Here is a 144,179-nt window from a genome sequence, read left to right as displayed (position 1 = left end):
AGGGGAACTTGGGTGCCCTAAGTTCATGAATCAGAATGCAAAAGATGTTTAAAGGTAGGTGTTAAATTCAAATGGTCATCCTGAGAGGTTCTCTCATGTGTGGAATAAGAAGAACTTGAAGGGCTGTTGAAAAGGAATTCTGGAGCAGTGAATGGTTCTGAGATGTGGTTTGATGGGGAACAGTGCACTCTGCCTATGAGTCTTTCTCGCTGGACGGGTGTGTCTCTTTTGGAGGCTCTCTGGGACATAGGCACCCATGTGAGGGGAACATCTTATACCTCCTTAAGGTCTTGCTCAAGGCCATCCTTGAACGAGTATGTGGGGGGATAATATGAACTTTAAAACATAGAGTATCTCAGACTCTCCACTGAGTCATTTCCTTATTTTTATTAATTGGCTTAGACCCAGCTACAGAATGGAAAGCTATTTTTATGCATTTGCTCACAACTGAGAGATCTAACACAAGATTTAAGCAACGCAATCTGCCAGTTTGAAGCGGGGGCTGGGGGGGAAATGCCTTACTAGAGTCTATTAAATTAGGCTGGCAATATGTTTCACATTTTGAGATCATCTTTGCCTTTTAAAACATTCATAGATGAGGTAAGAATAACTTTTGGGGGATGTAACAGTGCTTGGAGATAAAGGGAATATTCCCTCTATCATTTTCCCTGTATCGTGGCTTCCCTGGGGTAGATTTTCTTTTGTTCAACTTCTTCATGGGCTGATGGATTGAAGGTCTATCAGACACAAGGGCTCTGTAATAAAATGTGAGTCACCTCTTCATCCCATTGTCAAAGTCCTACAGGCAGTAACTCAAGTGTGCGGCTGACTCAGTAACCACCCCGCATTATCTTTATTGAAATGATCCTGCAATCTAGAAATTAGAAGCGAAATACCCATGAAGTCATCCTGACCTAGCTATTCTGGGCCAGGGGAAGAGTCCTCTCTGGGCTATTTTTTTCTTTTACTCTTTCAACTTAGTTTTATAACCTTTGGTCATGCAACAGCTCTTATCATTAATATGTCAAATGTCTATCCTAACTAGCTGCAAAACGAGGGAACATAGCACTAAGAAGCAAAGCATGAAAAAAAAAAAAAAAAAAAAAGAAGCAAAGCATGGCTCCTGAGATGAAGTAGCATTTATTTTCCAAAGAAATAAGAAATTGGAGACCAGCCCACAAAAACTCCCAGGAAAACCTATGGGTTGATTAAGGAAGTTATTCATGACGTCCAGTCCTGTCTGTGTCTGGGTGTGGAGTAGCAAGGTTTATCATGGGATGGAATTTGTCCAGGCATTGTGCCTAGGGCAGCGGAGAGAGGTCTATATGTCTAAAGGCAAAGACTGTCCACTGAACCCTCTTTTCCCTTCCAGCTGTCAGTGCCGAGCATGGGAAGACTAGAAGCAGCCAGGAAAGGGGACCTGGGGAGGTGGATCGGGCAGAGTAGACAGAGTAGACAGATGCAACTGATCATCAGTTCTTGAAATGCAGGTCAGCCTATGGCTCCCCCCCCCCCCAAGATGATATCCAAATCTCGTAGTCTGGCAAAAGTATGGCCATCAAGGTTCTACTCAACTTCAGTGTTTGCTTCATTCCTGATTCCTTGACCATTCTGCTTTCTCTTTCTGGAATACCCTCTTCCCTTGTCTACTTGGAATATCTGAATACCAAAACAAATCCCAAAAAACCATCAAAAAATGAACAGAAGATCTAAACAGACAGTTCTCCAAAGAAGACATACAGATGGATGGCCAAAAAAACCATGAAAAGATGTTCAACACCACTACTTATTAGAGAAATGCAAATCAAAACTATTTTGAGGTACCACCTTACACCAGCCAGAATGGCCATCATCAAAAAAGTCTACCAACAATAAATGCTGGAGAAGGTGTGGAAAAAAGGGAACCCTCTTATACTGCTGGTGGGAATATTTGAATATGTTTTTATCAAACTTGCTTCGTGCTTACTTTTTTTGGGAAGCTTTCAATGACCCCAGAAACAGAGTCCATAACTCCCTGCCAAGTGCACGCTACTATTGTTTTACTTATCCAAAGCTGTGTAATTTATTTATCTACTTGATTTTTTTTTTTTTTTTTGGTCTGCTTCTTCTAATGGACTAGGAACTTCCTAAGCACAAACCTTTATCTTTATTCGTATTTGTGTCTGCTGTGCCTAACATAGAACCTAGCACAGCACAGAGGAGGAGCTCATGACGCTTACGTAGAGTGAATGAATGAGTGAATGGATGAGACAAGAGGACAGTTTGGTTTAGGAATGGAGGAGGCAGAGCATTCAGTGATGCCATGGGGGTGGAGTGGGTGTGTTTCTGTGTCGTGGAAGAGCGTGGACTAAATGTTTTCTAAGAAAATGCCATTCATCAAATAGTTTTTTCTGGCTTTTAAGGGATCATAGATTCAGCGTGAAGGAAAATTAGAAATCATCTGGTCCAACATTCCACTTCGAGAGAGAAATCCCTTCTAGGGCATTATTGACAGAGGAGCAGGTGGCTTGCATTAGAAAACCCCAGGGGCAACTATTTACTGGGAGTCCTTGCTAGTCTCAGATGGCTCTGTTTGTCTTTCCTGATTGTCTTTCCTGAATATGCTTCTTTGAAATCTTCATCTGAATAAGATCTCAGTAAAAGTTGGCTGTTATTATTTTTATTATCATTTTCTTTTGTTTCTTCATGAAAAAGACCTAAAGGTAGTTATCAAGTTTTCTATCCCTCTTCAAGGCTAATTCCCCTGGTGGCTTAAACCTCAAGACTTGGGTCCCAGATCCCTGACCCTCCTGGCCCCTCTCTTCCTTGCCTCGAGGCTCACTAGTGCCTGAGCAGTGCTTCTTTGACATTTTCTGGCTCAATTCCTGCCAGAAAACGGCCCCTTTCATCCCTCTGCTTTATGCTTATCAGACAAATGCCCAAGGCAAAAGGCTGAAGTTGTAATTGGTTGATGTGGGTGAAAAATATATATGAGCACATAAGTATCCAATCCAGTATGGCATTCATTTGCCAAAGGAGAGCTGGGGAAGGGAAAGTTTTAAGATAAGTGATCAGGGACACAGCAAGCTCATGTTTAGAAAGAATTTGATAATATTAAGCAGAAATATAGAAGAGAGCAAAATTTCTGTATTATTTACTCACACATTGCTGTTTGCTCATCAAAGGGCAAAACAAAATAATCTTTTTTTTTCTTGGAAGCAAAGCCATTTGGAGCTCAAATAAATAAATTGAGTTGTCAGAGAATGAGAGACTTGTGGAAAATTAAAAATAGATTACGGGGGAGCTTCCTTGTGGCACAGCCGGTTAAAGATCCAGCATTGCCATTGTAGTGGCTCGGGTTGCTGCTGTGGCATGGGTTTAATCCCTAGTCTGAAAATTTCCACATTGCCATGGCCACAGCCAAAAAAAAAAAAAAAAAAAAAAAACTTGGATGGTCCTGGGTGGGGCGGAACAGAGCAGAAGAATCTCCTTTTTAAAAAATTATATAGGAGTTCCTGTTGTGGCACAGTGGTTAACGAATCCGACTAGGAACCATGAGGTTGCGGGTTCCATCCCTGGCCTCGCTCAGTGGGTTATGGATCTGGTGTTGCCGTGAGCTGTGGTGTAGGTTGCAGACGCGGCTCGGATCCCACGTTGCTGTGGCTCTGGTGTAGGCTGGAGGATACAGCTCCGATTAGACCCCTAGCCTGTGAACCTCCATATGCTGCGGGAGCGGCCCAAGAAATGGCAAAAAGACCAAAAAAAAAAAGTAAAATAAAAAAATAAAAAATTATATAAATGTATATATTTTCATATTAGCTACCGTATTAAATGCATTTCAATATCACAAGTATTTATAAATATAGTCATAACCTATTTTAATATGTGGTAAGATACAACTCTATTTCTTTTTCATTTTGTATGGTTTTGAATTTTTGTTGAAATATACCTGACATATAACATTATGTAATTATAAGGTGTACATGTTAACTTGATGCATATTATATACTATAATATGATTGAAACATTGAACACCTCTATCACATTGCATAATTTTTTTTCAGTGGTTGGAAAAATTAAGTTCTAGGCTCTTAACAAGCTTGATGATTATAATACAATATTGTTGTCTGTATTCCCTATACTGTGCATTAGCTCTCTAGGGTTTATTTACTATTTAAGTTCGTACCTTTATTTATTTTTATTTTTATTTTTTTTGTCTTTTTGCCATTTCTTGGGCCGCTCCCGAGGCATATGGAGGTTCCCAGGCTAGAGGTCTAATCGGAGCTGTAGCCGCCGGCCTGCACCAGAGCCACAGCAACGTGGGATCCGAGCCTCGTCTGCAACCTACACCACAGCTCATGGCAACGCTAAGTCCTTAACCCGCTGAGCAAGGGCAGTGATCGAACCCGCAACCGCATGGTTCTTAGTCGGATTCGTTAACCACTGCGCCATGACGGAAACTCCAAGTTTGTACCTTTAAACAACATCTTTCCTATCCCCCGCCTCATTTGCTTCTTTTTATGCAAGTAATACAAGAACAAAATCAATAAAAAAGAGTCTTTCTCAACTGAATTAATTATCAACAATAAATAGTTTTAAATGCTATTGGTAATGAGCCCTGTGTTAACCAACACATGTAAATGATGTTCCTGCCATTTGTATGACCCAGTTTTCAAGTTATTTTCTTAATATTGGTGATGAGTTTGCACTGAGTGATCCTTATTCTCTCATCCAGCTCCTCTTGTTCTCAGTGATACGTATTTGCACGGTGACTAGCTAGGGAGAGGGCTCTTTGATCTTCCACACGGAAACTGAGATCGGGGTTGCTAGTTGAATAGAAGATGCTGGTTGTGTCAAAGGGATGCAGCGAAACATGGGGTGGGGTCATGGGTTTGGGGATGAGGAGTCACAAGCTGGAGGACTCTGCCCATTGCAGCTGAGTCAGCCTGGGAAATGGCTATTTCTTAATAGGGCTCTTTATTGCAGGTGCAAAGATTGACTCTATAAGCAGCATCTAGACTGAAAGTCACCAGGGCCTATAGCCATGGCGAAATTCAGGCACATGGTCCATGAGAAGCAAAAGGGTGAACTGTTGGAGCAGACGATATTGGTTTCCATTCCTCCACTTTCTTTGTTCCTCATAGGACTTTGATTTTGTGCAGGTACCTTCTTTTTCCCCCTTTTAAAAAAAAAGCAAGGGAGGCTGGGGATGAATTGTGACTCGCCCAAGCTAATCGCAGCAGTCTCTCTCCCTCTCCCTCTCTCCCTTGCTGGTAATTATTTTACGCAAGGGCACATGAAAAGATTCTGGCCAGTAAGAAAAGAGAAGTTTACACTGAGTCCTTTTGAATAGGACTGCATGGAGAGACACCCAGGAAGAGAGTTGATTATTCTCCTAGGCTTAGTGTATCTGGATGTGAGGCCCAGAACTGTAGCAGCTGCTGTCCAAGATGAGGGAGTGGCTTGAGAATCAAACCCACAGGCAGAAGATGACTGAGCAGAGAGATGGCAACCTCTGGGGGCCTGAGGCTATACCTGAAACACTGAGTTAACCAACCACAGAGCTGCCTGTTATGGACGGAACTGCATCTCTCCCAAAGGCATATGTTAAAGTCTTACCTCTCAGGGTTTTAAAATATGGCTGTATTTGGAGATAGGGCCTTTAAAGGGGAATTAAAGTCAAATGAAGTCATGTGGTTGGGCCCTAATCCAATTGGACTATGTCTTTTTTTTTTTTTTTTTTTGTATTTTTAGGGCCATACCCAGGGCAAACGGAGGTTTCCAGGCTAGGGGTTGAATCAGAGCTGTAGCTGACAGCCTATGCCACAGCCATGCCAGATCTGAGCTGTGTCTGTGACCTACACCACAACTCACAGCAATGATGGATCCACTGAGCAAGGCCAGGGATCGAACCTGCATTCTCATGGACACTATGTCGGCTTCTTAACCCAGTGAGCCAGAATGGGCACTCCTGCATTTTAATTTTTTCCCAAACACCAGGGCATTGCTCTCTGCTCTCCCAGCTGTCCCATAAATGGACTGAAGATGGAACCTCATGAGGATATGATTTGTGGCCAAGGGACAGAACGAAGCTGACAGTCCCATGCGTGGGCTTAGACTGATGACTATGACTTCAGCTCACCAATCAAATTAACTGGCAACGGCTGAAAAACAAATTGTGACCAGCTTCAGAGAAAGAATTCACAAAGTCCTATGCAGTAGTTAGCATAGGACAGCATGGAACCAAATTCATTTTATGGGTTTCCCCCTACTAATTTAGGTTATCCCAACTTCTAACTTCAAAGCAGGAAGTTGGGCAACCACTGGATAAAGAGAGATCAACTGCCAACATATAATAGTGTTTATACATATGGTCAAATAGCTCAAGTTCAGCTCTGAGCTGTGAATAAGAAATGTTCCTCTCATCACTAAATACAAAGTTACAATTGCTGCACCCAGTGTACTTTTCTAGAGAATAGAAAACCATAACCACATTATTTCAAGTTTTCAATGCTTAGATTCAAATAGCTCCTCTTTGGTCTTCCTGTCTCAGGAATATTCACTTGGAAGCCATTCTCTGAAGAACCTTCTTAAGATCACTTCCATTTCTTCTTCGTGCACATCCAAAATATTCATTCTGCTCTGAAACCACTGAAGACATCCTTTGGGGCATCTGTCTACACTGCTGTCCATATTCCTTCTCTGAGTGCTGCTTCATCCTGGAGGTGGGCCCCAGAGGCAATACTTATTCAATATGACATGCCTTCTATTGTTGCACTAGGTATCGATAATCCGATTCTCTTTTTGGAAATGCGAAATGGAAGTTGAAGATGCTGGTCATTTGAATTAAGAAATATAAGCACATCAGGAGTTCCTGTCGTGGCACCGTGGAAACGAATCTGACTAGGAACCATGAGATTGGGTGTTCGATCCCTGGCCTCGCTCAGTGGGTTAAGAATTCAGCGTTGCCACGAACTGCGGTGTAGGTTGCAGATGTGGCTCGGATCTGGCATTGCTGTGTCTGTGGTGAAGGCCGGCAGCTGTAGCTCTGATTCGACCCCTAGCTTGGGAATCTCCATGTGCCACGGGTGTGTCCCTAAAAAGACAAAAGACAGTATATATATATATATGCACATGAGTTGTCTGTACCACAATTGTAGGGAACAGACAAATCCATTGTGCAGAGAGAAAAGGATGAGGCAGATATGCAGAGAGAAGCCCAGGTAAGGAAGTGCCTGCCTGGAGGTAGATTGAGGGCTCGACACTAGGAAACTTGCAGCACTAACCCTTGAGAGCTTTTCATTCCTGTTCCAGGCCCTGGGGAGACCCAGCTGCCCAGTCTGCCTTTGAGGTCCTCCAGCTCCAGACCCCCCCACTCCCTTTTTTTAAGTTACCTCATGTTCTCTGGTTTACACTAATTTGAGTGCTTTTCTGTTATTTGTACCCCAAAGCCCTTTGGCCAAGGCAAAGCAAAAGTTCAAACCCTTGTCTTGATACTAAATACACACCCCCAGGTTGGCTGTCATGTACTGTGTTTGTCTTCATAACCCCTGCTCTCCTACCCGGAGCCTCATTTACCCCAGTCTACCTGCTTTCCTCCTCTCACACCTTATATTTCTGGCTCATTCCTGCTTTCACATCATTTCCTCTACCTAAAATGCTCTCCTCCTCTTTCTTCTTGGCCTACTTGAACCCTCTACCTTTTCAAAAAGTCAGCTCAAATTTGCCCTTTATTTTTTTTTAGGTCTGAACCCACAGCACATGGAGGATCCCAGGCCAAGGGTCAAATCGGAGCTGTAGCTGCTGGCTGGCCTACGCCACAGCCACAGCAACACCAGATCCAAGCTGCGTCTGCAACCTGCACTACAGCTGCAGCCTACACCACAGCTCACGGCAATGCTGGATCCTTAACCCACTGAGTGAGGCCAGGGATCGAACCTGCATCCTTATGGATAACTAGTCAGATTCGCTTCCACGGAGCCGCAATGGGGACTCCTATTCTACATACAGTCTTCTACAAGCCTCCCTGCCCACAGAAATTCCTCCTTCTTTTTAAACTTATTCTTTAAACTTCCATTTGTTTTTTTTCTGCTAACAACAGTTTTAATGTAACAATAGCTGATAATAATGGAGAACAAGAAGTTGATTTCAGAGAAACACCTTGATGACAGAAACTCTAACATTGGAATTTGCAAATAATGTGAGAGACCAAGGAATATATCCCAGGATGTTGGAACAGATGGGTGGTGGTAAAAGTGTATTTAAATATTACGTGAATATCCAATGTGTCAGAAAACATGGACTGTGCATGTTCCTATGACTTTTCTCATTCAGCTGACTCCACAACACCTATGAGGAGCATGATAAAATGATTCCGTGAGAGGAGATAGAAGTGGAAAACTAAGAGGATGGAAAGAGAAGATGGGCACGGTGGTGCTGGAGAAGGGAGAGGGTGCGGAGAGGAAGGGACAGGATGGAGGGAGAAAAAAGAGGTGAGGAGAAGAGTTCCCGTCGTGGCTCAGTGGTTAACGAATCCGACAAGGAACCATGAGGTTGCGGGTTTGATCCCTGGCCTCGCTCAGTGGGTTAAGGATCCGGCGTTGCCGTGAGCTGTGGTGTAGGTCGCAGACGTGGCTCGGATCCCGAGTTTCTGTGGCTGTGGTGTAGGTCGGCAGCTATAGCTCGGATTGGACCCCTAACCCGGGAACCTCCATATGCCGAGGGAGTGGCCCTAGAAATGGCAAAAAGACCAAAAAAAAAAAAAAAAAAAAAAAGGCGAGGAGATGGTGCTGGGTCCTCCCTCCTCCTTTTAGGTAAGATCACCGTTAACTCTGCTTCTTTGACAGTTTGTCCTCTCTCAGGGAGGAGAAGGGATAGACCTCACAAAGGCGAAGTAAATAAGCAACAGGAGGGTGACATCCAGGACCAGGACGACTGCTTCTCCCAGACAAGGTAAACTTAGAATCCCTCTCCTCTGACCCAGGGCAGGATATTCCAGTCTTCATGACAAGAATTAACCTGTAATTACACACTTATATTTTTAATAATGAATATGTGAATCCTCAGAGCCCTGCCCACTCAACAACATTCACGCAACAAATATTTATTGTACCCTCTATTATCAGATGGTTCATTAACATATGCCTTAGTCACACCCATCTCCCGCTGCAAGTTATGGAAAGCCACAAAGTCTGATGACACTGGCAGTAAAACCTCACGCAGACATAGGCGTCTTGAAGCTATGAGGCTGCCTTTTTGACTCACCATCGACCTTCGGTCCAGGAGAGCTTCCCACCCCTGGCCGCCTCTGGGGTTTTCCCAAGCTGATGCTCCCTGACTTGCAGCTGGGCTTGGGTCCTTTTCTTCTCCCTATATGTGCTTTCAAAAGTTGTTTAAGGAGGAGTTCCCATCGTGGCTCAGCGGAAACGAATCCGACTAGGAACCATGAGGTTGCTGGTTCAGTCCCTGGCCTTGCTCAGTGGGTCAAGGATCTGGCATTGCCGTGAGCTGTGGTGTAGTTCGCAGATAAGGCTTGGATCTGATGTTGCTGTGGCTGTGGTGTAGGCTGGTGGCTACAGCTCTGATTTGACCCCTAGCCTGGGAACCTCCATGTGCCATGGGCATGGCCCTAAAAAGCAAAAAAAAAAAAAAAAAAAAAAAAATCATATTTCAAAAAAAAGTTGTTTAAAGGAGTTCTCGGGTAGCCTAGGGGTTAAGGATTCAGCGTTGTCACTGCTGTGACATGGGTTCGATTCCTGGCCCAGGAAATTCTGCATATTGTGGGTGGGGCCAAAAAGACAGAAAAAGGTATTTAAGACAGCCAACGGTATGAGCTTGCTTAGGCTTATCCCATGGTTGCATCTACAGACAACACACTAGGGAGTTCGAAGCCTAGAACCTATCATACTTTTGTTTCTCTTTGCCCTCTCCCAACATCTTTCTTAGTCGTATCAGAATATCAAAGGCTCTGAAGGGGAAGAGATGTCCTACACTGGTTTCAGCCCCATCCATGAGAGGTTGTCAAGATCACTGTATTTCATTTATTCTTTCTTCCATTCTAAACCCAGGTGGAGATCAACTCTGTACCAAGTGTTGACATAGCCTGATGGAAAAACAACCCAGAGAACTTATTCATGATCTAGATGAGTCTCTTTGTTTTTAGAACTACTTGAGCAAGTAGAGAGCAGCCTTCTCTATCAGCTTCCTATTTCCACCCCCACCCTCCATATCTGTTCTAAATCTTTTAACTTCATTGTATCTTAGAGATGGCATTAACTAGTGTTATAAAGGTGGGCATACTGCCTCTGTGTGTGAGTGTGTGTGTGTGTGTGTGTGTGTGTGTTTGTCTGTTTCTCTTATAATGTGTAAACAAGAGAGAAGAGCTCTAATTCAATGTTCATTTTTTTAAGGAAGCCTATCCCTTAGCCCAGAGTCATGCTCTGAGATTCTGCTCCACTCCATCTTTTAGATTTTTCTCCATTCCACCCTTTAGATTCCAGCCAAACCTATAAGGCCCATTTCTTAGCCTTCCTTCACCTGAGAAGTTAGCACATGCTGCCTGTTGTTTGGGAAGCATCTTTCATTCAGAATGACTGTCTCCTTGAGGAATGAGCAAGACGTATCTGCAAGGGCCACGCGTAGATTAGGCCACCATCAGGGTGTGCTGGGAACAGTCCTGCTTTCCTGATGCCTGGCAAAGTCACTTTTTCTTCAGTGGACAAATCCATATTCTGTTTTTACGTTTTCATCCTCTGTCAAGGTCACAGAGCCCCTACTGGGTATAAATTGTTACCTTGAGGAGGTAATCATTCTGGGTGCTTCTTGGCATTTTTAATTTTGTAGACGTGGTATCCTAGCAAAGTCACGCCTCCATCCCTCAAGCCAGACCAAATTTGGTATTTGTCCCTGGACTTTAAAATCCTTTAATTAGAGGATTTTAGCTGCCAGTTCATCTAATTGAGTTTATATGATTCACTGTCCAAATCCAAGTCACAGATCTGTGATGAAATAAGAAAAGGATTTTTTTCCCCAAGACTCAGATACCACAGATATGACTGAGAGGTTCACAGAAAGGCCAGTTCCAATCCCGTCACATGTTGATCAACTCAGCCTGAAATGGCAAAGCAGGAAATTTTAGGTTCAGGGAGGTACTGGCACAACGCCTAATGCATACCAGCTCTTTGCCAGATATTTGTTAATTGGTTAATAAGTCTTAACACCAGATGTCATTTTTTGAGAGTTTCATTTTCCTTTAGCTAGATGTTGATGAGTTCATATTTGATACAAAGGCAGAAACTGTCAATTACAGAGTTCCATCAATGATTCGAAAAATAAAGTTAACCCTCCCTCTCACGCTGGCTGCATAAATTGTGAAGCCCTAAACGAAACGAAGATGCAAGACTCCTCTGCTCAAAAATTACTAAGAATTTCAAAACGGCAACTTCAGAGCATTAAACCAAGTGCGGTGTCCCTACTAAGTACAGATCACACACTGTGAAGCGTCCCACCCCCCCAACGCCTCTTGATTGACATGTATAAATTCCTACAATTATCAGGCATTGTGTTTACCTTTGACATATATATCATCGTCTATCATTCTGAGGGCAGCCGCATGAGTCTGGGAAATTCTTTTTTTTTTTTTTTGTCTTTTTTTTATTTCTCTAGGGCCACTCCCATGGCATATGAAGGTTCCCAGGCTAGGGGTCTAATCAGAGCTGTAGCCACCGGCCTACACCACAGCCACAGCAACGAGGGGTCTGAGCCGCGTCCTACAACCTACACCACAGCTCACGGCAACGGCGGATCCTCAACCCACTGAGCAAAGCCAGGGATCGAACCCGAAACCTCATGGTTCCTAGTTGGATTCAGTTAACCACTGCACCACGACGGGAAATCTGAGTCTGGGAAACTCGTAACTTAGTCATGGCGCTACATAAAAGACCATATACAATGGCAGTTTTTTTTGCCACCAGACAGAATGTACATCAATTCTGAACAATGCATTTTCACACATGGTGTCTGGTACAATTTCTCATCTTGTTATGTAGATAGTAATTATTAACACGAACTGAGAACTTACAGGTGTCAGGCAATGTTCTTGTTGCTTTCCATGCCCTCACTCTTTTGATGCCTAGTTGGGCATTCACGCTGTTTCGCTCAGAATTTGGCAGAAAGCAGAAGGCACAACTCAAAAGATGAACTGAGGAGATTTTAACAAAGGGGCTACTTACAAAGGTGCAAATAGGGTGAAGGGGATCTTTGAGGAATATAGGTGTATCTGGAACTAGCAAACACAGGCAACGCTTAGCAGTTCGGGCTGGAAGGAAAAGGGGCGAGAACAGAGTCAGCAGATGGAGTTACAGCCTTCGTCATGGCAGACCGGCTACTCGCTAGATGCTGTGGTCAAGGGAGACAGCCATTGCCAAGGAGTGGGGTGTGGAATATAGATGTTTCGATCCCCTTTCCCGTCGCCCTCAAATCGCCTGCCCAAGAGCCTCCCCGAAGCCCCGCCCAAGAGAGCCCAGGGCTGCAGTCTGTAGAGTTTACCTTCTGGAACATGAATCAGGATAGAGAATGGAGATGGAGACTGGAGAAAAACAGAATTAATCATCATCTCCTTTTTACAGATGAAATGGAAGCACAGACAAAAGGCCAAGGCACTTGCTCCAATCACTCAGATAACAACTAGCAAGGCCAGGATAGAACTTGGGAGTCTCAACACAGACCTGGAGCCCTCGATATTACGTTTTAAAACAGGTCCTCAAATGGTGCAGAAGCCCAGCCTGTAGCAGTCAGCTCTCTTCTACCAAACACTGTTGGTTTGAAACATTGTAATCAGGGAAATCCAGCCTGAACAAATACGACTGAATTTTGATGATTCAAAATGTGTGCCGTTGGGTTACCCTCCAGATGAAGAATAATTAGGACTAGGATTGCAAAACATTGCCTGGGAGGTGGTTTTGGGGGTCTTGGTTTGAGAACAGAGAGGGGTGGTTTGCCGAAAATGGCATTAATTTCAAAGCAAATGAATAATTCTAAAATGGTGTCAAGAGCACTCCCAACATTTGATTTCTTAATAGGGTACATTTTCTTCCCAATTTATATTCTTTGTAGCTTGTTGAGATCATGCATTAATTCAAGGGCTCTGTATTCAGAGCCTCCTACGTGTCTGACGTTGTTCTAGGTGCTGAGACATAGCTACAGACACAACAAATGAAATCTCTGCTCTGAAGACACTTAAACTCTAGTGGCCGGAGGCAGATGATAAACAAATAGTGAAAAAAATATCTGATAGTGCTGTGAAGAAGAATCAAACAGGGTAAGAGAACAGAGGTGACAGGGAAAGGAGAGAGATGCTGTTTAACAAAGAATTATCAAGAAAGCTCTCTCTGACAGAGACGGTGTCCTGAAGGAAACAGCTGTTTCATTGATGCAGCAAAAGTAAATTTAGCCCCGTTATGTAGAAGAGGATTTTATTTTATTATTTTAATTTTAATTGTGTTAATTAAATAATTAATTAATTTGGTTGTACCCACAGCCTACTGGAGGTTCCCGGGCCAGGAATGGAACCCGTGCCACAGTAATGAGCTGATTCTCAGCAGTGACAATGCTGGCTTCTGAACCCACTGAGCCATCAGGTAACTCCAGAAGAGGATTTTAGATCTGGAAGGGACCACAGAGATGTTTGTGCTCTATTCATGAAGAAAATGTGTGTGTGTGTGGTGGTGGTGGTGGGGTGTTAAGTCCTTTATCAAGAGCGATATTGTGAATAATTACCAATGAAACTTGGGTCAAAAAATTCACACATTGTGACTCTCATTTTGTCATTCAACAAATATTATTGGGTCCTCATATGTGCCAGGCACCCAGTCTCACGCTTTCTGCCCTGGATTCTATGATTTACTGATTCAGAATCAATTTCCAGTTAGTGAGTTTTTACTGTGATTTCAGTTTAACTACGCTGAGGTGTGGGCTCCCTTTGTGCAGTGTGTGCAGAGGCCCTGAAAGATAAAGGAGGTCCTACCAGTTGTGGCTGGTGGAATGAGGCTTACAAACTATACCCCAAGCCTTCTTTCAATTGAATTACTACTTCTGTGTAGCCTGAGAATTAGACTCTGGTGGTTCAGGTAGGCTGGTTACAAATCATACCCTCCCCCTCATCTAGGATCTATACTGATAAAAAATGGATGACTGCAGAGTTATTGTCCTTGTGTGGGAGGCTGGGCAAAGGGAGGAAAATTCAGGCAGGAAGAGAGGATATTCAAACTCAAATCAGAGGGCAAAGTCAGAGCCTTAGAGGAGAAGCAGTGTCAGAACGAGATACAAGATGCTCTCAGGTGTTACACCAAATGCAGGGTACAAATGTGGGAATGCGAAGAGGGGCCAGAGTGAGGGGATGAAGACCTTGACAGAGCCCAGAGAGGCAGCTGAAAGGGAGAGAAAGACATGAGGTTAACCAGACCAGGTTTCGTGGACCACAGTGAAAGCGAGAGGCTAGTGCAGGAGATGATTCTTACACATGCATGTCTCCAAAAGCTGCATTCAAAGGTTCCGGTTCCACCTCCTGCAGAGTTGACAATTGTTATTATTATTTTGCTTTTTAGGGCTGCACTTGTGGTGTATGGAGGTTCCCAGATCAGAGGTCGAATCAGAGCTACAGCCAGCCTACACCACAGCCACAGCAACATCAGATCCTTAACCCACTGAGCGAGGCCAGGGATCAAACCCGCAACCTCATGGGCCCTAATCAGATTTGTTTCCACTACACAGTGATGGGGACTCCGACAATTTTTTTTTTTTTTTTTTTTTTTTTTGCCTTTTTGGCATTTCTTGGGCCGCTCCCACGGCGTATGGAGGTTCCCAGGCTAGGGGTTGAATCGGAGCTGTAGCCGCCAGCCTATGCCAGAGCCACAGCAACGCGGGATCCGAGCCGCGTCTGCGACCTACACCACAGCTCACGGTAACGCCGGATCGTTAACCCACTGAGCAAGGGCAGGGATTGAACCCGCAACCTCATGGTTCCTAGTCGGATTCGTTAACTGCTGCGCCACAACGGGAACTCCCTGACAATTATTTTTAATACAAACTCATTATAAGGAGCATTTTTAACTCCATCAACCCTTCACACACATACACCATCTTATGTAATCAATAAAGTAATGGATGGAAGTATTTTATCCAGAATTCGGTTTCTCCTAAAGATCCTGGTTCTTGAGGTCAGTGGGGGTGGGGAATGTCTATGCAAATTTAATCAGGGCTTCACTAAATTTAAAGTTATGTCTGTCACATGATGTTTTAAGACTCCAGAGAAGTTGAGGACAGAACTCAATGTTGGATGATGGGTTGATGCCACAGCAGGCACCAGAACTCAGGTCTGCATCCTCCATCTCGCGTACGGGCCATGTGATGGGAAGACAGAAAGGAACATTCAGTGTCAAAACTAGGAAATTTACACCAAAGTGGTGGGACTTGTCCCACAGTGGAACTTTAGGCCTCTTAGGAAACAGTCATTTGCTTATGTAATTCCTCCCTCTTTTTTTCCTGGGAGGCCAGTCACCTCATTGGAAAAGGAAGACAACCTCATGGCTTTGGTTTTTAACTTGAAGTATTCAACCCGGTTGAACTTGAAGACTGCCAAGGGTTACTTTACCTTGAGCTCCAACATGAGAAATCTCACATTAGTCCTTATGGCCTGAATGAGGATCCCCAAGGAGAGTATTTACCAACATCAATAACAATGTAATGATCATTGGCTGACTGCACAATAAGGCAAGTACTAGTCTCGACACATTAGAACCTCCCACTTAGTCTTCAGTTTGACCCTATGGGGCAGATACTGTCATCATCCCTAGTAAAGAGACCTGAGGCATGAGGATGGTATGTGACTTGACCAAAGTCAGATGGGTCATTGCTGCCTCATCCTTGGACTCAGCACTCTCAGTCTTCATATGACGGAAACTTCCTACTGGGAGCCCCTGGGACTTTCTCTGGCCACAGGAGCATCTTCTGCCCAAGCACAGTGTGGGTTGGAAATTCCAGGGAACTAATGCCCCTGGGGCAGATCTGACCCAGGGAAGCTGGAGGATAAACTCCCCAGCATCCTTTCCCCATGAGAAGGACACGTCTGCAGATAACTCTCTATGGTCTTCCAGAAGTTCCCACTGGGATTGTATCCATCATGCTCACAACGTGAAAATCCTCCTTAACACACCTTGTATTTGCTCTCTTCCATTACACCTATCACCAAGTGGAATCTGCCTTGTTCAGTTCCCACATAAAATATTCCCACTGAAATCTTTGTCTCAAGGTCTCTTCCTAGAAACTCAAACCAAGACAGATGGGTGAACTGGAGGCGGTCATAGAAAACAGACCCACAGATGGGATTTGGGAACCTGATAGTTCACTGTCCAGAAGGTAACAAGGATCCTTAGGGCTGGTGGTAAGTGAGATGGTGAAGACTCCTTGTGAGTGGGAGCATGAGAGGTACCAAGAAGTACCCATAGGCGATTAGAAGGCGTACTGATGAAAAGTGATACCCTGGCTTATGCCACAGCTCTGGCACTTCTACGTGAGATTCACATCTTCTGCAGCTGGAAGGCAGACCATTGAAAACCAAACCTATAATTTGATTATAAGAGTGACAGGGATGGGGGCACCAAGGTAGGATCCCCTTATCGAGGCTGACCCAGATACCACTACATCTAAATGCCTGACCTGTTAACGATGCAGACCGAGGCTGAGCTCTCAGTTTTGTACCAACCCTGAGGGAGCAAACTTACTCCTGGTTGAAAGTTGATTATATTAGGCCCATCCCACTTGGAAGGAGACAGACTCATGCTTAGTGGGAAAGGATTTACTATCCCTGTCCACAGTGCCTCTACCAGCCCTTTTATCCAAGGATTCACAGAAGGTCTGGTTTATGGGCATGGGACTCCACATCACCTCAGACCGAAGGAGCCACTTCACAGTGAGGTTGAGACAGTGGTCACACAACCCCAGGATCTCCTGATCCTATCACACACCACAGCTTCTGGAGGCTGCTGGCTGAATAGAGTCTGGGGATGGCCTCGTACAGACTTAGCTACGGCACCAGCTGGGGACGTTATGCTGTGGGCTTGGGACACTGGTCTTCAAGGTGCAGTGTCCTCATTAATCATTGCCCAGTGCTTGTGTCCCTGAGGGAGAAGCCACAGACCCAGGAAACAGAAATAGGAAGTGCCCCTCTCACATCATGCCTGGTGCCCTACTTGGAGAGATTGTGCTTCCTGTTTCTGCAGCTTCAGTTTCTCCTAAAGATCCTGGTTCTTGAGGTCAACGGGGGTGGGAGGAATGTCTATGCAAATTTAATCAGGGCTTCACTAAATTTAAAGTTATGTCTGTCACATGATGTTTTAAGACTCCGTGGCTGGGTCACTTTGCTGTACAGCAGAAATTGACAGAACATTGTAAATCAACTATAATAAAAAATTAAGGAAAAAACAAAACTCCAGGGTCAGTAGTTTAGTAAGAAAATAAAAAAAGAAAAAAAAAGAAAGAAAGGAAAAAAAAAAGAAAGAAAAGGAAAAAAAAAGAATTTTGTACTGGCAGGAATAATTGACCCTGATTATCCCAAGGAAGCAGGCTTATTTCTACCCAAGGAACAGGAAGAAATGTGTCTGGATCTCAGAGGACATCCCGGGTCCCCTCTGATGCTTCTAGAGTGAAGATGGGCAATGCAGCCACCACACCCTGATGGAGACATGGAAACCTGGCGCTCAAACCCCTCAGGGATGGGGGTGGAGCCTATCCCATCAGGCACACAACCTAGACCTGCAGAAGGTTGGGCTGAGGGTTAGGGAATTCTGAGTGTGGTGCAGAAGAACCGGATAATGAATAACAGAATTAAAGCCTTAGCACTAACTTCAGCAGAAGGAACTATAGCTTATCTGGCTAATGTGCCTCTTATAAATTGTTTTTTTCCCCCTTAGAAATTGTGACCAGCCACCTTCAAAGCTCAGTGACAAGTCAGGTGCATGAGTAGATCTGTGTGAATGACAGGAGTGACTTAGCAGATGCTCTTGGTCCTTCGCCCACATCCTTTGGTTCACACTGGTCCCATGTGGGCAAGCAGGTCCCCACTGTTGCCAGAGGGCTTCTGTGGCCACAGGAGTAAGCTTGGCTTGCAAGGCAGAAGGCCAGAAATCCCAGGGGATTCACCTGCCAGGGGGTAGCCCTCAGCCAGTGAAGGATGGAAGATGAAGGCTTGGCTTCCTTGTCCCTTGGCTGGGATGCCTCTGAAGTGCATTCTCCACATTTTTCCAGGGAATGCTCTTGGACTAGAATCTTGGACACCCCTAAGTAGCCTGCCCCTTGCTGCACTGTGTTGTCTGTCTTTTGTTCCCTGAGCCACTTCCCCACTCCTTTACTGGTGTTCCCTGGCCTTACCTCTCCAATAAGCCACTTGTTCCCAAATCCTTATCTCAGGTCCAGCTTCTGGGTGAATCCAAGTTCTGAGAGTGGCCGATGCAAAATATGAGTCCAGATAGTTTGGTTTCAGAGTCCGTGATTTGAACTATTAACAGTGAATTCAAGAATTATCCCACCAGTGTAATGGATGCCAAAAAGGAGAAACAGGATCCAGATATCTTCAAAGGCAGTCTCAAAATCAAATGAGTCTAGTTTGTAAGCTCTCATCACCAAGTTTTGATTTTTTTTTTTTTTTTTGCTTTTTAGGGTCACACCTGCAGCATATGGAGGTTCCCAGGCTAGCGGTCCAATCAGAGCTGTAGTTGCCGGCCTACGCCAGAGCCACAGCAACACAGGATGCAAGCTGCATCTGTGACCTACACCATCACTCACGACAACCCCGGATCCTTAACCCACTGAGCAAGGCCAGGGATGGAACCTGCGTCCTCATGGATGCTAGTCAGATTTGTTAACCACTGAGCCACGATGGGAATTCCTTGATTTTTAGCAGAATAGTATTTGGCTTGGTATCACTGTCTGAGGGGAAGTTAGTGGCCATTCATCTGGATGTCTCTTTTCTTTTCCAGTGAGATGTGAGTCTATCCATTTAACACTTTATTTCGTTTTTTGCATTTGAGGAAAATGCGATTGCAGGATACTCAGAGAGGAGCCCTCTACTGTGCAAAAAAAAAAAAAAAAAAAAATGACACGCATGTGAAGCAAAATGGTGTATATACTTTTTAGTGGCTCCTACCAACTGAGTCAACATTGCCCTAGATACAGGGCAAAAGTCTTGGCTTCCTCCATATCCAAATTTTCATTAGGATCCTTGTGAATTACCCTCATCCTCAAGGGGAGGGAAAGAGAGTTGAAAGAAACAGAGAAGGATCGCAAACCCTATCTCTGCCAGAGGCCTGGGGAGCCTGCAGGATCCTTCCTCTCCACGTCTTTCCACAGCCTTCAGTCCAATGTGGAGTCAGAAGTGGTGTAAGCAAAACCACCCTGAACAGACAATGGACTGGGCAGGGGTTTGTACATTTCTTAGAGAAGAAAGCAATGGCCAGTGAGGTACTACATCCAGAGGGTGACCCTAGTAGCTTGGGGTCCTGAGAACTGGCCAGACTGATCTGGGGAGGTGGCCCTGGGAGGCCATGAGTATTCCAAGCTGCCATCGTGGGTCTTTCCCTGGTCACCTCTTGGTTATTATCTCCAGAAGCTACATTGGCAGCTAAATGTAGAGTCTGACTCTGGGACCAGGTTGCCTGGGTGCCTGGAGTTGTGTCCCAGCCCCACCATTTACTTGGTATTCCTCAACTTGCCTGGATTCAGCATCATCACCTGTACAAGAGGGATAATGATTACATTAGTCAAGGTCCCAGCAAGAAACAGATGGATTCTAACTGAGAAGAGATTGATCAAGAGACCTCTAACCCAAAGTGGGCAGGATTGCAGAAAACCACAAGGGGCAATGAAGCACCCCAGGGCTGCCAAAGTCAGGGAGCCAGTACTGCTCCCCGACCCCTGCCCCCCAGCCATGGGATGTTACCAGAGTGGATTTGCCCATCGGAGAGGATTGTGTGACAGTAGCTGTGGCTTTTTGTCAAGAACGCTGCCACTGCCATCCAACAGCCCTGAGATTATTATTCTCATCCTTGGATGTTGGTGCCTCCTGCTGGAGCCCCCAGTGGCTGAACTGAACTAGAATGCAGAGGGCAAAAGAGCCAGGCGGAGGCCATCCATTACAAACTAGCCTCTGGGCTGCAGAGCAGAAGGGCAGAGACTGGCAGGTGGGTAGACAGAGACAACTCTGCTTAATACCAGCAGCTACTTCATAGGGTGGTTGTGAAGATTAAATAAGGTGCTGTGCAGAGATTCTCAGAGCTATGCAGGCACATGGGAAGCACTGTGTTAGAGTCCGTTACTGTTTATTTCTCACATGTGCCGTTAGCATCCAGGTTATCGCATAATTGACGGAGCCCTTCCTTATGTGTCTAGGGCCAGCCTAGTCCCTGTTGCCTGGAGAATCTCTCTCTGCCAAGGCCAAATGTCTGCTTCTTGTCTCTGGGGCATTGCTCTAGGATGACAGCATTGACCTCTGCAATGGGCCCTGCATTATCTCCGAGCCAAGGAGCTTTGGAGTTGGGCTCAGAGAATGAGCCGCTGGTATGCTGGTGTCATCTGGCAAGACTTGCATTCTCACCTTATAAAGTAAATCTTCACACAGCCAGATGCGAGTCAACCACATCTGGCGCTGAGCAGATAGGAAACCTGCATTGCTTCCTTTCTCCCCAGTAGCCAGGGATCAAAGCTCAAGGGTCTTGTGCCGTGAGTTGCACTCACTTCCAGAATTGAATCTTACCACCTCCTTCCTCCAGAGTTCCGTAATAACAGACATTGTTGCTATCTACTGGGCATCTAATTATGGGCCACATGGTCTGTAGGAAGCCTTACATATTTCACATCATTTAATACTCATAGCCATTCTGCCAAGTATTAGTGTCTCCGTTTTAGGTGACAAAACGGAGACTCAAAGATCTCATCTACACGACGAGGAGGTGGCAGCTTTGAGATTAATCTGTCTGATCACAAAGGCCTTTCCGCCACGGGATGCTGTCGAAGGATCCATCCTGAATTACGCGTTCTCTTCTGAACTTTTTCTACAGTCCAACACAGGAAAGCAGAGGAAATGGATTTCTGTCCTTGAAAACCTTCTCATAACGGTGGAAGGCCAGACGCACACAAACGGAGCCGTTTGAAGATGATCCATCCATGTGTCAAATCAGGTGCTGAACCAGGCACCACAACCTCTAGCTGCTGAAGGAAGCTGTGAGAAAGGGGAAGAGGGTGAGGGAGAGGTCGGGCTTGGATGGGGAGGGATGCTGTGCAGAGAGAGAGAGAAGGAACGCCCGTGGAGGGCGAAGACAGTGGAGAAAGAGGAGGAAGAAAGAAGCGAGCCAGAGGGAGAGGAAACCTATCCGACTAGAGGAGGGGCGGGGGAGAGGGGGTAAGAGGGGAGCAGGTTGAGGAAGACGAGGACGTCCCTGAGCCTCTGAAGAGGAGTTTTGCCTCAGTGTGGAAGCAAAAGGAGGCCCTGGTCATTGCGGGGGGGGGCCGTGGCAAAAGAGAGAAGAGCATCAGGAAGACTTTGACTTCAGGAGCAAAGAGGGAGAAGAGGGGCTATTACGACCTGCTTGCGCAAAGGAACAAGGGCCGAGATAAGAGAAAGCTGGAGCCACCCTTCCAAAGGACTGGCCAGAGTGGACGAGAGTAAGATGACTTCATTTGTTTACATCGCGCTCCACAATGGGGATGGGGCGTGGACAGGAGGCGCGTCATCCATACACCCCGTTGATGAGAGGCTTCCTCAAGAGGCGGTGGTAACCGCCCCTCTGATCAGAGAAGCAAAATTTATCTGATCTTTTCTTTCTTTCTTTCTTTCTTTTCTGGGGAGGAGGCTATCCCGTTTTACAATAAGCTCCTAGATTCTCCATCTGTGGTTTAGAGAAGGCTTTGAATAAAATATTTAATATCTCTCGACTTAAAAGTCCCTTCTGGTTTTTCATTTTTTGTTTTCTTGCTTTGCTATTTTAGGGCCACACTTGAGGCACATGGAGATTCCCAGGCTGGGGTCCAATCGGAGCTGTAGCCACCGGCCTACACCAGAGCCACAGCAACGTGGGATCCGAGCCATGTCTGCGACCTACACCACAGCTCATGGCAATGCCAGATCCTTAACCCAATGAGCAAGGCCAGGGATCGAACCCACAACCTCATGGATCCTAGTCGGGTTCCTTAACCACTGAGCCACAGAGGGAACTCCTAAAGGTCCCTTCTGTATATCCTGAGCTGTGGGTGACCTCAGGGTTGAGGGGCTCAGGAGTCTGGGAATGGGTGCGGGGGTCACCATCCTTCTCCCAGTGGGGGAGGTGTGTCCAAGTGTTCTTGCTGGTCCAAAGGAGAAATGTACACAAGTCCAATTTGTTGTCTTGTGAAATCTCAAGGAATTAAAAATATATGCTTTTTAATCCACCAAACACTATTTATTTATGGAACAAAAGTTCTGACCATGAAAAGGTTTTATACTCATAGAATCCCTTGGCTGAAGTTCATTAAAGTGCATATGTCCATTTTTGTTAAGCTGTTGAAGAAATTGTTTCCAATAAACTGTTGCCACCAGTAAATTGTGGATTCCATCATCGTTCCAAGAAGATCTTATATTTCCTTGACATCTAGCCCTTTTGGTTAATTCAGGTGCCTCCCTGCAAAACACATTCATTAATGAATTAACTCTGCTTCTCTGATCAGAGGAGTGGTTTTCACTTCCTTTTGGGGAAACCACAATTCAAGTTGTAAAATGCCCTTGATTCATGGATGACTCTTCTCCCTACCTGTTTCCCTTTCCCCTTTTACTGAGCACCAGATGAGAACTGGATTTATTTGTTCTTACAAGCCTTTTAAATCACTCTCTCTCTACTTCATATAAATTAAGGGAAATTGTTATTCTGCCTTGAAAACAAACAACATCCATCCATCTAAAGTATACTTCATGTTGTGTGAGGTTTCTTCCAAAGAATGTGTGGTGTGGTGTGGGGTGTGCGTGTGTGGGTGTGTGTTGGAGGTGAGATGGGGGTGGGAGTGGGGCAGAGGAGGAGAAGGGGGTCGGGGGGGGGGAGTTTCCTCAGGGGGTGGTGGGCGTGTAGCATCAGTTCTTGTTGAAATAACAAGTCCTCACTTTAAAATGATGGCTTCCACCTAAGCCTCCACCAAACTTGGAAGAGACTTTACGAGATCAGACATAAGGCATTTCCTGATTAGCTGTCAGGAGCACTCTGTGTCTACAGACATGAATCACATCCCCTGTTTGTACATTCCTTTTCACAACAGGAGCGTGAGGCGAACCCGCCCAGTCCTTACCAGCTTTGGGGAGAAGGGGGAGCCCACCAGCTTCCCTCCTGTGGGAGGGAAGGCGAGGGAAGATTAGGTACCTGGTTGGCTTGATGGTGTCAATAGCCCAGTCAAGAAATTCCGCTCCAGGGTGAAAGGGGCAACACAAGAGGGCTGTGCCTTTTCCCTGTGCACTCGGACATATGAAAGCCACCCAAAGCACTTAACTCAGGGAACACACCCAGTGCCCTATAACCTTTCTGTTAGCATTAGTTAACCTGTGCTCCCCTTCTCGCCTTTTCCAACCAGATACCATTTGCCTTTCCTACTGTGCAGAATGGCTTCCTGTTCCTGCAGTCAATGAATCAAGTCCTTCTAGCAGGACTGGGAACGAATCTCAGTTTCCTACTCGCTGTGTGTTGCTTTGTTGTAGTTTTGCACGGTTTTCCATCCAGATTGCTGCCCTTTGCTTCTTCTCGGCAAGTGGATATTCTGTGTGCCCTTCCTGTGACTTACTGGCTTGGGTTCCCGACCCACTGTGTTGGCTGCATCTCTGGGACAGTGTGCTTCTTCTTGCCCCCTGCCCTCCTGTCCCTCTCACCTTTTCTCCCCCCTGCTCCTCCCTCCTCTTTTTCTTCCCTTCCTTCTTCACATGTTTGTTTATTGAGCATTTAGTATGTGCCAGTGGTAAGCAAGTACTGGGGACTCCACGGCATTAGCAGAGAAAATGGATAGAAAAAAATAGTTATAATCAAGTAAGATAAATGTTCTGTCAGGATTTGTATGGAAAGCAATGCAAGACTTTGAGAAACTGAAAGTTCTTTAGGGCAAGGATGTCTATGTGAGACAGAGAGAGGTAGAGAGGAGGCTGGAAGGGAGACAGAGATCAGATTTTATAAGTTGTATTACAGAGGATGCACTTTATCCCAAAGACCACCAGAAACTTTGAGAAAACAAATACTGGTTAATATCTATTCGGTAGTTACTATATACACTACGTGTAGGGTTTTTTTTTGTTTGTTTGTTTTTTTTTTTTTTTTTTGTCTTTTAGGGCCACATTCTAGGCATATGGAGGTTCCCAGGCTAGGGGTCAAATCAGAACTGTTGCTGCCGGCCTACACCACAACCACAGCAACACTGGATCTGAGCCATGTCTGCAACGTACACCACAGCTCATGGCAACGCTGGATCCTTGACCCACTGAGTGAGGCCAGGGATGGAACCTGCATCCTCATGGATGCTAATCAGGTTCATTAACCTCTGAGCCACGATGGGAACTCCACTACGTGTAGTTTTCACACATTAATAGTCTCACAATATCCTTCAGACCTGGCTATTCTTTATTACCTCTGTTTTACGGATGAGGAAACTAAAACTTAGAGAATACATCAATCAGGGCCCAAACAGGAAACAAAAACCCTCTGAGGATTTAAGACAAGAATATTTAAAATAGGGAATTGGTTCTGCAGGTGAAGGAAGAACCGTGGTGAGACAACTGAGATTGGCAAAAGCAGGAAGCAAAAGGAAAAGAGTCAAGCTGCAAAAGCTCAGAGGCGAGTCACAGGTTGAAGCTGGAACCACAGGGGCACTGCTGAAGGCAGAGAGGGACACCCACCAGCCAGTCCCTGCCTCCCGCCATCCAATATGCATCACTGTCCTTATTGGCTGAACTCAGGTGGAAGCCAGAGGGCCTGGGGATTGTAGTTCCCAGTGGTACAGAGAAGAGCAGGGGAAGGGCTTTGTATTTCTGTGGGTCGCAACAGGAATCAGATAGGCACAGGGAGGAAAGGAGGATAATTTGAAGAGGGTTTTTTTGTTTGTTTGTTTGTTGATTGTTTGTTTTGTCTTTTGTCTTTTTAGGGCCACCCTCTTGGCATATGGAAGTTCCCAGGCTAGGGGTCGAATCAGAGCTGTAACAGCTGGTCTATGTCACAGCCACAGCAACATGGGATCCAAACCACGTCTGTGACCTACACCACAGCTCACGGCAACACCGGATCCTTGACCCACTGAGCGAGGCCAGGGATCGAACCCTCACCCTCACGGATGCTAGTTGAGTTCATTAACCACTGAACCATGATGGGAACTCCCATCTACATCTTGTGACTATTTCCTATTGTTTGGATCCTGGCCCCCAATATTACCTTGGTTCTCCCTGCCTTAGTAACTGAGTTTCTGGTCACCCTTTAACACGACTTGTGTAACTGACACTTTTTGTGGAAAGGGGAAAGTTCTCTTTGGATTCCAGGGTGTGGCCCACACATCACAGGCTTTCCAAGTGGCCAACCAAATGTCATAATATAAAAGTGTTGTCCTGCTGGATGCTGGCAGTCTGCTGACTAAAATCAACAGGTAGAATGATTAACCTCAAGAAAAATATTTCAAAGATAAAAATATACTTGAAGATATGCCTTGTCGTATTTATAATGGTGAGTTATCAGAAGCAGCGCAAGTGTCCAATGAAGGACAATTGCTAGTATTGAGCGTCCTTCATCAGATACTGTGTGGGGAGAGTGTTAAGCTTCCTCCTGCCTATTTCTGCATGCTGATAAAAGCTGGGGGCATATTTCTGGATAAAATTCTTAGGGGATTCATTTTTGGCAAGAAGGGACAAAGAGTTAGTGTCTTCAAAAAATTCTTTTTATTATAGTTGATTTACAATGTTCTGTCAATTTCTGCTGTACAGCAAAGTGACTCAGTTTTATACATATATGTATATGTATATATATAATCTCCTTTTTTTCGCATTGTCCTCCATCACAAGTGATCAGATATAGTTCCTTGGGCTATACAGCCGAATCTCCTTGCTTATCCATTCCAGAGTTGACAACTCTTGTTCATATTTATGGTGTTGGGTAGGTGGGGATTAGGCAAGCTGGGAGCTGTTCTCTCTTGTGGGGATTTCCTGCCCTGGGAAAGTTTAAACATACCAAAGTGCAGCTCAGAGGAAGGGGTAAGTGGTTTGGGCAACTCTGCTGAGGGTGAGGGAAAAGGTCTTTGCTTGGGAATATATGTATTTTTTTTTTTTTTTAGCATTTTTCCCCAGCTTTATTGATAAATATGGACATACACCCCTGTGTAAGTTTAGGGTATACAGTGTGGTGGTTTGACTTACATGTACTGTGAAATGATTACCCTAGTAGGTTCCGCTAACATCCATCTTTTTATGTTTTTATGATGTTAATTCATGTTCTTTAACGTCCACTCAAAGAACTCCCTTTAGCATGTCTTATAAAGGCAGGTCTGCTGGTAATAAACTCTCTCAGCTTTTGTTTGTTTGGGGAAAGCTTTATCCCTCCTTCATTTCTGAAGGACACCTTTGCAGGGTATGCAATACTTGGGATGTGGTTATTTTCCCTCAGTATTTTGAATATATCTTCCCATTCTCTCTTGGCCTGAAAGATTTCTGTTGGAAGATCTGCTTAGAGTCTTATGCGGGTTCCCTTGTATGTAACTTCTCTCTTTTCTCTTGATACTCTTGAAATTCTTTCTTTGTCTTTGACTATTGACAATTTAATTGTGATGTGTCTCAGTGTAGCCTTATTCAGATTCAACCTATTTGGGGTCCTTTGGGCCTCGTGGATCTGGATTTCCATTTCTCTCTCCAGATTTGAGAAGTTTTCAGCCATTATTACTGAATATACTTTCTTTTATTTTCTCTTTCTTTTCACCTTGAAATCCCATAATACAAATACTGTTTCTTTTCATTGTGTCCCATAGCAATTCTTCACTCTTTTTTATTCGTTTTTTTTTTTTTTTTTTTTTTTTTTTTTTTAAATCTCCTCTGGCTGGGTAATGTGCTATTCTCTAGGTCACTAATTCTTTCTTCTGCATGGTCAAGTCTACCTCTTTTTCAGCTCAGTTATTATATTTTTCAAATCTAGGATTTCTTTGGTTTTTTTTTTTTCTTTTTTAGTGGTTGCTATTTCCTTGCTGAACTTGTTTTGTTCATGTGTTGTTTCCCTGATTTTGTTTAGTTGTCTGTCTGTGCCTACTTGCAGTTCACTAAACTTCCTTAAGAGGATCATGCTGAATTCTTTGTCTGACCTATCACAGATCTCTATTCTTTAGGGTCAGTTATTGGAACTTTATTAATTTCCTTTGCTGGTGTCCTATGTACCTGATTTTTCATGATCTCTGATTCCCTACATTGGATATCCACACACTTGAGTAGCTGGCCTCGTCTTCCTGACTTTACAGGTTTGCTTTGGCAGAGGTAGTTCTCTTCCACTGGCTCAGTTTGGGCTTCTGAGTGTGCTTGCTGGTAAAGTCCTTGGGCAGGTGTGTCCTGCTATAATTGTATGTTTGGGAGCAAGGCAACTGTTTGAGCTCTGAGGGATGAGGATAGGGGTGTCTGCCACTGGCTGAAAACAGCTGGATGAGACTGCTGCCTTGTTTCACTACCAAGTGAGTCTCTGCAGTAGCTTGAGTCTCTGGTTGGGCTTAACTAGATGGTCAGGACTGCGCACTATATTCTCAGTTAGGCTGGGCTATGAATTAGTTGACCTGCTCTGGCAGGATAATGGGATGAGACCTAGGGCCTGGACAGCTCATTGTTTGGGATCCTGAATCAGACCAGAGTGTCCACTGAATTCCCTGGTCAGATGAGCTCACCAGTTTTGCTCTGCAGGTCGGGGAGCCATGGGCTGCATTCTCTGTTCAAATGCCACTGTACACAGGGCTGTTGATTGAGCTATGCAGCTTCCTGTGTGCTCTGGCTAGGTTCCCTAGTCAGAGGCTGAAAGACGTATTCAGCAAGGAGGAGCAATATAAATTAGATTCCATACCTGGGTGTAGTGGGAGAAGCAGTTCTAAAACTGGTCAAGCTCTTTGCTGTCTTAACTTAGGTTGACTCACATCCCAAGGTCCCCATGCTGGTTGTTGCAAGTCCCTCCCCCCTGCTCCATCACAGTTAGATTCGTGGTGGTTGAGCCCCACAGATTCTCCTGAAGTCCCCATGGGGCAAAATCAGAGTAGAGGTATCTGTAAAGCCACCCACAATGCTGAGGGAGGGGCAAGGCACTCAGTGTGTAGCCCTTTCTCTTTCTTTCCAATGCAATCTGTCTTGGTCTCTCTGGTGCTGGGTGTGTGTGTGTGTGTGTGTGTGTGTGTGTGTGTGTGTGTTGTGTGTGGGGTGGGTTGCTTCAGGCTCAGCACCCCCCCCCCACCCTGGTTTAGTATTCTCTCAATGGTGTCTTGTTCTTGAATAGTTGTTAGTTCTTGGGAGAGGGAGCAAAGTCAAGACAACTCATGTCGCCGTCTTGGTGATGTCACTCTGGGATATCTTTAGGTGCTTCTTTTTACCGTCAGATTGATAAGACCCAGAAGGCTGAGGAAAAGGGTGTGACTTAGGAAAAAGTTGCCAAGGATCCTCAGTTCTCTTTTAGAATAGTTGTAGCGGGATCGAAAGGGTCCTTATAACTCACATATGCCCCACTCGTCTCTCTCCAGATAAGAGTCTGAGGCTAATGCTATAGTAGTTAAGGATTCTTTTGTTCAGAGTGGTTATCTCAAAGCCTTCCTAGAGCAGCAGTTCTCAAGTTCTGATTTATAGACCCTTGCTGGCAGGGGGTGGGAGTCCTCTGGGACACTTTCAGTTTGTAAACTCAAATTATCTTCATAATAACACCATGGTGCTATTTGCATTTCTTACTGAATGGTGCAAAAGCAATGGTGGATTAAACTGTTGACACCACAACATCAATTAAAGCACTGGCTTTATGCCCTAATACAGTGTGGTATTAAAATTATATTTTTTTGTCATGACATACTCATGTATATTTTTTTAAGAGTCAAGATCACACAAGAACATCTTTTTAATATCCTGTGTGTTGAAATGGCAAGTCTAAAGCAGTTCTGCTGAAAACCTAAAGACACTGGTGGTCCTAAGGAAAAGCCCTTGTGCAATTGATTGAGTTACAAGCTGAACTAATTGCATTTTTCACGGAGCACCATTTTTACTTGACAGAATGACTGACAAACTATGGCTATTGAGATTAGAGTATCTGGCAGATATCTTTTGGAAAATGAATACTGAGTCTCAGTTCAAGGAAAACAACTGATAGCATGTGTTACTAATGAGAAAATTCAAGTTTTAAGCAAAAAAAAATTTTTTTGGGGGGAAACTTGTGTTCTTACTATGAGCTTGAAAGCATCCCAGTATTTAAAGATTTTTCTGATGAGCTCAGTGGTGATATGAACAAATGTGATTTTTAAAATTCTTTATAATGAAATGTGTCAGCAGTAGAAAACTCTAACTCAGTGAGCCGCTTTCTTCCAAACGACCAATGTACCCAATGTCTGATGTTTCCACATCATGCATGAGGAAGAGAGCCATCCCAAGTGCAAGACAGACAAATGCATTTCCATGTAACAGATATAAAAAGTTTATTGATATCACTTCACGTTCCACATTACAACGAATCTTTAATAAACTCCCACTTGTCAAGATTTGGGGAGGAACAAAGAAGAACATCCACAATTATTTGAACAGGCTATTAAAATACTCCTCCCTTTTCCAACTACACATCTGGATGAGGCTGGATTTTCTTCATATACTTCAACCAAAACAATGTATTACAAAGACTGAATGCAGAAGCAGTTATGAAGGATCCAGATGTCCTGTATTAAGGCTGACTTTAAAGAAATTTGTAAAAGTGCAAAACAATGCCAGTCTTGTCACCAAAATTTCCTTTGTTTTGAAAAGTATGGTTACTTTTTCATGGAAATGTCTTTATGATGACATATCACAGGATTATTACTTTTTAATGAATACATACATATTTTTTTTTTAATTTCACAGTCTTAACTTCTACTTCAGCAAATATTGGTACATATAACACCCCCTCCCCCCACAAAAGCTCTTTGAAGTACTCAATAATTTTTAAGAGAGTGATGAGGTCACACAACCAAAGGTCTGAGAACTGCTGTGCTGTGGCATTTGGTTGAGCACAGAAGGGGTGGCGGTGGCAGCAATGCATGGCCGGTTGAGACTTTAGAGATTCTCTTCCATGTTCTCTCACACCATAGGGCAATGCCGATCCCTGACCCACTGAGAGGCCAGGGATCGAACCTTCGTCCTCCTGGATACTGGTCGGATTTGTTTTCACTGTTTCACAACAGGAACTCCTAAAAACATCTTTTAGTAAAAAAAATTTTTTTTAGATCCAGAGTGCAAACCAGTGTATGCAGCATGATGATAATGATGTGATAATTTATGCATGTACCAGCACGGACAGGAAGTAGACCTCAGAAAAAGAGAACTGTAATGTTGGGGTGGTGAGATGACGCTTGATGGATTTTCTTTGGTGGTTTCATAATAGTATTTTAACAATTTACCAAAAAAATTGAATTAAAAACACTCATAAACACAACAACATTTTCCCTAGAGATTCAAAAGCAAAAAATCTTTAGGTTTTCCCCCAGTTGGTTGTAACACCAAGTTGTGGTTGGGGCCAGGAAAGTCCCCACACTGTTTTGCAAGAGGGAAAGTTTCAGCTCTTGGATTATCCGGAATGCGGTGGCTCTGGGGATTGTCTTTCTCTCTCACGTCTCTGGAAGGAGGGCTACAGATTGCACAGCAGACTCTTGAGGCTGAAGGTTGAGCTAAGCTTCTGAACGTCGCTACTGGGCAGGAAGTAGTTAGCACCTGGCTTTGTTTACGGCTCCCTGACCAGCTGTTCCCCTGTAGCTGGGAGGAGATCTGGCCCACTTCCACCAATGCGGTGAGCAGTTATGGGAAGCTGGTTGTGAGGCAAATCTCCAGGGGCTGCAGGCTCTGTACACACAGCCTAAAGCATTAGGATGGGCAGGTAACACCGCAAACCCACCGCCCAAGCAAAGGGCTGGCTGCCCTCTGGCAGCAATACCCCCTTGGGGCACTGAGATAGCAAACACCTTGTCCCAAGCTGATAGGGACACCTGAGCCACAGGAGTGTCACTGTCAGCATCCTCTGGGTCTGCCTTAGGAGAACAGGATGCCTCTGATGTTTGCTTGTAAAAATGACATGCTTTTTCCTTTCTTTCAACGCTTTCATTCATTCAGTCAGCAAACGGAGTGCTTGTGATGCGTTATCTGTTCTAGGCTCTAGGAATATAGGACTGAAGAAAACAGGCGACCGTCTTGCCCTCATGGAATTTACGTTCTGGAGGAGAATTTACATTCTAGAGGAGAGACAGAAAATCACTAAAACAATTATTGGTTGGCGATAAGTCCGTGGAGAAAGATAAAGCACAGAGGAAGGGGGTGAGTCGTGAAGGTGGGTGTAAGGGTCTCAGGGAAGCCTCATCGAGGGGAAATATGAGCAAAGACCTACTTTATTAAGTTAAAAAATACGATTACAAAAAAAAAAAAAACAAAACAAAACCAACCTACAACAGAAAGCACCCATTGTGCATCCTTATTGAGGGAGGCAGAGGGGAGTTTCATATAGAAACGTGGGAGATGTGACCATCGAGTCCTTGGCGAGAGCAAGGAAGACACACGATGAGCCACGGACGGTGGGCAGCCCCTGGAAGTTGGAAGAGACAGGGATGGACTCCTCTCCTGGAGCCAGCAGACACTCGATGAAGGAGGCTCTAAGGCTGAGTTCAGACTTCCGGTATCCCAGATCGTAAGCGAATAAATCTGTGTTGCTGTAAACTCCCCTGTGTGTGGGAAGGGGTTACAACAGCTGTAGGAAATGACTACAACTCCTCTGTTCACCCTAATTCTGGGTCCTCTAAGGAGGCTCCTGTTACCTGAGAGTCCAAAGGCATTCAGGATGTGGCCGGGGAGTGTGTGGAACCAGCAAGGACATCTCAGGTCAAACAAGGGACTTTGCTCTAGGACAGATGTGTGCTCTCAGATGAGGCCCAGCCAGTTCCAGATGGAACCTGGGGGTGAGCCTGGAGCCTGATGTGTCCAGGGGGCCTTTGGCTCGTAGCCTTACATCTGAGATGGCCATTTTCTCCCCTGAGTCCTTCGAGAATACAAGGAGGAACTTAGAAAACAGACCGGCTTGACAGAACCGGCTGCATCGTTTGTGAAGTCTAGTGCAAAAGGAACCTGCAGAGGCCCTTCTTCCAAACTTTTAAAGAACAACCATATGTTAACTAGGGGTTCGCCTCTGAGTGTGAGACCCATGAAAGGGGCCTCCTGCCTTTGGCCTGCGTTTCCTTGTTAGGTGGACTTTCGCCTCCAGCATCATTTTTTCTCTCTGCAGTCCGTGAAACTTCTTAGAAAAGTCAAGTCTTTTTGGCTCCTTTTCCCTTTCATGAGGAGGTGCTGCTCTCCAAATTGCCAGGCCAAAAATAAGGCCTGCCTCAAGAGTGAAATGAAACTCTTTCAGGATCCAGCTGATAACTCCAGTGTTTTCCAAACAAACACAGACAGCTGTAAAGATAATTTATGGGCCCATTAAAAATCCCCAGCCACAGCATCAGCCACGGGACAGAGAGTGTCATTTGAGAGAAGCTCTGTAATGCTTTCCTGCAGCTCCCCAGTGGCCCAGGGCCCTGAGGCAGGGCTAGGATACTTCTCAGACTGGGGGGCGGGATGGGTGATCCCCAGGGGACCCGAGAGGCTGCCCCTGCAACCACAGGACGTATCATTTTAAGTGGCTTCTGCCGTGGCTGGCCCCAAGCCTGCTTCCTGTCCCTTTCTCCCCAAAACTTATGCTGCCCACCGGTAGATGGAACGAAAAGGGAAGCAGCTCCTGCTTCACAAGAACTTTCCAGATCAACCTGATGTTTCTGCATGTCCTGGACTCAGGACTCTATTCCACAGCACTTGCCTTTAGACAAGTTGTTCTGCATCCCTGATTCTGGCATCTCGAGCAGACAGAATGCCTGATGGGCTGGGAGCTGAGCTTTGAGTTCTCTTTTTGGTAAAAATCCACCAGTCAGTAGAAGAGAGACTTGAAATCTGTTAATCAGTTGGCTAATCAATGGCCCCTTGGGACAACTGCTAAGAAGTCACAGCTTAATTGGCCACTTTCACTTTTAGCTGTAATGGGAGGTGACCTGCAATGACCCAGAGATGGTGCCTTGCTGGCTTACCTTAAGGAATTCAGTGATTCCTAGAATAGTAAGGCTGAAGGGCTTCCTTTTCCCTGATGAGGAAAGGGTTCTAGTTGGTGGCAAGGATCTTCCTGGCCTGGGGAAGTTGTCGCTCATGGTGGCCTCTTCCTCCTTGCCTTTGTGCCTCTGCGAGGCCATGATGTCAGCCGCTGGCCACAGCCCACGCTGGCCTGGCCCAGGACCGGGACCGCCTCTCCCAGGGAAGCCTGGCTTCCATGACGGCAAGTGGGGCACCAGCCTTCTCTGAGTAACTGGCTGCCCCTGATCTGAATGTCTGCGCTGTTAGACCGGGAATTCCGGGAGAGGAAGAGAAGGAGCCCTGACACGCAGGAGGAGCTCGGGGGCAGCATCTTGCGGAGGTATCCCCTCCCCCCAAGGCTGTCTGCCAAGAATGCGCTCGGCTGTCATGTACGAGGTCACCCAGCACAGGAGTTCACAGATTGCAGATCTGTTTGTTCGCACTTGGATTCTCTTTTTGAAAGCACACGTCTTCTGGGCGGGGGTAACTGTCTCTGTCAGTCATAGGTTGAAGACACGGGGATTGAGCTCATCTGACTCAGCAGGGATGAGCTGCTGGAGAGGAAGGGCTCTGATGGGGGGAGGGAGAGGGGGCGGAGTGGAAGGGGGTTCTTATATAATGTGGGAGCCGTGTCGATGGGTGCTTAGGGAAGGTCTTAGGGTAGCATGAGATGCTGGATACCCTGAGGCTCAGAGGCTGGGAGATAACGATGTTGGAAATAAAAATTTCCACCTCCGTGGAAAGTCTATCTTGGCTGGCTCTGCTCTCAGGCAACGGAGAGGAAGCTCCTTGCAGCAGGAGTGTTGGAGTCCCTGCTGAACTTCTTTGATCACCTTTTCGTGTCCCTTCCATTCAGCTTGCCCATTCTTGCCAGTTTTACTCTCCTAAACGGTACTTCATGTCACGCTCCTGCTCAAGAATATACAATGACCCTTTTTACCTATTGGACAAAGTTCATAATCCAGATTATCTTTTAAAATAATGTAGCTCTGACGTAGCTTAATTTTTGGACTCTGTTGATAGAATCTCAGAGTCAAGGGAAATTTCACCCAGTGATTTCTTTCCACATTATAAGAGTGGTAACAGTGAGGAGAGTGTCGTGTTCCTAAGAAATGAGTCATGATCTTTGTGTGTTTTAGGACTTTTACTGTTACAAGCCCATCACTGAGAAACTGTGAAGAACGCTGGTTTTCAAAAGGGCTTTGCCAAACATGAAGAACGTATGTTTTCAAAATATAATAAAAGTGCAACCCACTTGAGCAGAAAAATTCTACTTTTGCAACTACCTTCTTTTCCACCTCCATTATTTCTTCACAGCCTCCTAGTAACTGTGGATAGTTTCTTTTCTTTTCTTTCCTTCCTTCCTTCTTTTTTCTTTCTTTCTCTTTCTTTCTCTCTCTCTTCCTTCCTTTCTTCTTTCTTTCTCTCCCTTTCTTTCTTTCTTTCTTTTCTTTCCTTCTTTCTTCCTCTCTGTCTCTCTCTCTTTCTTTCTTTTTCTTTCTTTCTTTCTCTCTCTCTTCCTTCCTTTCTCTCTTCTTTCTTTCTCTCCCTTTCTTTCTTTCTTTCTTTCTTTCTTTCTTTCTTTCTTTCTTTCTTTCTTTCTTTCTTTCCTTCCTTCTTTCTTTCTTTCCTTCTTTCTTCCTCTCTGTCTCTCTCTCTTTCTTTTTTTTCTTTTTCTTTCCAAATGAGGCTGAGGCTTGCTGAGGCATTCCAGTATGGAGGGACAGAGAAGGGAGCAGGACCCACTGCCCTAGACTCTGATCAGTGCTCTTTCTTCACACAAGCACAGAGCACTTGGTGGTTCTCACCAGCATGGCCTGTCTGTCCCTATAAGGCCTTTTCTGTCATTAAAATGTGAGTGAGATGAGTGGTGATCATTTTGTAATATACAGAAATATTGAATCACATGTTGTGTACCAGGAACTAACAGTGTCCTAGGTCAATTATACTTCAAAAACAAACTCACAGAGAAAGACCTCAGATGGGTGATTACCAGAAGTGGTGGTAGGTGGAGGGGAATTGGATGGAGGCAGTCAAAAGGTAAAACTTCCAGTTACGAAATAAATAAGTACTAGGGATGCAACATGAGCAACACAATGAATGCTGCTCTAAGTTACATATAAAAGTTAATTAAAGAGAAAAAAAAAGGAGCTCCAGTTGTGGCTCAGCAGGTTAAAGACCCCAGGTTGTCTCTGTGAGGATGTGTGTTTCATCTCTGGCTTTGCTTAGTGGGCTGAGGATCCAGTGTTGCCTCAAGCTGTAGCATAGGTCACCGATGTGGCTCAGATCCAGCACTGCTGTGGCTGTGGTGCCGGCCAGCGGCTGCAGCTCTGATTTGACCCCTAGCCTGGGAATTTCCACATGCTGCGGATGGGGCCATTTAAAAAAAAGATAAAAGAAAGAAAAGAAAGGACCACGCCCATGGCATAGGGAGGCTCCTAGGCTAGGGGTCTAATCGGAGCTACAGCTGCCATCCTACACCACAGCCACAGCAATGCTGGATCCCAGATCCTTAACCCACTGAGTGAGGCCAGGGGTTGAACCTGCAAACCTTGTGGTTCCTAGTCGGATTCGTTTCCACTGTGCCATGATGGGAACTCCCAAAAAGTTGTTAGAAGAGTAAATAAATCCTGAGTGCTCATGGCAAGAAAAAGGTATTTTTTCTTTTTCTTTTCTTTTCTATCTATGAGTTGATGGATGGTCACTAAACTTCTTGAAGTAATCACTTCATGATGTAAGTCAAATCATTACCCTGTAAAGCTGAAACTTATAGAGTGCTATATGTCAAATATATCTTAAGAAATTGGAAGAAAAAATATAAATAAAAAGGTATAAATAAATATTTATTTGTAAATATAAATAAAAGGTATAAATGTGAGATGAAAAAGTCAGATCTGTTGGTCTTCAGGCAACAGCTGATTTCTGTCCAAGGCAGCACCACTCAAGGGCACACAAGAATCCTAGGATGCCAGGCCCCCTCCTCATAAATGTTTAGAGGGCTGGTCTCCAGCCCTAAGTGCTACTAGACATGTCGCCTCAATCCCAGAGCATGTGGTTGTGTTTATTGCACTTTTTATCCCTGGGCTTTTTAGTCAAGTGGCTCCTATTCACTAATCCACAAAGTCCGGGCCCAGACCATCCCCCCAAACTCATTCTTTGATGAAACTCAAGAAAGTTCCTTAAGGAGTTCCTGTCGTGGCTCAGTGGTTAGCGAAACTGACCAGGAACCATGAGGTTGCAGGTTCGATTCCAGGCCTCCCTCAGTGCGGGTGCAGCCCTAGAAAAGACAAAAAGACAAAAAAAAAAAAAAAAAAAAGGAAAAAAAAGAAAGTTCCTTAAATCACCACCTTAGAGAGAGAGCTATTGAGGGGTGGAGGAAAGGGAGAGAGAGGAGAAAAAAAGAAAGGCAAAATGGGAAGCAGGAGCTTAATTTTCATACCAAGGAGCCTTTAAAGAATTATCGCCCTATGAGCTTTTTTGATGAATCAGCCTCTCTTTGACCATAACGGCAATGTATTTTTGGGCATTCACTTTAAAAATCTGGTCAGGTGTCATTTCTGCAATCAAAGGTCCAGGGAGCTCATGTTGAAAGCTAATTGAAAGGCCTCCCATGGGTGCTTAATTCCAGGGTGGCAGTGAAGGAGTGTGGCTTGCCTGGAGGCTCTGTGGCTGACTTAAGTAGACCCAGGCCTTTCAGGCTGGTGGAGGCGCATCTGGAGGAGTAGCTGGCTGCTGCCCTCAAATGAACCCCCTGCCTGCTGTCACCAGCATGGCTTCATTCTTTTGCACTGAGAAGGCATTTTTTGGTAATTTTAAGAGCTTGAAATTAACATTCTCACAGCCCTCTGAGGGGCCACATCTTACCAGCTTATTAACCAATGCTTACAATATGAGTTTGTATTTTAGGAAGACTTACCAGAAGGAAGAAATGAGAGAAGAAAGCTGTGCTGATGATGGGCAGAAGGGCCAGCTACGAGGCCCACCAGGAGGTCCTGCTGTGGGGGTCTTTGACCACATTTGTGGCCTGGAACCTTTGGTAGCCTGGTGAAGTCCATGGGCCCTTTCTCAGAATAGTGATTTAAAATGTATAAAATTCCAGCGTTCCCATTGTGGTGCAGTGGAAACGACTCTGACTAGTATCTACGAGGATTTGGGTTCAGTCCCTGGCCTGGCTCAGTGGGTCGGGGAGCCAGCGTTGCTGTGAGCTGTGGTGGAGGTTGCAGACATGGCTTGGATCGCCAGTTGCTTGGCTGTGGCTGTGGTGTAGGCTGGCAGCTGTAGCTCTGATTTGACCCCTAGCCTGGGAACCTCCATATGCTGTGGGTACGGCCCTAAAAAGTAAGTAAATAAATAAATAAAATGTATAAAATTCCTAGGGATTACAAAGCAAACTGCCATCAGGTTGAAACGCAGTTATCATCACAATGCTTCATCATTTGTGATATAACAATACATGGGCTTTTTTTGGAGAATGCATTAAATAAGATCTAGGGGTGGGCCCATAAATATCTTATTTTAGACATAGTGACATTAGCAAATGTTATTTCAAGATAGCTGCAACAACTTTCAGTTGATTTGAAAATATCTTTGATTTTTACTGGTTAAGAAAAAGCTTATAGGGACTTCTATAAGGGCTATTGCCCACCTTTATAATGAAAGGAAATGCTAAATCCATTTGAGGTTAATGAAAATAAAGCTGTAATTTTTCCCATCCACTATGATGAACGTGCTGATTCTCTACAGCATGTTTGTGGGTCTGTGGGCCCCAGATGTAGAAAGTCTCTGCAGATATCCCAAATTCCCTGGGCAAACTCAGGAGGGAGAAAAAAGGATCAGGTCCTTAAACTCTGTAAATCATACAGGCAGCTTGGCTGATGTTTGTTGATGGCTGTACGTGAAAGGCTCAGCTGAGGTCTCTCAATTTCTGACGCTGGTTTTATAACAATTATTATTTAAAGTTCATTAAAGCATGCCTGTGCCTCATGGACTACACACAGCTGAATTCACTAAAAGGATGGTTAATTAAGAAGCTGCTAAAGAATGGGAATGGGGGCCGTCCTGGGCGCATCTGCGCGTTGTTCAGTAGATGAGGCCGCTGCTCCTTAAGTGGGTCTCATTGAGCTCAGCCCCAGCCGCCTTGGAGACGGATGTTTGGATATTGGCAGCGCTCCAGGAGTGTTTCATCAGGATGTTGCTTCCCTGTGGACGTGGAAGGGGTGGTAGCCAAACAACCTTCAAGGGCAAAAAGCTCGTATTGGGATGATTTTCTCTGCTCATTGTTTTTGCTCCTCTGGTTTGGGTTCTTTCAGTTTTTAAACGAGTCTCAAGTCAGCTCTGCAAACCACCTGATTCCACGTGCCTATAAATGATACCAGGAAGGGTGTGGAGCCAGACAGTGTTCTGCTGGGTACAAAAGTCCTGAAGTCAACAACCATTGCTCCAAAGTTGCCAAGGCAACTTGCTTCTGCTGACAGCACTGGTGGCAGCAAAGAGGATGGAGAAAGGAGACGTGTTGTCTCCTTTAAAAAAAAAAAAAAATCTCCAGAACCTATTGAGTTGAATGAGTTCCTTATACATTTTGGATATTAACCCTGTATTATATATGTGGCTTGTAGATATTTTTCTCTCAGGCTGTAGGTTGCCTTTTCATTTTGTCGGTTATTTCTTTTTTGCTGTGCCGAAGCTTTTTAGTTTGATGTAGTCCCACTCATTGATTTTTACTTTTGTTGCTTGTGCTTTAGGTGTCATTTCTAAAACATCATTGCCAAGACTGCTGTCAAGGAGCTTTTCTCCTGTTTTCTTCTGGGGGTTTTATGGTCTCGGGTCTTGCATATGTCTTTTAAACCATTTTGAGTTTTTTGTTTGTTTGTTTGTTTGCTTTTTAGGACCTCACCCGAAGCATATGGAAGTTCCCAAGCTAGGGGTCCAATCAGAGCTACAGCTGCCAGCCTATACCACAGCCACAGCAATGCAGGATGAGAGTCACTCTGCGACCTACACCACAGCTCACAGCAATGCCAGATCCTTAACCCACTGAGCAAAGCCAGGGATCAAACCCACAACCTCATGGTTCCTAGTCAGATTCATTTCTGCTGTGCCACGATGGGAATTCCCATTTTGAGTTAATTTTTGTGCGAGGTGTAAGAAAGGGGTCCCGTTTCATTCTTTTGCGTGTGGATATCTAATTTTCCCAGCATCATTTATTGAAGAGATTGTCTTTTCCTTTCTTTTTACTTTTTTTTTTTTTTTTGTCTTTTTGCTATTTCTTTGGGCCGCTCCCACGGCATATGGAGGTTCCCAGGCTAGGGGTTGAATCGGAGCTTTAGCCACTGGCCTATGCCAGAGCCACAGCAACACTGGATCCGAGCCACGTCTGCAACCTACACCACAGCTCATGGCAATGCCAGATCGTTAACCTACTGAGCAAGGGCAGGGACTGAACCCGCAACCTCACGGTTCCTAGTCGGATTCGTTAACCACTGCACCACGTCGGGAACTCCTTTCTTTTTAAATGTCTTTTCTTTATTGAGTGTTCTTGGCCCCCTTGTCAAATATTAATTGACCATATATGCCAGGGTTTATTTGGAGGCTCTCGATTCTGTTCCACTGATCTATTTGCTTTTTATGCCAGTAGCAAACTGTTTTGATTACTATAGCTTTGTAATATAGTTTGAAATCAGGAAGTGTTACGCTACTGGCTCTTGTTCTTTTTCGGGATTGTTTTGACTATTTTGGGTCTTTCGTGGTTCCATATAAATTTTAGAATCAGTGCACCTATAATAAAATCTAATATTTGAGGGGCTACAAATAAAGCAGTGTTCTAAGCCTTAATATATTGCCTCATTTAATCCTTTATTTAAGATCAAAGAGGTGGATATTATTATTTCCATTTTATACATAGAGGAAAATTTACATAAATTGCCAAAGTGGGAGTTCCTGCTGTGGTGCAGCAGAAACGAACCTGACTAGGAACCATGAGGTTGCATGTTCAATCCCTGGCCTCGCTCAGTGGGTTAAGGATCCAGGGTCGCCCTGAGCTGTGGTGTAGATCGCAGACGTGGCTCGGATCTGGCATTGCTGTGGCTGTGGTGTAGGCCGGCAGCAACAGCTCCGATTAGACCCCTAGCCCGGGAACCTCCATATGCTGTGGGTGTGGCCCTAAAAAGACAAAAGACCAAAAAAAAAAAAAAGTAAATTGCCAAAGTGAAGAAGCTGGAACTTGAACCTATGTAGTCAGGGTTAGTGTATTATGGAAGGATTCTGACATTTACACAACAACCTTCCTTTCTTTACATAAACAGCAATGTCCCTTGTATTTTAGTAACTTGTTTATAGATCATGAATGACTAGAAAGGCTGAATATAAAGCTTTTTTAAAAATATATTTGTGCAATCTCTCTCTCCCTCTTTTTCTTTATAGGGCTGTGCCCTTGGCATATGGAAGTTCCCAGGCTAGGTGCTGAATCCTCAACCCACTGAGCAAGGACAGGGATTGAATTAGTTGGGTTCGTTACCACGGAGCCACAATGGGAACTCCTATAAAGGAGCTTAAAGTTAAAATTTCAAGGATTGGTCCTCAAATCTGGAGGAAGAATTTCTTAGGAAGACAGTTTGCAATCTACACCACAGCTCATGGCAATGCCGGATCCTTAACCCACTGAGTGAGGCCAGGGATCGAACCCACCCCCCCCATGGATACTAGTCAGGTTCGTTACCGCTGAGTCACAACGGGAACTCTGGAAACCCATTTTTAAAGTTTTAAAGTTTTCTCAGAGATTCCCAAACCACTTTTAAAATCCCAGGGTGGACATCAATTGAGGCGGGTCATCATTTTTGTCATCTTTGTTGTCATTGTTCTTATCCTGTGCAGCGTTCCTGGAGCGGTTGATGTCTCCTCCTTTAAGGCAGCTGTCTGGTTCATTGGCCCAGGGCTTGTCTAGCTGAGAATTTGCTGCAACAGGCAAAGAGCCCTGGCTTTGAGACCACGATCAGCTGAGCACCCTTGGAGAAATCACTTATTAACCTGTTTGTCCTTTTTCTCCAATAGTAAAATGAGACCAGCACTGTCTGAAGTCGTTGTGAGGATGGCTTGAGATGATCTGTGGGGAGGCGCTCGTTCCTGTGTAAATGTTTTATAATGTTTGAATATCCTTGTGAGGCCTGAAGAGCTTTGCTCCTTATAGAAAGAGCTTCTACAAATTCTCTCCTCAGAGGCGACACAGGCTGCAGAGACACAGGCTTCCTTCCTTCTCAATTACCAGCAAAGCCACCCACTGCTTAGCATTTGCATATACAAATTTGCATCATTTAACTTGTTCAAATCTCCTATTAGATGGCTTTGGGACTGAAGCTTTGGTTAAGTCATTTTTTTTTTTTTTTTTTTGTCCCTAATGCCTCCTCCAATGGTTCCTGCAAGCAAAAAGCACTCAGAAAATATAGGCAGCTGGTAACATTTATTGAGCACAAACCATGTGCCAGGAACTGGTCCAAATACTCCACATTGATTAATGCACATGATCTTCACAACAAGCCGTTGAAATAAGGACAGTTATTATCCCGATTTTATAGGTGAGGAGACAGAGGCAAAGAAAAAGATGCTTCTACAAAGTGAAGGTGGGAGTTGACACACCCATTCAGACCCTGACCGAGAGCCTGGAATCTGCTGTGCTGACTTTTCTTTCTTTCTTTCTTTCTTTTTTCTTTTCTTTTTTTTTTTTTTTTTTTTTTTTGGCCATCTGCAGTGACAACATCAGATCCGTAACCCAATGCACCCCAGGGGAAATCTGCCATGTTGCTTTCTTAATGCAGCTTCAGGATGGGCACCAACTAATGAGAAAGAAGAGGGGATTTTGCAGCCCACCAACCATACTCCTTTCCCTTTCTGTGCTGGGTTGAATATCATCGTCGCCCCCATCAAATTCCCGAACACCCAGAACCCCAGAGTGGAAATAGGATCTTTACAGATGTAATTAGTTAAGATGAGGTCATACTGGATTAGTGTGGGCCTTAAACCCAATATGCTTTGTGTTCTTAGAAGAGGGAAATTTGGACACAGACATGTACTCAGGAAGAAGGCACGTGAAGATGGGGGCAGAGGCTGGAGTGGAGCCTCCACAAGCCTGGGAATGTCAAGGATTGCAAGCGAACCACAGGGAGCTAGGAGAGGGTCTTGCGACAGAGTCTCCCTCAGAGCCCACAGAAGGAATCAACTGGGGCTGGCATCTTGATTTCAGACCTCTGGCCTCCGGAACCCGAAAAATAAATTTCACTTGTTTGAAGCCACCCAATCTGTGATCCTTTGTTATAGCAGCCCTAGGAACCCAATACACCCTCTTCTTCCCTCTTCTCTGCTTTCTGGTGAAATCAAGGCAATCATTGCATAGATGACTCAAGAACCTAAGCATCTGAGGCTTGGGGGGGGGGGGTGTGTGTGTGTCAGTTTTGCATTAGCTCATTTCCTCTTTCTCTGATTAAACCTCCCAGAAAACCAGCCCACTCAGATTAAGAAAGCATGAGCTTGTCCCATGGGCCATTATCTCTTGGTAAAGTAAATCCAGTCCCAAAAGATGGACTGTTTGGATGGCTCATCTTCATTAGTCAACTAATAAGGTTGCAAAGTGCAAACGTGCCCTTCCTTTTGCCTCTTTTGGGGGCCGGGGGCGGGGGAATGAGTAGGGGTTAGAGGGAGGTCATCCCAGACTAAGAATCGGAATTGGTCTGTGAAAAAAGAACTGTAATTTCAAACGTCTGCTCTGATGCATAGAGGTGGAGTCCTGGCTCGAATGGCCTGTTCGGCAAAGCCTTTGACTGACTGTTAGCAAAGCGATGGAGCTGGGGAGTGGGCTTCGGAAGAGGCTGGAGGTTGCTCAGTTTCTTGGCATGACTGAGAGTAAAAAATTCTGTTTTAAGATTGCTGAGGGGCAGAGAGAGTGGAGCATGAGAGAAGTGAGCGGCCCAGACTCTACCCAGAAAGGCCACCCTGCCAAAGGCCTTGCTTGGACAGTGAGCATGACCAAGGGGCTTTGAAGAAGAGGTAGCACTGATGGTCAGTTTTAAGTTGAGCTGTGTGAGATACGATGTAACTGCCCACTCTGGTTGCATCAAACCATCAGAAAAGTTTTCCCGAATATGCAGCCCTGTATTCATTGTCCTTTGGAGGAAAGAAGGCAGTGTCCTTAGAGGCCTGATGGGAGATGTCACACAGAAAAGAAGTGAGCAGAGGAAGAAACAGGGAAGAAAGAGCAGAATTCAGAGGAGCCAGGAAACCTAAGACTTTCCTACCTTCATCCCTTCCCACACGTCGTGAACTTGGAGTTTAAGTCCACGTTGAATAACTCTTAAAGGCCAGCAAGCCAGGGGTCTTGGAAACCCATTGTCAGGCTACTGCCATGTAGTCTCACCTGTACTGAGGGCCAACTGGGAAAATTAACTGGAGGGACAAAGGCTCATAGGACCTAACCGTATCTCCCAAGAGCTGACAGCACTAAGAGGTGATGTCAAGATGAACAATAGTAGGAAGGCCTTAATAGAAGAACAAACAAGGAGCTTCACAGCTTCAGAAAGAATGGAGAGAAAGATAAGAAAAGAGAACTTGCATGGAGTTCCCGTTGTGGCTCAGCGGGTTAAGAACCTGACTAGTATCCATGAGGAAGTGGGTTTGATCCCTGGCTTTGCTCACCGCTGTTGCCTCGAGCTGTGGTGTAGGTCACAGATGCGGCTTGGATCCAGCATTGCTGTGGGTGTGGCATAGGCTGGCAGCTGCAGCTCCAATTTGACCCCCCACCCGGGAACTTCCATACACCACAGGTGCCATCCTAAAAGAAACAGCACTTCCAGCCCGAGTGATGGAGGAAGCAAAGTGAGATTTATAAGCTAAAATTCAGACAGGTAGAGTAGAGGAGTGTGTGTGTGTGTGTGTGTGTGTGTGTGTGTGTGTGTGTGTGTGTCCCTCCAAGTAGGCCTCAGAGGACACTGCTGTAATGTGGCTGTAATGTGAACGGTGCCCCCTGGAGTTGTGCTCTGAGCAGTTCTCTTCCAAGTGTAGTGCCTGATCCTAATCAAAAGGTGCAGAGAGAGATACCTGAGGGAGTTCAAGTCTTGCCATTCTGCCCTTCCTGGTAAAGCAGTGAAGGAGCAGTGATGTGGTGGGCTGGCAACATGAGGAGCAGCAAAAGTATTTGTGAGGAAAAAGAGGGAGATGATAAAAATAAAAGCAAATAAAAGCAACCCCAAATGGGAGGAGGCAGGAGGAACTCTGACAGACCTGCAGTGGGGAGAGAAGTGTCAGGACTGGAGCATTTCCTAGAGGGGTCCTCAGGGTCTGTACTAGTTTCCTAAGGCTGCTGTGACAAATTACCACAAACATAGCTTGTTGGCTCCCACAACAGAAATGTACTTTTTCACTCTTCTAGAGTCAGGAAGAACAAAATCAGTTTCATTGGGCTGAGATCATGCTATCAGCAGGTCATGCTCCCTCTGGAAGCTCTAAGGGAGGAATCTGTTCTTTGCCTCTTATGGCTTCTTGTGGCTGCCAGCATCCCTTGGCTTGTGACCACATCCCTCCAGTCTCTGCCTCCAAGACCTCATTGCCTCCTCCTCTTCTGTCTGTGTGTAGTGCAGGCACAGCCACTGTGGAGAACAGTATGGAGGTTCCTTAGAAATCTATTTACATAGAACTACTATATGACCCAACAACCCCACTCTTGGGCATATATCCAGACAAAACTTTCCTTGAAAAAGACACATGCACTACATGTTCATTGCAGCTCTATTCACAATAGCCAAGACATGGAAACAACCCAAATGTCCATCGACAGACGACTGGATTAGGAAGATGTGGTATGTATACACAATGGAATACTACTCAGCCATAAAAAAGAACAACATAATGCCTTTTGCAGCAACATGGATGGAACTAGAGACTCTCATACTGAGTGAAATAAGCCAGAAAGAGAAAGATAAACACTATATAATATCACTTATAACTGGAATCCAATATACAGCACAAATGAACATTTCCACAGAAAAGAAAAGAATAGACTTGGAAAATAGACCTGTGGCTGCCCGGGGGGAGAGGGATGGAGTGGGAGGGATTGGGAGCTTGGGGGTAATGGATGCAAACTATTGCTCTTGGAATGGATTTACAATGAGATCCTGCTGTGTAGCATTGAGAACTATGTCGAGATACTTACATCACAACACAACAATGGGAGGAAAAATTATGTATACATGTATGTGTAACTTGGTCCCCATGCTGTACAGAGGAAAAAAAAAAGATATTACTGGGCACAGAAAAAAATCTTTTTTTAAATAAAAAAATTAAAAATATTTGTATGAAGTAAAATGTATAATACAGAAAAAAAAAGAAAGAAAAATAGAGCAACCATATATGATCCAGTTATTTCATTCCTGGGCATACATCCAGAGAAAATCAAAATTCAAAAAGATACATGCACCTCAATGTTCTTTGCAGCACTATTTATAATAACCAAGACATGGAGGCAATGTAAATGTCCATCCATAGGTGAATGAATAAGGAAGAGGTGGTACACATATAAAATGAAATATTACTCAGCGATAAAAAGAATGAAATACTGCCATTTGCAGCAACATGGATAGACTTAGAGATTATCACACTAAGTGAAGTAAGTCAGACAAAGACAAATACATATGATCTCACTTATATGTGGAATCTAAAAAATAATGATACAAATGAACTTAAATACAAAACAGAAATAGACCCACAGAAATTGAAAACAAATTTATGGTTACCAGGGGGAAAGGGAGGCGGGAGGGGTAAATTAGGAGTTTGGGATTAAGATATACACACTGCTACATATTAAATAGATAACCAGCAAGGATCTACTGCAGAGCACAGGGAACTATACACAATATTTTGTAATAATCTAGAAGGGAAAAGAATCTGAAAAAATATACTTAAATAGATATATGCGTATAAATTCATTTACATATATATATATATGAAAAAATATACTTAAATAGATATATGCGTATAAATTCATTTACATATATATATATATATATATATCTGAACACCTGAAACTAACATAACGTTATACATCAACTATAATTAAAAGAAAATTTTTTTGGAGTTGCCCTTGTGGCGCAGCAGAAACGAACCTGACTAGCATCCATGAGGACGTAGGTTCGATCCCTGGACTTGCTCAGTGGGTTAAGGATCCAGCATTGCCCTGAGCTGTGGTGTAGTTTGCAGACATGGCTCAGATCTGGCATTGCTGTCTGTGGCTGTGGTGTAGGCTGGCAGCTACAATTCTGATTCAACCCCTAGCGTGAGAACTTCTATATGCCCTGGGTGCGGCCCTAAAAACACCAAAAAAAAAAAAAAAAAAAAAAAAAAAATTAACATGTGTTGCAGGGTGGCCAAAAAGATTAAAAAAAATGTTTCTTTTAAATAAAATAAAACCTCCCTCTGCCTCCCTCTTAGGATATTTGTGATCTCATTTAAGTCCCACACAGATAATCCAGAATAATGTCAGATTTTTTGGCCAGGTATGTTAACATTTATAGATACCAGCGATTAGAACCTGATATCTCTGGGGTCATTATTAAGCCTATTACAGGGTCTTTTGAGGCAGGGGGAGCAGGAACATGAAGGCCAGGCAAAAAAGGCAGAGAAAGCAGCTGACCTTGGTATCTAGGTGGAGGGGAAGCCACTGGAAACAAAACCTTCCCAAGGGACTGTAGATGAAGACACAGGTAGGCAGCATGGCACAGGCCAGCCTCCAGGTACCGGGAACTGTGGTCATCCTACCTTTTCCGAATTCCTAGAAGAGCTGTTTTCTTTACATTCCTTGCCAATTTCACAAGGCACCCGCATGCAAAATGGAGAGGAAGATGCAGAAAAAGCAACTTTCTTTGGTCATGAATTTGAAAGGCTTAGACACAAATGTAATGTGAAATTGTCTGAAATTCCTGGCAGCAGACATGACTCACATATGACTGTCTGACATTTACAGAACATTCTTCACAGCAGTTTCTAGACTCTGTTAAGAGATAGATACTGACTCTGCTGGATGACAGAATCAGTATGCAAAGACCTTTATTATTAGAGCAGTGGGTCGAATCCAAGAAGATGAAATGTTATGGGCATAAATTAAAGGTCCACAGAGCCAGCTTGAATACAGGAAGGAGGAGACGTGGCTGAATTGCAGCACATGTAACTATTGTTATTAGCAATAAGCTCATACCGACTCAGGAGAACGTGAGGAGGGGGATTTAGAAAAATGTGACACCTAAAAAGCCCGTGTGACCTTGGGCTATATTCATAGAAAAATAGGATCTAAAATAGGGAAGATAATTCCAAAATTGCCAATGGGAGAACCCATTAATTGAGTGGGCAGATCCACTGCTTTTGGAGAATGTTCTCAAGTCTGGAGTTAGCACTGTTTCTGGAAACACATATGAGATCTCATAATGGTTTCAGGCAGCTGGTTTTGAAGAGGAATAGTGCTGGTGGGAAGCTGAAAATAAAACTGAAGATATGGGTGAATCCAGGATAGACTGGGGACGAAAATATTCGAAAGAGGATCATATCTCAGAGTGATCTTTAAAAGCATCGCCACGTTGTTAAAATATGTCTATAGCAAATATACAGTATCTCTGTAACCAAATCTAGAATAACTTAAAACAAGGGAAGTGATGGTTGGCTTCTAGGCTATACTGGTCAACCATACTGGAAGCCTGAATTTAGTGGGCACCCGGCAGAAATATTTGAGGACATTTGCAGAAGAATGGCTAGTACTATGCAAGCTTTCAAAACCATACAGTGAAGACTGAGAAAGGGTTGGCTGTATTTAACCTGGGAGAAAAAAGTGTTTTAATTATTGGAATGGCTATTTTTTGGAAGAGAAAAATCCACCTATCCTACATGACCCAAGCAACACAGAGAAGACTTTAGAAAATTATAGAATAATTTAAAGGATCAACTTTCTAATTGTTTCTTTGAGAATCCTGTCCCCATTTAAGTAGAGCATTGAAACTGATCACTGGAAAGGTGATTAGGTTACTTAACTTTTTTTTTTTTTTTTTTTTGTCTTTTTAGAGCTGCACCTGCCACATGTGGAAGTTCCCAGGCTAGGGGTCAAATCAGAGCTGCAGCTGCTGGCCTACACCACAACCACAGCAACGCCAGATCCGAGCTGTGTCTGTGACCTACACTGCAGCTCACGACAACGCTGGATCCTTAACCCACTGAGAGAGGCCGGGGATTGAACCACAGTCCTCATGGATACAAATCAGCTTCGTTACTGCTGAGCCAGGATGGGAACAATGGGGTTACATTAACTTACAGTGACTGCATATCCTAAACTTCTCTGGCAGACACAGCTGAGTATATTCCCTTCTTTGGCTGCGTGTTCAAGGCAGAAAGACTTACCCCTAATTCAGGGGGTTGGGGGAGGGGTGGCTATCAGAGGAGGATACACCCGACTGGACTCAGTTGAGTATATAATCCTAATTCCTGTTTCCAGTGATTGGTTTAGTTTTAGGCACTAGTTATGGTTAATAAGACATATGAGGAAGTCAGCTGGGGTAATTTCTGAGGATTTTGCTCCATGATAAAGAGAGGGAGGGTAGGGAGGCCTGCCTCTTTTTGTTTTCTTTAATGTGATTAACACACACACACACACACACAAGAATACATATATACACACACACACACACACTCACACACACACTATATATATATATATATATTTTTTTTTTTTTTTTTCTTTTTAGGGCCACACCCACAGTTCCCAGGCTAGAGGCAGAATTGGAGTTGTAGCTGCCATCCTACACCACAGCCACAGCAATGCTACCTACACAGCAGCTCATGGCAACGTCAGATCCTTAACCCACTGAGCAAGGCCAGGGATTGAACCTGCTTCCTCATGGATACTAGTCAGGTTCTTAACCTGCTGAGTCACAATGGGATCTCCAGAATATATATATATATATGTGTGTGTGTGTCTACACACACACACACACACACACACAATATATATATATATATGAATGTATATAAGAATGTTGTGCTCAGAAGTGCACAGCAGTCTCACCACCATGCAGACCGAAACACACAGTGTCTGTGATGAACGTTGCTGAGCCTGTCATCCAACCCAAATCACCAAGCTCTGATTACACATTTCATTTTGTGAGATAATTAAATATCTGTTTCTTGAGCCACTGTTCGTTAGGTGTCTAGCACTGCAGCCAGATGCACGCTAACCCAATTAAACCCTATGAGTCTACGAAGATGTCTCGTTTGGGGTGGCATGATATATTTAACATACAGACATCTTGCTGAACAGATGGATGTAAAGAGGCTGATGTAAGTTGAATGTTACTTCGAATGCACGAGTGGAATTGAATAGTGGGCTCCATTCTAGGTCCTGTATTTAAAGCTGAAGTTAGATGTTTCCTGGAGGAAAACAATCAGAATGATGGGGAATTTGGAACTTATGTGAAAAAGGAACAAGGAAAGGTGAGCGTGAAAAGAGAAACCTGGTGTCTGGTGGTTGGTGGGGGAAGAGAGTGATATCTGAAGGTTTTCAATGAAGAACAAAGCTTAAACGGTTTTTGTTTTGTTTTTTTTGGGGGGGGGTCTTTTGTCTTTTTAGGGCCGCACCTGTGGCATATGGAGGTTCCCAGGCTAGGGGTCTAATCGGAGCTACAGCTGCTGGCCTACACCACAGCCACAGCAACTCACATCTGCGATCCACACCACAGCTCATGGCCACACTGGATCCCCAACCCACTGATCGGGGCCAGGGATCGTACTCAAGTCCTCATGGATAGTGGTCGGGTTTGTTAACCTCTGAGCCACGATGGGAACTCCTAAATGTAATTTTTAATGTTTTTTTATTTTTTTTAAGGTAGACCTAGGTCCAATGGTAGAAAGTCAGAGAGGCAAATTACAGTTTGTGATAAAGAAGAACTTTCTAAGAACTAGAGCCTCCAGCAATAAACTGGGAGGCCTCATGAAAGGGTGGCATCTCCGAGAAACTGGCTGCCAGGCTGTTCAGGGGGAACTCCCCCTTCAGTAGGTATTGGATTAGATGACTCTGGAAAGGGCTTAGTGATAGCGTGCTTTTCATTACTTCTGTTTTACACACGAGGAAACCAAGGGTTGGTGAAGCAAGGTGAGGTGTCCAGGCTCTCGTAGCTGGTCCGATGCCAAGGTAGCGCTGGAAAGTGGATGGAGTCCAGGGCTAGAATGATGTTGCAAACCTTTGAGGATGTAGGGTTAGCCCTTTGAGCACTGCGGGGACTTTGGAGTTTGGACTTTGCCGAATCTCGCACTTTGTTTCCAACACCTGGATTCCCAAGCTGTGTAGATTTTTGTGATGGAAATTAAGGAAGCTGCCCAGAAAGGCTTCAGGCCATCAGAAAGATGTTTAAGCAGGAGTGATATCAAAACATGATACCACTGGCATTGATCAGTGGGAAGGAACCTGGCCTGGACACTGCACATGGGTGCAGGGGAGGGGTGGGAGTTGCCGCCCTGGAATCAGTCCTGCTGAGGTCTTGTGAATACAGAAGTAGAAAACGGTCCTTCTGGTGCCACCCCTGGGACATAACCTCATCATCACTTGAGTCAAGCCCAGCTTCAGAGGGGATTAGAGAGGCTCCAGGCAGAAACACTGGTACAGGTTGGGGTCTCCAAGAAACAGACCCTTGAGCCTCTGACCTTTGCCTGTGGGTCTACTGAAGAGCTTTGGGAATGGCTTCTGTTGGGGGTGGGGTGGGGGGAGAGGACTCACATTGGGCAAAAGGAGAAGCTGAGCTGTGACAGAGGCCTCAGTTGGTCCTACAGAGAGTTCTAGAACATCTGCAGGGACGGCCCTGGAGAACACTCAGAACCCTCCGAACCCTCCTGAGGCTGGAGGGATGGGGCTTTGTAGTCCATACCGGCCAGTCTTCATTTTTTCTTAATTTTAACTTTTTATTGAAATATAATAGATTTCCTGTGTCGTGCTGGTGTCAGGTGTACAGCACATTGATATACCTGTGTGTGTGCCCCTATTTACACATTTTTTTTCAGGTTCTTTTCCTTTATAGGTTATTACAAAATAGCGAGTATAGTTGCCTGTGTTATGCAGTAGGAACTTGTTGGGTATCTATTTTATATATGCTACTGTCGATCAGTCTTTGCATGCGTGCTGTCCCCCGAAGAGAGACGGCATCCTTGGGTGGAGGCAGTTCCTGAAGCCGGACTTGGCTGTGAGCTGTCAGTAGCCAGACAACTCCCTGCAGTTGGGAAAGTGCGTGCTGGGCCCTGCAGAAGGCCTCAGGCAGCACGTGGTGGCGTGGCCAAAGGGAACCACTCCCCCTTCCAGCTGAACGCTATGGCAAGCCGCCAGGTTAAACACTTGCATTTCCTCTGGGGGGAACACTTCTGGCATATGATGAGGTCCCTGTGGCTACATTAATGCTCCAAAGCGCAAACTCTAGCAGAGGAAGGAAGAGGAGACACGAGGGAGATCTGGCAGGACTGCCCCTCCCCACGCTCTGAACAGCCCTGCCGCCGCGCAAGCAGGTCCCCGCCAAGGATACCAAGGCAAAGGCTTCCTCCAAGCTGTCCACCCGGGGACCTCAAAGAGGCACCAGGTTGGGCTGGGGGAGGGGCGGCTGTGACAAGGGGGCACGATCAGAAGGCAACACCCCTGTGTTATCCAAGCTGGTCAGGGTCTGAGTCACGGACTTTGACAATTTGGTGATTCCTCTGCCAAAAGATGTGCGTCAGACCCAATGACCGGACATGCCCGGGATCTACATCCTCTGGGAAAGACAAAACCCCCATCAGGGCATTCTTGGTGTCCTTGACTAGGTGGGATGTGTCATAGCCGGGATGTGGCCTCCAGGTCACTTCAGGTCCCATGGGACGTCTCTCTCCGCCAACTCCACTCGGCCTGACACAATTGTACGTGGCGCTGTGCTGGCCCTGAACCCCCTGGCTGCAATGGTGTCCCCTTGTCATCTGTAAACTCCGTGTTATCCGAGGTGCACCTCGTGCTTCTTTGCATCTGCGCAGCCTGTAGCCCCCTTAGGAGACTAATTTCGAACTCTGTCAGCAGACTTTCTGTTTCCATATCCCCTCCCTCCCACACAGCACGGCTATTATTAGTTGGAAGGAAACAGAGCTTTTTCTTCAAATAGAGGGAGGGGAAGATAAGCCCCAAATCCCAGCACCTCTTTTCTGAGGAGGAGCTCCTAGAAGTGCGGGGAGTGGAGGGTCCCTTTTTTGCAGAGGGAGAGACTGGGCTCTGTCAGCATTTCCTGCCTGCTGGGACCTTGGGGCTGGGGCAGGAATGAGGACCAGGGTTACTCACCCGGCTGCAGAAACCACACCTTCATGGTGCTTGTTGTATGAACCATGCAGCTCCATGAGACAGGGACTATCAGAAGTTTATCTTACTGGAGTTCCTGTTGTGGTGCAGAGGAAACGAATCTGACTGGGAACCATGCGGTTGCGGGTTCCATCCCTGGCCTCGCTCAGTGGGTTAAGGATCTGGTGTTGCCGTGAGCTGTGGTGTAGCTCGCAGACACGGCTCGGATCCCGAGCTGCTGTGGCTCCAGTGTAGGCTGGCGGCTGCAGCTCCCATTAGACCCCTAGCCTGGGAACCTACATATGCCACAGGTGCGGCCCTAAAAGGACAAAAGACAAAAAAAAAAAAAAAGAAGAAGAAGAAGAATTTTATTTTATGGAAGAGTAAAGTGAGACACAGAGAACTTGTGGGGGGTGGAGCTGGGGGTGGCCTATAGCTCCAAAACTGTGGGGGTTGGGGGGAGGGATGGGATTGGGACAAGCGACCTGATGGAGCCCTGGGATGGTTCCTGGACTATTGGCAGGACTACCAGCCAAGGAGTTCCTGTCGTGGCTCAGCAGAAACAAATCCAGCTAGGAACCATGAGATTGCAGATTCCATCCCTGGCCTCGCTCAGTGGGTTAAGGATCTGGCATTGCTGTGAGCTGCGGTGTAGGTTGCAGACAAGGCTTGGATCTGGCGTTGCTGTGGCTGTGGCGTAGGCCAGAGGCTACGGCTCCTATTTGACTCCTAGCCTGGGAACCTCCATGTGCTGCGGGAGCAGCCCTAAAAGGACAAAAAAGCAAAAGCAAAAGCAAAAGAACTACCAACCAAGGCAACAGTGGGAGTGGAAGGAAGGAAGATGCCCTAGAATGAAATCCTGAGAATAAGTGAAACCAGTTCGTGAAATGAGCACAGTTTGGAAGAGGACAAGGAAAAACAGCTTCATTCTTCCTTCTCCTCCTTGGGAAACTTGAATAGCGTGTTTTCTACCCCAGAGGAAATCTCAGGCAGCACTCATTGCTCTTCCAGAAAACTTTAGATATCGAAAAGTGAAATCCAGGAGTTCCCGTCGTGGCGCAGTGGTTAACGAATCCGACTAGGAACCATGAGGTTGCGGGTTCCATCCCTGCCCTTGCTCAGTGGGTTAACGATCCAGCGTTGCCGTGAGCTGTGGTGTAGGTTGCAGACGCGGCTCGGATCCCGAGTTGCTGTGGCTCTGGCGTAGACTGGTGGCTACAGCTCCAAAAAAAAAAAAAAAAAAAAGTGAAATCCAGTGTTACCTGGAAACTAAATTTCACATAGTGTTTTTTTTTTTTCTTGTCTTTTTGCCTTGTCTAGGGCTGCTCCCGCGGCATATGGATGTTCCCAGGCTAGGGGTCCAATCGGAGCTACAGCTGTTGCCCTATGACACAGCCACAGCCACAGCAATTCGGGATCCCAGCTGTGTCTGCTACCTTCACCACAGTTCACGGCAACGCTAGATCCTTAACCCACTGAGCAAGGCCAGGGATTGAACCAGCAACCTCATGGTTCCTACTCGGATTCATTGACCACTGGGCCATGACGGGAACTCCAAAATTTCACATAGTTTAGAACATCTTCTCCCCACCCCCCACCCCCATGTATTAGTGTCTCATGGTCACTGGAACAAATTACCACAAATTTGGTGACTTAAAACAACAGGAATTTATTTTCTCACAGTTCCGGAGATTACAAGTCCCAGCAGATTCTGCTGCTCCTTCCTGACCTGGACAGCCGTCCTCTCCCTGCATCTGAGAGAGTGAGAGAGTGAGAGAGCACGAGAGATGGAGACAGAGAGAGAGGAGAAAGAGTGAGTGCTGGTGTCTCTTCCTGTTCCTTTAAAAGGCACTAACCCCATCATGGGGGCCCCAACCTCGTGACCTTGTTGAACCTAATTAATTCCCAAAGGCCCCACCTCCAAATACCATCATGCTGGGGGTTAAGTCTGCACCATTTGAGTTTGGGACAGGTTACAAACATTCAGCCCATGACAGAATCTTTATATTATAAGGCAATTATTGGCAAATATGAGAATGACAGCAACACTAGCAATGGAGTTTTATTCAGCAAACATCTGTTGTCTGCCTATAGGAACAGAGGGTGGGAGGCTGGCGGAGGGGATTTGAGGAGAAATGATGCAAAGCTGGACTGGATGCTGTCCCCACACCTGAGACTTTCCTGCTTTTGATCTCATCATTTCTGAAAATCCACTGTTACAGGTTTGCTCCAAAGCTTTGGTTGGAGGGCCAGTCCCAGGGAAAGTTTCCTTGTTAGGGCGAGGCTGTGTTTCCCCGGTGGCCAAGCCTCCAGCAACTCCTCAGGAGGCCTTATTTAAATGTCAGCTCCAGTCCAGCCCTTTCCTTCTGCCCTGGGTGAGTTTCACGCCTTCATCCTCTTCAGCTGGGGTGACTGAAAGAATGCCCTCACGGATGCTCCCGTTTGCCATCCCACACCCGGGCCACCTTGCTTTTGCAGCCCGAACAATCTGTCTGTATTTGTGAGGATGCTGGCAGGAAGCAGAGGCCCACTGTGATGATCCAACAGAAGGACTTTGGTAACCAAAGTATTTATGGAAGCGGAATTGGGGCCCAGGGCATGGCAGGAGTTGTGGGCACAGAGATTAGCATGGGAGGGGTATCTCTTCTACTCCTAAAAGGAAAAGCAAGAAAGAAGGGAGGCCCTGAAGTTGCAGAGGAGAAAGTGGCCCTGCAGAAGCCGTGTTTGACATGTACAGCAAATGCTTTTGTGTCCCTGTCACATCCCCTCAGCTTCCCTGAAACTTCAGCTGGAGCTGTGTCTCAGCCTGACAGCTTTGCACCAGAAGCGAGGCAAATGTCCTTCTGATTTATTTCTAAGGGCCTTCTCTGCAGCTGCACTTTGCCTGACCGTGCAGCTGGAAAGTCCAGGGGGCACCCAGCAAACCGGGTGGGTCACAGGAGTCTCCACCCTCTGACCGCCATCCCAGAGGCATCGTGTACCCTTGTGAGAGGCACCTGCAGAGGCTCGTGGCAGTCACTGGAAGTGGTGATCTCCGTCACATTCTTCATTTGTTTTTCTCCCTCCCCTGTCTGACCCTCCCTGCTCCTTTGGTCCTGGTATCTCCTTCCAAATAAATTTCGGGTACCTGAGTCCTTGCTTCAGGCTCTGCTTGCCCTGGAGCTCATCTAAGACATGGAGAGTCACAGCCACAGTGGGAAGAGCTGCCCTGAGTCAGGAAGAGCTGGGGGAAGAAATACCCCAACCTCTCTCTCTTCTCTTCTGCACACTCCTGCTGGTGTCTCCTATTGGCTCCATCCACAAGGAGGCCCAGATTAGCCTTCCAGGACATAGCAGGGCAGAGAAAGGAAGAAAATGGATCTGGTGAGGCCAGCAAAGAATAATCAGTGAATTTTTTTTTTTTTTAATGCAAAGCTTGCCATGTCACTCCTTTAATGATAGTAGTGGTACAACCACTTGGGAGAACAGTATGGAGGTTCCTTAGAAAACTATACATAGAACTATCATATGACCCAGCAATCCCACTCTTGGGCATATATCCAGACAAAACTTTCCTTGAAAAAGACACATGCACCCATATGTTCATTGCAGCACTATTCACAAATAGCTAAGACATGGAAACAACCCAAATGTCCATTGACAGATGACTGGATTAGGAAGATGTGGTATATATACACAATGGAATACTACTCAGCCATTAAAAAGAACAAAATAATGCCTTTTGCAGCAAGATGGATGGAACTAGAGACTCTCAAAATGAGTGAAGTAAGTCAGAAAGAGAAAGACAAATACCATATGACATCACCTATGTCTGGAATCTAATATATGGCACAAATGAACCTTTCCACAGAAAAGGAAATCATGAGTTTGGAGAATAGACTTGTGATTGCCAAGGGAGAGAGGGAGGGGGAGGGAGTGGGGATGGATTGGGAGCTTGGGGTTAATAGATGCAGACTGTTGGATTAGCAATGAGGTCCTGCTATGTAGCACTGGGAACTATGTCTGGTCACTTATGATGCAGCATGGTAATGTGAGATAAAAGAAAGTATACATGTATATGTAACTGGGTCAGCATGCCGTACAGTAGAAAATTGACAGAAGAGTGTAAACCAGCTACAATGGAAAAAAATCAAAATCATTGTACAAATTAAAAAAATAAAAATAGGGAGTTCCCGTCGTGGCGCAGTGGTTAACAAATCCGACTAGGAACCATGAGGTTGCGGGTTAGATCCTTGCCCTTGCTCAGTGGGTTGAGGGATCCAGCGTTGCCATGAGCTGTGGTGTAGGTTGCAGACGCGGCTCGGATCCCGAGTTGCTGTGGCTCTGGCGTAGGCTGGCAGCTACAGCTCGGATTAGACCCCTAGCCTGGGAACCTCCCATATGCCGTGGGAGTGGCCCAAGAAATGATCAAAAATAAATAAATAAATAAATAATAAAATAAAATAAAATTCTATAATGTGGAAATAAAAAAGTAGTAATAATAACAACGACAATAAAAATAATGCTAATGAATGGCATTGCTTAAGACCTCATGCGCTACGGATTTTGCATTCATGTTATTCCATCTACACAACTGCCCTGTGAGGTAGGCATATTATAAGTCTGATTTCACAGTGAGAAAGGTGATGTAGGGTGAAGTTAATCAATTCATCTAAGGTGGTGCCACTACAATGAGCAGACGAGGGCAGTCTCATTTGACTCCATGGCCTTCACAGTTAAGTTTAAATTCGCTCTTGTATAGTTGGGACTCAGTCTTCAGCCTCTGGCTTATCTTTGCCTAGACCTACATTGAGACCAATCTTAAGGCCACCCCCCACCCCCACCTCTCGACCTGATGTTTCCTAAGTGTGACCTGGATCATCAGCTTCCTTCAGGAGGTCTTCAAATCTCAGCTCAAGCACCACCTCCTGCTGGAGGCGTCCATCCCTGCCCTGCCCCGCCCCCAACCTCTCTTCCTGCGCATCCACCTACCTTCCCTGTGCTTCCGTAGCTCTCAGGACCCAGCCCAGGAGGCATTCCTGGGACTGAACAGGGATGTGATTTGCTGATTTGTCTCTCACCACTGTGAGCTCTTGCAACAATTGCATCTGGATCTGTTTTTATTTCTATCTGTGGTGCCTAGCCGAGAACCTGGCATATTGTGAGTATTCAGCAAATATTGGCGAAGTGGGGCAGAGAAGAGGGCCAGGTCTGGAAAATAGAGCACTGCCAGCCAGATTAGAGAGTCCCAACTCTGGGCAGCTGGGAGCAGCATCCGGGAAAACCAAGGTGGTTGGTAGTGCAAAAGGCCCCTTCCTTTTCACAGAATGCCATGGTCTTGACCCACACGCAGTGTTTATACCTGGGATCTTGTCCTGCTGGGCAGTGTGGCTGTAGTGGACACAGGGCTTGGGTTTTGTTTCTGATATGGGTGGTGGTGTAAGCTGTAAAGCTTGTCTTGGTGGCTTGGTGTGAGGGTCAGTGGAGTTAGTAGGCTGAAAGTTCTCTGCGCTGTCAAGCGCTCCACTCTCAAGGTGTCATCTGTGCACAGGGCAGGTGTCTGGGAAGAGGGGCCCTCTGGGAACTACATTCACTAACTCCATAGATCTCCCACTTTTTTTTTTTTTTTTTTTTTTTTTTTTTTGTCTTTTTGCCTTTTCTAGGGCCGCTTCTCTGGCATATGGAGATTCCCAAGCTAGGGGTCGAATTGGAGCTATAGCCACCAGCCTATGCCAGAGCCACAGCAACTCGGGATCCGAGCCATGTCTGCAACCTACACCACAGCTCACGGCAACGCCGGGTCCCCAACCCACTGAGCAAGGCCAGGGATCGAACCCGCAACCTTATGATTCCTAGTCGGATTCTTTAACCACTGCGCCACAATGGGAACTCTGATCTCCCACTTTTAAGCAGTGCTTCAAGCCATCTAGGGACTTACATTTGTTCGTTTGCCCCCCTCCCCTTTTCGTAGGGCTGCATCTGTGGCACATGGAAGTTCCTGGGCTGGAATTGGAATTGGAATCAGAATTGGAATAAGCCTACACCACAGCCACAGCAACGCCAGATCTGAGCTGCATCTTCAACCGACACTGCAGCTTGCAGCAACACTGAATCCTTAACCCACTGAGCCAGGCCAGGGATGGAACCCTCATCCTCACTGGCAACATGTCTTAACCCACTGAGCCACAACTGGAACTCTGGGATTTACATTTTTTAAATGAAGTATATATAGGAGTCAAGCCTTCATAGGGATTCCCTTGGAGTTGCTGTTTCCTGTCAGTTTATTTGCTTTCATGGTGCCATACTTACTGATTTTTCACTTAAAGGTGAATGAAATGCATTTTCTTTGCGTCTTAAAAATGTTCCATGTCCTTTGTCATTGTTGAGATACCGCAGGATGTGCAAAATTGGATCTTGCATGCTTTGTTGCAGAGCTTGCTGTGACTGAGACTTCATGCAAAGCACTGCACTGACTTTTCTCTGGTGCTCTTGTGGAAGAAACAGGGAACTGGTTTCTCACGGGACCTTTGGTTCAGGAGCAGACTTCGCCCACCAGCCCCCGAGGAAGCAGTGCAGTGTAATTCCTTCTGCCCCTCTCTGGATTTTTATCCAAGCGTGACAAATTGGGAAGTCTACCCAATCAAGACAAATTGATGGATTTGCCCAGTGCCTAAGAAATCAGTGAGGGCATTTTCTCTCTCTTCATTGGACTTTGAAGGATCAGCTAGCCAGACACGGTAAGGAAATGGCCCAAGGTCCTATAACCAGCACATAACCGTGCGGGGGCTGGAAGCCTGTTCTTACAATTCCTCATCTAGTTGCTTCTGCCATTCCTCGTTGGATTTCTCACTCCATCACACTGTCACCCACAGACCTCTTATGATGGATGATTCCTGTTATGAGATGAACAGCGTCCCCCCCAAATTCTTGTGTTGAAGTTTTAGCCCACAATACCTCAGAATATGACTATGTTAGGAGGTAGAGTCTACGAAGAGGAATTAATTCAAAATAAGTTCATTAGGGGAGTTCCCATCCTGGTGCAGTGGAAACGAATCTGACAAGGAACCATGAGGTTGCATGTTCCATCCCTGGCCTTGCTCAGTGGGTTAAGGATCTGGCGTTGCGGTGAGCTGTGGTGTAGGTCACAGACTTGGCTCGGATCCCGAGTTGCTGTGGCTCTGGCGTAGGCCGGCGGCTGCAGCTCTGATTGGACCCCTAGCCTGGGAACCTCCATATGCCTCGGGTGCAGCCCTAAAAAGACAAAAAAAAAAAAAAAAAGTTCCTCATAAGAAGAGGAAATTAGGACACAAATGCACAGACAGAAGACCATGTGAAGACACATGGAGCAGATGCTATCGACACATCAAAGAGCAAGTCTCCAGAGGAAATCAGCCCTGCAGATGTCTAGATCTTGAACTTCTAGCTGCCAGGACTGCGAGAACATGAATTTCTCTTTAAGCCATCTAATCCATGGTTCTTTGTTACCGCAGCTCCAGCAAACTAATATAATTCTTTATTAAAAAATTGAGGAGGAAAAAAGGAAAAAACAAAAACAAAGATAAAAAACTTCACGAGTTCCTATTGTGGCTCAGCGGGTTAAGAACCTGACATAGTGTCCATGAGGATGCGCGTTTGATCCCTGGGCTCGTTCAGTGAGTTAAGGATCTGGCGTTGCTGGAGTCAGATCTGGCATTGATGTGGCGGTGGTGGAGGCTGGCAGCTGCAGCTCGGATTCGAGCCCTAGCACGGGAACGTCTGTATGCCACAGGTGCAGCCATAAAAAGGAAAAAAAAAAATCTCACCTACTTCAGCTCTCTGTCTTATATCATTAGCCCCATCCATGGAGCTAACAAATCAAATAAAAATACATTTCTTTGATATCAAAGCAAATGTCTTCCACATGTGAAATAGATATGTTAGGCTATAAAAAGGGAATGGAAATTTTGTACAGTGAAGACTTTAAAAAAAATTCGCAGTAGGGAGGGTGATTAGCAACTAATCGTTTTTCAGCATTCCTAACTCCAGACATTTTTCGATTAATGCACGCATCTGATTTGCTTCTCTAGTAAGAAATACCATTCTATTAACTATCTTATAGGAAACTGCCGACGTATCCCAAAGAAATAGTCACTCTCTGCCTCCTAAAAACGTGAGCTTTGAGCCGTGCTGATAACTTTCCCAAATCTTTCTGTTTTAACCCTGGCTTCTTTGGGAAGAAACCCAGAAGGTTCTTGTCAGAGGACTGGGAAGCAAAATCCTGCTGTTGTTCAACACAAAAAGGATGATGAATTTTATTGGGAGATCTTTCCTCCAGGGAATGGAAGTTTCTGGACAAGCGCACAAGCGCAGCAGTGCCCATGACCGGTATTGTTTCATCTTCAGAGATATCACAAGTCAGAGTTTCCATGTTTGTGATGCATTCTGTGTCTTCATTACATTCATCATAGTTTGTTCCAACAGGTGAAAGCATTCCAGAGACCGCTAAGGACAGAGGGGCAATTTCATCTTTATGACAACTAACTGACATGAAGCATTTGGAGCAGAAGATGACATCATTGAGCTGTTGGCATCCAGGGTTTACAAAATCCTCAAAACGCCCTTGAGCTCAAGAGGAAAATGAATCCAGTCAAGTCATCACTGCTCCTCATTTTCATCCTCTTTGCTCCTTCTCGCTCTTCTCCTCCTCCTCTCCTGGCTTCTAGGAAGAGCGTGGCTGACCCAGAAGGGGATGCCTAACCTTTTCATGAGAGACCCTGGGTCGGAAGTCCTGGATTCAAAGTCCTGACTGACATCCACTGCGAGGCTGGGGACATGCTGTCCAGGGAGGGAGGAAGAGGGCTGGTTTGGAGTTGGTTTGTGCCATGAGAGGTGCCTTCTCACTGCCAGACCGGCAGCTGGGATGGTGTGGAAGGGGGCATTTCTTCCTTCAATGTCCTAGAGCTGCCATCATGATTCATGTTTGGCAGGAACTTGACAGTTCTTTCTTTTTTCTCTTTTTAGGGCTACACCTGCAGCATATGGAAATTCCCAGGCTAGGGGTTGGATTGGAGCTTCAGTTGCTGTCCTGTGTCACAGCCACAGCAATGAAAGACCCGAGGCTCGTCTGCAACCTGTACTGCAGCTTGTGGAAACGCTGGATCCTTAACCCACTGAGCGAAGCCAGGGATTGAACCTGCATCCTCATGGTCACCATGTTGGGTTCCACAACAGGAACTCCGACTTGGCAAGAAAGTTTTTGAGTCCAGGCTTTTGCTTCCTGGGGCTCTGGGTCTTCCCAGAGAAGAGCAGGTGCTGAGGTAGACAGACGTGTGGGCACAGTAACATGAGTAGGCTTGGTGACCCACAGAACTGCTTGCCTTTGTCCTTTCTGCCTCCTTTTCCCCAGTTTCCTTCCCCCATATTTTGTTTCTTCTCTGGTCCCTCAGGTGCATCACTGGCCCAGGGGTCCAGCCAGAGTCTGCACTTAGTGTCAGCCTGGAGATTTCCTGACTGAGGGGCTAGGCGGACCATTTCACCTCTTTGAGCCCCAGCTTCATAAGCTAGAAAGGGAGATAACCACATCTTGACAGCTTCATAAGGCTTTTTGAGGGATAAACTGAGATAATGTATTGGAAGCAAGTAATATACATTTAAATGCTTCGTAAGCTGAAAAATGCTATAGAGGCTTAGGTACTGGATTTGAATTCTCCTCAAATCAGTGTTATTTCCTGCCTGTGTCAGCCTTTAGCATTTCGTTCTCAGACCCGGCACTTACAGACTTCGTGAGATGGGGCCGGGGTGTCTGCACGGAGACCGCCAGTTGCCGAGATGCCATCGTTAAATCACAGCTCCGAGAAGGAGCTAGTGCTTCTCAGAATATCATTAGGGAACACTTTTCCTGAGGGCGGGATGGGTGATCACCATCAGCACACATACTTTGTTTAGCTGTGATATGAAGGAACCGAGGTCTCTTTCTTTGGGAATTTTCAGAACCATTAACAGGCTAAATTGCTCCACCCAAGGAAAGTATTTAGTCCTCTGAGTTTCTCAAAATTATCTGACCAGCAAAACCATCCACACCTTTTGCAATTAGGGACACATTTTAGAATTCCTGTGGGGGTGAAATAGAAGGCTTTGCACTTTTTTTCCCCCCGTTTCTTAGATAACTTCTAAAGTCATAGCCCTGAGCACTAACTCAAGGTGTGCAAAGAGAAAACATGTGATTGAAGGGGCAGTTTGGTGATGGGTAAGTCAGGCTGGGCTGCCTGACTTTGGGAAGCCTCGGGATCCTACAGAGCTGGAGAAGGGCTTGATGGGACCAGACTGGAGTTGTGGGGGAAAGGAAAGGCAGCAGGAGTGGTGATTTCCTTACACTATTTCATTTTCTTTTTTCAACAACTTTCTGAAGAAGGCAGTACTGTAGTCAAGTGTTCATAGGGAAACAGGCTGAGAGGGGTTATGTTAGTTACACAGTTTATCAGGGATGGAACTGGGATTGAATTTAGGTCAACCTGCTCTAAAGTCCATTTTCCTTCCAGAGTAAGTTCCATGCCCACTCCAAGAAGTGGGAAAGTGAAGGACACAAGCCTTGCTTACCCCACCAATATGTGGGAACAATCCTGAAGCGGAAGCTGTTGTGGTCACTGAAGGCCGTGGTCAGGTTCAGAAACTATGAGCCTGAAGCAAGCCAGACAGAGAAAGACAGATCATAGGATATCACTTTTATGTAGAATCTAAAAAAGACATACAAATGAACTTATTTACAAAACAGAAATAGACCCACAGACATAGAAAACGAACATATGGTTACCAAAGAGGAAAGGCAGGAGAGGGATGAATTAAGAGGTTGGGATTAACACTACACACTACTATATATAAAGGAGATAAACAACAAGGACTTATTAGGTAGCACAGAGAACGATACTCAATATTTTATGACCTGTAAGGGAAAGGAATCTGAAAAAGATTATATATTTGTACATATTCTGAAACTAACATGACATTGTAAATCAACTATACCTTAATTTAAAAAAGAAAAAGACAATGTGGACTCCCAAGTTCCCCTTGAGGAAAAAAGATCCTCTTACTCTGGTGTGAGCAGTTTAACCTCAGGGAAAGCTGAAAGGGATCTGGGTGGAGCCGGGCTCCATAAAAATCACTGCCTTTATGGTTAAAGATTTATTAAGTGACCACAATGTGCTGGGCATACAAACGGACTTGACCCTTGCCCTTAGAGAGCTCAAAGTAAACAAGCAAGATTTATAGCCAGAGTGCCTCATGGCAGACTGGATGTTTTAGGCATATATGCATTCCAGGATCTGACCCAGCAGAGGTGAAAAATGTGGTCTGGCAGAAAGCTTGAAATGCAGGAAGTTGGAATTTGTCTGTCCAGACTTTGCAGTCTCATCTCCCTGGGTTCCTTTAGGTTTGCTCAGGATGTGAGCTAAGGCAAATTCCCTAACATCTCAGAGCCTCAGCTTCCTTTTCTACCAAATGGGGATGATAATACTTGCCTCAGAGAATTCAGATGGAGTGTTAATTAAATAATGTGTGCAAATTGCCAGGCAGTAGGTGCTAAATACATAGGTGCTAAATAAGTGATAGTTTTAAGTTTTGGGTTTTTAAATTCTTTTTATGACCATGCATGCAGCTTATGGAAGTTCCTGGGTTAGGGGTCAAATTGGAGCTGCAGCTGCAGGCCTACACCATGGCCATGGCAACACCAGATCCAAGCTGCCTCTGCAACCTACACTGCAGCTTGTGGCAAGGTTGGATCCTTAACCCACTGGGTGAGTCCAGGGATTGAACCTGCATCCTCAGAGAGATAATGTTGGGTCCTTAACATGCTGAGCTACAGCGGGAACTCCATAGTGTTTCTAGTTTCCCAAGTGTCCATGAGATAATATTTAAGCTCTGCTCCCTGGTATTTAAGGTTGTCCGTAGTTCAGCATCTACTGAGCTCTCCAGCCTTTGCGCTGACTCCCCTCCACTCACTAAGTGGCCAGCCTCCACGGACCTTCGTTTCCTGATGACTTGTCAAAGTTTTTCCTTCCGTCAAGGTTTAGAGCAGTTCTCAAAGTAGGTCTACAGAACCCTGGGGGAGAGGGGATCACTGAGGACTTTCAGAGAGTCTTGAGGTCAAAATTGTCATAATAATACTAAGATGTTACAAAAGCATGGTGGGTGAACATGAAAGAGTACCAGGAATTGTTGTTTATTTCCACCACCCAATTGTAGGGGGAGCAGGGAAACAGTTTCACATAAAAATGCGCTCAACAAAACAAAAATTATTAATTCTATTAAATACTAACCTTTGAACACGCATCTTTTTAATATTCTGTGTGATGAAACGGGAAACATGCGAAAAGCACTTCTACGGCATGTGGATAGTCAACCAGTTGTTGAGAGGAAGTCTATTTGTGCACCAAACTGAACTGCCCCATTTTTGTTAGAACAGCAATGTTATTTGAAAGATTAACTCATGAACAAAGTATAGATATTCAGATTTGGATAGTTGGTGAACATTTTCTCAAAAATAAACTGAATCTGTCACTTCAAGGAAAACTACTGACAAGATCTATTGTCAATGATAAAATCTGGACTTTCCAGCAACGATTAGAATTTTGGAAAATTTGTATACCACTGTGAGCCTGACAGATTCCCAGTAATTGAAGACTTTTTGGATAATAACATTAAAAAGTGTGGGGTTTTTTTTATTATTGTATAACAAAATATGTCAACATTTTGAAGATCGAAATTTCCAGGTAAGTAGTGCATGAGGTTACAAAATCATGTGTGGGTAAAAGATCCATTCAAAGAACATGCAGACCAATGAGTTTTAATGTAACAGAGAACAAACATTCATGGATGGGGTTTCAGATTCCACTTTGCAAGTAACCTTTAAGAGGTTAGTACTTGTTGAGATTTGGTGTCTTATCAGAGAAAAAATACTCATAAATTATCTGAAAAAGTTTATGTACTCTCCCTTCTTCCAACTACTTATCTGGATGAAGCCCTATTTTATTCTTATATTTCAACTCAAACAACATGTCTCAGTGGATAGAATAGAAAAGCAGATAGGAGAATCCATCTATCTTTTATTTAACCAGTCACCAGAGACATTTGTAAAATAGAGAACAATACCATTCTTCCCACTAATTTTCCGTTTGCTTCAGAAAATAAAGTTGCTTTTCATAAAAATATATCATGTTTGCATATAATTGGGTTTATTATTATTATTATAAAATTATTTGATGATCAAATTAAAAAAAGGTCTATTGGAGTTTCCATTTGGGTGAATGTCTTTCTCTGTAGCCCAGACAAATAAAGCTCTTTGGTGTCTTCAATAATTCTTGAGTGTAAAGAAGTTCTGAAGTGAACCACTGGCTTAAATTTAAAGTCACACCACCTTCAAGAAACCTGTCCAACTATTTGGTTAGGGTGAGCAAACTTTTCTTAAATTCCTGTAGATTTTAAGTATGTACTATTCATCTGTCACTTGGCATTATCTTCCTTTGTCATTCTCTATTTGCAAACACATTAAAAAGAATCCATAATAGGTCCTGCAAGCTTCCAGGCCAGAATCCTGTCTTATTGCATTTGGGGGAGAATGTGAGGGATGATCCCAATACATGCCTGTTATTGATAGGATACAGTGAAGCATCCTAATATACCAGCATCCCTGCCTTGATGTGCTCTGGCAAATATTACTGAACCTCACTAACCTACAGATACTGGTGGGGCAATGGTCTGAATCAGTGAAAAATCAGGATTCCAAACATATTTATATACTGTAATTTATATTTATTTATATTATGTTTTTAATATTTTTCCAAAAGGTAAGACTAATGCATACTTATTGCAGCAAATTTTTAAGTTACACAGAGTAGAAAAAAATAAATGTATGCAAAATAAATGGTACTTAGCTGCTTCTAGCTTTAAAAATTAAAAAGGGGCAGAAATCTCATAGTGCGGAGTATTGTCTATCAATATTTTGATCTGTCACCTTCAAGGATAGATCATCCACATGAAGTGAGAGTTGTACAAAAAATCGGGATCTTAATTTTTTTCTTTTCCATTATGGTTTATTATAGGATATTGAGTATAGCTCCCTGTGCTACACAGTAGGACCTTATTGTTTATCCATTCTATATATAAAAGTCTACATCTGAGAATTTCACTTTATATAAAGTTTTGTATCCTCCTTATGACCTTAATCACACTTTGAAAACATTATTATTATGATTATTATGGCTGCATCTGTGGCATATGGAAATTCCTGGCCAGGGATTGAATCTGAGCTGCAGCTGTGACCTATACTACTGCTGCAGCAATGCTGGATCCTTTAACCCACTGCACCAGGCCAGGGATTGAACCTGTGCCTCCATAATGACCCAGGCCACTGAAGCTGGATTCCCACTGCAGTGGGAACTCCTAGAAACATTATTTTTACTAGTGCCACTATGTTTTAATGATGCACATTTAGATTGTTTCTGATTTATTGTTTTTAATCAGTAATATTGTGGTGAACATACTTAAAGCGAAACAGTCGCTCATTTGTTCAGGATAGATTCCTAGAGATAGGATTACTGGATCAACAGGAATTCCAAAATGTAGTCTGATTAATTGAAAATTACATAACTTGAAAAATATGACTGTGTTATGGCCAACCAGCAGTAACAGGATGAAAAGTCGGAGGCCAAATCGAGCTTTCGGTTACAGACGACTAGCTTCCCAAACACTGTAGATCTCCAACACCTGGGTGCTCAGAGTTGTTTGCAGTGATGATGTGGCAGACTCAAGTCTGAGGGGATATAAATGTTAGGAAGTTTCTATGAGTCGCAGAAACCACATGCAGCTAATTTAAACAGAAACAAGTGTATTAAAACACTGGTTCTCTCTCAGAATTTCCAGGTGCATCAGAGAACTAGGAGTAAAGTCCACCTGGCCGGGGTAAATCTCCCCAATCACAGCAAATCTGGTCCTAAGACGATTCCACTGTTTGCACCACCTTGCTGTGACTGTCCTTAGAGTTCGCCAATGACCTCTGCCTCCATGAGGTCTGGAATGGATGCCAGGCTCTGGTACTCTGAGCCACAATCCAGCATGGATGCTGTGATTGACAGAGCCTTGAAATTGCCCTCCATCAAGCTGCAAGGGAGGCTGGGAAATTTTAATGGGGGCATTGAGGAGGGGTGTTTGCTTCTTACTAAAACATAGCAAGAGGGGCAGCCACTAATCTTGAAGAACAGTTCAGATGCTGAGCTGCCCAAAAAAATAGGAACAAATGCTTCCTATAGCCATTAACAATGACTGTCAGGTACTGGGGAACCTAGAACCTATTCTAGGAGGCACGATGTTGATGCTGTATAATAAAATGTATCAGCCTTTCAAAGATCAAAATTTTCCAAATGACTTTTGCATGATGTTACAAAATCATGTGTGGGTAAAAGATCCATTCAAGCACCTGTTGACCAATGGGTTTTAATACCAGAGAAGAAAAACATTCATTTCGTCCTGACATACCTTTCTATTTATTACAGAAGAGCAGTCAAGTCTGATTTGCCGTCATTGTCTGGTGCCTAGGACAGAATGCGTATGTGGTAGACATTTCTTAAACAAATGAATGAATCAGTATTTAGACATTGGTGTTGGAAATGGATGCCGTCCACTCTGGAGGATACTGATGTTAAATTCCATTCCATTTCAATGGATGCGGTCACTTGGAGTGGCATACAGAGTGTCAGGCTGGAGACACCTATGGTCCCATGGTCTTCACCTTCCTTCGCATCTGTTTTTTCGGGGGAAGGGCAGTGTTAAAAGATAGCCTGGGATATCTTAACATTTTAAAGCATTTATTTGATAGAGCAAACTTCAATTCCAATTGGCAGTGCCAAACCGGAAGTGTTTAATGGCTACCCACCCAAGGGAGCTGGAGCAAGCCTTACAGCGAAGACTCATGAAGCAAACCAAGGAAATGATTTGATTGGCTACAGCCTAAGCAGTTGCCTTATTTGGGAAAGCCCAGTCGGCTGGTTGTGATTGGTTGTCCTTGGGTTTCTATTTCATAACCTTGTGGCATTTACAGGCTTCCTCTTGGTTTGCTTACATAGGCTGTGAAGGCATTAGAGCTCTTGTAATCTAATGGCCTCCTTGTTTAATTAATTTAATGGGGGAAATGATCCAGGCCACACTGACTTTGTCTTTTTAATTCCCCAAAAGGAGAGTGAGCATTAGTTTTTAAGTGCATTCTCTCACAAGATGAGAAACAATAATTTCCAGATTAAAACAAAACAAAACAGAAAACAACCCAGTAGGTCTGATCATCTAGGACGCTTGGGTGGAAACGTGAGGCTTTTATGAAGGATTTCACTTAGGCAGAGAAGGTTTCACATGAAAGCCAAAGGCATTCTGGATTGATGTTTCTGGGTATATTCTTGTTTCTGTCTATACCACTCCATTCCAGTTCACTCTTTTAAAAGAATATAATTTTTAAAGTTGAGGAACAGCTTGTGTAAATTTATAGATGGGACAGAGGGCTTTGACTAAGTAGCTGATTCTGAGTGATGGTGATTTTCCAAGTCTGATTTCCATTATTAGAAAAGGGGAACGCAGTAACAGATGATGTCATCATTGGAACCGCAGAAGCCTGAGGACGGTAGAGGCGCTGCCTCACTCCCGCTGTTGCCAAGCGTTGAAGTGGAACCGTGGAGATGGATGGCTTGGGATAACTTTTGGCAAGCCATCTAAATGTCAGAGCTTGTTTTCCAGGCCCCTGAAGGCTGTTGGTTCCCTTTAAAGACACCCAGGTCTCTATCATATTCCGTAATTTTTTTTCCTTCTTTCCCAAATAGATCACTTCGAACTGTAGCCATTACAAATACAAATTGCAGTTCATTCATAGGACTGAGATGCCATATGCTAACTCACAGCAGTACTTGGAGTAAAAAAAAAAAAAAAGGCAGCAAAGTAAAAAAACTTCCTTCCGTGGCTCCCTAGAACGCCCACTAAGTCTCACCCAGCAGGACTGTTTAGGATGGAGAACAGCTTGCCTGATACCAACGTACTTCCCACCCCATACGGAGTTGACATTTTCTCACTGCATGCGGTTCTCTCCCTGCTCTGCAGATACTAAGCGCTCTGCCTTCCCACAGATTTTTCGAGTAATTAGTTGCTCGCTGCCAGTAAACCCAGCCACTTTTGAGGGACAACACGCATCCTCCTCCCAGTCAATCTTGCTGTTTTTGAGTTGCTGCCAATTTTGCTTCTTCTGGGAGCTGGCAGATGGGTCCTGTCTCTTTCGGCTGATGAAGATGTAGAGGCTCAGAGCTCGGAGTTAAACTCTAACGAGGAACAAAGTTGGACAGAACCTCCTAGGTCTCTTCTAGCCCTAATCTTGCCAGTATTCCCCAAGGTGCTAGCACAGAGCCTCAGTCATCGCCCACACACAGTAAGTATTAATAATTGCGCGTGGTGATAGGGCTGAAGGCATTTAAATGCAGGGTGACAACAGCACACGTTTGCTAAGTGCTTACCAGGGGCCAGTCACCTTCCTAATTAGCGCCGGGAATGTCTGATCCCTGTCAGTTCTCACAGCAACACCAGGAGGAAGGTACTATTATCACTCCTATTTTATCTATTTACTTTTTGTGATTTTTATTTTTTTCCATTATAGCTGGTTATCACTCCTATTTTAGAGATGGGGAAACTGAGGCACTCCGTTGAAGCAACTTGCCCAAGGCTGCAGTTATTAAGAGAAGGAGCTGTGCTCACGTCAGTGAGCCGTGGCTGTCCCCACATCAAAGCCCATGTTCCTCAGGGTAATAATGACAGCAACAGTAATGAAACAGGGAACACTTCTTTGGTGTGTCACTCACTAGTCCGAGGATTCTAGGTAAATCGACTCTTAGAATTTTCACAGCAGGAGGAAAGTACTACTATTAGCCCGCCTTTTACAGATGAGTAAACAGCAACACAGAGACATTAAGAAACTTGCTTGGGGAGTTGCCGTTGTGGCAGAGTGGTTAACGAATCCGACTAGGAACCATGAGGTTGCTGGTTCGGTCCCTAGCCTTGCTCAGTGGGTTGAGGATCTGGCATTGCCGTTGAGTTGTGTTGTAGGTTGCAGATGCGGCTCAGATCCCGCATTGCTGTGGCTCTGGTGTAGACCAATGGCCACAGCTCCAAGTAGACCCCTAGCCTGGGAACTCCATATACTGCGGGAGCAGCCCTAGAAAAGTTAAAAAGACCGAAAAAAGAAAGAAACTTGCTCAGGGTCACGCAACTCTTCAGTGGCAGAGCTGGGACTTGAACCTAGGCTTCAGAGTAGGTGCATTTAGTCATGGGCTAGATTTCGCTACAGATTAACGAGAAGGCTACACCTCCTCACCCACAGCAGGAAGGAGGAGGCAGCTTCCTCCAAGAGCTTTTTCTGAGCCCAAGCTCCAGGGTGCTGGGTAACCCTATCAGCACCTGCATGGACATTTCTGCTCCTCTCACGCACAGATGGCGGTCATGGGTGGCCCAAATGGTCTAAATCATTTCCTGCATATTTTTGAGAAAATAAGGAGAATATGGTTTCCTTTATTTTCTTTCTTCCTTCCTCTCCTCCTCTCTTTGTCTCTCTCTTTCTCCCTTCCTTCCTTCCTTTCTTTTTATTTTTTTTTTAAGCTGCACCTGCAGCATATAGAAGTTCCCAGGCTAGGGGCTGGATCGGAGCTGCAGCTGCCAGCCTCCACCACAGCCACAGCAACACTGATCCATCTGAGCCGGATCTGCAACCTATGCCATAGCTTGTGGCAACATTGCATCCTTAACCCACTCAGCCAGGCTAGGGATTGAACCCCGCATCCTCATGGACACTATTTGTGTTTTTAACCTACTGAGCCACAATGGGAACTCCTAGTTTGTCTTTAAGTAGAGGTACTTCCACAAGGGAGGTGAAAGGGTCCCAAGTCCAAAAGTTTTGCTGGGGACAGTGTGGGTCCCAGAGCCTGGCCTGGCAGATACCCTCTCCCTTAGGTCTGCGCTGCTCTCTCTGATAACTGCATGGGCCAGGTCAAGCAGAATCCTCCCCGGGAATGTTCCTGGCTGCGACGGATGAAAGAAAGAGGCTCATTTATATCCCTTGGCGTCCAGAACTGTTAGCAGTGGCCTGGAGGCCTCACTTCCTGAATGGTGCAGGAGAAAAGGATGCTGATAGCAGAGAAGGGTGATGGACAGAGAGTCCTGGGGGACTTGGGTCCAGGCTCCCGTCTTCCATGGACACGTCCCTGTCCCTCCTGCTAGCAGGAGACAATAACTCCATTTTACTTTGAGTTCCCTGAAGTTGGATTTGACAAATGATTGAAGATCATCTACGGGGACTTAATTACTGAATCTTTGAAAATGTTCATTGGGCTTTGAATTTGTGGCTCCTTCCACCTAATCTCCGGCTCAGTTGTGTGCATTACTCTGAGGAGAGCTCTGCAGTGATGTCCCAGGGGCCTCGCCTAAGTAAGGACATCTGTGGCCACTCGTGCAATAAGCCATCGATTCACCCTTTACTAGGTGTGCCTGTTTCCTAGGGCGGCCCTAATGAGTTCCCACAAACTGAGTGGCTCAAAAAACAGAAATGTATTGTCTCATAGCTCTGCAGGCTGAAAGTCCAAGGTCAAGGTCAAGAGAGTTGGTTTCCTCTGAAGCTGTGAGGGAGAATCTATTCCAGGCCCTCAGCTTTTGGTGTTTCTTGGCTGGTAGATGCATTGCCCTAATTTCAGCCTTTCTCTTCATGTGCTGTTTGCCCGGTGTACATGTGTCTCCAAACTTCCCCTTTTTATAAGGAAGGGCACCCATTGTGTTGGATTAAGGCCCACTCTGATAACCTGGTCTTATGACCAACTAATTGGATCTGCAACGACTCAGTTTTCATATTGGGTCCCATTGTGGATACTGGGGATTGGACTTCAACATAGGAATTCTGGGATGGGGATGGGGGGACACAATTCAACCCAGGCCACTAGGGAATCGGGCAGGGGAAATAAAACCTAAGCACAAGCCTCCTGTTCACCCAGAGGAAGGCTTTGGGAAGTAGACATACAGATGGCATGGACCCTGAATTTGAATGTCACTTTTATGAGTTAATCCAGCTTGGTGGCCTTGGGCAAGTCATTTAAGCTTCCTGTGTTTGAGAGATAAGCAGGGTGGGCTGGACTGGTGGTTTTCAAAACACATTCCATGGAGCCACTGGGGCTTGTTTGGGTTGGGGCGTTGGGAGGGAAGTTGGTAGATCGTTGATACCCCACACTCACATCACCCAGGGGTGTGCCCAGAGATCCACCTTGGCAGACGGCAAGTATTCTATCAGTGATGTTATTTAGAATTGCCAGTGTGCAGCGAAAACACAAAGCTGACCGACTCTTCATTGGCTTTATGGTTTTTCAATTCTCTGCAAATAATGCATCTCTTGCCTGTTCCCTGGGAGGACAGCTCAGGCAGACCGACCCCAGCAATCCCTACCTTTGTACGCATGGCTCCCCCAAGTGGTTCTATGCTTACTGGTTGTATATATAAGGATTCCAAGAATATTTTTGTTTGGATAAAGAGCTCTGCTAAAAAAAATTAGTTTTCGTCTAGAAAACAACCAAAGGATCTCTCAGTTTCCTTCTGGTCCTAAGATTCTGCGTGTCTCTTAAAAAGTAGTCTTAATCTTTTTAGAATTTTCATTCTCTACCTTTGGAAACTTAATGTTATTAATAATTACTTAAACATGGCACTAAAGATTGCTCAAGGCATGGCAAATATTTTCATTTTTCACTGAATTGGGGCTCCGACAGAGGAGTGTAACTTCCAGGGTGGACGCTGCATTTTTTTTTTTTTTTTTTTTAACAGCTGCACCTACAGCATGTGGAAGTTCCCAGGCAAGGGGCTGAAATGGAGCTGCAGCTGCTGGCTTATACCACAGCCACAGCAGTGTGGGATCCGAGCTGTATCTTTGACCTATACCGCAGTTTTCAGCAACGCCGGATCCTTAATCTACTGAGCAAGGCTAGGGATTGAAACCGCCGCCTCACGGAGACAACCTTGGGTCCCTAAACCGCTGAGCCAAAATGGGACCTCCCTAGATGCTGCATCTGAATGGAGATGAGACAGGAAAGTGGCTGGCTCCACCGAGGGGTGGGTTTGTCTATGGAGGACTGTCTTTTCTCTTAACTCTCTCATTTAAATAACTGGGAATGTCTTATATATACAATTTCTGCTGGGAAGGAAGATGTTTGCAGTGTGCCTATATCTGGGCTGGTAGTTTTTGTCAAGTAGTGAAAACCCCACTTGGTATGTATCATGGAGCCCTGGATGGCTGTGGTACCAAACCCGGTTTATTATAGCTCCTGGCCTTCCACTTGGCACCCCTTCTGCAAAGGTGCCCCTGCACTCGACTGTAGTGGTAACCCCCTTTCATCCTCACCCTCTAACTTTCCTATGCTGCCCCTGCCTACAGGGTAGAACCACTATTCTGCTGAGATTTTTTTTTTTCTCATCTAATGTTGTTCTCATTTTAGGAAAGAGAAATAAATATTTTGATATATAATAATTATTATTAATGCTTATTAAGCATGTACTCAATGCCAGGCACTGGTCCAGTTGCTTTACATATATAATATAAACCTGTCTCATTCTCCCAACAACCCTAGGGGGAGGTACCATCATCTCCCCCACGGACCAGTGAGGAAGCAGCACACAGGGGTGATGCCACTGATTTAGTCGAGGATCTGAAGGCAGACAGCCTGGCTGTTAACCAGATGAGGTGTATGTGTTGCACTTCACATGTGCCGTTAGAAGAAAGGTGTTTGGACTGCATCCCTCTTCTTGCTGTTGACGCAATCCCGGCATCTAGGAAGTGATGAACTAGTGTGTGATGAAGAGTCCAAAGCAGGACTGCTGTTTATCCCACCGGTCCTTTAGGGGAGCAGAAGCGGAAGCCAGCGTGCCAGCAACATTGTTTTTTGCCCCTGCCACCCCCTACGGTAAAGGTGCCTCCCTCCACCCCTTCCAGCCTGGGGTGGGGGAAGAGGAATTTCCCTGGTTTCTCTCCCATGGTGGGGTGGGGGTTGGGGGTGGGTGACAAGTCCAGAAACAGAAGGAAGGGCGTCATCAGTAAAGTGGGGCTTTCCAGGGGTGAGATTTAGCAGTGGACAGAGAAAACAATTGCTTCGAGGGGAAAAAAAAGTGCCTGTTCTAACTTTAGAGTCTGCCTCTATTTAAGTTCTACTCCTTGGGTTTCTGCCACAGATCAAGGCCTATATGGCATTCATTTTATAAATAAGCATGTCCTGCCCGCCTTTGGTCCTGACTTCAAAATCCTCCCCATCCTTTCTGACCTTGACCATAGGCTACCACTGCTTATGAAGCCTCTGCTGATGCCTCCAATGAATACACTTCCTCCTCCAGCTCCTTCCTGCGTAGCTCTCTTTCTATTGCTCTACGTCTGGCAAAGAGCAGCATCCTACAGGCTCCCAGGATGTTTTGGAGACCATGCCGAAGCCTTCGTCTTACAATTTCAAGGTCACTCTGTTTACAGCCTTTGAGCACCTGGACTCATATACATGATGAAAGGGGGGAAAAAAAAATCTCCTTCCTTCTTATTTTTGTCCTGATGCTTATTTAGCGTTTCCTCCCCATTAGCTACAGATGCCATTTTACGAACAGCAGCCTGCTCCCCACCAACATTCTCCTGTGTGGAGCTGGACATGTTACAATGTGGTCAGATGGTTCTCAGATGATTTTAACTTCTTTTCAGGCAACTAATTGTGACCACATGGATGCGGGTTCAATCTGAGGGTAGGCTGATTTTTTTTTTTTTTTTCTCCCCCTGGAATTGAGAGCTAAAAAAAAAAATATCTAGGGTTATTTATTTGTTTATTTATTTATTTTAGAATACGACCTCAAACCTTACAAGTGTGTAAAACAAAGTCAAAGTTAAACACTGCAATTACCGAACACCATTCTCTTTTCCTTAGGAAAGCCAAGACACTACAATGTACTTGAAGAGTTTTGAGCAGGATCAAATTCTGTGCCTCATGCAGGAGCTGCTTCCCTGGAGTTCGTAAAAATTGCCCACAGGGTGATTCCCCCCCAAATACCCTTGCCCCCACCCCCAAATACCCTTTTGTTTTAAAAATAATTTATATTCCTCTTTCTTGTACGGGTTGCTCACTTTGTGTGATAACTCTCTTCAGTGGTATGAGGGGAAAAATTAATAGACATTGTTGTTCTAGCTGGTCCAGAAGATTTTCTGACGATGTCATCAGGGTAAAGATTAAATGGTGTCCTTTGAATGTTTTTACATGGGTCATTGATCTAACTACTTTAATTCATCACGGAAAACATAAAAAGAGAAACAGCCCTTACCCTGCCAAAACAAAAACAGAAAAAGAAGCAGAAGCTGTAGGATAGAAAGCACTGCTGCTTTCCTCTTGCCAATAAAAGGGGCAGTTGAAATTCAGACAGCGGGGTCAGTGTTCAACTGTCCGCTGATATCAAAGCTGATAAATTACATCGGGAGCGGAGTCTGCACACACTCGGTAGGGCCCCCTGGTCTCATTAAGTTATATAACCATCTTTGATTTCAATAAGGGTAACTGACCAGAAAGCCCAGCTAGCTATACGCTATAAGCCTAGAAAGCTACTTACTGGGTTATTAAGGGCTGCTAATATGTGGTTAAGACTTTTTCATATAATAAAACATGTCTCATTTCAGGAGTACATAAGAATTTCATTTTTGTGGTTCTCTTTTCCTATTTGGGCTTTTGCCCTTAAGAAAGTAGGAATGGTGGCATGCCCATTGTGGCTCACTGGGTTAAGGATATTGTGAGATACTGTCTCTGTGAGGATGCTGGTTCTATCCTAGCCTCATCCAGTGGGCTATGGATCTAGCATTTCTGGAAGCTGTGCTGTAGGTTGCAGATGTGGCTGGGATCTGGCATTGCTGTGGCTGTGGTGTAGGCTGGTAGCTGCAGCTCTGATTTGACCCCTAGCCTAGGAACTTCCAAATGCCTTGGGTGCATCCATAAAAGGAAAAATAGAAAAGAAAAGAAAAGAAAGTGGAAATAAAGGGTAGGCATGGCGGCAGGGTTTTATGCCTTGACTAAGCAGAAATTGTGAAACCATCTCTTTTAAACCTACTGTGCATGTTTAAGGCCACAGGGCAGTCTGGGGACCTTGCAGCTAAACCCCTGCCCATCAAGTCTCACTCCAGGGGGACTCCTTCATTGACTCCCTCCCGGACCACTCCCTTCTCCCTCCTGGTCTGCTCTGCTCCAAAAGAACCAACTCCTTTGTCCTCTGGGCTCCCACAGCACTTAAAAAATCCCTCTCTCACAGGACCTGTTCCAAGGTATTGTGATTTGCTATTTGTTTGTTCTTTCACACCCCCGGGCTGGTCGACAGGGAATCTGGGGCAGTGGTTGTGTTTGTATCTGTCTCCATTGCTAGACTGTGAATCCTAGGAGCAGAACTCATCCCATTCACCCCTCTCTTTCCATCTCCACTGGCACATACACCTCCCTCTATGGCCATGTCATCATATAAAGGCTCCATTAGGAATTCCCAACCTGGCGCAGTGGTTAACGAATCCGACTAGGAACCATGAGGTTGCGGGTTCGGTCTCTGGCTTTGTTCAGTGGGTTAAGGATCTGGCGTTGCCGTGAGCTGTGGCGTAGGTTGCAGACGTGACTTCGATCCCGCGTCGCTATGGTTCTCCGATTTGACCCCTAGCCTGGGAACCTCCATATGCCGTGGGAGCAGCCCTAGAAAAGCCAAAAGGACAAAAAAAAAAAAAAAAAAAAAGTGTCCATGAATGAATAAGTGATTGAGTGTTGGGGAAAATAACCTTTCTGATTACTCACCCCAAATAGGCTGACTCTACCTGGATCAGTCTATAGCTGGTCACTGCTTTCAGTTCCCAAAGATTAAGTGGCTCTGTGGGCTATCTGTAGACTAATTTCCAACCCCTGTTGCAGTGTTTGGGTCAGGTAATAGGAACAGTCCTACCATAACAAAGTACCACCAGTTGGGTGGCTTAAATAATGGGTATTTATGGTCTCACAGTTCTGGAGGTTGAAAGTCCGAGAGCAAGGTGTGGACAGGTGTTGCTTCCCCTGGGACCCCTCCTGGGCTTGAGGATGGCCTCCTTCTTGCCTTGTCCTCACCTAGCCTTCTCTCTGTGTGTGCTCCCCTGGTGTCTCCACCTCCTTTTAGAAGGACGCCAGTTATATTGGATTGGGGCCCCACCCTACAGGCCTCGTTGTAACTTAATCGCCTCTGTGTGGGCCTTATCTCCAAATACAGTCACATTCTGAGGTGAGGGTGGGGCCTTGAACATGTGAATCTGTGGGGGCCCCAGTTCAGCCCTTAACTGGCTCTGGCACACGTTCCCAGTTTACTCTAAATAGACCCCACTGACAAATAAACAGAGGGCGCTCTTTGCCCTTGGAAGCAATCTGAGGCCCCTCGAGAGTGCTTTTTGGGGACTCACAATTCATGTGTTGAGATTTACTAGTGCAAGAACCTTTGCAGGAGGGTGCAGAGTGTAGGCTCTGGTGGCAGGTGGGACCACGTAGGAAAGGAGGCCTTCTCGGGATACAGAATGTGTAGGAGTCCCCGTCATGGCTCAGCATTTAACGAACCCGACTAGCATCCATGAGGACGTGAGTTTGATCCCTGGCCTCGCTCAGTGGGTTAAGGATCCTGCATTGCCATGAGCTGTGGTGCAGGTTGCAGAAGCAGCTCGGATCCCGTGTTGCTGTGGCTCTGGTGTAGGCCGGCTGCTACACCTGCGATTGGACCCCTAGCCTGGGAACCTCCATAAGCCCAGGGTGTGGCCCTAAAAAAAAACACCCCAAAAAACAACAAAAAAAGAATGTGTAGAAAGACTTTGTGCGTCATTGGAAAACTACATTGTTTTTTAGAGCAGGGGTTGGCCAATGTTGCTGTAAAGAGCCAGATAGTAAATATGTTCTGTCTAGGCTACTTAGGAATACCTTTGTAGCTGGAACGCAGCCCTAGGCAATGTCAGCTGGATGTGTCTGAGTTCCAATAAAGCTTTATTTACAAAAACAGGTGGCTGGCCGGATTGGGCCTGCAGGCCTTAGGTGGCTTGGTCTAGAGCATGCCCCCTTCCTGATTGTGTATTTTACTTAGATTCCAAGCCTACCATTTGAACTATTTTGCAACGCAGTTAAGTTATATACAAATGACAGCAATGCAAAATAATTCTTGACTCTAGAGAGGCAGTGTTTTGACCCTGGGAAGCTCTACTGGCTTGCTTTCACCACTTCGGAGGAAGGGAGTCTTGCCTGATTTTGCAGTCTTTCAATATTCCTGGTCTACAGATACGTTTATTATTTGGATTCTCCGGTTCTCTTCCCTCATTAATAAGGAGTTAAATAAAATCTTTAACATGCATTTATGTTCTATCTATATGAGGGTCATAATTCGGTTAAATAAATTAATTACATTTTAACAAATTAAATACTGCTGGGAACTATTTGCAAAGGGTGTAAAAGCTATGCTAAGGTCATTGTGGTTTTGCCCTCTGGAATAATAATCTTTAAACCTTTTGATTTTATACCTTTGTCAGCAAAATATTTCTAGTCTTCCTGCCTTGACATATAAATATAGTATACTGTATACTGCACATAGACTAACATATGTAACAAAAATAGAATAGAAAAATAAAGAACATCTTCTTTTTTTCATTTTTTTCTTTTCTAGGGCCACACCTGCCCTAAAGTTCCCAGGCTACGGGTCATATTGGAGCTTCAGCTGTTGGCCTACGCCACAGCTACAACAACACAGGATCCGAATGTCAGATCTTTTAACCCACTAAGAGAGGCCAGGGATCGAACGCACACCCTCAGTAATACTAGTTGTGTTCACTTCCACTAAGCCGCAATGGGAACTCTGAAAAATAAAGAATTCTAGGGAGTTCCCATTGTGGCTCAGTGGTTAACGAATCTGACTAAGAACCATGAGGTTGTGGGTTCAATCCCAGGCCTTGCTCAGTGGGTTAAGGATCTGGTGTTGCTGTGAGCTGTGGTGTAGGTGGCAGACTTGGCTCAGATCTCATGATGCTGTGGATCTGGCATAGGCCAGGGGCTACAGCTCTGATTTGACCCCTAGCCTGGGAACCTGCATATGCCGCGGGACTGGCCTTAGAAAAAAGGCAAAAAGACAAAAAATAAATAAATAAATAAATAAAAGAATTCCAGTAGTTTCTTTATATATCTGAATGAATCTTTTCCCTAACACTTTTGGTTTTCTCTCCATTTGGGAGACCACTTTTCTGGACAATAGGGAACCAAAAATATTAACTATTAACTAGTTGAGAAAAAGAAAAGATCTGAGTTAACCCCAATAATACTCCAACAAAGCACACTCATTAAAAGCTAACTGTAATTTGAGCTGATTGGCCCAAGAGGGTGGCAGACTTCCTCCTAAGCAGAGACCTGCACCTTTGTTCCAGAAAATAGCTTCACAGAACTGACTGGTTACAAAAGGTGAGCCCAGGTGGTCAAAGACTAGATGCAACCAGCATCAACATGCAGAGTTACATTGCTGGTCTAATAAACATGGAAATTTTGGAACTGTCTGCGAGCACTGAGGAGGGGGGCCGAGAGGACTTTGGCAGAGACGATGGGAAGATGGAAGGCCTTGAACACACACGGCAAAGTGTGAGTCCTGGCTTTGAGGAGATCACGGCCAGGGAGACAGAGAAAATTCCAGATGCGTATTTTTCAACAATAAGGTGGATGATCCCTTTGACTCTGCCATCATTACGCTCTATCGTTTCTGGAGGTTCAGTTAAAATCTGGTTTTGCCTAATGGAATAGAACCTGAAGAAAGCAGATAGGAACTGTGAAATTCCTTAAGGGGACCAGTGGCCAGGAGAGGCCATATAAGTACAGTGAGTGTGAGTTGGCAGTGAAGCTGAGAAGCCAGAGAGGGGAAAGGAGCCGAGGGGGAGCTGGTTGCAGGATGAATGGGCTCAAGGTGCAGACTAGAGGCCTGTGACCCTTAAAAGTGTGATGGGTGATGGGGGAGGCTATGGAGGGTGTCCACAATGTCATCTCATAATTAAGGAAACATGACCCCTCGGAGTATTAGAGGATGTTCCGAAACAACCCTTTGGTTGTCTGTTTTGGAAAATGTGATGATGGATTAGGGAACAAAGACATTAGAAATAGGAAACCAGTTAAGAGATGGTTGGAACACCAGGCAACAGGGAGGCAAACAGAATGGGGGCAGAGAGAATGCTTATTCTAGAGAGATGTGTTAGAGGTAGAATCAATAGGACTGCATGGTGAATCCCTGTAGGGGAAAAGAGGAGAGTCAGGGAGAAGTGGCATTTATAGAACTTGGGCAGTTGGGTGTATGGGGGCTTGCCATTCCCTGAATTAGGAAATAGGTGAAGAGTAGGTTTTCATGAAAAACGATGGCTGCATAGTGGGATATGCTGGTTTCAGATGCCCACAAAACCTGAAGGAGACTGGCTATGAAGAGTTGAGAGTACAGGACGGTATCCTGGGAGACAGATCAGGCTAGTGACAGCTCTGGGAATTGTTCTCTAAGAGGGGTCAGGATTTTTGTTTCTTGCCCTTTGATAAATAGTAGGAAAACAATCCTCTTTTCCTTTATGTACTCATTCATTCAAACTTATTTACTGAACGGGCAATCCATATGTGAGATTCTGGGGATAAATGATTAAAATGTCCTTTAGAAACTCCGAGGCTTAGCAGAGTCAGGCCATGAACTAAAAGCAGAGCCACAAGTGAGGAGACCCACTCAGAGCCCTCGAGTTGGTGCAAAGGTTATTTGAAACCAGAGACCTTTGAGATTCAACAGATACAGAAAGAAGCCTTCTCAGAGCTTCGCTTATCTGACCAAAGGCAGGAACTTCTGAGAAATGAGGGTTACCATAAATTCTTTTTTTGGGGACAGCTCTGCCCCCAGGAGAGACCAAGAGGGAACCGATCACAAATGCCTTCTCTGGGGGGATTTTTTGATGAAGTTAGAAAGGCCACTCATACCTGCACAGACAAACATTACCACAAACTTTATCTCTTGTTTGTTCCCCTAAAAGACCTGTTTGTCTTTTCTAAAGAAACCTATTTATTCTTCCCATAGCAGGTTTCCTCCCCTCCTTTTTCCTACTAATCTACTGATTCTAACAACCCTCTGAGTTACTCATCACCAAGCTGCCCTGCGTTCATGCATATTGCACATGTAAATAAAAATTTCCCCCATTTATCTGTCTTTTGTTAGTTTAATTCACAGGTCCCAGTCACTAAACATAAGAGTGGCAAAGAAAAGTCCTTCCTCTACTTCACAAGGAGGAGAGAAAATCCCTTTCTGAATGGCTGACGCCATGAAAGTGGTGTGGTACGCAATGGGCAACATAGAAAGATGACCAGGTTTGGAAGACGATGGCAGAGGCTATGCATTCCATTTTGGACTTTTAATGGACAGAAGAGTTGTTAAGGAGTTAATTTGTCTTAGGATTTCTAATCCAGTCCTCTCAGACATCATTCCTCTCCCACCACTAGGTTTCTCTCCCTTCCTCACCGTGGACTTTCATACTATTCCTGACAATACCTCCTCCAAGGGCAGACAGGAAGCAAAGATAAAGTGGCTGAGGTGGATCTGGCACTCTGACATGGCTAATGACCCCCTCTGGCTTCCCTTCCACTTTTCCTCTGGGTTTACAACCTTCCTACTTGGGGGGGTTTCCAGTCCTTGGGAGCCACTCACGTTCATCCAGGAGATGGGTACTGAATCGCATTCTTTTCCACTTGACCAGTTCCCAAACCCTCCTTGGGACAAGTTATATTTAGATTGATGTCCTTTCAGAACAAAGTCACCTGCATTAGCATTAGATCAGAACTCCCTCTGCCCAAAGCTCAAGAACTAGTTCTAGGACTTTGTCTCCAATTAATAATACTTTTCTCCTCATTTGCCTTCCCTGTTCTTTTGTTCACTATCAACCAGGTTTAAAGTCAGTAGCATGTTTCAGATTGTTTTCCCTTGCTCTGCTCTCTAATTATCTCACATGCAAAATATTTGCCTCTCTTTCCCTTCAAGAAAAGAAATCATCTCCTATAGTCTATTGTAATTCCTACAACTCAATGAATAATTCTTGTCTGAATTGAATTCGATAGGGTTATGTGGATTTTTACATGTGATCAAAGATTTTTTTTTTCTTAATTCAAACTATAAACTCAAAGTTGCCATCTTCATGTTGTTTTTTTATAAATTCTGCCGTGGTCTGTGCTCAGAGAGAACCCACGGGTATCCAAGAAAGAACGGAGGCTCTGAAACCACAATGGGATTTTTGTCGTTAGCTATGACTTGGGAAGGGAGGAATGTTCAGTCAATACACATTCCAGAATGCCAGGCCTCCACATTCTGGCTTGTTTCCAGGATGTTGACTCTCGTAATGGACCACTTGAAACATACACCACTGTCCACTCTTTGGGCAATTGTCTTAGGGTGGAATTTTCTTTCTCCTCCCACCAGAAGCTCAGTGTTGCTTCAGCTCCCAACGTGTACATACACGATCCTTTGTAAAACAGAGGGCTCTAGTGTTTCCCGAGCTTTGGCCATTTGACTCCTCCAGGACTGAGCTCCTTCTGGGTTTTCCCCTTCTGTGATCCAGCAGGTGCAAAGGCCGAGGAGAAGAAATGCAAGATGGAAAGTTTAAAGATGAGAGAAAGATTGGAACCATAGAATAAATATAAATATACATATGTCAGCACCTGGGAGAAAGTCTGGGTTTCTGGTTTTGGTGCAAACCGTGGGGTTTACCTCTAGCTTATTCAAAGAATCCTGAGGTTTACAAGCCTGTCCAGGAATCTAGAGACTAGCTGATGACTTCATATTGAAATCATGCAAAACCCATGAGCTCACGAGCTGGGAGATGAAAGCCGATGAGACAAAATTGGCTTCAAGTGGAATGGCTGTGAGTCTGTATAAGATCAGTCAAACCTGAAGAGGCAAAAGTGGATAAAACCCGGCCACTGGAATTTGGAGACTTTCTTGCAGGGACTTGTAGTAAAATGAAACTGTTTGGTTTCACCCAAGCCCTTGAAAGACTCTTGGAGAAAACATAGGAGAACTTGAAAGCAAAGAACACTTTCTGTTTGCTTTTGTAATCTCTGATTTCAGTGAGTACCATTCTTGGGACCTAATGGGGTCACCAGGGTCAAGCCTGTCTCCATGGTCCTTCCTGCCCTCTCTTTATGTACAATCCTAGTGACCATCATCAAATGCTTTTCATCGAGCTGCGCTGCATGCAGCTTTTGACATATGTTTGTCTGATCTTTCCCCTGAAACAATATCAATATCCTGAGAGTGCTGCTGGACCTGGCCCACACCCCCAGGAGCCCTGGCTGGGGAGAGGGTGGTGCTGGATTGGCCCCTGGGATTTCATGGCACCAAGGATAGTCTGAGAAGCAACAGTCAGGAACCACAGCATCCAAGGCAGACGGACAGAGATCTGAAGGAAGAATCGGAGAGACAGTATAGGGAGGGAGAGGGGGTGTCTCTGGGCTCTGGCAGGATCAGGTTGCATCTGGCAAGTTTCCTCAATTCTCAAAGCCTCCCAATTCCTTCATCTCTGAATCCAGGTACAGAACCTGCATTGCCATGGGCTTTGTGCACAGCTGTCAATGCTTCAGCTCACACAGCCGAGCCCTGGTCAGACGGCAAATGCCACTCCCTGCCCATCAGCCCCCTCTCAGGGAGCTTGCCTTGTTCAACTTAACTCTTGGCATCCACTCCCCTCTGCTGATTTTATGGGCTTGACAAGATAAGAAATGCTTCTCCTTGCAAAGTATTGAAGACCCATTGGCCTATAGTCTGGGAGACAGTATAGGGAGGGAGAGGGGGGTGTCTCTGGGCTCTGGCAGGATCAGGTTGCATCTGGCAAGTTTCCTCAATTCTCAAAGCCTCCCAGTTCCTTCATCTCTGAAATGGGAATAATAGGATTGACTTTTTAGGAAAATGCATGTGAAACACCTAATATAGTGCCCAGCACACAGCAAGTGTTCCCAAAAAGTTAACCATTATTATGGTTGCTGTGGTTACACATTAGTAGGGAAGCCTGACTATATGGGAACAATCACACTATTAGAGTCTTTTTTGAGTCTTGAACCAGGCCTCTAAATCAGATAAGTCGCAACCATGCATTAGGTGTCAGGGCCTTGGGCCAATTATAGGCACTGCTTAGAGCGCACTGGAAAATAGCCATCATCATCTTGCTTGTCTCTTGTAGCTGAGAATGGCTGCCTGGGGAACCGCGCTGGGGAGGCCAGATCTGGACATGGTGCTGTGGTTGATTGATAATGTCTGCCCAGGGTGCGGGATGGACAGGGCTGTATGTGGGCCAGGTATTTGCCTTTCCTGGAATGGACCCCGTTCCTGAGGGGTAGGAAAGAAGACAGACTTACAGAGAAATGCTGAGCTTGAGTCCTATTCTCCCACCCCACTCCTCCCACCCCCACCCTAGGCTCCCCAACCAGGGGTCAGGTATTTAGCCAGCTTTTGCTTAGATGATTCACCTGTAAAATGAGGATAACCAGGTTTGCCATGCCTACCTTATAGGGTTATTTGTGAGTATCAGATGAGACTGTGCTTGTAAGAACACTGTCAGCTGTGGGGTGTTGCCTAAAGGCGAGGTGTTTTGTTACCAGTGTGGTATTTGGCCCCTTTGTGCTTGACAGGGAGGAAGAGCCTAGTCAGTGATCAGTTTTTGGTCTGCCTCTGCCTGCATCCTCTCAGCCTGGCTCTGCACCTCCTTTGGTTTCTGTGTGCTGATCTACTGGGAGAGGGCCTGATTGGGCAGAAAGAGCTTGGGTTTAAAGCCAGACGCCGCCTCACTTATCACCTGCATGACTCAGGTCCTGTTTCATAGCCTGGGTGAACCGCAGTTTCTTCATTTGCAATGAGAAGATTGGATAAAGATAATCATGGAGTTCCCGTCATGGCGCAGTGGTTAACGAATCCGACTAGGAACCATGAGGTTGCGGGTTCGATCCCTGGCCTTGCTCAGTGGGTTAACGATCCGGCATTGCCGTGAGCTGTGGTGTAGGTTGCAGACGTGGCTCGGATCCAGTGTTGCTGTGGCTCTGGCGTAGGCCGGTGACTGCAGCTCCGATTCAACCCCTAGCCTGGGAACCTCCATACTCTGCGGGATCGGTCCAAGAAATAGCAAAAAAAGACAAAAAAAAAAAATTGGGGTACAGCCTTCATGAGTATCAAGACAAAATCAGAATTGGGCAAGAAATCAGAGGTCAGGAGAACACAAAAGGAAGCTAAAACCTAGTCTTCAAAACAGAGGTGGAGCGGGGCTAGGGCCTAGATTGGGCGTCAGATGTGCTTCAAGGCTCAAGGTTGACCCAAATCCACCAGGAGCAAAGAGTCGGTGGAGCACACATAAGGTCAGATGACCAGGTTGGCCCCAAAGCACGAGCCCTGGGGTTCCCCAGGCCCTGCCTCAGTCTGCTGCAACTCTCCAAAAAGTTTTGAGCCCTTTGAATTAGGGGCCTGAATTGCTGAGGTTGCTATGAAACACACCCACCCACCTATATCCAGATCCCTTTCCTCTCTCCACCCAATTCATTTTCCTTCTTTATACTCCTGCCAACCTTAAGCAAAGAGAAGGGCACTATTTTTTTTTTTTTTTGTCGTCTTTTAGGGCCACACCTGAGGCATATAGAGGTTCCCAGGCTAGGGGTCGAATCGGAGCTGTAGCTGCCAGCCTATAACACAGCCACAGCAACACCAGATCCGAGCCGAGTCTGCAACCTACACCACAGCTCAGTGCAATGCTGGATCCTTAACCCACTGAGCAAGGCCTGGAATGGAACCTGGGTCCTCGTGGTTGCTAGTTGGATTCGTTTCTGCTGAGCCACAACAGGACCTCCTAGAGCGCTATTTGCTCAAGGCTTTCTGTGTTAGTTTCCTAAAGCTCCTGTAACAAAATACCACAAAGTGGTTGGTTTTATTGTCTCACAGTTGACGGCTAGATATCCAAGGGCTACAAAGTGGTTCCTTCAGAGGCCGTGACAGAGAACCAAGCCGTGTCTTTTTCCTGGCTTCTGGTGGTTTGCTGCAATCTCTGGGCTTCCTTGGCTGATGCCTGTGTCCGTCTTTACAAGGCGTTCTCTCGGTGTGCATGTCTCCGTGTCTAATTTCCCCGCCTTTTGTAAGGATACAATTAAATTGGATTAGGACTCACTCTAATTGACCTCATCTTTATAGATCAGCTTCAAAGACCCTTTTTCCAAACAGGGTCAAATTCCCAGGTACTGACGGGGGCCGCAGTTCAACCCATAAAGTTCTCTTTGCTTCTGCAGGAATGATTGGAACCAACAGGGTTGGGTGAAGACAGGGAACAGGGTAGAACAAAACACAAAACACCACAGTGGCACAGAATCTGCTTTTGCTCACTTAGCAACTGGAGGAGATGCCTTGTGGTCTATTTGCTCATATTTTGCTGACAGAGGGGAAAGGGGCGTTCAGTACTATCTCTTCAGAGCTTAGAACAATCCTGACATGAAGTAAAGGCTCAACAAATATTTGTTGAATAAGTAATGAATGAGGAAAATTCAGCTATTTATAGTTTATAAATGTGCCAAGACTTTGTCCACCTGGAGAAAGGATACATTAAATGGTTATAGCATTTAGCACCAGTTTCTCCCATATGGTACCCATGGCCTTATTATTATTATTATTATCATTATTTTATCTTTTTGCTTTTTTAGGCCCACAGCTGCAGCATATGGAGGTTCCCAGGCTAAGGATTGAATCAGAGCTATAGCTGCTGGCCTACACCACAGCCACAGCAATGCCAGATCTGAGCCGTATCTGCAACCTATACCACAGCTCACAGTAATGCCGGATCCTTAACCCACTGAGCGAGGCCAGGGATCGAACCCTCAACCTCATGGTACCTAGTCGGATTCTTTTCTACTGAGCCATGATGGGAACTCCCACCATGGCCTTATTATTAAGAGCTGGGTCTTACCGGGAGTGGAATGAGGAGCTTCACGTGGGGGGTCTTGGAGGGCGGGGCTGCTCCTCAGAGACCTCAGCCCACCCCCTGTCACCTTTGGGCCCCCGCTCTAAAGCGAATCTGAACAAATGCAGGGTGCAGGTCATTTGAGCTTTATAGGTCTAACCCATCACAAATTCCTTCCCTTTCCCAAAGCTTACTGATCCTGCATCCCACTCGTTTATCAGCATTAGAAAGTTGGAAAGGCCTCCAAGATCATCAAGCTCTAGCTCTTCATTCATAAACGAGGGAACTGAGGTTAGAGGGGAAGAGATGTGACTAAAGTCACACAGCCCAGACTCCTGACTCCTGGCCTATGGCTCCTCTTTTATTCCGTTGTCTGACTGTTAGTAAATAATTTGCCAGACAGAGGAATTCCTCTGAATGTGTTTGTTAGACAGGAACATGCCATCATCTAGCTCAAATGTCCAAGTGTCCCCTGGGTGTGAGGCCAGCGGAGGGGATTTGGGCCTTTGGCTGGTTGTTGAGAGGCACTAGGTCAGGCCCTTCACATGCTCAGCCTGTAGGCTCAGCCACCTGGCTGGCTGTTTACATCACCCACAGGGAAAGCTGGCTTTCCATCTCAGACTCCCTTACATCAACTCTCTCACCATCCAAAGACAAGAGAGTCCTTGTGGAAACTCAGGCTGTGGCCCAATCTTGACCTCACTCTGGGCTGCCCTTTCTTGTTTCCTAATCCTTCCTTGCCCCTGGCAAGTTTCACTGCGGCCCGAACAATGGCTTCAGTCTATAGGTAGGTGAGCTCATTGCATATGGCAGTTGCTTCTTCGGTACAATGGCCAGGGCAAATGAAAGCTAAGACGTGGCCCTAAGAGTCACGCTTAGAACTCTTTGCAGTTTACGATGTCCAGCGAGAAGGCTGATGGGAGCCCTGACAGCCACCTTGTGCTTCTCCAGCATCTAGCCAGCCCCCCGTTGATGCTAGAGAGATGGCCTCTAGTTTATCGCATACCCGCTTTACATGCAGTGGTGCCTTATCTGAAAGACTCAGCGTGTATTTGTAAAACCTCCACGGCCTAAGTAGCTGAGTTTAATAAGTAAAAACCAACCAACAAACCAAAGTGCAGGAGGAGTGTAAAAGTTCCCCAGTAGAGTTACCAGACCTAACAAATAAAGATGCCGAAGGCCCAGTTAAATTTGAATTTCAGATCATGAATGAAAAATGCCACCTGCCACGTCAGTAAACAAAGGATGTTGCAGCCATGAAGCCACTACAGCTCCCCCAGCCACCACCATAGAGAGCCCTATGGAGGAAACTCAGGATGGAGACACAGGGGGTGCCCACAGCCACTGCAGCCACCCTGAGGGGACTCAGGTGGGAAAGCACAGGATGGTGGCCCTGGATAGCTGAGGTGCACATCAAAGGAAGGACTGCAATGAGCCCAGATGCTTGCTCCTTCCCATACAAAGAAAGGCACTTACCTTGAGATAATCTGGTTTTCTTTAATTAACCATGCATGATCTTTTGATGTTCCAACTACCTGGTCTTTTTTTTTTTTTTTTTTTTTTGTCTTTGCTATTTCTTTGGGCCGCTCCCGCGGCATATGTTCCCAGGCTAGGGGTTGAATCGGAGCTGGAACCACCGGCCTACGCCAGAGCCACAGCAACGCGGGATCCGAGCCGCGTCTGCAACCTACACCACAGCTCACGGCAACGCCGAGCCGCATCTGCAACCTACACCACAGCTCACGGCAACGCCGGATCGTTAACCCACTGAGCCAGGGCAGGGACCGAACCCGCAACCTCATGGTTCCTAGTCGGATTCGTTAACCACTGCGCCACAAGGGGAACTCCCAACTACCTGGTCTTTGTTGCAAAAACCCCTACATATCCTGAATCGTCTTATCTCTTTGGAAACATCTCTCAGAGCTATCTGAGAGGCTGCCTCCCAGGCTTGAAGTCCTCAGAATGTCTGCCTAATAAAAGAGAATTCTCAATTTTTTTGTATGCTTTTTTTTAGGGCTGCCCTCACAGCATATGGAAGTTCCAGGCTAGGGGTTGAATCGGAGCTACAGCTGCTGGCCTACACCACAGCTCACAGCAACGAAGCATCCCCAACCCATTGAGTGAGGCCAGGGATGGAACCTTCATCCTCATGGATACTAGTCAGATTTGTTTCCACTGTACCACCACGGGAACTCCAGAATTCTCAGCTTTCAGTTTGTGCATTTTTTTTTTTTTCCAGTCAACAAAATAAACAATGAATAATTTTTTTAGTATATCCTCTGCAATATTTGGGACATACTCATACTAAAAATTCTTTATTGTTTATCTCCCTCTGACATTTAAATTTAACTGAGGGTCCTGCATTTTAGCTGACAACCTAGTTGCTGTGGAATTCCATGGCCAGGATATCCTATGAAACACACCTTGACTCTTGACTGTTGGAATGAAGCCTGGGATTCTTCCAGTCTGGACGCTGGCGGCTCTGCTGGATTGTGACTGTTCCCAGGCTCTGGGCCAGGGGCTTCGGGGAGTTCCACAGGAAGGCTTCTGTGTGGTCCTGGTGGCTGGGGATTCCCTGCACTGAGAGGTGTGCGGCAGCTCACGGAAAGGCAAGTGCAAACGTAACAGAAGTGAGTCCGCACATTTTCACACAGGCCGTCTAGTGACACAGAGCTTTCTTATAAGCTTCTCATTTGGTTGCTCAACCTTCCCCAATAGGATCAGGCACATGCTTATCACCTCGGCTCCTGATGAGGAAACGCTCAGGTGATATCAGCTGAGTCAGCGCCTGGTAAACAAAGACTTGAGAGTCATTCTGGCTGACAGGCTGGAAGGCCAATCGCAACTTTTCTTTTTTATTGGAACATACTGCTTTGTTATTATAGTCGGATATGTTTTTTTCAAAAACCATTGCTTTTTTTTTTTTTTTTTAGGCCACACCCACGGTATATGGAGATTCCCAGGCTAGGGGTCCAATCAGATCTGTAGCTGCCGGAACTACGTCACAGCCACAGCAATGCCAGATCCGAGCCGAATCTGCAACCTACACCACAGCTCACGGCAGTGCTGGATCCTTAATCCACTGAGTGACGCAAGGGATTGAACCCCTAACCTCATGGTTCCTAGTCGGATTCGTTTCCGCTGCACCACGAAGGGAACTCCCTGCTTTTCTATCTATAAAAGTAATATTTGATAATTGCAGCAAACTTAGAAAACACAGATAAAAAAGAAAGGAAATCAGCCAAGGAAGCAACTCTACAACTGAGTGAAACTATTGACAGGTAGGTGTACGGCCTTCCATGCTTGCTCTTTTTTATATATTAGTATATTATGTCTTTGTCACCTTGGGCTGCTAAAACAAAATGCCATAAACTGGGTAGCTTAAACAACAGGCTTTTTTTTTTTTTTTTTTTTTTTAAGGGCCGCACCTGTGGCATATGGAGATTCCCAGGCTAGGGATCTAATTGGAGCCACAGCTACCGGCCTACACCACAGCCACAGCAACACAGGATCTGAGCTGTGCCTGGGACCTATGCCACAGCTCATGGCAACGCCAGATCCCCAACCCACTGAGCGAGGCCAGGGATCGAACCTGCATCCTCATGGATGCTAGTCAGGTTCGGTAAGCGCTGAGCCACGATGAGAATTCCAACAGGCATTTCTTTCTCACGGTTCTGGAGGCTGGAAACGCCAAGATCAAGGAGCTGGCAGATTTGGTTTTTGATGGGGCCCCTCTTCCCAGCTTGTGGACAGCCACCTTCTGTCTGTGAGGACTCACAGCCTGGACAGAGGAAATTCTGGCATCTCTTCCTCTTGCAGCTCTACCTTCATGAATTCATCTCACCTTCATTACCTCCTGAAGACCCCACCTCCTAATACCCTCTGACTAGGGCCTGGGGCGGGCATTATCATATGAATTTGTTCACACACACATTCAGTCCAGCACATATTCTTAGTTTTAAACAAAAAGGCCAAATCCTTTTAAACACATGCATCCATATATAAATGATACCAATATCAATATGTGAATAGTTGTATATGTGGAGATGATTATATGTGTATATGCTCAAGCATATCTATACATATAATATGAACTTAAATGATTCTGAAATTAGATGGTTCATTTTTAGCATTGCCCAAGACTTAAGACTAAGTACAGGAAGAAGGTGAAAAATACCAGATGAACTCCTGATAAAGAACAAAGAGTGGCAGTCAAGGACACAGGGCACGGTTCTACCACCACGGAGTGTGAAACTTTCCGTCATAATGAACTAGTCAAGAATGAGTGTTTGGGAGCTCCCGTTGTGGTGCAGAGGAAATGAATCTGACTAGTATCCATGAGGATGCGGGTTCCATCCCTGGACTCGCTCAGTGGGTTGGGGATCCTTCGTTGCTGTGAGCTGTGATGTAGGCAGGCAGCTGTAGCTCTGATCAGACCCCTAGCCTGGGAACTTCCATATGCTGCAAATGCAGCTGGAAAAAGCAAAAAAAAAAAAGAAAGAAAAAAGAAAAAAAAGAGTGAATATTCAGTAAAGCTAAAAAGGCTATCTCTAATGCTTTCCCTCTGAAATATTGACTTAGAATAATTGGCTTCCCCTTTGGACATAGGCAGTGGTGAAACATAATCCACAGTTGATGTTACTGGGAATTCAATAGCACTTAGGACTCAGCTGTAACATGTTCTGTAATCAATATACACCTAAGTAACTCGTGCTCATATATAACCTCAGAACAACTTCTTCTTTTAGAGTTTGGAGGATGGGTTCTTCATTTGGGGAGGTCTATACTATGAAATTGGGAACCTCTTTATCTCCTATGGCAGCTCAAATGGCTTGTTGTTGCAGGCAGCCCTGAACCTGGCAACCCGGGGCAACATATTCTGATGATGGCCTGGGGCCAGAGTCTGAGACCTTTGCAGAGAGAAGCGCTCCTGTGGACTTCAGGCAAGGAGTGACCCATCACCGACATTCAGTTCGCTGGCCTTGCCTCGGGCTCCGGCACATGAAATAGTGGCTTATCATGTTTTTCCATCATATGATGTGGTAGGTCTCAGAGAAATGTTTTGCCCCACAAAGTGAACCTCTAAACACTCAGTTCCCCATGTAAGCACAGCTCTTCAGAGCTTTGCCCTTCACTCTCCCCGCACAGGGTAGATCCTGCAAAAAAAAAAAAAAAATGACCGGAGGAATCTTGGGCTAAAGATGATTCTCCGGCTCATTCAAAGAGCCCATCTGAGCCCCTGAGTCTCCACTGGATGCCCTTTCTTAGTAAGAAACACTGGCATAAGCCACTCAAGTAATGTATGGCTGTGAAAATCCAGATCAATACTGGCATCATTATATTTGGTTAATTTTAGTTGTATGCAGATATTTAAACACTCCATGCACAGCGTTCTTTGTACTAGGAAGAAAACTTTCATAAAGGGAACATACTCGTATCGCTTATACCTGTTGCTAGGCAAACTTAGAGACTTAAATGGATATTAAATAGAAGGAGAACCTCCAAGTGAAGCATCCACCAAAATTGATTAGCATCTCATACCATTGCGATCTAACATGGTTTGTTCAATGTTAGTCTTGCCTGGAAAGGAAAATTTTGGAAAGCTGTGTTTAAATCTACCAAACAAGAAAATCAAACCACCATAAAGTAAAACCCCAACTGGCTAATTCCTTGTTCTTCTCATTCTTTTTTTGTAAGAGACATTTGCCTGGGATATCATTTGAGACCATTTCTAAAGCAGAAGTAGTGTCAAGTTCCCAAATAGAAAAAAAAAAAAAAAAAAAATAGGACAGAGGTCTAAGGGTAAATCCCTAAACAATGGAAGGAAAACCACACACTTTGACCAGAGTAACGGCTTTGGGCCATGATTTTGATCAGTTGTCATTAGCACTGACAAATTGCATGGACTTGCGAAAATGCATCCTGGGCAGAACCTGAAATGAAAATTCACGATGTTGGGTGGACCAGGCAAGCACCCCAGTAAGACTAATTATTCCGTCAGCGATGTTCTGGGCTATTCTAGACGTGTGAATGCCACCTACTGGCGAACTTCTTAGAGGGTCCGGGAATTCTGCAGCCTACCTTGTCCAGTGTTGAGGACTGCAGCCTAGTGCTCTGCTAATGCTGACCTCAATTCAAATTCTTTTTCCCCATTCTCTTTTATCGTACCTCTCCTTAGTTCTGTTTTTAAGTCAATGCAAAGACACTCATTTATTTTCTTTTTTTAAAATGGTGATTTTTATTTTTTCCATTACAGCTAGTTTACAGTGTTCTGTCAATTTTCTACAGTACAGCAAAGAGACCCAGTCACACATACATATATACACTCTTTTTCTCACATTATCCTCCATCATGATCCATCCTAAGTAACTAGAAATAATTCCCAGTGCTATACAGCAGGATCTCATTGTTTACATGTTCCAAAGGCAATAGTTTGCATCTCAAAGGCAATAGTTTGCATCTCAAAGGCAAACATTTGCAACTTCATTGATTTTCTCTAACACCATTTTCCTTCACTTCACCACCCACTAGGTCAAGAGAGCCCAAGCACTCACCTGCAAAACCCACTCTTCATTCCGGATACTTCTGCTCTACCCCTTTCTAGTTCTTGGCACGAAATGCAAAGTTCCCTTCAGAAAGAAGACCTTGAAAGACAACTTGGTAAGTGCAGCTATAGAGCTGAGAACAATGGCACATCCATTACCAAATTAAGGATTTAATTTCTGCTGTTACTGTGGCTTCCAGAGTTCAACAATAATAATGCTGGTGATATCAGCTGTCTGTGGTGAAAATATATGGGGAAGAAATCTCATATAGGAGTTCCTGTTGAGGCACAGCAGGAATGAATCCGACTAGGAACCATGACGTTGCAGGTTTGATCCCTGGCCTTGCTCAGTGGGTTAACGATCCGGTGTTGCCGTGAGCTGTGGTGTAGTTTGCAGATGTGGCTCGGATCCTGCGTTGCTGTGGCTCTGGCTTAGGCCGGCTGCTACAGCTCTGATTCGACCCCTAGCCTGGAAACCTCCATATGCCGTAGGAGCGGCGCAAGAAATGGCAAAAAGACAAAAAAAAAAAAAAAAAAAAAAAAAAAAGAATGTGGCCTTGCTGTGAGCTGTGGTGTAGGCCAACAGCTGTAGCTCCGATTCGACCCCTAGCCTGCGAACCTCCATATACCTCAGGTGTGGCCCTAAAAAGCAAAAAAAAAAAAAAAGTGCCATATACTTTTCATATTTTCACTCAAAGACGGACATGTGTACCTCTTCATGCTGTGGGGGAGAACAAATAAATCAACATCCAGCTGAGGTGATAAAAAATAAATACAAGGACACAAAATGACAAGGCAGTAATGAAGAGGTGGCATATATCAAAATAAGAAATGCTCATCAACCACTCCTTCCAGCAAATTATGTGAGTTACGGGACTGTCTTTAACACACTCTCATCGGCATTGAGTGTTAATAGATTTTTTTTTTTTTTTTTTTTTTTAGTGCCGCACCTGTGGCATATGGAAGTTCCCAGGCTGGGGGTTGAATTGGAGCTATAGCTGCTGGCCTACACCACAGCCACAGCAACACAGGATCCGAGCCGTGTCTGTGACCTACACCACAGCTCACGTTTTTTTCCTAAGGGCTGCACCTGTGGCATATGGAATTTTCCAGGCTAGGGGTTGAATTGAAGCTGTAGCCGCTGGCCTACACCACAGCTCATGGCAATGCTGGATCCTTAACCCACTGAGTGAGGCCAGGAATTGAACCTGTGTCCTCATGGATACTAGTCGGGTTCGTTAACCACTGAGCCCCCACAGGAACTCCAGATTTTATTAATTTTAAAATATAACTATCCAGGTGTCTAGTAACATTACAAAGATATTTCATGCCTGAATACATTTGGATTTTCTGGGCTATTTTGGATTATTGACTTATTTGCCTATCTTTTGTCTCAATATCATATTTAGTGTGCACCTACTATGTGCCAGACATTGTGCTAGGTGCTAGGGCATTAAAAGATCAGCAAAACACTGTGCAACACTTGAGGAGGTTATAGTATAGGAGAAATGACAAATATTCATCTAGTAATGATTCAAATAGATAATAGAAGATTGTGATAAAAAAGGAGCTATGAGAACATAATACTTGGACAGGATTTTTTTTTTTTTTTTTTTTTTTTTTTTGGTGGTAGGGGAGGGAAATGATTCTTAAGGAAATAATCATACAAGCATTAAAAATGTTTTTTTGGGAGTTCCTGTCGTGGCGCACTGGTTAACGAATCCGACTAGGAACCATGAGGTTTCGGGTTCGGTCCCTGCCCTTGCTCAGTGGGTTAGCGATCCGGCGTTGCTGTGAGCTGTGGTGTAGGTTACAGACGCGGCTTGGATCTCGAGTTGCTGTGGCTCTGGTGTAGGCTGGTGGCTACAGCTCCGATTGGACCCCTAGCCTGGGAACCTCCATATGCCGCAGGAGCGGCCCAAGAAATAGCAAAAAGACAAAAAAAAAAAAAAAAAAAAAAAAGTTTTTTTGTATTAAGATGTTCATCAAAAAGATGTTTGTAATAGAATCAGAACAGACTTAGACTAACTGTAGAGTATTGAAGAAAACAATTAAAAATTTAAATTATGAGTATGTTGTAAAAGGTAAGTGTTTGTTAAAGTGAATGAGCTACAAGGATCTCTTGTCCAGCAGAAGGAATAGAGCCACTATTTTATTTTATTTTATTTTATTTTTTTTGTCTTTTGCCATTTGTTGGGCTGCTCCTGCGGCATATGGAGGTTCCCAGGCTAGGGGTCTAATCGGAGCTGTTGACACCAGTCTACACCAGAGCCACAGCAACGCAGGATCTGAGCCGCGTCTGCGACCTACACCACAGCTCACGGCAACGCCGGATCCTTAACCCACTAAGCAAGGGCAGGGATCAAACCCGCAACCTCATGGTTTCTAGTCGGATTCGTTAACCACTGCGCCACGACGGGAACTCCCAACTATTTTATAATAATATATATTTTTTGGTCTTTTTGTCATTTTAGGGCCACATCCGTAGCATATGGGGGTTCCCAGGCTTGGGGTCAGATCAGAGCTGGAGCTGCCGGCCTACACCACAGTCATAACAATGCTGGATCCAAGCTGTGTCTGCAACCTACACCACAGCTCGCGGCAATGCCGGATCCTTAACCCACTGAGCAAGGCCAGGGATCGAACACGTGTCCTCATGAGTACTTGTCAGGTTCATTAACCACTGAGCCAAGACAGGAACTCCTATAATAACTTTGAATGGAGTGTAATCTAAAAATATTTTTGAATCACTATGTTGTACACCTGAGACTAATACTGTAAAGCAACAATATTTCAATTTTTAAAAATGTTTGATAAAGTGGAAAATGTTAGAAACAAAATGGTACATGCAGTTCATAGTTTGTGCGTGAGACAAACATACGGCTGCTTAGAAAAATAACTGACTACAATATATTAAAATATTAGAGTGGTTTATATTGAGGTAGAGAGATTTTGGATGATACTTCTCCCTGCTTTGTCTATTTTCTAATTTTTCTTTATTGACTGTTTCTTTTAAATGATATGTTCTTCTCCTCCTGCCTACTTCCAGACATGTTCATGAAAATAAAACATATATATACTGCTATCATGGATTAGGTTCTTAATTAGAAGCAATTTGCAATTGAGAAAATTTTAAAATTACGTATAAATTATGGACAGATTATTTATAAATATTCATAAATCTATAGACATGAATGGAGCCTAAATATTATACAACCCTAATAATCATCAAATGAAGATAGGAATCTGCACTTCAAAACCCCCCAAATGCTGGCACAACACAGAGGTGGACAAAGGACATTCTGGAAAACCAGCCATCCCAGTAGCTCTATATCTTTGTCTTCAACGGTGTTATTAATTGAGTCCCCCTGGGCAAAAGGACTTCCAACCTCTGGAAATTGTCAAGCCTGGTAGCACTGCTGCTGAGCCCCGTCACATGGCCTGCGTGTGCAAGACAAATTCAGGCCCTAAAGCATTAGTGCGTTTTAATTGTGATCCACTAGGAGTTCCTGTTGTGGCACAGCGGAAACGAATCCGACTAGTATCCATGAGGTGGCAGGTTCGATCCCTGGCCTTGCTCAGTGGGTTAAGGATCTGGCATTGCCACGAGCTGTGGTGTAGGTCGCAGACTCGGCACAGATCCTGCGTTGCTGTGGCTCTGGCATAGGCCGGCAGCCGTAGCTCTGATTAGACCTCTAGCCTGAGAACCTCCATAAACCATGGGTGCGGCCCCAAAAGGCAACCCCCCCTAAAAAAACATAGTGATCTACTAGGCTCCTGTCCGCTTCTCTCCATGTGCATTTCTTTTTTCTTTTTTTTTTAAGTTTCAAGATTTTGGAGTTCCCTGGTGGCCCAGTGGTTAAGGCATTGTCACTGCTATGCATCTGGTTTGATCCCTGGCCTGGGAAATTCCACATGCCGCAAGCATCTGGCCCACTCACCAAAAAATTTTTTTTCAAAATTTTACAAAATCTCACAAAAGCTAGTTTGGATCTGTACATCCCTTCTAAAAGGCTAAAGATCCCCTATTCCACCCATGGAAAAAATTAAATTCATCCAAATGAAGATGGCACCGTTTTGCCTGGGACTCTTATGAAAACCCAAAAACCCTCCAAATAATTCCTAGTTGAAGAAACTAGATAGTATCTTTGTTAACAAGCCCGGGAGGGCCATGCTCTGAGCATCACTGCCCATGTTTCCCTGCTGGATTTGGCTACTTTATCAGTTATGTGCTAGCGGGATATGGCTGGCATGTTCAGACTCGGTACTGAGAGGGAAGTTTTATAACAGGACAACAGAGCAGTTTAATGCATGACTTTGAGAGCCCTAAGGCTGAAGGGAGGGGAGGAAGGAGCAGTCACAGAGAGAGAGGGAGAGACAGGTGGAGAGAGAGAGGGAGAGGGAGAGAGAGATGGAGAGGGAGGGATGGAGAGGGACAGAGAGGGGAGAAGGGAACAAGAGCTGTGTGGAGAAGGCAGCTTGACAGGAGCCGGGACTTTGGGTGAAGGCTTGCTGCCAGTCCGAGGGGACATGACAGGGAGAGAGCCGTGGAACATATACTCCCACCCCTCTTTCTTTCCTCTTTCTGATCTCTTGGAACTGCTTCCCATTGTCTGAACTCCACTATGCAGCCAAGGCCCAGGGGACCTGTTGCAGCAGGGGGTGGTGGGTGGGGAGCGGGGTGCTTCTCTTAGGGCACTGAGCGGGGTGGAGGAGGGTGGAGTGGGAGTTTGGTGGACAACCTGAAGATGAACTGGTCGACTGCTTTTCAGAGATAAAGAGCAGAAAAAATGGGGACTCTGTCTTCTGGGAAGTAATGATTACTAAAGCATGACCATTAAAAACTGGACAGTGGGGAAAAGATTCTCTTTAAATGTGGAAATTAAATGAAAATCATGTTTTTCTATAGAGTCTACATTTTTTGGCAGACCCGCACATGCACACTCATACAGACTCTGACACACACATCACACACACAGAGACACACACAGAGGCGCACGTGCGCGTGTGCACACGCGCACACACACAGACACTTATATAGTGTTCTGTCTAGAGAAAAGGGAACAGTGATTGAGACCTTTCTTTTTTTTTTTTTTTTTTAAAAAAAAGGGAGTTCCCATCGTGGTGCAGCAGAAATGAATCCAACTACGAACCATGAGGTTGCAGGTTTGATCCCTGGACTTGCTCAGTGGGTTAAGGATTCGGCATGCCATGAGCTGTGGTGTAGGTTGCAGGTGCGGCTCGGATCTGGTGTTGCTGTGGCTCTGGCGAAAACTGACAGCTGTGGCTTTGATTAGACCCTTAGCCTGAGAACTTCCATGCTCCGTGAGTGCGGCACTAAAAAGCAAAAAAGCAAAAAAAAAAGGAAAAGAAAGAAAGAAAGAAACAGGTTATTGGATAATGAGTGACTTCATCTAGACCCACTTCTTGCCCCTGAGACGTGTTCATGATAACACAAGAACTTTCGGCAAACACAAAGTACAATTTCAACTTTAATAATTTATCACTAGCTGTACCCCAAAAGTATGACCCAAAATAGAGCTGAACCTCTTCTCCAATCAGCATCACCCAGGTAATCTAAAGGGATCCTTTTAAAAGCCCTCAGTCCGGACCCCTTAAGACGTCAGTGGTACCTTTCTGGCATCCGCATGCCTACGAAATAAAATCCATAGACCACTATGCTTGTATTTAGCTCGTTAGAGTCTCCAAAGAGGTTTAGAAGCAAACCAGTACCCAATCACATTTTAGGAGGCAGGGACATGATTGTCTAATTTGTTTCCCATTAGGCAATAATCTATTATTCAGTAAACACAAAGTACTCAGTTTATAGCTGAGTGAATGTTGCCTAAAAAATGGACAGACAGGAAAGCAGGAAAGTTGAGCAAATGAAGGCTTGGTTTCTTCTTGTGATGAAATAGCTTTAAAAAGAGAAGTGGGGAGTTCCCGTCGTGGCGCAGTGGTTAACGAATCCGACTAGGAACCATGAGGTTGCGGGTTCGGTCCCTGCCCTTGCTCAGTGGGTTAAGGATCCAGCATTGCCGTGAGCTGTGGTGTAGGTTGCAGACGCGGCTCGGATCCCGAGTTGCTGTGGCTCTGGCGTAGGCCGGTGGCTACAGCTCCGATTCAACCCCTAGCCTGGGAACCTCCATATGCCGTAGGAGCGGCCCAAGAAATAGCAAAAAGCCAAAAAAAAAAAAAAAAAAATAAAGAGAAGTGGGGACAGCTGGTTTCATGAACCCATAAAGGAAAACTCTGCAAGAACTGACCTCTGACTCCATGGAGCAGAGAATAGTGGGCCTGGGGTAGTGCTTAGCTGTGGACTGGAGATAGTGACTAAAACGGTGACAGTGGGGGACTTCAGGGTTCTGCTCATGTTCTTTTCTTGTCCTAGGTGCTGGTTATATGGGTGTGTTCAGTTTGTGACAATGTAGAGAGTCATACACTTACACGAACTTTACTGTATGTATAATAGATGCCCTCAAATTTATATAATAGGAGTCTTTTATAGGCAATCCAACTTTGAATAATAGAACCCCTTAAGAAGTAACCTGAAGTTGTGTTTACCCTTGAGCATTAATTAATCAATTGAGAGTCTGGGCTTTGGACCAGATGGCTTAGGTTGGAATGCTGGCCCTGCCACTCACTAACTGGGAGATCTTGGCTGTGTTATGTAACATCTCTGAGATTCTCTTTTTTTATCCACAGAGTAGGCAAATAATAATACCAACATAACTAAGTCACAGTCGGCTCTCAATAAATGACTGCTAGTCCTCTTACAGTTGCTCTCGCGCCTACAAGTCTCAACTGCTGAGTTTACTGTGCAAGAAAATTAACTTTCATTTTGCTTCTATACATGCCCTTTTTTTAAAAAAAAAAAAAAATATTATTCCTGGAGTTCCCATTGTGGTTCAGTGGTTAACGAATCCGACTAGGAACCATGAGGTTGTGGGTCCGATCCCTGGCCTTGCTCAGTGGGTTAGAGATCTGGCGTTGCCATGAGCTGTGGTGTAGGTTGCAGACGTGGCTCTGATTTGACCCCTAGCCTGGGAACCTTCATATGCCACGGGAGTGGCCCAAGAAATGGCAAAAAGACCAAAAAAAAAAAAAAATTATTCCTTTGGGGATCAGAAACTTAATCTCTTTCATTTCATATTTCCTGCCTTCACTCTAGGGTTACATCTGGGATTCATGTGGCTCATATACATTTCTCCGTAATGTATCTGCTCGGCTGTTCTTACTCTCATCTGGTGTAGAGTGGTATCCACACAGATTGTAACCATGATACTCTTCCGAGTTCTCTTATCTTCTCCTGTGCTCCTCTGATGAACCTGGGCTTATTGTACTGCTCCTGCGCCTTGCCAGGGTGACTGTGCTGTGTAAGGCTGTCTGAGGCTATCTGTTTAGACGCCTGCACATTTTCTACTCTGGGGTCTTGACCTGTGCTATATCTGAGAGACAGGATTGTCTCCACGCTCCCACCTCCTGGCAAGCCCTGCCTCTGCCCATCCTGCCTCTCAGCCCATGGAAGAAGCAGGTCACAGGGACTTCTGTATTAGTAGAATGGCTAAGCTAGTATAACACAGAGACTCTGAAAGCCAAGAGAATTTTATTTCTCTCTCTCTCATGCAATGATCAGGGCTGGTGGGCAACCTGCTTCGTTGACGTCATTCAGGGAGCCAGTTTCTTTCCATTGCATTGTTTTACCACCCCTTAAAGTATGCATTTCTTCCTTTCCATGGTCAGTATATTCCTGTTGCAGATCACAGGTTGGAGAAGAGAGAGGGCAAGCAAGCCTTTCCCCATAAGCAGGAGAGGCAGAAGTTACTTAAAACATTTCCGCTCACAGTTTTTTGATGAGAACATATCTCATGACCACACTACTGGCTTCTCCAAGCTGCTGTCCTTCCAGTTATGCTCAGGACTCTGCTTCTGGTCAATGCAGCGCCTTGATTGCTCCCAGTGGTGTTTATTTTCCCTTTTCCATTACTTGGTGTCCATGGAGAACTTGGCCCCCTCATTGGCTTTCAGAGTGAAAAGTTAATGGAAACTGTGGAAGTAGAATCAACAAGACTCAACAACCAATTACGAAGAGTTGGTTTTAGATTCCACAAGTGAGTTCGTGCAGTGTTTGCCTTCTGTGTCTGCATTACTTCACTGAGCATGCATCTCCCAGGTTTATCCAGATTGTTGAAATGGCAGGATTTCTTTCTTTTAAAGGCTGAATAATTTTTTTTTGCATATATGCACCATATCTTCTTTATCCACAAATTTGTCAATGGATATTTATGTTATTTTTCATATTTTGGCTATTGTGAGTGGTGCTGCAATGTACTGAAATCATCAAACTCATAGAAGTGGAGAGTAACCTGGTGGTTGCCAGGGAGTCAGGGATGGGGGAGGAAATGGGGAGACGTTGGTCAAAGGGTACCAAGTTTCAGTTATGCAAGATGAATAAGTTCTGGAGATACTAATGTACAGCCATATGACTATAGCTAATATGGTATACTTGAAATTTGCTAAGAGGATAGATTTTAAGTTTCTTGTCTCACACACATACAAGAAAGAAAATGGTAACCATGTGGGGTGATAGATATATTAATTAATTTGTGGTGAGTGTATGTATATCAAATATCAAGTTGTACAACTTAAATATATATAATTTTTATGTGTCAATTCTATCTCAATACTGAAAAATATTTGGTGAAATGAAGGAGGAACTGAAGTGGCTTTCTTTTTAAAATGTTGAGCCTTGGGAGTTCCCTGGTAGCCTAGTACTTAGGGATCCAGCATGGTTACTGCTGTAGTGAAGGTCCACTCCCTGGCCCAGGAACTTTTGTGTGCAACAAGCATGGTCAAAAAAAAAAAAAAAAAAAAAGTTGAGGGGGTTCCCATTGTGGCTCTTTGGAAATGAACACAACTAGTATCCATGAAGATTCTGGTTCAATCCCTGGTCCTGCTTTGTGGTTAAGGATCTGGTGTGGCTGTGGCTGTGGTGTAGGCTGACAGCTGTACCTCTGATTCAGCCCCTAGACTGGGAACTTCCATATGCCACACCTTTGGTCCTAAATATAAAAAAGTTGAGCTTGGAGTGACATTAGCTGATATGGGAAACACTGGAAGAGAAAGAGATTTAAAGAAAATAATAAGAATATCTAGCATATATTAGGTACTGAGAACTTTGAACTTATAACCCCAATCACTCTTCAAGTTGCCCTCTGTACCTTCAACACTGAATCCGAGCCGCATCTGCGACCTACACTGCAGCTTTCAGCAATGCCAGATCCTTGACACACTGAGCCAGGCCAGGGATCAAACCCGCATCCTCAGGGACACAATGCTGGGATCTTAACCCGCTGAGCCAAGCAGGAACTCTGACTTCACGGTTCTTAAATGATGATAGCAGAAGGCTTCACTTCAGTGACCGATATCAAAATTGTGACTTAGTGTTTCTTAGATCCTTCTTATTGTTGCCACTTGGGCACCAGCTAAGCTCATCTTTCTTCATCTGAATCTTGCAGCTCTGTTGAGTTTTAAGTGAAAGAGGCAAGTAACTAGACCTAAAGGCCATTTCTTCAGGGCCTTTTATAGGAGAGGGAGTGTATTAGTTTTCTGTTGCTGCTATAACAAATCATCACAAATGTAGTCACTTAAAACAATATCAATTTACTAAGTTACAATTTGCCTGTCAAGAGTCTAGCTACAGTCTGGTCCTCTGCTTAGTCTCACCAGTCTGAAATCAGGTGTTGGTAGGGATATTTTCCTTTCTGGAGGCTCTGGAAACGTATCTATTTCCAAGATCATTTGGTTAATGGCAGAATTCATTTCTGTTCAATTGTAAGATTGAGGTTCCTGTTCCCTTGCTGGCTGTTGGCTGAAGTTTATTCTCAGCTTCTGGAATCTACCTGCAAAAACCGGCAACAGTAGATGAGTCCATCTCATGTTGTAACTGCCCCCCACCCCTTCAACCTCCCCTTTTATCTCATCTCTGCTTTCACTGGAGAAAGTTCTCAACTTTAAAGGACTCATGTGATTAGATTGGGTGCACCCACATAATGCAAAATAATCTCCCCAGATTAGAACCAGCTGTCATCTTCATTACATCTGTAAAGACCCTTGACTCAGCAGTAATAGGATTAGTATTTTATTGAACCACAGAAGAGAGCAGTCTTGGGGAGACATCTTTAAAATTCTGCCTCCCACAGACAGTATCTTGAATAGCTGGGTATAAATACCCAATGACTTAAAAGGCTAGTTCAAGTTTCTATATACATCAAAGATTAAAGCTGGGGATAATCAGAAACGATATTCCTATTGAGACAGGGGAAGGATGTGAGGCACCTAGGGGTTACTGTTTCTTAGTGATCCAAAAACCTCCTGGACAACTGTTGTCAGGTCTTTTCCCTCTGGAAGCAGGTTAAGTTCTTTGCTTAGGTCCTAGTTCTGCTTCTGGGAGTAAATTCCCAAGGATATTTTCTTACATGGCTCTGGAAGAGGTTACTTCCCCATTATGTCCCTTCCCCATTTCTGAAGAGGGCAGAGATGCCATTTTTGGGTGGCTAAGTGACTTTCACTACCAGTTTCCCTTTTGCAGAAATTTGGGGGCCAGACGGTCTTCTTCCATTTCAAGTCATCTCAGTATCTTGTGACTCTAGGTTATAGGGACTCTGTCCATATGCTAAAAAGCCTTTTAATGGTGGATACTGGAATGCCTAGGCTTTTCTATATTTAATTCTATTCCATTCCCCTGCTAGAAGTCAGACCTACAATTCTTTCAAGCTATTCTTCTCTCTCCAGGCATAATTACTGCTAATTTGGGCATTCCAGGTGGCTGTGGGAATAGTTCTAAGTATCCTAGGAGCCCTTTTGTTGAGCAGTGTGAATTGTTTAGGTAGGCCTCCTGCTTCAAGGCAGAGGGTGAACTTTTTGACATATTGAGGATGACGTCTTTATGAAGGAATTGCCTGGAGCCTATCAGGGTGCTGCTTTCCATTGTGCTGCTCTCCTCTCCTGCCCTGCTAAGTACAGACACAGAATCACAGTGGTCACTTAGAAGCCCAGGGAGGCTCTTGGTACTTGCTGCTATCAGCACCATTCACCATGATCCTTTGTCAGCAGATGAAGCCTCCCAGCCCAGCCCAGCCCTGCCTTTGCCTTCACTCTCTCTTTCAGGATATCACTTGCATTCAGACAATCTTGCCAATTGGCTTGGGAACCAAAGCCTGTGGGAGAGCCCTGGGAGAAGATGCCTGTCACCAAGTTCATGCCTTAATTACTGCTGTCACCTGGAAACAGCCACAAGGACTGAAGCCAGTGTGTGAATCCAGGGAAGCATGAAAAGCTGTGTCAGACCATTTCATGCTGGGAGTTCCTGAATTCTCTGGGTCAAGGAGCCCCAGCAATTGTTTGTCACTGTGTAAATCTGCCCAGTGTCTCCCACATACTTGGCAAAAGCACTGGTTTTCAGGGGCAGCCAGTGCAGGCAGGCAGTTAGCAGAGCTGAAAACCCTCTTCTTATGGGAATGGCAACTACCTCCGTGGTTCACATCATGCTGATCACCCCTGGGTGATGTGTTAGTGATATTTCTATCACAAAGCGCAGTTAAAAAACTCAAGCCTAATTCTGGAGGTCTAGGTCAACTCTTTAAAAATTCATCATTATTTATATATTTTATTTTAATATTGAGGCATATTTAATTCACAATGTTGTGTTAGTTTCAAGTGCATGGCGAAGTGATTCAGTTATATATTCTTTTCAGGATGTGTACATATATATGTATATATATGTGTTCTTTTTCAGATTATTTTTCATTGCACATTTTTTCAAGTTTTCTTGAAGTATAGTTGATTTACAGTGTGTTAATTTCTGCTGTACAGCAAATGATTCGGTTATAAATACACATATCCATGCCTATATAGGTTTTCACAGAATATTGAGTAGATTTCCCTGTGCTGTAAGGTAGGTCCCTGTTGACCACCCATTCCAGATGCAACAGTTTGCATATGCCAATAGTATGCAAGCTCCCAATCCATCCCTCCCCCTGACTTTTCCCCTCTGTATCATTTTTTAAGATTCCACACATAAGTGATATCATACATTTGTCTTTCTCTGTCTGACTTACTTCACTTAGTATGATAATCTCTAGGTCTAGCCATGTTGCTCCAAATGACATTAGTTTATTCTTTTTAATGGCTGAGTAATACTCCACTGTGTATATGTGCCACATCTTCTTTATCCAGTCCTTTGCTGATGGACATTTAGGTTGCTTCCACATCTTGGCTATTGTAAATAGTGCTGCAATGAACATTGGGGTGCATGTATCTTTTCCCACTATGGTTTTCTCCAGATAAATGCCCAGGAGTGGCACTGCTAGGTCATATGGTCATTCTATTTTTGGTTTCTTGAGGAACCTCCATACTGTTCTCCATAGTGGTTGTAGTAATTTACATTCCCACCAACAGTGTAGGATGGCTCCATTTTCTCCACACCCTCTCCAGCATTTATTATTTGTAGAATTTTTTTTTCTTTTTATGGTTGAACCTGCAGCATATGGAAGTTCCCAGGCCAGGGGTCGAGTCAGAGCTGCATCTGGAGCCTATGCCACAGCTTGCAGCAACACCAGATCCTTAACCCACTGAGTGAGATCAGGGATTGATCCTACATTCTCATGGAGACAATGTCAGGTCTTTAAACCACCAAGCCACGACAAGAACTCCAATATATAGACTTTTTGATTATGGCCATTCTGATACCTCACTTAAGATTTTTTTTTTTTTCTTTTTAGGGGCACACCCACAGCATATGGAAGTTCCCAGCCTAGAGGGTCAAATCAGAGCTACAGCTGCTGGCCTATGCCACAGCCACAGCCACAGCCACCCCAGATCTGAACCATGTCTAAAACCTATACCACAGATCATGGCAATGCTGGTTCCTTAACCCACTGATCAAGGCCAGGGATCGAACCTGTGTCCTCATGGATATTAGATTTGCTACCCTGAGCCATGATGGGAACTCCTCATTATAGTTTTGATTTGCATTTCTCTAATAATTAGAAACATCCAGCATCTTTTCATGTGCTTCTTGGCCATTTCTATGTCTTTGAAGAAATGTCTATTTAGATCTGCCCATTTTGTGATTGGATTTTTATATATATATATATTGGGCTTCATTTATTGTTTATGTATTTTGGAGATTATCTCATTATAGGTTTTTGCAAGATATTAAGTGTGGTTCCCTGTGCTATGGATTAACTCTTTCTAAGTACCATATCCATGATTTGGATAGTTGCTATTTGGTAAATGCTTATATATCTATTTCTTTAGGATGATGTAGGCTTCGGTTTCCAAACCAGGCAGAATAACATTTTAAAATTATAGATTACCACACATAGCCCAGAAGATTGTGACCTTGTAGGCTTTAGATGGAGTCTAGAAACACGTGTTTTAAAAATCTTTTTAGGAGTTCCCACCGTGGTCCAGTGGGTTAAGAATCTGCAGTGACTTGGCTCGCTGCAGAGTGTGGGTTCGATCCTGGGCCTGATGCAATGGGTTAAAAGATCTTATGTTGCCGCAAATGTGGCTCAGATTCAGTCTTTGGTCTGGGAACTTCCATATGTTGTGAGCGCAGCCATAAAATTAAAAAAAAAAAAAAAGCTCTTTAGACATAATAGTTATGGAAAGACAGTGTCTGTAAGAAAGAATCCCTGTTTTAGTGGCTATATACAACTGAAGGCTCTTTCTTACTCAAATAACAGCTTAGTGAATGTATTCTTGACTCATAGGTAGCTTTCTTCCACATGGTGACTCAAGGACCCAGGCTCCTTTCATCTGTGCCAAGAAGAAAACACGAAGTAATCATGGCCATGGTGACTGCAGAAGAACCCATTTCCCAGGGGGGCTGGGGAAACAGAGGAAACAGCCGAAATCATTAAAACATATGAGGACCCCCACAGAGCAGAAAGTCAGGGGCTGCCAGTCAACGGCAGCCTACGCTTGAGGAAAGATCCCCACAGAGCTGGGGCTCAGACCTCTGAGGGCGGGTGCTGACCCCCACCCTCATCTCTCCCCATTGTGCTGGCCACTCACCACCTCCATCTGATAGCCTTGACCTCCCTCCAAGGTCTTCCAAGTTCTTCCAGGCCTTTGCCTTTGCAGTTTTCCTTGCTTGAAATAGACTTCCCCCTTTCTATCACCATGTCAGAGAAATCCACCCTGACTCCCAACCTATACGAAACCAACCCCTGCCCCGCCTTCATTCTTTGCAAACACCGGGCAGACTCTTCCTTCCAATATAATCTATAGATTTGCAGTTATCTGCTTAATGGTATAACTGTAAGGGCAGGGATGCTAGAGCCAGAGTGTCATCCAATCAACCTCTTCCTAGCAGTGTGGTCCTGGACCATTTAATGTCTTGGTGCCTTTATTTTCTCCTCTGTAAAATGCAGATATTAATATCTCCTACCTCACTGGATTGTGAGGAGGATTAAACACGTTAGGTGCTTAGGACAGTGCCCTGTGCATAGCAGGGCACTATGCGTGTGTTAAATCAATCAAAAATACCATATATTTCTTCCACCAAACTGATGCTCTAGGAAGAGAGTGCCCATCACTGTTCTTCCACGGAAACAGCTGTCACAATGCCAGACCGCATCACCATTGCTGTTGTCCTCCCGTGGCTGTTCTACCCCGAGTGGGTATGAATGAATGAATTCATAGTTGTTGAATGAATGAATATAGAAGCGAATAACCAAGTGATGTTCTAGACCGGGGAGCGGAGGGGCAGGATAACCTGCTTACCAAGACTAACACATGGCAAGAGCACCGGCTTCCAGAAAGCACTTCTAAGTAGAAGAAGTCCTTGGTTCAGATGGGAGTTGAAGTCTGAACCCCCTCATGGGGTCTCTTAGAACTGAATCCTCCGTGGCAAAGCATGTCGCCTGCAATGGACCAGCCCCCAGAATGTCCTCCTCTTGTTGCACAGCTCCCAGCCACAGGGATGGCCTCCACTAGGGGGCGCTGCTAGGTCGCAGGCCACCCAGGAAATGGACAGGAGCCTCTGAGGGCGACCACAGCGCATGCTCTTACCAGCGGGGACATCCGCAGCATTCATTAGGTGTCTTGCTCGCAGACCCCACCCCTCTGGCAAGAGCCCTTCCTCCGCTGGCCTGAGCTGTGCACACCCCCACGCCGCGCCGCCACCCCGCGCCCCTTGCCCCCTCCCGCCCCCCTCGGGGCCGTTCTGACTCTCTCTGAAGAGGATTTGCCAAACCCCAAACTGCGGCAGTTTTATGGGCCAGCTGCGCTGTGGTCCCTTTCAGAGGCAACCAAGGCTCTCCAGGCCCATGAAAAGTACATCCAGGTCGTGCTGTGGCGACTCCATCAGGCCACCAGCTGTTCCACTCACACTTCTCCAGGACTGAGTCTCAGAGGAGCCATTAAAAACCCAGTAAAATAGACCTCGGTGACCCTGGCTGCCTCCCAGAGCCTGACATTCACCCGCCTCAAGCCTTTGCAGAGACGGGACCATTTCCTGTGGCCTCTGGGCTCCCAGCCGTCAGGTTGAGGCTCGGCCTCCCTGCCTTCAGAGGAGGACCACTAGTTTTTCTGTTTCTGCTTTCTGTTTCTCCCTTTCCTGCTCCAGTCCAGAGGGAAGCCCCTTTATTACCAGTTTGTTTGCAAGCTCATGGTGGTCTGTGTGAACTTCTCTGAAATTTCCTGCAAGGGAAACAACTGCTGCATCCAGAGAGTGAGTCCCAGAGGAGCATTCTGGCAGTCTCTCTTCAGATGATTCTCGGCCATTCGGTCCCTCGTTCACCTGACACACCACACACCTTGAGGACACGCCCATACTCCAATAAAAACCTTCCAGAGGCCCTGACTGGGGAGGAAAGACTTCTCTTAAAAAAAAGCAAAGCAGGAGTTCCTGTCGTAGCTCATGGTTAACGAACCTGACTGGTAACCATGAGGTTGCAGATTCGATCCCTGGCCTCGCCCAGTAGGTTATGGATCCGGCATTGCCGTGAGCTGTGGTGTAGGTTGCAGATGCAGTTCGGATCCTGCGTTGCTGTGGCTCTGGTGTAGGCTGGTGGCTGCATTTCCCATTAGACCCCTAGCCTGGGAACCTCCATATGCTTCGGGTACGACCCTAGAAAAGACAAAAAAAAAAAAAAAAAAGCAAAGCGTGTCATGGCACCTCTAATGGGGAAGCTGTTTGCGGTCCATGAGGCTCTTTAAAGAGAGTTTGAGGAAAATGTCTAGGTCAGCCTCTTAGAAGCTATTTGCTCTTCCTCTGCTTCTTAAGGAAAATTCCTGGCCCCATGGATGTCTGGTTGCAAGAACCCACTGGCCGAGGAGGAGGGGGAAGAGTGACAATGACAAAGATTTGCTTTGGCAAAAAGCAGCTGCCTCCAACAGAGCCGTCCTGTCCATCAGGGCTGGCAGTCACTCTAAACCCTTCTTCCAAGATTCTCTTTCCTAATCGGCTCCTCAAGTCACCTCTCCATTCTCAGCAGCCTCAGCCACTTCTCGAGACGGGCCTGTCCTCAGGGAGGAGGAGCCAAGCCTGGCTTGCTGCCCCCCCTGTGGTGGGTCTTGGCTAAGAGCCTGGGAGGTGACAAACCCCATATAAATAACCATATAAGTTACTGGTATGGGCTTCCATTTTCTCAAGGCAATTAGGGTGAAACACCCTTAAAATGCTCTTAGCTTTCTGGTTTTTTTTTTTTTTTTTTTTTTTTTTTTAATGGCTGTACCTATGGGTAGTGGAATCAGAGGGGTCAAATCAGAGCTGCAGATGCCGGCCTACGCCCAGCCACAGCAAATAGGATCTGAGCCGCATCTGTGTCCCACGCTGCAGCTTGCAGCAATGCTAGATCACCTCACTGAGCAAGGTCAGAGATTGAACCTGCATCGTCATGGATACTAGTCAGATTCTTCACCAGCTGAGCCACAGCAAGAACTCTGCTCTTAGCGTTCTGACTTGGAAGGCAACTCAGAAATGATCCAGGTCTCGGGGTTCAGGCCTTCTTTAGCTGCAGCAAACTCCCCTCCAGTGAAATGTCACTGAGAAGGCCCAGGGCTGCCCATGAATGGAGGAGGGTCCAGACCCCACAGACTCACCTCCTCGTTTCCTTGGACTTCCCTGACACGCTTGCTCTGAATGCCTAGGACTCTCTGGAGCCTGTTTGAAAGTTATGCGTTACCCCAGAGCCCCATGTGGCTGGGTGCACCCACCTGGCTGGCCCAGCATGGCAGGTACTCGGGAGCCTGGGTGGCCCAAGTGGAACCCAAGTCCCTCAAAGCCAGATGTCTGCCCACGTGTAACATAGTGCCCACATTTGTGTTAGACGAAGCCCTGTGGTTAAATGGCTCAGTGCTCATCCCACTTCTTTTGTCATTAATTTCACTAATTGCTCTTAGTCGGTGTGTTAGTTTTCTAGGGCTGCTGTAACAAAGTACCACTGATGGAGCAGCTTAAACTATAGAAATGTATTTTCTCACAGCCCTGGAGGCTGGAAGTCTGAGATCAGGGTGTCTGAGGGTTGGATCCTGCTGAGGCCTCTCTCCCTGAAATGTCAATGGCCAGTTTTCCTGTGTCTTCACATCATCTTCTCTCTGTGTCTGTGTCCCAAATCTCCTCTTCTTATAGGGGCTCCAGTCATATTGAATTCGGGCCCACCCTCGTGATCTCATTTGAACTTAATTCCCTCTTAAAAGACTCAATCCCCAAATATATTCTGAGGCACTATGGATTAGGACTTCAATCTATGAATATTTGGGGTGGGGGATGGCCCCACACAATCCAGCCCATAACGTTGGGCTAAACTTCACCTTTTCGTGATTAATTCAAAGATAGCATATGCGAGCTAGATTCTGCAAATTCTTGTACATTTATTTTATTTATTTATTTTTGTCTTTTCTAGAGCCACACCCTTGGCATATGGAGGTTCCCAGGCTAGGTGTCTAATCAGAGCTCTTGCCACTGGCCTACACCAGAACCACAGCAACACCAGGTCTGAGCCGAGTCTGCAACCTATACCACAGCTCAGGGCAATGCCGGATCTTTAAGCCACTGAACAAAGCCAGGGATCAAACCCACAACTTCATGGTTCCTAGTCGGATTCGTTAACCACTGCACCACCACGGAATGCCTCTTGTACATTAAAAAACACTTTTAATTTTAGGTCACTTTTTTTCCTTTTAAAACTTGGAAGGCATTTTTCTATTGACTTCTTGTCTTGCTCGTTGTTATGGAGAACCTTTGAGGCAGGATGAATTCCTTCCATTTGTTTTTCCAGCTCCAACTGCCAAATGCAAGGGGTGCCATCCCTGAGCAGCCCCAGCCAAGCACAGGAAGACTTATGACCCCAGGAGAGGCCACCTTAAGACCTGCCCACTGAACCCAGTGTAGACTGCTGGTACCAGGGACCCTTAGCAAATAAAATTCATGTTCTTTTAAGCTATAATGTTGGGGATTGTTTGTTACTCAGCAATTGCTATCTGACACACTGGGCTTCCTGACACACAGGATTCTCCCTGGATCACAGTGCAGTTTTTAAAAACTTGCACTTACTTGAGTGGGTGAGGAGTTAGCCTTTGCTTCTCTCCAGCCAGCAAAACGCAAAAGCTACCTGCCAGAGGCTGTCATAATGTGATGTGGAGACTCTTTCGTCCTGGCTCATTGACACCCTGCTTTCTGCAAATGGGGGGAGTCTGAGTGAGTCCTATCCCAGCAGCACCATCTTGATTGCTTTTCTTTTCTTTTTTTCCCCCCTCAACTTCTTGTAAGAGCCAAACCTGGCTCTGCTGACTCTGGTTTCCACTTTCTAAGCATCTCCATTCAGTTGTGGTTGAAGAGCAGCAAGTTTGGTGGCCTTTCTCCAGATGCTGCTGGAATCAGCTTGGGTCACAGGTATTGCTTAGTTTCCTTACGGACCAAGTTGCATTTCTGTTTCTTGATTTTGGGGGTGTGGGGTGCTGGTGGTGACCTTCTAAGAAGAGGAAGGTTCATATTTGCTCTGCCACTTAAATAATAGTAAATGATTAGATTAACAGTAATAATTAATAATATTATACAATAATTAAAGTATGTAATATTATATATAATAAATAATTATATATAATAATAAAGAATAGGAGTTCCTGTTGTGGCTCAGTGGAAATGAATCTGACTAGTATCCATGAGGAGGCAGGTTTGATCCCGGGCCTCGCTCAGTGGGTCAAGGATCCGGCATTGCCATGAGCTGTGGGTGTAGATCACAGACGCAGCTCAGATCCCATGTTGTGGCTGTGGTGCAGGCCAGCAGGTACAGCTCTGATTAGACCCCTAGCCTGGGAACCTCCTTATGCCATGGGTGCATCCCTAAAAAGACAAAAACAAATATGAGGGAGTAACATAGGGCTGTCAACTTTTTATTTTATCACACAAGTGTGTATATATATATGTAACTATATATTTTTTATTTTTGACTGTACCCACTACCTGTGCTGCAGCTGTGGCAACGCTGGATCCTTAACCCACTGTGCCACAGTGGGAACTCCACACAAGGATATTTCAAAAAGCAGCTCTTCTTTATCATCATCATTATTTCAGAGAAGAAAGTCATGGGGGCGAGGGACAAATTGGGGGGATGGGATTAGCACATGCACATTACCATGTATAGAAGAAGCTTTGTCTCCAAATCCAGTCACCACAAAGCTCTGGGGATCCTGTCACATCCCTCTCCAGCACTTAGTAGCGCTCCAGTAAATGTTTGTGGAGTAAGAAATGCATGGCTGGGAGTTCTCACTGTGGCTCAGCAACAAATCCGACTAGTATCCATGAGGACACGGGGTTCAATCCCTGGTCTTGCTTAGTGGGTTAAGGAACCAGCATTGCGGGGAGCTGTGGTGTGGGTCACACCCATCTTCCATTGCATGTTATGGAAAGCCACAAAGTCTGATGACACTGACAGTAAAATCTCACACAGACATAGGCGTCTTGAAGCTATGAGGCTGCCTTTTTGACTCACCATCGATCTTCGGTCCAGGAGAGCTTCCCACCCCTGGCCACCTATGGGGTTTTCCCAAGCTGATGCTCCCTGACTTGCAGCTGGACTTGGGTCCTTTTCTTCTCACTATGTGTGCTTTCAAAAGTTGTTTAAGGAGGAGTTCCTATCGTGGCTCAGCAGAAATGAATCCGACTAGGAACCATGAGGTTGCTGGTTCAATCCCTGGCCTTGCTCAGTAGGTTAAGGATCTGGCATTGCTGTGAGATGTGGTGTAGGTTACAGATGAGGCTTGGATCTAGCATTGCTGTGGCTGTGGTGTAGGAGGCAGCTGCAACTCCAATTCAACCCCTAGCCTGGAAACTTCCATATGCCACAGGTGTACCCCCCCCCACCCAAAAAAAGAGAGAGAAAGAAACACATGGCTTATTGTAAGGCTCACTAAAGCCTCCTGGCCCAGCCACATGAGATGCTGGAACTCCCCCACACAACACACAGGGTCTGGCTCACTAAAGGCCGCCTCCCCAGCTCCGGTGCAAGGATCCGTGAGGACACAGAGCTCCCAGGGGTAGACACCGATATCAGTGCAATTAAGGCTGCCTTTTTCTTCTTTTCAGAGAAAAGGAATGAAGAGCCATTTAGAAACCAAAGAAGAAGATCTGGGAGGGGCTGAGGTGGTGTCACAGGCTCTGGGCCATTTCGTGGGAGCTTCGGGGTGTGATGGGCCCCCTCTCCCCGGCACACACAGAATCCAGAGAAGGGCAAACCCTGCTCTCGGGGCTGGGCTTTATGGCTGTAAGGCTGCCTCTCTGATCCATGGCCCACCAGGAAGACCCAAAGGGACTGAAAACAGAGTCAGTGACTAAAACATGAACCTGAACTCTCCTATGGGGAAATGTGGTGGGGTCCTTGGAGCCCCTCCAAAAAGCCCTGTGTAGACTCCAAGGGAGCCAGCCCACCCTGGCCGGCTTCTCCTCTTTTGTTTGTGGCTCCATTCACTTGCCTCTTCTTTCCCCCACGCGGCACAGACGCCAAAGAGATCATTGTCAAATTACCCTGGTTGTTTACAGCAGGGACATGGAAACTGGGCTTTTAAGCCTGGGCTTCGGTGCTAGCCCTGCTCTGGCTAGGTCATGATGGTCAGGGGAACTGTCTTTTTCTTTTTCTTTTCTTTTCTTTCTTTCTTTTTTTTTTTTTTTTTGGCTTTTTTGTCTTTTTTGAGCTGCACCTGCGGCATGTGGAGGTTCCCAGTCTAGGGGTCTAATCGGAGCTTTAGCCACCGGCCTACACCACAGCCACAGCAACTCGGGATCCCAGGCGCATCTGCGACCTACACCACAGCTCATGGCAACACCGGATCCTTAACCCCACTGAGTGAGTCCAGGGATCGAATCCACAACCTCACGGTTCCTAGTCGGATTTGTCTCCACTGTGCCATGATGGGAACTCCTCTTTTTCTTTTTAGTAGAAAATAAACCGAGAGAAATACATCAAAATGGTAACAGGGATGTTTCCCCAACCAACCAGAACCAGTGCTGCGGCTGGAGCCGCCCTTTTGTTGTTGTTTTATTATTGCAAGATGTAGCTCCTGAGAGCATCAAGAAGCTTAAAAAACCAACCAACCAACCAACCCACACACAAGATTCATGACGCTGACGTCCTGGAGGGTGCAAGGCATTCTTAGGACCACACAGTGAGGTTGTGGGGGGAGAGAGAGAGAGAAAGAGGTTCTATGTCAATTTCTGAGGTTCTGCCTTTATTGGGGTCCAGGGTGGGGTGCCTCGGATTTCGCTCTTTCTTGGTGAATTTAAACCGCAAGAGTGGGGATTGGGACACTAGGAGGGAAAAGCAGGGCCACGCAGGCAGTTGTTATCTACATCACCAGGCTCCCTGCACAGGGAACTCCAAGGGCGGGGCGGCCTGGCCCTTTAAATAGTTGTGTTGCTGGCAGTGTGTCTGTTTGAGATGGATGGAGGCCTTGGCTAGCAAAAGCTTAACGTCAGGCACTTATTCTACAGTCACAGAAGCTTATTGTCAGTCACTGAACACCACGGGGGACTCTGAGGAGCAGACTCTAAAGATTTCCCAGTTTAGAAGGGGCCCTTTGACAGACAGCAGGATGGAGACAGCAGTGGGCTTCAGAGCTCTGTTTCCCAGCCCTTCCCAAGGCTGCAGCTTGGCTCAACAGGAAGTGCTTGTTATCGAGTTTGAGGTGGTTCCACTGTAAAGGAAGCATGAGGGGGACAAAGTGACGGAAACTCTCAGCCACGTGATGACTTAAAAGAATCAAAGGTCCTCAGACGTAAAAATGCGAAGAATGCATCAACGGTCAAAAGCGGAGGATAATCATGAAATAAGGTGTCCTTTAAAAAACTTCCTCTGAGAGATGGAATACATGCTCATTAGAAAAGTGAAAAAACACACAGAAAAGCCTAAAGAAGAAAACATCATCAAAACATCATCCCCCAGAGATAAGACACAGTTACTATTTTGATGTATTTCTTTCAGTTTATGTTCTATGAAAAAGAAAAAGAGGGAGTTCCCTCCTGGCTCAGGGGGTTGGGATTCTGGTGTTGTTACTGCTGGTGGCTGGGTGGCTGCTGTGTTGTGGGTTTGATCCCTGGCCCGGGAATTTCCGCATGCCACAGGTGCAACCAAAAAGCAAACAGACTAACTAACAAAAAAGAAAAAAGAAAAAAAGAAAAAATCAAAACATTGCTGAAAATACACTTGTTTCTGCTAAATTTATATGCAGTACATATCACGTGATACATATTTCCTACATTCTGAAAGTCTTTGTAAATAAATTTTTATTGGTGGCAAAAATATTTCATTGACTGAATATGTCAGAAGTTATTTAAGCATGCCCAACAATAAGGGCATTAAATGGTTTTTGAAGTTATAAATAACGAGAAAAAAATCTAAGTATTTAAATCTGTGTTTATAGCTCTAGTAATTCCTTTCTTCCTTCCTTTCTTTCTTTCTTTCTTTCTTTCTTTCTTTCTTTCTTTCTTTCTTTCTTTCTTTCTTTCTTCTCTTTCTCTTTCTCTTTCTTTCTCTTTCTTTCTGTCTTTCTGTCTTTCTTTTTCTCTTTCTCTCTTTCTCTCTCTCTCCCTCCCTCCTCCCTTCCTTCCTTTCTTCCTTTCTTTCTTGCTGCACCTGCAGCATATGGAAGTCCCCAGGCTAGGGGTTGAGTTGGATCTGCAGCTGCTGGCCTATGCCACAGACACAGCCACAGCAACGCTGGATCGGAGTCATGTCTGTGATCTTCACTGCAGCCCACGGCAACGCTGAATCCTTAACCCACTGAGTGAGGCCAGGGATCGAACCCTCATCCTCGTGGATACTAGCCGGGTTTGTTACTACTGAGCCACAACAGGAACTCCAGCTCTGATAATTTCTGTATGCTAAATTCCTAGCAGTGGGATTACTAGGTCTCTCACATATTTTGTAAGATGGAGGTAACATACAACAGCTGAGAAGAGTCTCATAAATCAAAAAAAGCTCACCATCTTAGGTCATAGTAATAGAAGTATGAAGTCCAGGCTTGGAGGATAGTCCCCTGCTTGGCATGGTCAGACCCACCACAGTGCTTGGCTCCACACTGTAAAAAAAGAACATTAACAAGTTGTCCAGGTTCAGAGGAGAGATCAGAATAAGGAAAATAGAACTGGTGTGTTTTCGCTTCTCTGCTGGAACATGGTAGTTGTGTCGCCGTTATAGACATGTCCCATGTCCAGAGCTGACTAACCCAGGGCTGGGCCTCTGCTCTCAGATGGGGCTTCAGCGTCTGCAGAAAGATGAAATTTGGAATGGAGAGAGACAGACACAAGTCACTGATCTGAGATGTGTGGATGGTGGGGCTGCAGGACCTCTGACTCCTGCCTTGAACTCCCCACAGCTGCTTTCTCAGTCAGAGATGTTCCATGCTTTTGATCCTATGTGACATTTCAGGTAAAGCTAACCAGAGCCCAGTTCTGCAACTTGCAGCAGAAAAGATAAAACATTAACTAATACAATATGAAAAATGCAGAAACGACAATAATGATGTTTATTCTGGAGGAGAAAAGACTGAAGAAACGTAACAAGAACTGTGGGCAAATATTTGAAGGTCTGGCCATGAAGAAGTCAGATAATTTGTTTTTTTTTTTTTTTTAGATTTTATGTCTAAGTAATATCATGTGATATTTGTCTTTCTATTTCAGACATACTTTACTTTGTACGATAATCTCTGTAAGTCCATTCATGTTGCTGCAAAAGGTATTATTTTGTTCTTTTTTATGGCTGAGTAATATTCTATTGTGTATATGTACCATATCTTCTTTATCCATTCCTTGATTGATAGACATTTAGGTTGCTCCTATGTCTTGGATGTTGTAAATATGGCTACAAGTGAACATTGGGGCGCATATATATATTTTCAAATTATGGTTTTCTTTGGATAGATGTTCAGGAGTGGGAGAGCTGGATCATGTGGTAGTTCCATTTTTAGTTTTTTTAAGGAAACTCCACGATGTTCTCCACAGTGGTTGTGCCAGTTTACATTCCCACCAACAGCAAATGAACTTACTTAAGAAACAGAAACAGGAGTTTCCCTTGTGGTGCAGTGGAAACGAATCCGACTAGGAACCATAAGATTGAGGGTTTGATCCCTGGCCTCACTCAGTGGGTTAAGGATCTGGCGTTGCCATGAGCTGTGGTGTAGGTGGCAGACATGGCTTGGATCTGGCGTTGCTGTGGCTGTGGTGTAGGCCAGCACCTGTAGTTCCAATTGGACCCCTAGCCTGGGAACCACCACATGCCGTAGGTGTGGCCCAAAACTGATTCGTAGACTTAGAAAACATACTTCTGGTTACCAAAGGTGAAAGGTGAGGGGGAGGGGTAAATTAGGAGTTGGGGAATAACATATATACACTACTATATATAAAACAGATACCCTACAAAGACCTACTGTTTAGCACAGGGAACTCTATATTCTCTAATACCTTACACGGGAAAAAAATTCTGAAAAAGAATGGATATATGTATACATAACTGAATCACTTTGCTATATACCTGAAACTAAAACAATATTGTAAATCAACTATACTCTGATATAAGGTGAAAATGAAGTTAAATTGAAAACAAAAAAAAAAAAAAACAAAATTAAAAAAAAAAAAAGAAAAAAAGAAAGGGAAGAAGTTGGACAAGACTTGTTCTACAAGACCTCAGGTGGCAGTACTAGAAAATGGGAAAAGCTGCTTTGAGAGAGTCAATCCTCAGTGCAAATGTCCACATATTTTTGTGTGACCATGTGACAGGACTGTTACAGAGGGCATCAAGTAGTGGCCATTACTCCTTTAGAGCTTTGCTCTGATCTGGACAATCCACCCTATTCAGGCCCTTTCCCCTTCTGAAGCCATCCAGGGTGCTCTGAAGGCGGGTTCTAGGATTTTGGTGCCCCCTAGTGGATAAGACAAAAGCAACATACCCTCACAGTCAGGCTCCTTCAAGGCTTCAGGAAGACTGCAAGCAGTGTATTAGTTCTAACCATGCCGTCATTCTTGGTAAAGGATGTTTTTATACCTTAAAAAAATAAGCCAAATGGTTTTTTGAAAATTTGGAGTGGTTTCCTTTGCCTTCTTAAAGCTTTGATTCTTAGTCATGTAGTGTCTAGAAAGTTGATAAAACTACCTCTCCATTTGCTCCTTACCCTGTTAGTGTCTCTACCTCATCCTCCTACACATCCTTTTCAATCAGATGAATTTGTTCCCAACAGCCGATCTGAACTGCATTGGATAGAAGGACAGTCCTACACCTGCTCCCCCATTTGTGTGCCCCCCAGTACTTCCTGAAGAGGCAGGGTACCTCTTCCTCATGTCCCTTTTTTTCAGGGCAGCCTTTATGACTTCTCACAGCAGAAACAGTGCACTGTGAGTTCCCACTGTGGCACAGTGTGTTAAGGATCCAACTGCAGTGGCTTGGGTTGCTGTGGAGGTGTGGGTTCAACCCCCAGCCTGGTGCAGTGGGTTAAAGGTCCAGAGTTGCCGCAGCTGTAGCTTAAGTTGCAGCTATGGCTCGGATTCAATCCCTGGCTGCAGAACTTCTGGATGCCATGGGTGTGGCCATTAGAAGAAGAAGAAGAAGAAGAAGAAGAAGAAGAAGAAGAAGAAGAAGAAGAAGAAGAAGAAGAAGAAGAGAAATACAAGATAGACCCAATAGCAATGGCTTTCTTTAACCCATATCCTTCCCCAGATTCCAGGAAAATTGGATCTGGTGGGAACATTGCTTGACTACAGAGCTGTTCCCTGAGTTTAACTAACAAAATGAGGGGAGGAAAGTACCAACAGACTTTTTGACTTCAGCAGCTGTCAAATAGCAAGTTATGTATTATCTGTGGTTTTCTGCTTCATCTCAGGAATTGGGAACTTACTAAACAGAAAACTCAGTCACTTAGAAAAGAACAAGGCTGTGTTGGATGCAGTGTAAACTCTGTTTTTAAAGCTCCAAACTAAACAAGTGCAAGGATAAAGTTCTTGCCCAGGGTTCTGGGATCAAAGAAGAACTAAGAGGCTTGCTCATCACCCAGTTCTACAAGGGTTATGTTGTAACTGTGTCCCAGTGGCCTACAGACAGTGCCCCTAAAGGGGAATTCAGGTGGAAAAACAGGATAAGGCACTCTGTGCTTTGGATAAACCAGCTCCTAGATAGTTAAATGCAACCTCAGGGAAAATTTCAGACTCCAGATTCTTGCCTCTTCCCATACATAGGAAAGCACTAAAATGGTTAACTTGAGATGTCTGTTCTTTGTGATTAGCAGTTATCAAACGAAAGATATATGTTTGACTATGCATATTTCCTAGCCAAAAATCATGTATAAACTGGCTTCTTCCCTACTACTTCAGAGCTGTTTCTTCAGAGTGGTCTGCCAGGCTATAGTCCTCAGTAAGATCCAAAATCAAACTTAAACTCACAGCTCTTGTGTTGTGTGTTTTTCTTTACATTGATAGTTTTATGTACATATTTGGGCAAAATTCACTTAAAGGGTTTCAAGGCACAGAGCTGTGCCTGATTCAGAGTAGCAACTCAATAAATATTTCTAGAGTAAATAAAGGGGCAGAGGAGGGGATCAATGACTCTTGGTCTTGTTTCTAGAGTCCTCAACACAATTAGGATTTTCAGGGCAATTTCTTGTACAACGTTTGGGAGGAAATTTGAATAACAGCTTGAGATACTCATTCTTAACTAAGAAACAAGTTTTATTAATCCTGCAACAATGTAGCATCTGGCAAATCAGATCAACTGATAACTGCTTGTACTGTTAATGGACCATATTCTGATAAAGACAGGTCCACAGTTACATGATGAGAAAACCATGACCTAATACTTAACTCCAGGAACCAATCTTATATTCTCTAAAGGAACTCATTCTCTATTTGATGATCATTTCAGATGCAAATATCCTTTGTAATACTTAGAACAGACTTAGCAGATAAGTTATTGAAAAGCCTGGGATTTTCTTCGAAACAAGACTAGACATGAAATCAGACCAACTTCACCCTTGATGTGCACACTGGGAATTGCACCTTTTTATTACAACATGGAAACGCTAGGAACCCACTGCTTTAGCCAACCTTATTAGATCAATGTTGGACCCTCCAGGTAATAGGGGATGTAATATACAGAAATTAATAAGCTCTATATCCTTGTACTAGAAGTAGGAGAAAGAGTACTTGGTTTTGATACTATAGCAGTATCCATACTATAATTGGGAAATTTAACCCATGGCTACCCCGCTTTGAGTAGCAGGTATGCTTATACCTAGAGATCAACTATACCTATGGGGACCAAGACCCTTTGTCACCTTCACAGACCGTAATGCAGATACATACAGGGTATCCAAGAACATGATCAAGCCTCCAGACCAAGGTTTAATATACAACACTGGAAACTGGCTTATAATTTTGTGTGTTAATGATATAACCAATGTATCCTTCTGGAATCCAACACAAAATGAACATGTGATGATTAGTGGATGTATATATTTCGAACAGGTCACGAACTTCGCTGTATCCTCTAATGTCATTTGTGACGCTGAAACCAGAGTCCTCCTGGACACTTTACTCACCCAGTGATTAGACCAGAGCATAGACCCTGGATCGATAGCATCTCACCTTGAAACTATTCCATTTGATCCAGAGCACGAAAGACTAACAAAATAAGATTAAAAGACCATTACAAAAAGTTGATAACAAGCTCACTGACTTACCTAAAACCATAGCCGTATTGAATACAGAGGCTCTAAGTATGGCTAACTCAGACAAAGAAAACACAGCTCCACTTGGCATTTATGAGAACATGGTTTAAACCTAAAATCACCACATCATACAGTCCTCATGGATTAAGGGGTGGGTAGAAAGCTTGGAATTTTTCAACTTTTTTTTTTTTTTTTTGTCATTTTGCTATTTCTTGGGCCGCTCCCATGGCATATGGAGGTTCCCAGGCTAGGGGTCCAATCAGAGCTGTAGCCACCGGTCTACGCCAGAGCCACGGCAACGTGGGATCCGAGCCGCGTCTGCAACCTACACCACAGCTCACGGCAATGCCGGATCGTCAACCCACTGAGCAAGGGCAGGGACCGAACCCACAACCTCATGGTTCCTAGTCGGATTCGTTAACCACTGCGCCACGAAGGGAACTCCCTTTTCAACTGTTCTTTATGGAATAATTGGTTTGGTTGCTGTATTAAGGAAGGCCTAGCTGTTGTACTTGCTATAATGTTTGGGATTTATCTCAGGGAAAAGACTAACGTATATCCTATGCATTGCTGGTCTAAAAAAACAAAGTAAAACTTAGAAATCAAGGGGTTAATACTGACATTGCATGGAAAAATAATCTTTTTGCATGAGATTTGTATGTAATGTTTTACTTACTGATTTTTTTAAATTACTTTTTTTTTTTATCTTTTTAGGGCCAGACCCGCAGCATATGGAAGTTCTAAGGGTCAAATCAGAGCTGCAGCTGCAGGCCTATGCCACAGCCACAGCAATGCAGGATCCCAGCTGCCTCGCTGCAGCTTGCGGCAAGGTGGGATCCTTAGCCCATTAAATGAGGTCAGGGATCCAACCCACATCCTCACAGACCCTGTGTTGGGCTCTTAACCTGCCGAGCCACAACAGGAACTCTGGTATGTGATTTTTCAAAGCGAAAAGAAATAAAAGAAAAAGAAGGGGCAAAGTTCAGAGCAATCAAGGCTCACATGTGTCCTGAGTCTCATCGTGGAACCTGGAACCTTCTTGGATCCCTTCTCCTGGTGGTTCCTTACCACCTAACCTCTTTGTTGCATGTCTAATTTATGTTGTGCTGTGTAATTGCATGCAGTAACCTGAGCGATTCCTAAATGGAATATCGGCTTCCTACCTCTCCAATCCCTTGATTCTGGAGAGATAATCTCGCTAGATTCCCTACTTCCATGCCCTCACTGACGTACTGGGACACTCCTTGCTTTTTTCCATCTCGGTCTTTGCTTCCAACTCTTGTTGGAACCGAGAGGCCACTAGACTTGGGGGGCGGGGAGCCGATGTAACGTAAGTACACCAAAGCCTAAGCCTGCAAATGCCTCAAGGACACGAAATGAAACCTAAGGACCCCCTATCACAGACACCCAGGCTTTCCCAGGAAAAGGGAACTGCTGAAGCTGGAGCCACGCAATGACTTCCTTGCTTTGCCTCCAGGGGCTTCTCTGTCAAAGTCTTGACCTGTTGTTGAGGAAGCTCTTCTTACTACTTCCAGTTTGGCTCTGCTTGGTTCCAAACCGTGTGTGTCCCAATAGAACCCTCTTATAAATTGTCATATACTTCTGTTCACTTTTTAAACACTTTGAAGGCTTTTCTTCCTCGGATAGGCTTGTTAAAAAATCTCTTGTTTTGACACATGCACCCGCATGTTCATTGCAGCACTATTCACAATAGCCAGGACATGGAAACAACCCAAATGTCCATCAACAGATGATTGGATTAGGAAGATGTGGTATATATACACAATGGAATACTACTCAGCCATAAAAAGGAATGACAATGCCATTTGCAGCAACATGGATGGAACTAGAGACTCTCATATTGAATGGAATGAGTTAGAAAGACGAAGACAAATTCCATATGATATCACTTATAACTGGAATCTAATATCCAGCACAAATGAACATCTCCACAGAAAAGAAAATCATGGACTTGGAGAAGAGACTTGCGGCTGCCCGACGGGAGAGGGAGGGAGTGGGAGGGATCAGGAGTTTGGGATTATCAGATACAGTTTAGAATAGATTTACAAGGAGATCCTGCTAGTAGCATTGAGAACTATGTCTAGATACTCATATTGCAACAGAACAAAGGGTGGGGGAAAAATGTATACATGTAAGAATAACTTGATCCCCATGCTGTACAGTGGGAAAAAGAAAAAAATAAGCTGAAAAAAAAATGAAAAAAAAAATCTCTTGTTTCCAGGCTCAAAAACCTCACCTCCTCCAGAGAGCTTACTCCTGTTGGATGGGAGTTCCTCCTGCCCTGCCCCCTGGGCTCATGGGGTGGAGTCAGTGCAGCAAACGTAAGGGCTGGATGCTTGCATACTGACATGGTTGCCAGAATATCGGCTGCCTCTGAACACCGATGTCACATGGAAATGTGGAGATAGACTTGGAGGAAAGAGAAAAAGTAGTTTTAATTGCCAGGCAAAGAGGGAACACAGCAGGCGAGTGCCTCAAGGAGACCCCCCTTCCCAGAGCCTTGGAGACGGTCGTGAGGAGTCTTATAGCGTTTGATGAGCAGGGCGTGGTCAGCTCATAGATACTCCTGATTGGTGAGTGGTGAGGTCATCGGAAGTCAGTCATCAACCTTCTGGTTCCAACTGGTCTGGGACCTGCATGCTTGTGGGCAGCCATACAGTTGACTTCTTCCATGGGGGGGTGGGGGTGGAAGGGAGGGGGGGCGGATTGGGGGGGGGGGGCTTCTGCGCCTGCAAAACATCTTCAAGGACATGGCTCAGAATATTATCTACAGTCCTTGAGGAAGAACTGAAGGTCCTTGACTTTGTTGAGTGGCTAAATTATCATTATGCAGTCTTGCCTGACTGTTTTCCTTTTCCTATGTCTTTTCTTACTTCTCTGATTAAATTGATTCTTTTTTTTTTTCTTCCCATTTTTGGTTTTCCTGCAGCATATGGAATTCCCAGACCAGGGATCAGATCTGAGCAGAAGTCATGACCTAAGCTGCAGCTGTGGCAACGCCATTTCCTTAACCCACTGCGCTGGGCCGGGGATCAGTGACTCAGTGCTTCCGAGACACTGCTGATCCCATTGTGCCAGAGCAGGAACCCCTAAACTGATTCTTTTTTTTTTTTTTTTTTTGCTTTTTAGGGCCGCACCCACAGCATATGAAGGTTCGCAGGCTAGGGGTCAAATCAGAGCTACAGCTGCCGGCCTACACCACAGCCACAGCAACGCAGGATCCAATCCACCTCTGTGACTTACACCACAGCTCACGGCAGTGCCAGATCCTTTACCCACTGAGCAAGGCCAGGGATCAAACATGAAACTTCATGGTTCCTGGTCAGATTTGTTTCTGCTGTGCCATGACGGGAATTCCTCTGGCTATGTTTACTTGACAAAAAGTCCGATCTGGGAGTTCCCTGGTGGCTCAGTGGGTTAAGCACCTGACATGTCCCTGCTGTGGGCAGGTTCCACCTCTGGCCCTGGAACTTCCACATGCCACTGGTGCAGCCCAAAAATAAAAAGAACAATCTGGTCTAAGAATCATATCACTTGCACAATCAGTGTGAGTGTCAAAATTCTATGGAGTTCCCATCATGGCTCAGCAGTTAATGAACCTGACTGTATCCATGAAGATGTGGGTTCGATTCCCGGCCTCCCTCAGTGGGTTAAGGATCTGGTGTTGCCGTGAGCTGTGGTGTAGATTGCAGATGTGGCTAGGATTCTGCATTGATGTGGCTGTGGTGTAGGTTGGCAGCTACAGCTCCGATTTGATCCCTAGCCTGGGAACCTCCATATGCCATGGGTGTGGTCCTAAAAAGACAAATAAAATAAAATAAAATAATAAAATCCTAAATGCTCACCAAATTGAAGGGCCGCCTGTCCTATCTTTCTCTGGTTGAGCCACCTGTTCTGGGGAAGGGACATGCCAGGCTTCCGAGTTTTACTGTGATCCATCTCACCAGAGTTGTGTGAAGATCAATGGGTCTGTCCACTCAGGCCACCACAAAGTACCACAGACTAGACAGTCAATAGTCTTATCACAGTTGTGGAGGCTGGAAGTCTGACATCAAGGTGTGGGAGGTAGCCTTTCTCCTAAGACCTCTCTCCCTGGCTCACTGGTGGCCATCTTCTCACTGCATTCTCAGGTGGAATTTCCTCTGTGCGTATGAACCCCTTTGTCTCTTGGTGCATCGTCCAGATTTCTTCCTCTTGTAAGGATACCAGTCAGACTGGATGATGGCCTCATTATTAAGTTCACGCCCTCCTTAAAGAGTTTGTCTCCAAATACAACCCTGTCTGAGGTCCTGGGGGTTGGGGTCAATGTATGCATTTGGGGAGGACACCAAGCTGCCACAACCAGGGCATGAGCCATTGCATGTGGCTCAGTGCCCATGGGGCACGGCAGATGTCCAGACTGGACTCTCACTCTAGGCGGTCACCTGAGACCCTCAGAGGTCCCCTGTAGGACCTTCCACTAGAGATGTGTTGAAGCAGCCATGCCTCTGTGCTGGCTGATTCTAACCCCTCCCTACCTCCCTGGGCTTCCGTCCCACTGTTTGGGGTCCTGTGCTGCCTCCCTGCCCCCATCAGGCTTCTTGGAGGAGTTCTGTTTTCCAAGGTCATATCTAATCCCCCAGGAGCTGCACACAATTATTCCCTCACTGGTGGATGCCCAGCTTGCTCCAGTGCTCTCATTTCTCTCCCTTCTACCTGCTTCAGCAAGACCCTAGAGACAGCTGTCTCAAGTGGGGGTGACATAGTCTTTGGTCATCTTCCCTCTTAATCCCTACTGTCCTCTAAATGTCCAGGGACCTATGCGAGGGACATAGTCTTTGTTCATCTTCCCTCTTAATCCTGCACATAAATATTCACCCCAGAACCCATCAATCTCAAACTCTTTGATATCCGTCTAGGGAGGGATAAGGTAAATGCTAGAGCCTTAAGCTGCTCAGGCTTCCAGAATAAAACGCCATGGATTGTGTATCTTCAGCGACAGAATTTTATTTCTCACAGGTCTCATACCTGGAAGTCCCAGATCAAGGTGCCATCAGATGTGGTATCTGGTGAGAGCTCCTGCCTTTGTTCTGAGGGTGCATGGTGGCGAGGGGGCAAGAGATGGAGGAGGGAGAGACAAAAAGGGGGAAAGAGGGAGTGGGGGAGATTTCTGGTGTCTTTGCTTAGAAAGATTTGAATCCTATCAGATCAGGGCTTCACCTTTATGACCTCATGTAACCTCTGCCTGCAACACGTCTGTCACTTTGCAGGTTAGGGTTTCGACATATGAATTTGAGGGGGACACAATTCAGTCCACAGCAGCTGTCAAAGCCAGTCTGGAGCTGGCTCCTGGGCAGGTCCTGTGGGACTGTTCTAGCTTTGATCTAAACTTGGCCCTGGGTGTTTTCACTCTTGGAGGCCACTGCTGAAAACACTGAGACCATAGGATCCGTCATGCTTAACGTCCTATACCATCGGCTATAGAGGAGTGTTCTGGGTTGGTCTACGATGGATAGGACAGCTCTCTCCCTTCTTCCTTGCCTGAAATATCTTTCAACTTAGAGCCTCTGGCCAGACAGCAAAGGCTGGGTCACTGTCTCAAGAAGCTGCCCATTAATGACTTTGGACCAATAATGGAGTTGGGGGGAAGGCTGTTTAGTCTTGTTTGTATCCAGCAGTCCCTTGGCACAATGATCTTACAGAAGCCCAAGGTGCTGGACCACCATCCTGAGAACATAAGGTACAGGCATGTTCCAAACGGGAGGGAGGAAGCAATATGGATGTTTTGCAGAGAGGGAAGCTGGCCTGGCTCTGAGTTTGGAGCAGCCTGAGAATAAGACTTGGGAAGGCAGGCTCTGAGTGATGGAGCACCTCTCACAGGTGCTGGAGTGAATAAGAGACTATCCTGTAGACAAAGACCCTAACAAGCCCCCTGCCAACCAACCACTGGCATTTTCCTTCCCACCAGGACATGTTAATATAGCTCCTAAAGTTGCACTCCCGGTGACACCGCCGCCTGTTTTCCTTAAAGAGACCAACAGAGGGCGCTGTCACCCAACAAGTTCCTCCACACCGGTTTCCAAGCTGGTAAATCATCCCCTCCCACTCCAGCCTATGAAAATTCATTTTTCTGAGCAATCCCAGACTCAATTCATTTTTTCAGCTTCCTGCTCAGCTGTGGTGGAGATGTTTATTTACAATAGGATCTCTGCGGAACATATGCTGTAAGGATGGAGTAATTCAACATCCTGGTGGAGCCAAAAGAAACATCTAAGATGACGGTTTGGGCAGCATCTTTGCGTTGCACGCAGAATGCACATCGTTTTCGTGTTTGCAAGGATGTAAAGGGAATTTGGAGAGTGGAGGAAGTAGAAGAGTGAGGACTGCACATCCCAAGAAAAGGGAGAGGGTTACACACCCCCCCCACACACACAAAGATTTTTCAGTTGGTCAAACTGGGCAAGGATTTTGGTTCACCACACATTCACCCCTGCCTGCCACATAGTAGGTGCCTATAAATACCTTCAAATCATAACTGATGTATTCAGTATCAAAATTTGTTGAGAAGTTCAATTCACTGTTTAGTCTATGAGGCACTGTTAAAATAGTTTAACTGTTTTATCTGATTTTTTTTTAAACTCAGCTAACTGAATCGCCTGTTTGAGGACCATACAGGTACATGGATAAACTCAACAAATGTGTTGACCAAACACTGCCCTTTCCCCCTCGGCGCCCCTGAAACTCCCATCTTGCTTACTTGACTTTCTTCCCCACAGGCCCTTGGAGGCAGTTCCTGTGAGCCTCACCCTGGCTGAGGCTGAAGTCAGCCCTGCGTTTCCCCGAGTGCCAGGCTGGTCCTGCTCCTGGGGAGAACTCAACCTGCTCCTCTACTCCCTTCCTCCTACCTCTTACCTCCAGGACAGGCCCCAAGGAAGCACCAAGAGGGATCTCTTCCCTTTTCTGCCTTTTTTTTTGTTTGGTTTTTTTGGTCTTATTAGGGCCGAACCTGTGGCATATGGAAGTTCCCAGACTAGGGATTGAGTCAGAGCTATAGCCGCTGGCCTACACCACAGCCACAGCAATGTGGGATCCAAGCCTCATCTGTGCTCTATATCACAGCTCACAGCAATGCCGGATCCTTAACGCACTGAGCGAGGCCAGGGATCGAACCTGCATCCTCGTGGATACCAGTCAGGTTCATTACCGCTGAGCCACAAGGGGAGCTTCCCCTGGCTTCTTTCTTTACACTGCTCAGAACTTCAGAAGAGATCTTGGGCAGTCACTTAGCCCATGTGGACCTGGTTTTCTCATCAGGAGCCTGAGACGCGTGACTCCAGGAACTCCATGCTCCCTCTCAGCTCCAGCTTCCTCTGTTTCTCAGACCCACACACCCTGGGGCTGATCAGGAGACAGCAGGCACGCCCTGAGTGTTGGGGCAGTGGTGGTACCCAAGACCTAGACCTGAGCTGCAGCATCTTCAGCAGGGACTTGAGACTTGACAGAAATGCAAGTTCTCTGCCCTCCTTAGACCTCCAAGAATCTGTCTGGGCTTGGGGGCCCCTAAGCTGTGATTGAACAGCCTGGGGGGATTCTGATGCCTCTAAAACTGAACTCTTGTCCTGCACCTGTGTAGTAGGAAGGGCAGGGTCAAGGGACAGATGCCTGTGGCACCTGGAGCCCCTGAGGCTGGAGAAGTGGGGTCAGGGAGGGGCCAGAGGACGGGAGGTGAGTAGCACAGGGAATTTGCTGGCGAGGCAAGAGGCAGTGCCGGTGGCAAGGGTGACAGGGCAGTAGCTGGTGGCTAAGTGTACAGGCTCTCTCTGATCCATTAAATCTGGGCTCTGCCACCTATTGGGTGACCCTGCAAGAGGCTTAAACTCTCTTGCGCTTCCATTTTCTTGTCTTTAAAATTCTAACGGGACGAGCAGTAGCACTAGAGCAGGTGCTGCCCTGATGCTCCTCCGTAATCTCTTCGGGACTCTTTTCCCTGACATTTCTGCTCTTTCAGGATATCAAAGTTGGCTTTCCCTGTCCAAAGGCCCTGTCCTCACCCCGTAACCCAACAGCAGCCCCCAAACCAGGCTGGGTGACTAAACCAGCCCCCAAACCAGTGCCCCTTTGTGGCTAAATCTGCTGTGTATTCTACACTGATTCTAGAGTTTCCTTGTCAGTAAGTGGCACCGTGTATGAGCACCTCTTTGTTTCATCTTGCAGTTCCCCTCGGCTTGCTTCCTAAGATCACCTTCTAAGCCGACAACCTACACTTGCGTCCTTGTCTCAAGGTCTTCTTTGGGGAAAGTCAAGCTGATGACTTAAGTCAAATTAAGGCTGGAGTTCCCGTCATGGCTCCGTGGTTAACAAATCCAACTAGGAACCATGAGGTTTCGGGTTCGATCCCTGGCCTTGCTCAGTGGGTTAAGGATCCAGCATTGCCGTGAGCTGCAGACATGGCTCGGATCCCGTGTTGCTGTGGCTCTGGCGTAGGCTGGTGGCTACAGCTCCGATTGGACCCCTGGCCTGGGAACCTCCATATGCCGTGGGAAGTGGCCCTAGAAAAGGCAAAATGACAAAAAAGAAAAAAATAAATAAAAAGTCAAGGCTAAAGTCAAGTTAGCCTTAACTTGCTCTTTAAGGCTTTAAGGCTTATATGAGGATTAATGAGGTCAGTGCCCCCAGCTGTGGTTGGCACACAGTAGGGGGTCCATAAACACTGGGTTTGGAGTGAGGACACCTGATTCCCGTCGTGCCTTGCGGCCAGCAGCGCAAGGGGTGCCTGAGGAAGCCGGATACTCTCCCTGCCTGTCGGTTTCCAACCTTTTAGGGCTATTTCGGGAATAAAACGGTTGAGCTCTGCAGGCACTTTGCACGCTGTGAAAGGATACACCGGAGTGAAAGGTAAGACAAACCAAAGATTGAAGAAGCCACGCACAGCTAAGCTCCATCTATCAGGAGCCAGGAACCAGTACCGCCTCAGGCCTAGATAGAACCCCCCAGAACCCAGCGCCCTCCCATGAGGAGGGTGGGGCCGGCCGCTGGGGGGGATTCCTCTGCCCTGGTCCTTCGACACAGCGGTGCTGAAAATCAGCCCCTTGGATCCTCCAGGGCTGAGCATTTATTTGGGGTCGATCAAGTTGCCTTAGGAGTCACCAGAACTTTATTTCCAGGTCCTTAAAATGGGTACGTTAGGAAGGGGAGCAGTGCCAAATGGGGAGCTGAACACAGCAGCAATCTCTTACAGATTCAATGCTTGTAACAGTGGCGCATAATTGCGCCATTGGCATCATAATTAAACTATTCACCAGTCGTTCTTAATTCTTAGTGCAGAACTGGCAGAGTGGTCCAGGGCAAGCCCAGAAGACCTTTTCTCACCTGCACTATGTGTGGTTTCTCGAAGAATGCACTACCTCAACTGACCACGATGTCAGGGGCCTGCGTCCCGGGCCCTTTGGCCTCCTCCTGAGCAGGGAAGGTTATTTTGAAAGTGGAGGTGGCAGCAGGGCCTTTTGGGGACCCCGTGGAGGGTGGAGTGCAGGGAGACAGGAGGCAGGGGACTAGTAACATAGTAACAGGCCTCTGGACCCAGGCCCTGAAGGACTGAAATAAAGCCATAGAAAATGGTGACGAGGAGTTCCCCTTAAGGCTCAGCAGGTTAAGAACCAGACGTAGAGTCTGTGAGGATGTGGGTTTGATCCCTGCCCTTGCTCAGTGGGTTAAGGATCTGGCATTGCCACAGGCTGTGGTCGTGGGTCGTAGATGTGGCTCGGATTGTGCGTTGCTGTGATTATGGTGTAGGCTGCAGCTCTGATTTGATCCCTGGCCTGGGAACTGCCATATGCTGCAGGTTCGGTCTTAAAAAAAAAAAAAAGGTGATGAAGAGGTGAAAGGGTCTTGCAGAGATATTTTAAAGGGGAAATCTGTTTTTTGTTTTCTTGCCTGTGTGAAATCACAGAAACACAAGCAGAATAAATAGAGGGTTTTGCTTGTTGTTTTGTTTTTAAGGGAGCACAAAGAATTCATCTACGGCTTCGAGAAACTTCTGGCAACTGGTGAGTTCTGTCGGGGTGCTGCTTCTCTCTCCTCAGCGGAAGAAAGTGTTTTCCTCAGGCAGGCAGCTTGCCAATGACTGTTCCTTCAGCGAAGCACATTTGTATTTTTGCCCCTGAGATATGTTTTTCCTCAAAATGTCCAGGTAGACGCCAGTAAGAGACAACGTGTCCCCAGGTAGCTGATGTTGCTGACAGAAGTTGTGTCCTTTCAGGCTTTCTTCTGCCTGGTGGGGGGGTCTCTGAGCTGTGGCCACTGCAATGCCTGCCGTCATTCCTGGATTTGTCTGGAAAGGGGAGGGGGAGCAGACCCCAGCTCTTCAAGTGTAAAGTTCCTGTGAGGGCAGAGGTGGGGTCCCCAGAGCCTGGCCAGGTCCCATTGTCTCAGACATAGCACTGTGCTCACCCCCGGGGAAGGACCAGGCTGCTACATCTCATCTGGGGCCAGCTGCTTTACCTCAGAAACCTCAGTGTCACCAACTGAAAAAGCAATAAGAACGTGGCAGGGAACAGCTCCCAGCCAGGCTTCTGCTTGAGAAGAGGCGGGTCCTGGGAGGAGAAGCAAGGGGCCCATTGGAGAAAAGACAGCCTCCCAGTGACAGCTGAGGGCCCTTGGCTCTGGGGGAGCTTCCGAGGATGGTGCAAGCCAGCACCCTGGTGCCGTTTAAGACAAGTGTAGGATTTCTGAAGGGGTGGCAGATGGAAATAGAAGAAAGTAAGGAGCAGCGGTTTTGGAGACTGAGGCAAAACCTTCCTGCTGCTTTGCTTAGCTCAGAGACCATGAAGCCACCTGCCTCTCCTGACTTCAAACAGGTGGCCCTCGCTGTGGCCAGAAAGGAAGCATGGCTAGAGTCCCTGTTTCCAAATGCTAGTGTTCTGGATTCTTGTCTGACCCAAAGAAGGGGAAGAGATTCTCCAGATGTGACCAGGGTTGCATTTCCCCCGCCTTTATTTATTCATTTATTTTTTCATCTTTTTTGCACCACAATGGAAACTCCTCCCCCACCTTTAAATAAGTACAATAACACACAAGTCCAGGTTTGTGGAGTCTAAAGCTCTTTAAGACAAGGAATATTGGAGTTCCTGTTGTGGCTCAGTGGGTTAAGAACCTGATCTAGTGTCCATGAGGATGTGGGTTTGATCCCTGCCCTTGCTCAGTGGGTTGAGGATCTGGTGATGCTGTGAGCTGTGGTGTAGGTCACAGATGTGGCTGAGATCTGGCGTGGCTGTGGCTGTGGCTGTGGTGCAAGCCAGCAACTGCAGCTCTGATTTTACCCCTAGCCTCCATATGCTTCATGTGCAGCCCTAAAAAGAAAAAAAAAAAAAAAAAAAAAAAAAGAACTGAAGGCTGTGAATACACAAGTAGGCGTAGGAGTGATTATTTATTCAAAATAAGTGCAGAAATCATAACAAATTACAAAATTTGAACAATGTATTTGATTCCTGGGTGCGCCATAACAAGTGACCACAGACTTCATGATGTAAAGTAAGAGAAATGTATTCTCTCACAGTGCTGGAATCAGAAGACCCAAACCAAGTTGTTAGTCAGGCCCACCCCTCGGGGGGCTCTCAGGGGAAGATCCTTTCCCGGCCCAGTCCAGCTTCTGGCCTTGGCTCGTGGCAGCCTCACTCCAACTGCTCTGCCTCCGAGTTCACCCTGCCTCCTCTTCTGTCTGGCTCCTCTGTGTGTCTCTTACAAGGACACTTGTCATTGGCTTTAGGGCCACCTGAGTAACCCAGGATCATCTCATCTCAGATCATTGGCTTGGAGTTCCCATTGTGGCTCAGCAGGTTAAGAACCTGACTAGTATTCATGAGGATGTGGGTTTGATCCCTGGCCTCACTCACTGGGTTAAGGATCTGGTATTGCCGAGAGCTATGGTGTAGGTTGCAGACGTGGCTCAGATCCTGCATTGCTATGACTGTGGAGTAGGCCGGCAGCTGCAGCTCAGATCGACCCCTAGCCCAGGAACTTCCATATGCTGCAGGTGCAGCTGTAAAAAGATCCTTAACTTTATTATATCTGCAAAGACCTTTTTTCCAAATAAGTTAAAATTCATGGGTTCTGGGAACTAGGATATGTTCATACTTTTTGGAGGCTACCATGCAACCCACTACACTGAAAAATACCATAAACATTGCAGTCAGAAAGGTAACATTTTGCTTTTATATATATATATTTATTTTTTTATTACTCAATGAATTTATTTCATTTGTAATTGTACAATGATCATCAAAATCCAATTTTATAGGATTTCCATCCCACACCCCCAGCACATCCCCCCCACCCACCAAACTGTCTCATTTGGAGACCCTAAGGTTTTCAAAGTCTGTGAGTCAGTGTCTATTCTGCAAAGAAGTTCAGTCTGTCCTTTTTTCAGATTCCACATGTCAGTGAAAGCTTTTGATGTTGGTGTCTCATTGTATGGCTGACTTCAATTAGCATGATAATCTCTAGGTCCATCCATCTTGCTTAAAATGCTGGTATTGCGTTCCTTTTAATGGCTGAGTCATATTCCATTGTGTATATGTACCACATCTTGATCCACTCCTCTGTCAATGGACATTTAGGTTGTTTCCATGTCTTGGCTATTGAAAATAGTGCTGCAATAAACATTGGAATACATGTGTCTTTGCGAGTCATGGTTTTCTCTGGAGAGATGCCCAGGAGTGGGATTGCTGGATCAAATGGGAGTTCTATGTTTAGTTTTCTGAGGAATCTCCATACTGTTTTCCACAATGGTTGCACCAATTTACAATCCCCCCGACAGTGTGCTAGGGTTCCTTTTTCTCCACACCCTCTCCAGCACTTCTTGTTTGTAGACTTTTGGATGATGGCCATTCTGGCTGGTGTAAGGTGGTACCTCATCATGGTTTTGATTTGCATTTCTCTAACATGAGTGATGCTGAATGTCTTTTCATATGTTTTTTGGCCATCTGTAGGTCTTCCTTGGAGAACAGTCTGTTTAGATCTTTTGCCCATTTTTTTGATGAGGTTGTTTGATTTTTGGTATTGAACTGCAGAAGGTGTTTATAAATTTGGGAGATTAATTCCTTGTCCGTTGATTCGCTTGCAAAGATTTTCTCCCATTCTCTGGGTTGTTTTTTCATTTTGTTTAGGGTTTCCTTTGCTGTGCAGAAACTTTTCAGTTTGATTAGGTCCCATTTGTTTGTTTTTATTGTCATTACTCTCAGAGGTGGATCTGAGAAGATGTTGTTGTCGTTTATGTCGGAGAGTGTTTGGCCTATGTTTTCCTCTAAGAGTTTTATAGCGTCTGGTCTTATATCTAGGTCTTTCATCCATGTGGAGTTTCTTTTTGTGTATGGTGTTAGGGAGTGTTCTAATTTCATTCTTTTCCATGTGGCTGTCCAGTTTTCCCAGCACCACTTACTGAACAAGCTGTCTTTTCTCCATTGTATATTCTTGCCTCCTTTGTCATAGATGAGTTGGCTATAGGTGCGTGGGTTGAATTTTGGGCTTTCTATCCTGTTCCACTGATCTATATTTCTGTCTTTGTGCCAGTACCATATGGTTTTGATGATTGTTGCTTTGTAGTATAGTCTGAAGTCTGGGAGCCTGATTCCTCCAGCTCCATTCTTCGTTTTCAGGATGTCTTTGGCTCTTCTGGGTCTTTTGTGCTTCCAAACACACTTTAAAATATTTTGTTCGAGTTCTGTGGAAAATGTCCTTGGTAATTTGATAGGGATTGCATTGAATCTGTAGATTGTCTTAGATAGTACAGTCATTTTGATAATATTGACTCTTCCAATCCAAGAGCATGGTATGTCTTTCCATCTATTTGTGTCATCTTTGATTTCTTTCATCAGTGTCTTATAGTTTTCAGAGTATAGTTCTTTTGTCTCTTAGGTAGGCTGACTCCTAGGTATTTGATTCTATTGGATGTGATGGTAAACAGGATTGCTCCCCTAATTTCTCTTTCTGATCTTTCATTTTTTGCGTATAGAAATGCCATTGGTTTTTGTGTATTAATTTTGTATCCTGTGATGTTGCCAAATTCATGGAAGAGCTCTAACAGTTTTCTGGTCAAGTCTTTAGGATTATCTAGGTATAGTATCATGTCATCTGCAAATGGTGATGGTTTTACTTCTTCCTTTCCCATTTGGATTGCTTTTATTTCTTTTACTTCTCTGATGGCTGTGGCTAGGACTTCCAAAACTATGTTAAGTAGCAGTGGTGAGAGCAGACGTCCTTGTCTTATTCCTGATCTCAGCAGGAATTCTTTCAGCTTTTCACCATTGAGAATGATGCTAGCTGTGGGTTTGTCATATATGGCCTTTATTATGTTGAGGTAGGTTCCCTCTCTGCCCTCTTTCTGAAGGGCTTTTGTCAGAAATGGGTGTTGGATTTTGTCAAAGGCTTTTTCTGCATCTATTGAGAGGATCATATGGTTTGTATTCTTCAGTTTGTTAATGTGGTGTATCACTCTGATGGATTTGTGGATATTGAAGAACACTTGCATCCCTGGGATAAATCCCACTTGATCATGACGTACAATCCTCTTAATGTATTGTTGGATGTGGTTTGCTAGTATTTTGTTGAGGATTTTTGCATCAATGTTCATCAGTGAAACTGGCCTGTAGTTTTCTTTTTTTGTGGTGTTGGTATCAGGGTGATGGTGGCCTCATAGACTGAGTTTGGGAGGGTCCCTTCCTCTGCAATTTTTTGAAATAGTTTCAGAAGGATAGATGTTAGCTCTTCTCTAAATGTTTGATAGAATTCACCTGTGAAGCCATCTGGTCCTGGATTTTGTTTGTTGGAAGTTTTTTGATCACAGTTTCAGTTTCAGTTCTTGTGATTGGTCCATTCATGTTTTCTATTTAGTCTTGGAAGATGGTGCTTTTCTAAGAATTGGTCCATTTCTTCAAGGTTTTCCATTTTGTTGGCATATAGTTGCATATAGTAGTCTCTTATGATCCTTTATATTTCTGTGATGTCCGTTGTTACTTCTCCTTTTTCATTTCTAATTTTATGGATTTGAGTAGTCCTCTCTGTTGTTTTCTTGATAAGTCTGGCTAAGGGTTTATCCATTCTGTTGATCTTTTCAAAGAACCAGCTTTTCATGTCATTGGTATTTTCTATGGTTTACTTCATTTCTGCTCTGATCTTTATGATTTCTTTCCTTCTACCAACTTTAGGTCTTGTCTGTTCTTCTCTCTCAAGCAGCTTTAGGTGTGAAGTTAGCTTGTTTATTTGAGCTTTTTCTTGTTTCCTGAGGTGAGCTTGTATTGCTATAAACTTTCCTCTTAGAATGGCTTTTCTGCATCCCATAGGTCTTGGAGGGTCGTATCTTTGTTGTCATTTGCTTCTAGGTATTTTTAAACTTCCTCTTTGATTTCTTGAGTGATCCATTGGTTGTTGAGTAGCATGTTGTTTAGTCTCCATGTGTTCGTGTTTTTTGCAGATTTTTTCTTGTTGTTGACTTCCAGTCATAAAGTGTTGTGGTCAGAAAAGATGTTTGATATGATTTCAATTTTCTTAAAGTTACCAAGGTTGGATTTGTAGCCCAGGATGTCATCAGTCTTCGAGAATGTTCCATGTAGACGTGAGAAGAATGTGTATTCTGTTGGTTTTGGATGGACTGTCTTATAAATATCTATTAAGTCCATCTGGTCTAATGCTTCATTCAGGGCCTGTGTTTCCTTATTGATTTTCTGTCTGGATGATCTGTCCATTGGTGTAAGTGGGGTGTTAAAGTCCCCCACTATGATTGTGTTATTATTGATTTGTCCTTTTAAGGTTGTTAGCAGTTGCCTTATATATTGTGGTGAACCTAGGTTGGGTGCGTGGATATTTAAAATCATTATATCTTCTTCTTGGATTGATCCTTTCATCATTAGGTAGTGACCTTCCCCGTCCCTTAAAATATTCTTCCTTTTAAAGTCTATTTTGTCTGATATGAGTATTGCTACTCCAGCTTTCTTTTGATCCCCGTTTGCATGGAATATTTTCTTCCATCCTCTCACTTTCGATTTGTATGTGTCCCAAGAAGTGAAGTGGGTGTCTTGAAGACAGCATATATATGGGTCTTGTTTTTGTATCCATTCAGCCAGTCTTTGTCTTTTGGTTGGGGCATGTAGTCCATTAACATTTAAGGTAATTATGGATATGTATGTTCTTCTTGCCATTTTATTCATTGCTTCGGATTTGTTTTTGTTGCTCTTTTTTCTTCCCTTCTTCTCTTGTTCTTTCCTCTTGTGGTTTGATGACTCTCTTTAGTGTTGTATTTGAGTTGATGTTTCTTACTTGTTTGCGTATCAATTGTAGATTTTTGGTTTGCAGTTATTCTGAAATTTTGATATAAGAGTCTATATGTATACGAGATTGTTGTAAGTTGTTGGTCTCTTAATTGCAAGTGCATCTCCAGTGTCCTGCATTTGTACCCTCCTCTTCTCATGATTTCTGATTTTGGTGGCATAATTGTGCAAGGATGTTTTCATATCTTGACTGTATAGTTACCTTTACTGGTGAGCCTTGTCATTTGTGGAATTTTTGTTTCCTGTTGCTGTCTTTTCTTTTTTGCCTAGAGAAGTTCCTTTTGTATTTGTTGTAAGGCTGGTTTAGTGGTGCTGAATTCTCTTAGGTTTTGCTTATCCCTGTGAAGCTCTTGATTTCTCCTTCAAATCTGAATGAGAGCCTTGCTGGGTAGAGTAATCTTGGTTGGAGATTTTTTCCTTTCATCATGCCACTCCCTTCTGGCCTGCAGAGTTTCTGCTGAAAAATCTGCTGATAACCTTGTTTGGGTTTCCTTGTATGTCATTTGTTTCTTTTCCACAGCTGCTTTCAAGATTTTCTCTTTGTCTTTAATTTTCGTTGGTTTGATTAATGTGCATCTCTGGGTATTCCTCCTTGGGTTTATTTTATATGGTACTTGTTGCACTTCCCTGGATTTGGGTGAGTGGTTGCTTTCCCATATTAGGGAAGTTTTAGGCTATTATCTCTTGGAATATTTTTTCTGTCCCCTTCTCTCTCTCTTCTCCTTCTGGCACCCCTGTAATACGGATGTTGGTGTGTTTAACGTTGTCCTAGAGTTCTCTGAGACTCTCTTCATTTGTTTTCAATCTTTTTTCTCTTTTCTGTTCTGCATCCATGATTTCCACTAATCTGTCCTCCACCTCGCTTATTTGTTCTTCTGCCTCCTGTATTCTGCTGTTAGCTGCTTCTAGCAAATTTTTTATTTCAGTTATTGTATTTTGCATCTCTTCTTGTTTAAGTTTTATATCTTGTATCTCTTTGGTCAGTGTTTGCTGTAAGTTATCCATCTTTGCCTCCAGTTGATTTCCAGTGTCTTGCATCATCTTCAGCATCAACAGTCTAAAGTCTTTTTCCTGGAGGCTGAGACTCTCCTCATCACTTATCTGTTTTTCTGGGTTTTTTTTTCTTTCTCCCTTATCTGAGTTATAGTTCTCTGCCTTTTCACTTTTATAGGTTTTTGGTGTGGTGATCTTTTTACAGATAATAGAGTTGTAGCCTCTCTTACTTCTGGTGTCTGCCCCCCTTGTGGCTGAAGTTGGTATGGGCCTTGTTGCTGTAGGCTTCCTGATGGGAGGGGCTGATGCCTGCCCCCTGGTAGATGGAGCTGATTCTTATCCCTCTGGTGGGTGGGGCTTTTGTCTCTGGATGGGATTAGAGACAGCTGTGTGCCTGGGGAGTCTTAAGGCAGCCTGTTTGCTGAGGGGTGAGCTGTGATCCCACCTGGATTGTTGTTTGCCCTGGGGCTTCTCAGTGCTGACTGATGGCTGGGACCAGATTTTCCCAAAATGGCCACCTCCAGAGAAAGGCAAGCTGATGAATGTTTCTGAGAGCTTTGCTTCCAATGTCCTTCCCTCACAACTAGCCACATTCACCCCAGTTTTCCCAGGAGGTCCTCCAAGAACTGCAGTCAGGTTTGACCCAGATTCCTATGGAGACTTTGCTTTGCCCTGGGACCCAGTGCACATGAAAGTCTGCATGCACCTTTTAAGAATGGGAGGTCTCCTCTTCCCCCAGTCCCATGGAGCTCCTGCACAGAAGCCCCACTGGCCTTCAATGCCAGATGCTCTGGGGGCTCTTTTCCCAGTGCCAGAACCCCACACATGGGAGTTTGATGTGAGGCTCAGAACTCTCACTCCTGTAGGTGAGTCTCCGTGAACCAGTTACTTTCCAGTCTGTGGGGCTTCCCACCCGGGAGGTATGGGGTTGTATATATCACATAATCACCCTTCCTACCTCTTGATGTGGCCTCCTCTTTGTCTTCTGGAGTAGGATATCTTTTTTAAGGTTTCTGGTCCATTTGGTTGAAGATGGCTCAGCCTTTAGTTGTGAACTTTGCTGGTTTTAGGAGAGAAGTTGAGCTCAAGTCCTTCTATTCTACCATCTTAATCCCATCCTCTGCTTTTTTTTTTTTTTTTTGGCTTTTAGGGCTGTACCCAGGACATATGGACATTCCTAGGCTGGGGAACTACAGCTGCCAGGCTACGCCACAGCCACAGCAACAAGGGATCGGGGCCACTGCGACCAACACCACAGCTCAGAGCAATGCTGGATCCTTAATCCACTGAACAAGGCCAGGTATGGAACCTGTATCCTCATGGATCCTAGTTGGGTTCCTTAACTGCTGAGCCATGAAGGGAACTCCTGGTAACATTGCATTTTTATTAAATAACCAACACACTTCTGAATACTTTTCCCTGCAATCTTTGGCTGTGTACCCTTGGACTGCCTCAGTATATGACAATAATTTGTAATTTCATTTTCTGTGGAAACAATAGAAGGAAGTTCCCTGTTTACTCCATCCTGATGTATTGAAGGCACATATTGTGGTTCATAGGATGTGTAGGTCATGTGATTCCATACATTTATTGCTTCTAGTACTGCTATGGGTTTGTGCCCACAAACATAGGAATGCTGATGAATTCTATTTCATGTGATCCCAACAAAAAAGGAAAAGGAAAAGCATGGTGCTGTGTTTCTTCAGGATGCTGTAACAAAGTGCTGCAAACCGGGAGACTTAAAACCACAGGGATGTGTTCTTTTACAGGCCTGGAGGCCAGAAGTCTACGGTGTGGGCAGGGCCGTGCTCTGCCTGAGACTCTGCAAGGAGCCTCTCCTCCCTCTCTCCAGTTTCTGTGTTGCCCTCAATATGTGGCATTCCTTGGTCTTCCTGGTGTGAAGTTGCATCATTTCAATCTCATCCTTTGTCACCACTTGGCCTTCTCCAGTGTGTCCAATTTCCTCTTTTCATAATATGAGGCCATCGATCATTGGGTTCGGGAGTGCTCCAGTAGGAGTAAGTGTGGAAGTATGAGATCATTTTAACCAGCACTTTAATTGTAACTGTGATGATTGATGATTTGGGATTGGCATATATACACCAAGGTATATGGAAGGACTGGCCAGTGCGGGCCTTCTGATGATTTGGGATTGGCATATACACACCAAGGTACATGGAAGGACTGGCCAGTGCGGGCCTTCTGATGATTTGGGATTGGCATATACACACCAAGGTACATGGAAGGATTGGCCAATGTGGGCCTTCTGATGATTTGGGATTGGCATATACACACCAAGGTATATGGAAGGATTGGCCAATGTGGGCCTTCTGAAGATTTGGGATTGGCATATACACACCAAGGTATATGGAAGGACTGGCCAGTGCGGGCCTTCTGATGATTTGGGATTGGCATATACACACCAAGGTATATGGAAGGATTGGCCAATGCGGGCCTTCTGGAGAGCACAGAGAACTCTACCCAATAGTCTGTGATCATCTATGTGGGAAAAGAATCTGAACAAGAATGGATGTGTGTGTGTACCACTGAATCACTTTGTTATACAGCAGAAATGATCACAACCTTGCAAATCAACTATACTTCAATGAAACTTAAAAACTTCTATCTGTAATGAAAATTTATATTTTCAGCCAAGACAAGAACAACTCAGACGTACTTTTTGGGCCCTCATTTTCCCCTCTGACATGCATTGTGCATTAAGTAGACTTCCCCAATGGCAGAAAGCCCTGCTCAGCCATAAAGTTCATTCTTTTCTTCTTTTGGGGCTGCCCATGTAACTCCTTAGAAGTTAACACTCCTTTTTCAGTCCTGGAAGAGGTCATGATGACCCACCACTCCCCACATTTTGGTGAATTTCATGTTCAATGCCAATGTATCATTTCCCTTAAAGAGAGTGCTGGGTAAGGAACAGACTGGGTCCAATGACCTGGGGACATGCTGGGCCACACCTAATGGAGTTTGTTACCTTAACTTTCGACCTTACTAATATGAGCAGTATTCTGCCTATTTTACAAGATTATTATGTGTTACCAAATGGGTGACTGTGCCTCCCATAAAAGTAATGATGACTAGGGAACTTGAAACAATTGACCAAATACAGGGTTCTGTAAGCTCAACGATTGTAACAGTGTAACTCTAGACGTGGGAAGAAGCAACAAGAGGGAACCATTTCCTGGACCATAACAGACTCACAAGACAGGTGGTCCAGAGGCCTTAGGCTGCTGCTGAAGGGCCTAATCCAGTCATCACCTGGCCTATCAAGGAAATCCTCGCTGACCTGGGCATGAGCATTCCTGGTGCAGTGGGACAAACTGGTCCCAAACCTGGGTCAAAATTACGACCAAAAGGGAGGAGACTGTAAAATAAAGAATGTTGCCCATCATCCAGTTCTCAAAGAATCAGCCACTGCAGCCGAGAAAGGAGTTCAGAACACCCTGAAAGGAGTTCAAGGTGGAGATTGGGAGAAGGCAGTTTGTGCTCTGGGACACCGGTCAGAACTGGTCCTCAGAGAGTTAGATCTTTGGGGGAGAAAAGGTGATGAACTTAGTTTCTCGTGTCTTCCCCTACTTAGAAAAGCACCGAAACCCTTAAGTAAGACACCTGTTCCTTGTGACTAGCAGTCACCTTCTACCAAGCTGTGTGCTTGGCTGCATGCACCCCTTCCCCAAAGCACATGTGCACAGACCTCGTCCCCTAGCTCTCCCCAACAGTCCTCGGAGCTTCCTGAAAGCCTGTCTCCCAGGCTACCGTCCTCAGGTTGGCCTGAATAAAGTTCTCTATTTCTTTCTTTGGTTGGCTATTCATTTTTCATTGACATCTATAAAGACCCTCGTTCCAAATAGTGTCACATTCACAGGTGTTGGGGCTTAGGACTTCAACCCATCTTTTTGTGAAACACCCTTCAGGTGCATTTATAATTGCACAGCACGCATTCCTCGGTGTATACCAGGAACCTACATTTCAGACTCTGCAACAGTGAGAAGCAAAGCCTCCCCTGATGGTGTTATCCACCTGACAGCTGCCATCACCTCCCATGGCATGGCTGGACATTTCAAACCTGTTCATTATGTTTGCCATAATTTTCTGGAGGAGCGGGGATGCATCATAAAATTCAGAAACCCCAAATGAAACGCTCCCAGAGAAGAACCAAAGGAGAAACTATGGTGTAGAGATGAATGTCTTAGGGGAACCAGTGTTGCCTCTGGATGGGGAACAGAGTGGGTCCTTGATGCTCTTCCCAATTTGCTATCGGTTTCAGGGTTTTACATTGCTGACTCTGGGTGTTCTTTGGAGCTCACATCTCTCCTGCTTGACTTTAATCCTACCTTTATGAGTATGGG

The 144,179-nt window shown here is 45.1% G+C and overlaps 4 long non-coding RNA genes across 6 annotated transcripts; 2 read left to right on the top strand and 2 right to left on the bottom strand.

Annotated features, from left to right (window-relative positions):
• Positions 1 to 29,669: 29,669 nt before the first annotated feature.
• LOC146395495 (uncharacterized) lies at positions 29,670 to 33,634 on the bottom strand. Its single transcript, XR_014831071.1, has 2 exons — positions 33,346 to 33,634; positions 29,670 to 32,680 (listed from the first exon to the last, which is right to left on the bottom strand). It is a non-coding gene; the product is annotated as an uncharacterized LOC146395495 (long non-coding RNA).
• Positions 33,635 to 86,692: 53,058 nt separating this feature from the next.
• Positions 86,693 to 90,396, bottom strand: LOC146395494 (uncharacterized). The gene is made up of 2 exons (XR_014831177.1): positions 90,168 to 90,396; positions 86,693 to 86,923 (listed from the first exon to the last, which is right to left on the bottom strand). It is a non-coding gene; the product is annotated as an uncharacterized LOC146395494 (long non-coding RNA).
• Positions 90,397 to 90,791: 395 nt separating this feature from the next.
• Positions 90,792 to 129,514, top strand: LOC110257267 (uncharacterized). 2 transcript variants are annotated; one of them, XR_014831159.1, is made up of 5 exons: positions 90,792 to 91,025; positions 92,589 to 92,786; positions 94,276 to 94,404; positions 99,398 to 100,220; positions 100,503 to 102,998. It is a non-coding gene; the product is annotated as an uncharacterized LOC110257267 (long non-coding RNA). The 2 variants fall into 2 exon arrangements; XR_002339661.2 differs by lacking the exons at positions 99,398 to 100,220; positions 100,503 to 102,998 and adding an exon at positions 129,283 to 129,514 and having other exon boundaries at positions 90,889 to 91,025.
• Positions 129,515 to 130,917: 1,403 nt separating this feature from the next.
• LOC146395493 (uncharacterized) lies at positions 130,918 to 143,626 on the top strand. 2 transcript variants are annotated; one of them, XR_014831175.1, is made up of 3 exons: positions 130,918 to 131,401; positions 132,506 to 132,552; positions 141,588 to 143,626. It is a non-coding gene; the product is annotated as an uncharacterized LOC146395493 (long non-coding RNA). The 2 variants fall into 2 exon arrangements; XR_014831176.1 differs by having other exon boundaries at positions 141,492 to 141,624.
• The last annotated feature ends 553 nt before the right edge of the window (positions 143,627 to 144,179 follow it).

Source organism: Sus scrofa, chromosome 16 (assembly GCF_054392235.1).
Source record: "Sus scrofa isolate SSC_HxYL_T2T_F1_AM1 chromosome 16, Sscrofa_HxYL_maternal_Yorkshire_Landrace_v2.0, whole genome shotgun sequence".
In the NCBI taxonomy this organism is placed as follows: domain Eukaryota; kingdom Metazoa; phylum Chordata; class Mammalia; order Artiodactyla; family Suidae; genus Sus; species Sus scrofa.
Note: the sequence above shows the minus strand (reverse complement) of the source record. Positions and strands in the feature narration are given on the sequence as shown.